A 144179-nucleotide genomic window follows, 5' to 3' on the forward strand; every position below is an offset into this window, starting at 1 on the left:
ACATTTAGAAAACACTCTTATGCCTGCATAAAGGGGAAGGAGAGGTGGGGTGATGCATAAAACCAGAGTTTGATATAAGCACAGGGACCGTTTCCAAAACCAACTTTGGAATAGACAAGACCTACACCTTCCTCAGTGAAAGAGACTCAAAACCCCATATTTCCCACAGAGGAATATATCTGACTAGTAAGAATCTTAAAACCTATGTATTGATATGACTCCATAAGGGAATCAAGTGTGTCTAGAGTGGCATAAACATGGCAGCGAGAATCAGCTCAAACCCACTATAAAAAGGAATTTCAAAAGCCAAACCAAAAAAACAGGGAAATTCTTTACAATTCTTTCAGGGTGTGTGAGGAAACCTGGAAAGACCCTATCTACAATGACAGCTGTATGTGGCATAAGGCTTGACACTTGGGACTGAGAGGATTGGTGAGATTGGGTGAGCAAATGCAGACCCTTTCAAGCAATAATGCATGGCCCCCATTCCATGGGTCCCAAGTCTCCAGGTTGAAGGGAATATTACTACAGCTATAACATGTACAGGAAACCTAGAGAATGTACACACTGTGAATACGAAAGGTTTCTAAAAGTCAACGAATAGTCCCTCTCCTGGTGCTCCAGTTTGACTTTCCAACTGCCTTACTATCAATCTCCCAACTTGGAGAGACAGGCCCTTTAACCTCCTGGTTTGCACAGGTTCCCAATTTGGCAGAGGATGGAAGGGACGAGGGAGAACCCATGAGAGAGTAGCTGTTAGGCATTTGGAAGGGCACATGTCACTCTAATTTCCTGGCAGGAAGAAGAATTAACCAAATTCTCAGCCACAAACCGGGAACCAGTATAGGACATGATCCAAAATTTTGGACTTGCGTTCAGCTCACAAAAAACGAGTTGAGAAATGGAGCTCAACGGCACAGCAATTCACAAACTGGCAGAGTGATAAAGGACAACTATCGTCCAAAAATCTGTTGAGGGAAGTCAACGAGGCGGACTTGAAAGCGAGGCAAAATAGCAGGAAACAGATTTCAAGAGGTACCTTGGAATCGCCTGTAAAGCACAGGAAGAGGGGCACAACTTGGACAATGATGCACTTGGCCAAAAAGGGCGTATGCGTTTTCTCCTGAATATATTCAGGAGAAAACGCATACGCCCTTTTTGGCCAAGCAAGCAAGCGGGCAATGCAAATCTGCACTACAAAGAAGTATCACTTCCCACCGGTCAAAAGGGACATCCACAAAATGTGTAAAAACCAGAAAGGCAAGAGAGGCCCTGGAGAACAGGGAGCCTTGCTATGCTGATGGGCGGGATGTAAATTGCCAACTGCCTCACTGGAGGAGTGCATTGTGTTCCCTAAAACAAGTAAACAACAGAGCTACAGAGCCAAGGCCACTTCCAGTCTAGGGAATATACCTTGGGAAAACTGAAAATCAATAAGAAAGAGCCACCTCCAAATTTAGGGCTGCACTGACTACAAGAACCTCAACTTGGGTACACCTTAAATATCCCAGGAAATATAAAAATGGTTCAAAACATTGTGGTACTTACGTACGATGGAATATCCCTCAGCCATGAAATCAATGTCATAAGACCAGTAGCAGCAAAGTGAGTGGATTCAGGTACGATGATTCTAAGTGAAATAAGTCACACAGAAAAAGAAACTTATCATAAGATATCACTTATGAAGATCCTGTAAACATGGCTACACGTGAACTGAGTTAGGAAAGAGAACAGAGTCTCACATTTACAAAACACTCTTATGCCTGCATAAAGGGGAAGGAGAGGTGGGGTGATGCATAAAACCAGAGTTTGATATAAGCACAGGGACCGTTTCCAAAACCAACTTTGGAATAGACAAGACCTACACCTTCCTCAGTGAAAGAGACTCAAAACCCCATATTTCCCACAGAGGAATATATCTGACTAGTAAGAATATTAAAACCTATGTATTGATATGTCTCCATAAGGGAATCAAGTGTGTCTAGAGTGGCATGAACATGGCAGCGAGAATCAGCTCAAACCCACTCTAAAAAGGAATTTCAAAAGCAAAACCAAAAAACAGGGAAATTCTTTACAATTCCTTCAGGGTGTCTGAGGAAACCTGGAAAGACCCTATCTACAATGACAGCTGGATGTGGCATAAGGCTGGACACTTGGGACTGAGAGGATTGGTGAGATTGGGTGAGCAAATGCAGACCCTTTCAAGCAATAATGCATGGCCCCCATTCCATGGGTCCCAACTCTCCAGGTTGAAGGGAATATTACTACAGCTATAACATGTACAGGAAACCTAGAGAATGGACACACTGTGAATACGAAAGGTTTCTAAAACTCAATGAATAGTCCCTCTACTGGTGCTCCAGTTTGACTTTCCAACTGCCTTACTATCAATCTCCCAACTTGGAGAGACAGGCCCTTTAACCTCCTGGTTTGTACAGGTTCCCAATTTGGCAGAGGATGGATGGGACGAGGGAGAGCCCCTGAGAGAGTAGCTGTTAGGCATTTGGAAGAGCACATGTCACTCAAATTTCCCGGCAGGAAGAAGAATTAACCAAAGTCTCAGCCACCCACCGGGAACCAGTATAGGACATGATCCAAAATTTTGGACTTGCGTTCAGCTCACAAAAAACGAGTTGAGAAATGGAGCTCAGGGGCACAGCAATTCACAAACTGGCAGAGTGATAAAGGACAACTATCGTCCAAAAATCTGTTGAGGGAAGTCAACGAGGCGGATTTGAAAGCGAGGCAAAATAGCAGGAAACAGATTTCAAGAGGTACCTTGGAATCGCCTGTAAAGCACATGAAGAGGGGCACAACTTGGACAATGATGCACTTGGCCAAAAAGGGCGGATGCGTTTTCTCCTGAATATATTCAGGAGAAAACGCATCCGCCCTTTTTGGCCAAGCAAGCAAGCAGGCAATGCAAATCTGCACTACAAAGAAGTATCACTTCCCACCGGTCAAAAGGGACATCCACACAATGTGTAAAAACCAGAAAGGCAAGACAGGCCCTGGAGAACAGGGAGCCTTGTTATGCTGATGGGCGGGATGTAAATTGCCAACTGCCTCACTGGAGGAGTGCATTGTGTTCCCTAAAACAAGTAAACAACAGAGCTACAGAGCCAACCACTTCCAGTCTAGGGAATATACCTTGGGAAAACTGAAAATCAATAAGAAAGAGCCACCTCCAAATTTAGGGCTGCACTGACTACAAGAACCTCAACTTGGGTACACCTTAAATATCCCAGGAAATATAAAAATGGTTCAAAACATTGTGGTACTTACGTACGATGGAATATTCCTCAGCCATGACATCAATGTCATAAGACCAGTAGCAGCAAAGTGAGTGGATTCAGGTACGATGATTCTAAGTGAAATAAGTCACACAGAAAAAGAAACTTATCATAAGATATCACTTATGAAGATCCTGTAAACATGGCTACACGTGAACTGAGTTAGGAAAGAGAACAGAGTCTCACATTTAGAAAACACACTTATGCCTGCATTAAGGGGATGGAGAGGTGAGGTGATGCATAAAACCAGAGTTTGTTATAAGCACAGGGACCGTTCCAAAAACCAACTTTGGAATAGACAAGACCTACACCTGCCTCAGTGAAAGAGACTCAAAACCCCATATTTCCCACAGAGGAATATATCTGACTAGTAAGAATCTTAAAACCTATGTATTGATATGACTCCATAAGGCAAACAAGTGTGTCTAGAGTGGCATAAACATGGCAGCGAGAATCAGCTCAAACTCACTATAAAAAGGAATTTCAAAAGCAAAACCAAAAAACAGGGAAATTCTTTACAATTCCTTCAGGGTGTCTGAGGAAACCTGGAAAGACCCTATCTACAATGACAGCTGGATGTGGCATAAGGCTGGACACTTGGGACTGAGAGGATTGGTGAGATTGGGTGAGCAAATGCAGACCCTTTCAAGCAATAATGCATGGCCCCCATTCCATGGGTCCCAAGTCTCCAGGTTGAAGGGAATATTACTACAGCTATAACATGTACAGGAAACCTAGAGAATGGACACACTGTGAATACGAAAGGTTTCTAAAACTCAACGAATAGTCCCTCTCCTGGTGCTCCAGTTTGACTTTCCAACTGCCTTACTATCAATCTCCCAACTTGGAGAGACAGGCCCTTTAACCTCCTGGTTTGCACAGGTTCCCAATTTGGCAGAGGATGGAAGGGACGAGGGAGAACCCATGAGAGAGTAGCTGTTAGGCATTTGGACGGGCACATGTCACTCTAATTTCCCGGCAGGAAGAAGAATTAACCAAAGTCTCAGCCACCCACCTGGAACCAGTATAGGACATGATCCAAAATTTTGGACTTGCGTTCAGCTCCCAAAAAACGAGTTGAGAAATGGAGCTCAGGGGCACAGCAATTCACAAACTGGCAGAGTGATAAAGGACAACTATCGTCCAAAAATCTGTTGAGGGAAGTCAACGAGGCGGACTTGAAAGCGAGGCAAAATAGCAGGAAACAGATTTCAAGAGGTACCTTGGAATCGCCTGTAAAGCACAGGAAGAGGGGCACAACTTGGACAATGATGCACTTGGCCAAAAAGGGCGTATGCGTTTTCTCCTGAATATATTCAGGAGAAAACGCATACGCCCTTTTTGGCCAAGCAAGCAAGCAGGCAATGCAAATCTGCACTACAAAGAAGTATCACTTCCCACCGGTCAAAAGGGACATCCACAAAATGTGTAAAAACCAGAAAGGCAAGACAGGCCCTGGAGAACAGGGAGCCTTGTTATGCTGATGGGCGGGATATAAATTGCCAACTGCCTCACTGGAGGAGTGCATTGTGTTCCCTAAAACAAGTAAACAACAGAGCTACAGAGCCAAGGCCACTTCCAGTCTAGGGAATATACCTTGGGAAAACTGAAAATCAATAAGAAAGAGCCACCTCCAAATTTAGGGCTGCACTGACTACAAGAACCTCAACTTGGGTACACCTTAAATATCCCAGGAAATATAAAAATGGTTCAAAACTTTGTGGTACTTACGTACGATGGAATATCCCTCAGCCATGAAATCAATGTCATAAGACCAGTAGCAGCAAAGTGAGTGGATTCAGGTACGATGATTCTAAGTGAAATAAGTCACACAGAAAAAGAAACTTATCATAAGATATCACTTATGAAGATCCTGTAAACATGGCTACACGTGAACTGAGTTAGGAAAGAGAACAGAGTCTCACATTTAGAAAACACTCTTATGCCTGCATAAAGGGGAAGGAGAGGTGGGGTGATGCATAAAACCAGAGTTTGATATAAGCACAGGGACCGTTTCCAAAACCAACTTTGGAATAGACAAGACCTACACCTTCCTCAGTGAAAGAGACTCAAAACCCCATATTTCCCACAGAGGAATATATCTGACTAGTAAGAATCTTAAAACCTATGTATTGATATGACTCCATAAGGGAATCAAGTGTGTCTAGAGTGGCATAAACATGGCAGCGAGAATCAGCTCAAACCCACTATAAAAAGGAATTTCAAAAGCCAAACCAAAAAAACAGGGAAATTCTTTACAATTCTTTCAGGGTGTGTGAGGAAACCTGGAAAGACCCTATCTACAATGACAGCTGTATGTGGCATAAGGCTTGACACTTGGGACTGAGAGGATTGGTGAGATTGGGTGAGCAAATGCAGACCCTTTCAAGCAATAATGCATGGCCCCCATTCCATGGGTCCCAACTCTCCAGGTTGAAGGGAATATTACTACAGCTATAACATGTACAGGAAACCTAGAGAATGTACACACTGTGAATACGAAAGGTTTCTATAACTCAACGAATAGTCCCTCTCCTGGTGCTCCAGTTTGACTTTCCAACTGCCTTACTATCAATCTCCCAACTTGGAGAGACAGGCCCTTTAACCTCCTGGTTTGCACAGGTTCCCAATTTGGCAGAGGATGGAAGGGACGAGGGAGAACCCATGAGAGAGTAGCTGTTAGGCATTTGGAAGGGCACATGTCACTCTAATTTCCTGGCAGGAAGAAGAATTAACCAAATTCTCAGCCACAAACCGGGAACCAGTATAGGACATGATCCAAAATTTTGGACTTGCGTTCAGCTCACAAAGAACGAGTTGAGAAATGGAGCTCAGGGGCAAAGCAATTCACAAACTGGCAGAGTGATAAAGGACAACTATCGTCCAAAAATCTGTTGAGGGAAGTCAACGAGGCGGACTTGAATGCGAGGCAAAATAGCAGGAAACAGATTTCAAGAGGTACCTTGGAATCGCCTGTAAAGCACAGGAAGAGGGGCACAACTTGGACAATGATGCACTTGGCCAAAAAGGGCGTATGCGTTTTCTCCTGAATATATTCAGGAGAAAACGCATACGCCCTTTTTGGCCAAGCAAGCAAGGAGGCAATGCAAATCTGCATTACAAAGAAGTATCACTTCCCACCGGTCAAAAGGGACATCCACAAAATTTGTAAAAACCAGAAAGGCAAGACAGGCCCTGGAGAACAGGGAGCCTTGTTATGCTGATGGGCGGGATGTAAATTGCCAACTGCCTCACTGGAGGAGTGCATTGTGTTCCCTAAAACAAGTAAACAACAGAGCTACAGAGCCAAGGCCACTTCCAGTCTAGGGAATATACCTTGGGAAAACTGAAAATCAATAAGAAAGAGCCACCTCCAAATTTAGGGCTGCACTGACTACAAGAACCTCAACTTGGGTACACCTTAAATATCCCAGGAAATATAAAAATGGTTCAAAACATTGTGGTACTTACGTACGATGGAATATCCCTCAGCCATGAAATCAATGTCATAAGACCAGTAGCAGCAAAGTGAGTGGATTCAGGTACGATGATTCTAAGTGAAATAAGTCACACAGAAAAAGAAACTTATCATAAGATATCACTTATGAAGATCCTGTAAACATGGCTACACGTGAACTGAGTTAGGAAAGAGAACAGAGTCTCACTTTTAGAAAACACTCTTATGCCTGCATAAAGGGGAAGGAGAGGTGGGGTGATGCATAAAACCAGAGTTTGATATAAGCACAGGGACCGTTTCCAAAACCAACTTTGGAATAGACAAGACCTACACCTTCCTCAGTGAAAGAGACTCAAAACCCCATATTTCCCACAGAGGAATATATCTGACTAGTAAGAATCTTAAAACCTATGTATTGATATGACTCCATAAGGGAATCAAGTGTGTCTAGAGTGGCATAAACATGGCAGCGAGAATCAGCTCAAACCCACTATAAAAAGGAATTTCAAAAGCAAAACCAAGAAAACAGGGAAATTCTTTACAATTCCTTCAGGGTGTCTGAGGAAACCTGGAAAGACCCTATCTACAATGACAGCTGGATGTGGCATAAGGCTGGACACTTGGGACTGAGAGGATTGGTGAGATTGGGTGAGCAAATGCAGACCCTTTCAAGCAATAATGCATGGCCCCCATTCCATGGGTCCCAACTCTCCAGGTTGAAGGGAATATTACTACAGCTATAACATGTACAGGAAACCTAGAGAATGTACACACTGTGAATACGAAAGGTTTCTAAAACTCAACGAATAGTCCCTCTCCTGGTGCTCCAGTTTGACTTTCCAACTGCCTTACTATCAATCTCCCAACATGGAGAGACAGGCCCTTTAACCTCCTGGTTTGCACAGGTTCCCAATTTGGCAGAGGATGGAAGGGACGAGGGAGAACCCATGAGAGAGTAGCTGTTAGGCATTTGGACGGGCACATGTCACTCTAATTTCCCGGCAGGAAGAAGAATTAACCAAAGTCTCAGCCACCCACCGGGAACCAGTATAGGACATGATCCAAAATTTTGGACTTGCGTTCAGCTCACAAAGAACGAGTTGAGAAATGGAGCTCAGGGGCACAGCAATTCACAAACTGGCAGAGTGATAAAGGACAACTATTGTCCAAAAATCTGTTGAGGGAAGTCAACGAGGCGGACTTGAATGCGAGGCAAAATAGCAGGAAACAGATTTCAAGAGGTACCTTGGAATCGCCTGTAAAGCACAGGAAGAGGGGCACAACTTGGACAATGATGCACTTGGCCAAAAAGGGCGTATGCGTTTTCTCCTGAATATATTCAGGAGAAAATGCATACGCCCTTTTTGGCCAAGCAAGCAAGCAGGCAATGCAAATCTGCACTACAAAGAAGTATCACTTCCCACCGGTCAAAAGGGACATCCACAAAATGTGTAAAAACCAGAAAGGCAAGACAGGCCCTGGAGAACAGGGAGCCTTGTTATGCTGATGGGCGGGATGTAAATTGCCAACTGCCTCACTGGAGGAGTGCATTGTGTTCCCTAAAACAAGTAAACAACAGAGCTACAGAGCCAAGGCCACTTCCAGTCTAGGGAATATACCTTGCGAAAACTGAAAATCAATAAGAAAGAGCCACCTCCAAATTTAGGGCTGCACTGACTACAAGAACCTCAACTTGGGTACACCTTAAATATCCCAGGAAATATAAAAATGGTTCAAAACATTGTGGTACTTACGTACGATGGAATATCCCTCAGCCATGAAATCAATGTCATAAGACCAGTAGCAGCAAAGTGAGTGGATTCAGGTACGATGATTCTAAGTGAAATAAGTCACACAGAAAAAGAAACTTATCATAAGATATCACTTATGAAGATCCTGTAAACATGGCTACACGTGAACTGAGTTAGGAAAGAGAACAGAGTCTCACATTTAGAAAACACACTTATGCCTGCATTAAGGGGATGGAGAGGTGAGGTGATGCATAAAACCAGAGTTTGTTATAAGCACAGGGACCGTTCCAAAAACCAACTTTGGAATAGACAAGACCTACACCTGCCTCAGTGAAAGAGACTCAAAACCCCATATTTCCCACAGAGGAATATATCTGACTAGTAAGAATCTTAAAACCTATGTATTGATATGACTCCATAAGGCAAACAAGTGTGTCTAGAGTGGCATAAACATGGCAGCGAGAATCAGCTCAAACTCACTATAAAAAGGAATTTCAAAAGCAAAACCAAAAAACAGGGATATTCTTTACAATTCCTTCAGGGTGTCTGAGGAAACCTGGAAAGACCCTATCTACAATGACAGCTGGATGTGGCATAAGGCTGGACACTTGGGACTGAGAGGATTGGTGAGATTGGGTGAGCAAATGCAGACCCTTTCAAGCAATAATGCATGGCCCCCATTCCATGGGTCCCAAGTCTCCAGGTTGAAGGGAATATTACTACAGCTATAACATGTACAGGAAACCTAGAGAATGGACACACTGTGAATACGAAAGGTTTCTAAAACTCAACGAATAGTCCCTCTCCTGGTGCTCCAGTTTGACTTTCCAACTGCCTTACTATCAATCTCCCAACTTGGAGAGACAGGCCCTTTAACCTCCTGGTTTGCACAGGTTCCCAATTTGGCAGAGGATGGAAGGGACGAGGGAGAACCCATGAGAGAGTAGCTGTTAGGCATTTGGACGGGCACATGTCACTCTAATTTCCCGGCAGGAAGAAGAATTAACCAAAGTCTCAGCCACCCACCTGGAACCAGTATAGGACATGATCCAAAATTTTGGACTTGCGTTCAGCTCCCAAAAAACGAGTTGAGAAATGGAGCTCAGGGGCACAGCAAATCACAAACTGGCAGAGTGATAAAGGACAACTATCGTCCAAAAATCTGTTGAGGGAAGTCAACGAGGCGGACTTGAAAGCGAGGCAAAATAGCAGGAAACAGATTTCAAGAGGTACCTTGGAATCGCCTGTAAAGCACAGGAAGAGGGGCACAACTTGGACAATGATGCACTTGGCCAAAAAGGGCGTATGCATTTTCTCCTGAATATATTCAGGAGAAAACGCATACGCCCTTTTTGGCCAAGCAAGCAAGCAGGCAATGCAAATCTGCACTACAAAGAAGTATCACTTCCCACCGGTCAAAAGGGACATCCACAAAATGTGTAAAAACCAGAAAGGCAAGACAGGCCCTGGAGAACAGGGAGCCTTGTTATGCTGATGGGCGGGATGTAAATTGCCAACTGCCTCACTGGAGGAGTGCATTGTGTTCCCTAAAACAAGTAAACAACAGAGCTACAGAGCCAAGGCCACTTCCAGTCTAGGCAATATACCTTGGGAAAACTGAAAATCAATAAGAAAGAGCCACCTCCAAATTTAGGGCTGCACTGACTACAAGAACCTCAACTTGGGTACACCTTAAATATCCCAGGAAATATAAAAATGGTTCAAAACATTGTGGTACTTACGTACGATGGAATATCCCTCAGCCATGAAATCAATGTCATAAGACCAGTAGCAGCAAAGTGAGTGGATTAAGGTACGATGATTCTAAGTGAAATAAGTCACACAGAAAAAGAAACTTATCATAAGATATCACTTATGAAGATCCTGTAAACATGGCTACACGTGAACTGAGTTAGGAAAGAGAACAGAGTCTCACATTTAGAAAACACTCTTATGCCTGCATTAAGGGGATGGAGAGGTGGGGTGATGCATAAAACCAGAGTTTGATATAAGCACAGGGACCGTTCCAAAAACCAACTTTGGAATAGACAAGACCTACACCTTCCTCAGTGAAAGAGACTCAAAACCCCATATTTCCCGCAGAGGAATATATCTGACTAGTAAGAATCTTAAAACCTATGTATTGATATGACTCCATAAGGCAAACAAGTGTGTCTAGAGTGGCATAAACATGGCAGCGAGAATCAGCTCAAACTCACTATAAAAAGGAATTTCAAAAGGAAAACCAAAAAACAGGGAAATTCTTTACAATTCCTTCAGGGTGTCTGAGGAAACCTGGAAAGACCCTATCTACAATGACAGCTGGATGTGGCATAAGGCTGGACACTTGGGACTGAGAGGATTGGTGAGATTGGGTGAGCAAATGCAGACCCTTTCAAGCAATAATGCATGGCCCCCATTCCATGGGTCCCAACTCTCCAGGTTGAAGGGAATATTACTACAGCTATAACATGTACAGGAAACCTAGAGAATGTACACACTGTGAATACGAAAGGTTTCTAAAACTCAACGAATAGTCCCTCTTCTGCTGCTCCAGTTTGACTTTCCAACTGCCTTACTATCAATCTCCCAACTTGGAGAGACAGGCCCTTTAACCTCCTGGTTTGCACAGGTTCCCAATTTGGCAGAGGATGGAAGGGATGAGGGAGAACCCATGAGAGAGTAGCTGTTAGGCATTTGGACGGGCACATGTCACTCTAATTTCCTGGCAGGAAGAAGAATTAACCAAAGTCTCAGCCACCCACCGGGAACCAGTATAGGACATGATCCAAAATTTTGGACTGGCGTTCAGCTCACAAAAAACGAGTTGAGAAATGGAGCTCAGGGGCACAGCAATTCACAAACTGGCAGAGTGATAAAGGACAACTATCGTCCAAAAATCTGTTGAGGGAAGTCAACGAGGCAGACTTGAAAGTGAGGCAAAATAGCAGGAAACAGATTTCAAGAGGTACCTTGGAATCGCCTGTAAAGCACAGGAAGAGGGGCACAACTTGGACAATGATGCACTTGGCCAAAAAGGGCGTATGTGTTTTCTCCTGAATATATTCAGGAGAAAACGCATACGCCCTTTTTGGCCAAGCAAGCAAGCGGGCAATGCAAATCTGCACTACAAAGAAGTATCACTTCCCACCGGTCAAAAGGGACATCCACAAAATGTGTAAAAACCAGAAAGGCAAGACAGGCCCTGGAGAACAGGGAGCCTTGTTATGCTGATGGGCGGGATGTAAATTGCCAACTGCCTCACTGGAGGAGTGCATTGTGTTCCCTAAAACAAGTAAACAACAGAGCTACAGAGTCAAGGCCACTTCCTGTCTAGGGAATATACCTTGGGAAAACTGAAAATCAATAAGAAAGAGCCACCTCCAAATTTAGGGCTGCACTGACTACAAGAACCTCAACTTGGGTACACCTTAAATATCCCAGGAAATATAAAAATGGTTCAAAACATTGTGGTACTTACGTACGATGGAATATCCCTCAGCCATGAAATCAATGTCATAAGACCAGTAGCAGCAAAGTGAGTGGATTCAGGTACGATGATTCTAAGTGAAATAAGTCACACAGAAAAAGAAACTTATCATAAGATATCACTTATGAAGATCCTGTAAACATGGCTACACGTGAACTGAGTTAGGAAAGAGAACAGAGTCTCACATTTAGAAAACACTCTTATGCCTGCCTAAAGGGGATGGAGAGGTGGGGTGATGCATAAAACCAGAGTATGATATAAGCACAGGGACCGTTCCAAAAACCAACTTTGGAATAGAAAAGACCTACACCTTCCTCAGTGAAAGAGACTCAAAACCCCATATTTCCCGCAGAGGAATATATCTGACTAGTAAGAATCTTAAAATCTATGTATTGATATGTCTCCATAAGGAGAACAAGTGTGTCTAGAGTGGCATAAACATGGCAGCGAGAATCAGCTCAAACCCACTATAAAAAGGAATTTCAAAAGCAAAACCAAAAAACAGGGAAATTCTTTACAATTCCTTCAGGGTGTCTGAGGAAACCTGGAAAGACCCTATCTACAATGACAGCTGGATGTGGCATAAGGCTGGACACTTGGGACTGAGAGGATTGGTGAGATTGGGTGAGCAAATGCAGACCCTTTCAAGCAATAATGCATGGCCCCCATTCCATGGGTCCCAACTCTCCAGGTTGAAGGGAATATTACTACAGCTATAACATGTACAGGAAACCTAGAGAATGGACACACTGTGAATACGAAAGGTTTCTAAAACTCAATGAATAGTCCCTCTACTGGTGCTCCAGTTTGACTTTCCAACTGCCTTACTATCAATCTCCCAACTTGGAGAGACAGGCCCTTTAACCTCCTGGTTTGTACAGGTTCCCAATTTGGCAGAGGATGGATGGGACGAGGGAGAGCCCCTGAGAGAGTAGCTGTTAGGCATTTGGAAGAGCACATGTCACTCAAATTTCCCGGCAGGAAGAAGAATTAACCAAAGTCTCAGCCACCCACCGGGAACCAGTATAGGACATGATCCAAAATTTTGGACTTGCGTTCAGCTCACAAAAAACGAGTTGAGAAATGGAGCTCAGGGGCACAGCAATTCACAAACTGGCAGAGTGATAAAGGACAACTATCGTCCAAAAATCTGTTGAGGGAAGTCAACGAGGCGGATTTGAAAGCGAGGCAAAATAGCAGGAAACAGATTTCAAGAGGTACCTTGGAATCGCCTGTAAAGCACATGAAGAGGGGCACAACTTGGACAATGATGCACTTGGCCAAAAAGGGCGGATGCGTTTTCTCCTGAATATATTCAGGAGAAAACGCATCCGCCCTTTTTGGCCAAGCAAGCAAGCAGGCAATGCAAATCTGCACTACAAAGAAGTATCACTTCCCACCGGTCAAAAGGGACATCCACACAATGTGTAAAAACCAGAAAGGCAAGACAGGCCCTGGAGAACAGGGAGCCTTGTTATGCTGATGGGCGGGATGTAAATTGCCAACTGCCTCACTGGAGGAGTGCATTGTGTTCCCTAAAACAAGTAAACAACAGAGCTACAGAGCCAAAGCCACTTCCAGTCTAGGGAATATACCTTGGGAAAACTGAAAATCAATAAGAAAGAGCCACCTCCAAATTTAGGGCTGCACTGACTACAAGAACCTCAACTTGGGTACACCTTAAATATCCCAGGAAATATAAAAATGGTTCAAAACATTGTGGTACTTACGTACGATGGAATATTCCTCAGCCATGACATCAATGTCATAAGACCAGTAGCAGCAAAGTGAGTGGATTCAGGTACGATGATTCTAAGTGAAATAAGTCACACAGAAAAAGAAACTTATCATAAGATATCACTTATGAAGATCCTGTAAACATGGCTACACGTGAACTGAGTTAGGAAAGAGAACAGAGTCTCACATTTAGAAAACACACTTATGCCTGCATTAAGGGGATGGAGAGGTGAGGTGATGCATAAAACCAGAGTTTGTTATAAGCACAGGGACCGTTCCAAAAACCAACTTTGGAATAGACAAGACCTACACCTGCCTCAGTGAAAGAGACTCAAAACCCCATATTTCCCACAGAGGAATATATCTGACTAGTAAGAATCTTAAAACCTATGTATTGATATGACTCCATAAGGCAAACAAGTGTGTCTAGAGTGGCATAAACATGGCAGCGAGAATCAGCTCAAACTCACTATAAAAAGGAATTTCAAAAGCAAAACCAAAAAACAGGGAAATTCTTTACAATTCCTTCAGGGTGTCTGAGGAAACCTGGAAAGACCCTATCTACAATGACAGCTGGATGTGGCATAAGGCTGGACACTTGGGACTGAGAGGATTGGTGAGATTGGGTGAGCAAATGCAGACCCTTTCAAGCAATAATGCATGGCCCCCATTCCATGGGTCCCAAGTCTCCAGGTTGAAGGGAATATTACTACAGCTATAACATGTACAGGAAACCTAGAGAATGGACACACTGTGAATACGAAAGGTTTCTAAAACTCAACGAATAGTCCCTCTCCTGGTGCTCCAGTTTGACTTTCCAACTGCCTTACTATCAATCTCCCAACTTGGAGAGACAGGCCCTTTAACCTCCTGGTTTGCACAGGTTCCCAATTTGGCAGAGGATGGAAGGGACGAGGGAGAACCCATGAGAGAGTAGCTGTTAGGCATTTGGAAGGGCACATGTCACTCTAATTTCCTGGCAGGAAGAAGAATTAACCAAATTCTCAGCCACAAACCGGGAACCAGTATAGGACATGATCCAAAATTTTGGACTTGCGTTCAGCTCACAAAAAACGAGTTGAGAAATGGAGCTCAACGGCACAGCAATTCACAAACTGGCAGAGTGATAAAGGACAACTATCGTCCAAAAATCTGTTGAGGGAAGTCAACGAGGCGGACTTGAAAGCGAGGCAAAATAGCAGGAAACAGATTTCAAGAGGTACCTTGGAATCGCCTGTAAAGCACAGGAAGAGGGGCACAACTTGGACAATGATGCACTTGGCCAAAAAGGGCGTATGCGTTTTCTCCTGAATATATTCAGGAGAAAACGCATACGCCCTTTTTGGCCAAGCAAGCAAGCGGGCAATGCAAATCTGCACTACAAAGAAGTATCACTTCCCACCGGTCAAAAGGGACATCCACAAAATGTGTAAAAACCAGAAAGGCAAGAGAGGCCCTGGAGAACAGGGAGCCTTGCTATGCTGATGGGCGGGATGTAAATTGCCAACTGCCTCACTGGAGGAGTGCATTGTGTTCCCTAAAACAAGTAAACAACAGAGCTACAGAGCCAAGGCCACTTCCAGTCTAGGGAATATACCTTGGGAAAACTGAAAATCAATAAGAAAGAGCCACCTCCAAATTTAGGGCTGCACTGACTACAAGAACCTCAACTTGGGTACACCTTAAATATCCCAGGAAATATAAAAATGGTTCAAAACTTTGTGGTACTTACGTACGATGGAATATCCCTCAGCCATGAAATCAATGTCATAAGACCAGTAGCAGCAAAGTGAGTGGATTCAGGTACGATGATTCTAAGTGAAATAAGTCACACAGAAAAAGAAACTTATCATAAGATATCACTTATGAAGATCCTGTAAACATGGCTACACGTGAACTGAGTTAGGGAAGAGAACAGAGTCTCACATTTACAAAACACTCTTATGCCTGCATAAAGGGGAAGGAGAGGTGGGGTGATGCATAAAACCAGAGTTTGATATAAGCACAGGGACCGTTTCCAAAACCAACTTTGGAATAGACAAGACCTACACCTTCCTCAGTGAAAGAGACTCAAAACCCCATATTTCCCACAGAGGAATATATCTGACTAGTAAGAATATTAAAACCTATGTATTGATATGTCTCCATAAGGGAATCAAGTGTGTCTAGAGTGGCATGAACATGGCAGCGAGAATCAGCTCAAACCCACTCTAAAAAGGAATTTCAAAAGCAAAACCAAAAAACAGGGAAATTCTTTACAATTCCTTCAGGGTGTCTGAGGAAACCTGGAAAGACCCTATCTACAAAGACAGCTGGATGTGGCATAAGGCTGGACACTTGGGACTGAGAGGATTGGTGAGATTGGGTGAGCAAATGCAGACCCTTTCAAGCAATAATGCATGGCCCCCATTCCATGGGTCCCAACTCTCCAGGTTGAAGGGAATATTACTACAGCTATAACATGTACAGGAAACCTAGAGAATGTACACACTGTGAATACGAAAGGTTTCTAAAACTCAACGAATAGTCCCTCTCCTGGTGCTCCAGTTTGACTTTCCAACTGCCTTACTATCAATCTCCCAACTTGGAGAGACAGGCCCTTTAACCTCCTGGTTTGCACAGGTTCCCAATTTGGCAGAGGATGGAAGGGACGAGGGAGAACCCATGAGAGAGTAGCTGTTAGGCATTTGGACGGGCACATGTCACTCTAATTTCCCGGCAGGAAGAAGAATTAAGCAAAGTCTCAGCCACCCACCGGGAACCAGTATAGGACATGATCCAAAATTTGGGACTTGCGTTCAGCTCACAAAGAACGAGTTGAGAAATGGAGCTCAGGGGCACAGCAATTCACAAACTGGCAGAGTGATAAAGGACAACTATCGTCCAAAAATCTGTTGAGGGAAGTCAACGAGGCGGACTTGAATGCGAGGCAAAATAGCAGGAAACAGATTTCAAGAGGTACCTTGGAATCGCCTGTAAAGCACAGGAAGAGGGGCACAACTTGGACAATGATGCACTTGGCCAAAAAGGGCGTATGCGTTTTCTCCTGAATATATTCAGGAGAAAACGCATACGCCCTTTTTGGCCAAGCAAGCAAGCAGGCAATGCAAATCTGCATTACAAAGAAGTATCACTTCCCACCGGTCAAAAGGGACATCCACAAAATTTGTAAAAACCAGAAAGGCAAGACAGGCCCTGGAGAACAGGGAGCCTTGTTATGCTGATGGGCGGGATGTAAATTGCCAACTGCCTCATTGGAGGAGTGCATTGTGTTCCCTAAAACAAGTAAACAACAGAGCTACAGAGCCAAGGCCACTTCCAGTCTAGGGAATATACCTTGGGAAAACTGAAAATCAATAAGAAAGAGCCACCTCCAAATTTAGGGCTGCACTGACTACCAGAACCTCAACTTGGGTACACCTTAAATATCCCAGGAAATATAAAAATGGTTCAAAACATTGTGGTACTTACGTACGATGGAATATCCCTCAGCCATGAAATCAATGTCATAAGACCAGTAGCAGCAAAGTGAGTGGATTCAGGTACGATGATTCTAAGTGAAATAAGTCACACAGAAAAAGAAACTTATCATAAGATATCACTTATGAAGATCCTGTAAACATGGCTACACGTGAACTGAGTTAGGAAAGAGAACAGAGTCTCACTTTTAGAAAACACTCTTATGCCTGCATAAAGGGGAAGGAGAGGTGGGGTGATGCATAAAACCAGAGTTTGATATAAGCACAGGGACCGTTTCCAAAACCAACTTTGGAATAGACAAGACCTACACCTTCCTCAGTGAAAGAGACTCAAAACCCCATATTTCCCACAGAGGAATATATCTGACTAGTAAGAATCTTAAAACCTATGTATTGATATGACTCCATAAGGGAATCAAGTGTGTCTAGAGTGGCATAAACATGGCAGCGAGAATCAGCTCAAACCCACTATAAAAAGGAATTTCAAAAGCAAAACCAAAAAAACAGGGAAATTCTTTACAATTCCTTCAGGGTGTCTGAGGAAAACTGGAAAGACCCTATCTACAATGACAGCTGGATGTGGCATAAGGCTGGACACTTGGGACTGAGAGGATTGGTGAGATTGGGTGAGCAAATGCAGACCCTTTCAAGCAATAATGCATGGCCCCCATTCCATGGGTCCCAACTCTCCAGGTTGAAGGGAATATTACTACAGCTATAACATGTACAGGAAACCTAGAGAATGTACACACTGTGAATACGAAAGGTTTCTAAAACTCAACGAATAGTCCCTCTCCTGGTGCTCCAGTTTGACTTTCCAACTGCCTTACTATCAATCTCCCAACATGGAGAGACAGGCCCATTAACCTCCTGGTTTGCACAGGTTCCCAATTTGGCAGAGGATGGAAGGGACGAGGGAGAACCCATGAGAGAGTAGCTGTTAGGCATTTGGACGGGCACATGTCACTCTAATTTCCCGGCAGGAAGAAGAATTAACCAAAGTCTCAGCCACCCACCGGGAACCAGTATAGGACATGATCCAAAATTTTGGACTTGCGTTCAGCTCACAAAGAACGAGTTGAGAAATGGAGCTCAGGGGCACAGCAATTCACAAACTGGCAGAGTGATAAAGGACAACTATCGTCCAAAAATCTGTTGAGGGAAGTCAACGAGGCGGACTTGAAAGCGAGGCAAAATAGCAGGAAACAGATTTCAAGAGGTACCTTGGAATCACCTGTAAAGCACAAGAAGAGGGGCACAACTTGGACAATGATGCACTTGGCGAAAAAGGGCGTATGCGTTTTCTCCTGAATATATTCAGGAGAAAACGCATACGCCCTTTTTGGCCAAGCAAGCAAGCGGGCAATGCAAATCTGCACTACAAAGAAGTATCACTTCCCACCAGTCAAAAGGGACATCCACAAAATGTGTAAAAACCAGAAAGGCAAGACAGGCCCTGGAGAACAGGGAGCCTTGTTATGCTGATGGGCGGGATGTAAATTGCCAACTGCCTCACTGGAGGAGTGCATTGTGTTCCCTAAAACAAGTAAACAACAGAGCTACAGAGCCAAGGCCACTTCCAGTCTAGGGAATATACCTTGGGAAAACTGAAAATCAATAAGAAAGACCAACCTCCGAATTCAGGGCTGCACTGACTACAAGAACCTCAACTTGGGTACACCTTAAATATCCCAGGAAATATAAAAATGGTTCAAAACATTGTGGTACTTACGTACGATGGAATATCCCTCAGCCATGAAATCAATGTCATAAGACCAGTAGCAGCAAAGTGAGTGGATTCAGGTACGATGATTCTAAGTGAAATAAGTCACACAGAAAAAGAAACTTATCATAAGATATCACTTATGAAGATCCTGTAAACATGGCTACACGTGAACTGAGTTAGGAAAGAGAACAGAGTCTCACATTTAGAAAACACTCTTATGCCTGCATAAAGGGGAAGGAGAGGTGGGGTGATTCATAAAACCAGAGTTTGATATAAGCACAGGGACCGTTTCCAAAACCAACTTTGGAATAGACAAGACCTACACCTTCCTCAGTGAAAGAGACTCAAAACCCCATATTTCCCACAGAGGTATATATCTGACTAGTAAGAATCTTTAAACCTATGTATTGATATGTCTCCATAAGGGAATCAAGTGTGTCTAGAGTGGCATAAACATGGCAGCGAGAATCAGCTCAAACCCACTCTAAAAAGGAATTTCAAAAGCAAAACCAAAAAACAGGGAAATTCTTTACACTTCTTTCAGGGTGTCTGAGGATACCTGGAAAGACCCTATCTACAATGACAGCTGGATTTGGCATAAGGCTGGACACTTGGGACTGAGAGGATTGGTGAGATTGGGTGAGCAAATGCAGACCCTTTCAAGCAATAATGCATGGCCCCCATTCCATGGGTCCCAACTCTCCAGGTTGAAGGGAATATTACTACAGCTATAACATGTACAGGAAACCTAGAGAATGTACACACTGTGAATACGAAAGGTTTCTAAAACTCAACGAATAGTCCCTCTCCTGGTGCTCCAGTTTGACTTTCCAACTGCCTTACTATCAATCTCCCAACTTGGAGAGACAGGCCCTTTAACCTCCTGGTTTTTACAGGTTCCCAATTTGGCAGAGGATGGAAGGGACGAGGGAGAACCCATGAGAGTGTAGCTGTTAGGAATTTGGACGGGCACATATCACTCTAATTTCTCGGCAGGAAGAAGAATTAACCAAAGTCTCTGCCACCCACCGGGATCCAGTATAGGACATGATCCAAATATTTGGACATGCGTTCAGCTCACAAAAAACGAGTAGAGAAATGGAGCTCAGGGGCACAGCAATTCACAAACTGGCAGAGTGATAAAGGACAACTATCGTCCAAAAATCTGTTGAGGGAAGTCAACGAGGCGGACTTGAAAGCGAGGCAAAATAGCAGGAAACAGATTTCAAGAGGTACCTTGGAATCGCCTGTAAAGCACAGGAAGAGGGGCACAACTTGGACAATGATGCACTTGGCCAAAAAGGGCGTATGTGTTTTCTCCTGAATATATTCAGGAGAAAACGCATACGCCCTTTTTGGCCAAGCAAGCAAGCGGGCAATGCAAATCTGCACTACAAAGAAGTATCACTTCCCACCGGTCAAAAGGGACATCCACTAAATGTGTAAAAACCAGAAAGGCAAGATAGGCCCTGGAGAACAGAGAGCCTTGTTATGCTGATGGGCGGGATGTAAATTGCCAATTGCCTCACTGGAGGAGTGCATTGTGTTCCCTAAAACAAGTAAACAACAGAGCTACAGAGCCAAGGCCACTTCCTGTCTAGGGAATATACCTTGGGAAAACTGAAAATCAATAAGAAAGAGCCACCTCCAAATTTAGGGCTGCACTGACTACAAGAACCTCAACTTGGGTACACCTTAAATATCCCAGGAAATATAAAAATGGTTCAAAACATTGTGGTACTTACGTACGATGGAATATCCCTCAGCCATGAAATCAATGTCATAAGACCAGTAGCAGCAAAGTGAGTGGATTCAGGTACGATGATTCTAAGTGAAATAAGTCACACAGAAAAAGAAACTTATCATAAGATATCACTTATGAAGATCCTGTAAACATGGCTACACGTGAACTGAGTTAGGAAAGAGAACAGAGTCTCACATTTAGAAAACACTCTTATGCCTGCCTAAAGGGGATGGAGAAGTGGGGTGATGCATAAAACCAGAGTTTGATATAAGCACAGGGACCGTTCCAAAAACCAACTTTGGAATAGACAAGACCTACACCTTCCTCAGTGAAAGAGACTCAAAACCCCATATTTCCCGCAGAGGAATATATCTGACTAGTAAGAATCTTAAAATCTATGTATTGATATGACTCCATAAGGAGAACAAGTGTGTCTAGAGTGGCATAAACATGGCAGCGAGAATCAGCTCAAACTCAGTATAAAAAGGAATTTCAAAAGCAAAACCAAAAAACAGGGAAATTCTTTACAATTCCTTCAGGGTGTCTGAGGAAACCTGGAAAGACCCTATCTACAATGACAGCTGGATGTGGCATAAGGCTGGACACTTGGGACTGAGAGGATTGGTGAGATTGGGTGAGCAAATGCAGACCCTTTCAAGCAATAATGCATGGCCCCCATTCCATGGGTCCCAACTCTCCAGGTTGAAGGGAATATTACTACAGCTATAACATGTACAGGAAACCTAGAGAATGGACACACTGTGAATACGAAAGGTTTCTAAAACTCAACGAATAGTCCCTCTCCTGGTGCTCCAGTTTGACTTTCCAACTGCCTTACTATCAATCTCCCAACTTGGAGAGACAGGCCCTTTAACCTCCTGGTTTGCACAGGTTCCCAATTTGGCAGAGGATGGATGGGACGAGGGAGAACCCCTGAGAGAGTAGCTGTTAGGCATTTGGAAGGGCACATGTCACTCTAATTTCCCGGCAGGAAGAAGAATTAACCAAAGTCTCAGCCACCCACCGGGAACCAGTATAGGACATGATCCAAAATTTTGGACTTGCGTTCAGCTCCCAAAAAACGAGTTGAGAAATGGAGCTCAGGGGCACAGCAATTCACAAACTGGCAGAGTGATAAAGGACAACTATCGTCCAAAAATCTGTTGAGGGAAGTCAACGAGGCAGACTTGAAAGCGAGGCAAAATAGCAGGAAACAGATTTCAAGAGGTACCTTGGAATCGCCTGTAAAGCACAGGAAGAGGGGCACAACTTGGTCAATGATGCACTTGGCCAAAAAGGGCGTATGCGTTTTCTCCTGAATATATTCAGGAGAAAACGCATACGCCCTTTTTGGCCAAGCAAGCAAGCGGGCAATGCAAATCTGCACTACAAAGAAGTATCACTTCCCACCGGTCAAAAGGGACATCCACAAAATGTGTAAAAACCAGAAAGGCAAGACAGGCCCTGGAGAACTGGGAGCCTTGTTATGCTGATGGGCGGGATGTAAATTGCCAACTGCCTCACTGGAGGAGTGCATTGTGTTCCCTAAAACAAGTAAACAACAGAGCTACAGAGCCAAAGCCACTTCCAGTCTAGGGAATATACCTTGGGAAAACTGAAAATCAATAAGAAAGAGCCACCTCCAAATTTAGGGCTGCACTGACTACAAGAACCTCAACTTGGGTACACCTTAAATATCCCAGGAAATATAAAAATGGTTCAAAACATTGTGGTACTTACGTACGATGGAATATTAATCAGCCATGAAATCAATGTCATAAGACCAGTAGCAGCAAAGTGAGTGGATTCAGGTACGATGATTCTAAGTGAAATAAGTCACACAGAAAAAGAAACTTATCATAAGATATCACTTATGAAGATCCTGTAAACATGGCTACACGTGAACTGAGTTAGGAAAGAGAACAGAGTCTCACATTTAGAAAACACTCTTATGCCTGCATTAAGGGGATGGAGAGGTGGGGTGATGCATAAAACCAGAGTTTGATATAAGCACAGGGACCATTCCAAAAACCAACTTTGGAATAGACAAGACCTACACCTTCCTCAGTGAAAGAGACTCAAAACCCCATATTTCCCGCAGAGGAATATATCTGACTAGTAAGAATCTTAAAATCTATGTATTGATATGACTCCATAAGGAGAACAAGTGTGTCTAGAGTGGCATAAACATGGCAGCGAGAATCAGCTCAAACCCACTATAAAAAGGAATTTCAAAAGCAAAACCAAAAAACAGGGAAATTCTTTACAATTCCTTCAGGGTGTCTGAGGAAACCTGGAAAGACCCTATCTACAATGACAGCTGGATGTGGCATAAGGCTGGACACTTGGGACTGAGAGGATTGGTGAGATTGGGTGAGCAAATGCAGACCCTTTCAAGCAATAATGCATGGCCCCCATTCCATGGGTCCCAACTCTCCAGGTTGAAGGGAATATTACTACAGCTATAACATGTACAGGAAACCTAGAGAATGGACACACTGTGAATACGAAAGGTTTCTAAAACTCAACGAATAGTCCCTCTCCTGGTGCTCCAGTTTGACTTTCCAACTGCCTTACTATCAATCTCCCAACTTGGAGAGACAGGCCCTTTAACCTCCTGGTTTGCACAGGTTCCCAATTTGGCAGAGGATGGATGGGACGAGGGAGAACCCCTGAGAGAGTAGCTGTTAGGCATTTGGAAGGGCACATGTCACTCTAATTTCCCGGCAGGAAGAAGAATTAACCAAAGTCTCAGCCACCCACCGGGAACCAGTATAGGACATGATCCAAAATTTTGGACTTGCGTTCAGCTCACAAAAAACGAGTTGAGAAATGGAGCTCAGGGGCACAGCAATTCACAAACTGGCAGAGTGATAAAGGACAACTATCGTCCAAAAGTCTGTTGAGGGAAGTCAACGAGGCGGACTTGAAAGCGAGGCAAAATAGCAGGAAACAGATTTCAAGAGGTACCTTGGAATCGCCTGTAAAGCACAGGAAGAGGGGCACAACTTGGACAATGATGCACTTGGCCAAAAAGGGCGTATGCGTTTTCTCCTGAATATATTCAGGAGAAAAAGCATACGCCCTTTTTGGCCAAGCAAGCAAGCAGGCAATGCAAATCTGCACTACAAAGAAGTATCACTTCCCACCGGTCAAAAGGGACATCCACAAAATGTGTAAAAACCAGAAAGGCAAGACAGGCCCTGGAGAACAGGGAGCCTTGTTATGCTGATGGGCGGGATGTAAATTGCCAACTGCCTCACTGAAGGAGTGCATTGTGTTCCCTAAAACAAGTAAACAACAGAGCTACAGAGCCAAAGCCACATCCAGTCTAGGGAATATACCTTGGGAAAACTGAAAATCAATAAGAAAGAGCCACCTCCAAATTTAGGGCTGCACTGACTACAAGAACCTCAACTTGGGTACACCTTAAATATCCCAGGAAATATAAAAATGGTTCAAAACATTGTGGTACTTACGTACGATGGAATATTCCTCAGCCATGACATCAATGTCATAAGACCAGTAGCAGCAAAGTGAGTGGATTCAGGTACGATGATTCTAAGTGAAATAAGTCACACAGAAAAAGAAACTTATCATAAGATATCACTTATGAAGATCCTGTAAACATGGCTACACGTGAACTGAGTTAGGAAAGAGAACAGAGTCTCACATTTAGAAAACACTCTTATGCCTGCATTAAGGGGATGGAGAGGTGGGGTGATGCATAAAACCAGAGTTTGATATAAGCACAGGGACCGTTCCAAAAACCAACTTTGGAATAGACAAGACCTACACCTTCCTCAGTGAAAGAGACTCAAAACCCCATATTTCCCGCAGAGGAATATATCTGACTAGTAAGAATCTTAAAACCCATGTATTGATATGACTCCATAAGGCAAACAAGTGTGTCTAGAGTGGCATAAACATGGCAGCGAGAATCAGCTCAAACTCACTATAAAAAGGAATTTCAAAAGCAAAACCAAAAAACAGGGAAATTCTTTACAATTCCTTCAGGGTGTCTGAGGAAACCTGGAAAGACCCTATCTACAATGAGAGGTGGATTTGGCATAAGGCTGGACACTTGGGACTGAGAGGATTGGTGAGATTGGGTGAGCAAATGCATACCCTTTCAAGCAATAATGCATGGCCCCCATTCCATGGGTCCCAACTCTCCAGGTTGAAGGGAATATTACTACAGCTATAACATGTACAGGAAACCTAGAGAATGTACACACTGTGAATACGAAAGGTTCCTAAAACTCAACGAATAGTCCCTCTCCTGGTGCTCCAGTTTGACTTTCCAACTTCCTTACTATCAATCTCCCAACATGGAGAGACAGGCCCTTTAACCTCCTGGTTTGCACAGGATCCCAATTTGGCAGAGGATGGAAGGGACGAGGGAGAACCCATGAGAGAGTAGCTGTTAGGCATTTGGACGGGCACATGTCACTCTAATTTCCCGGCAGGAAGAAGAATTAACCAAAGTCTCAGCCACCCACCGGGAACCAGTATAGGACATGATCCAAAATTTTGGACTTGCGTTCAGCTCACAAAAAACGAGTTGAGAAATGGAGCACAGGGGCACAGCAATTCACAAACTGGCAGAGTGATAAAGGACAACTATCGTCCAAAAATCTGTTGAGGGAAGTCAACGAGGCGGACTTGAATGCGAGGCAAAATAGCAGGAAACAGATTTCAAGAGGTACCTTGGAATCGCCTGTAAAACACAGGAAGAGGGGCACAACTTGGACAATGATGCACTTGGCCAAAAAGGGTGTATGTGTTTTCTCCTGAATATATTCAGGAGAAAACGCATACACCCTTTTTGGCCAAGCAAGCAAGCGGGCAATGCAAATCTGCACTACAAAGAAGTATCACTTCCCACCGGTCAAAAGGGACATCCACAAAATGTGTAAAAACCAGAAAGGCAAGACAGGCCCTGGAGAACAGGGAGCCTTGTTATGCTGATGGGCGGGATGTAAATTGCCAACTGCCTCACTGGAGGAGTGCATTGTGTTCCCTAAAACAAGTAAACAACAGAGCTACAGAGCCAAGGCCACTTCCTGTCTAGGGAATATACCTTGGGAAAACTGAAAATCAATAAGAAAGAGCCACCTCCAAATTTAGGGCTGCACTGACTACAAGAACCTCAACTTGGGTACACCTTAAATATCCCAGGAAATATAAAAATGGTTCAAAACATTGTGGTACTTACGTACGATGGAATATCCCTCAGCCATGAAATCAATGTCATACGACCAGTAGCAGCAAAGTGAGTGGATTCAGGTACGATGATTCTAAGTGAAATAAGTCACACAGAAAAAGAAACTTATCATAAGATATCACTTATGAAGATCATGTAAACATGGCTACACGTGAACTGAGTTAGGAAAGAGAACAGAGTCTCACATTTAGAAAACACTCTTATGCCTGCATAAAGGGGATGGAGAGGTGGGGTGATGCATAAAACCAGAGTTTGATATAAGCACAGGGACCGTTCCAAAAACCAACTTTGGAATAGACAAGCCCTACACCTTCCTCAGTGAAAGAGACTCAAAACCCCATATTTCCCGCAGAGGAATATATCTGACTAGTAAGAATCTTAAAATCTATGTATTGATATGACTCCATAAGGAGAACAAGTGTGTCTAGAGTGGCATAAACATGGCAGCGAGAATCAGCTCAAACGCACTATAAAAAGGAATTTCAAAAGCAAAACCAAAAAACAGGGAAATTCTTTACAATTCCTTCAGGGTGTCTGAGGAAACCTGGAAAGACCCTATCTACAATGACAGCAGAATGTGGCATAAGGCTGGACACTTGGGACTAAGAGGATTGGTGAGATTGGGTGAGCAAATGCAGACCCTTTCAAGCAATAATGCATGGCCCCCATTCCATGGGTCCCAACTCTCCAAGTTGAAGGGAATATTACTACAGCTATAACATGTACAGGAAACCTAGAGAATGGACACACTGTGAATACGAAAGGTTTCTAAAACTCAACGAATAGTCCCTCTCCTGGTGCTCCAGTTTGACTTTCCAACTGCCTTACTATCAATCTCCCAACTTGGAGAGACAGGCCCTTTAACCTCCTGGTTTGCACACGTTCCCAATTTGGCAGAGGATGGATGGGACGAGGGAGAACCCCTGAGAGAGTAGCTGTTAGGCATTTGGAAGGGCACGTGTCACTCTAATTTCCCGGCAGGAAGAAGAATTAACCAAAGTCTCAGCCACCCACCGGGAACCAGTATAGGACATGATCCAAAATTTTGGACTTGCGTTCAGCTCACAAAAAACGAGTTGAGAAATGGAGCTCAGGGGCACAGCAATTCACAAACTGGCAGAGTGATAAAGGACAACTATCGTCCAAAAATCTGTTGAGGGAAGTCAACGAGGCGGACTTGAAAGTGAGGCAAAATAGCAGGAAACAGATTTAAAGAGGTACCTTGGAATCGCCTGTAAAGCACAGGAAGAGGGGCACAACTTGGACAATGATGCACTTGGCCAAAAAGGGCGTATGTGTTTTCTCCTGAATATATTCAGGAGAAAACGCATATGCCCTTTTTGGCCAAGCAAGCAAGCGGGCAATGCAAATCTGCACTACAAAGGAGTATCACTTCCCACCGGTCAAAAGGGACATCCACAAAATGTGTAAAAACCAGAAAGGCAAGACAGGCCCTGGAGAACAGGGAGCCTTGTTATGCTGATGGGCGGGATGTAAATTGCCAACTGCCTCACTGGAGGAGTGCATTGTGTTCCCTAAAACAAGTAAACAACAGAGCTACAGAGCCAAGGCCACATCCTGTCTAGGGAATATACCTTGGGAAAACTGAAAATCAATAAGAAAGAGCCACCTCCAAATTTAGGGCTGCACTGACTATAAGAACCTCAACTTGGGTACACCTTAAATATCCCAGGAAATATAAAAATGGTTCAAAACATTGTGGTACTTACGTACGATGGAATATCCCTCAGCCATGAAATCAATGTCATAAGACCAGTAGCAGCAAAGTGAGTGGATTCAGGTACGATGATTCTAAGTGAAATAAGTCACACAGAAAAAGAAACTTATCATAAGATATCACTTATGAAGATCCTGTAAACATGGCTACACGTGAACAGAGTTAGGAAAGAGAACAGAGTCTCACATTTAGAAAACACTCTTATGCCTGCCTAAAGGGGATGGAGAGGTGGGGTGATGCATAAAACCAGAGTTTGATATAAGCACAGGGACCGTTCCAAAAACCAACTTTGGAATAGACAAGACCTACACCTTCCTCAGTGAAAGAGACTCAAAACCCCATATTTCCCGCAGAGGAATATATCTGACTAGTAAGAATCTTAAAATCTATGTATTGATATGACTCCATAAGGAGAACAAGTGTGTCTAGAGTGGCATAAACATGGCAGCGAGAATCAGCTCAAACCCACTATAAAAAGGAATTTCAAAAGCAAAACCAAAAAACAGGGAAATTCTTTACAATTCCTTCAGGGTGTCTGAGGAAACCTGGAAAGACCCTATCTACAATGACAGCTGGATGTGGCATAAGGCTGGACACTTGGGACTGAGAGGATTGGTGAGATTGGGTGAGCAAATGCAGACCCTTTCAAGCAATAATGCATGGCCCCCATTCCATGGGTCCCAACTCTCCAGGTTCAAGGGAATATTACTACAGCTATAACATGTACAGGAAACCTAGAGAATGAACACACTGTGAATAAGAAAGGTTTCTAAAACTCAACGAATAGTCCCTCTCCTGGTGCTCCAGTTTGACTTTCCAACTGCCTTACTATCAATCTCCCAACTTGGAGAGACAGGCCCTTTAACCTCCTGGTTTGCACAGGTTCCCAATTTGGCAGAGGATGGAAGGGACGAGGGAGAACCCATGAGAGAGTAGCTGTTAGGCATTTGGACGGGCACATGTCACTCTAATTTCCCGGCAGGAAGAAGAATTAACCAAAGTCTCAGCCACCCACCTGGAACCAGTATAGGACATGATCCAAAATTTTGGACTTGCGTTCAGCTCCCAAAAAACGAGTTGAGAAATGGAGCTCAGGGGCACAGCAATTCACAAACTGGCAGAGTGATAAAGGACAACTATCGTCCAAAAATCTGTTGAGGGAAGTCAACGAGGCGGACTTGAAAGTGAGGCAAAATAGCAGGAAACAGATTTCAAGAGGTATCTTGGAATCGCCTGTAAAGCACAGGAAGAGGGGCACAACTTGGACAATGATGCACTTGGCCAAAAAGGGCGTATGTGTTTTCTCCTGAATATATTCAGGAGAAAACGCATACGCCCTTTTTGGCCAAGCAAGCAAGCGGGCAATGCAAATCTGCACTACAAAGAAGTATCACTTCCCACCGGTCAAAAGGGACATCCACAAAATGTGTAAAAACCAGAAAGGCAAGACAGGCCCTGGAGAACAGGGAGCCTTGTTATGCTGATGGGCGGGATGTAAATTGCCAACTGCCTCACTGGAGGAGTGCATTGTGTTCCCTAAAACAAGTAAACAACAGAGCTACAGAGCCAAGGCCACTTCCTGTCTAGGGAATATACCTTGGGAAAACTGAAAATCAATAAGAAAGAGCCACCTCCAAATTTAGGGCTGCACTGACTATAAGAACCTCAACTTGGGTACACCTTAAATATCCCAGGAAATATAAAAATGGTTCAAAACATTGTGGTACTTACATACGATGGAATATCCCTCAGCCATGACATCAATGTCATAAGACCAGTAGCAGCAAAGTGAGTGGATTCAGGTACGATGATTCTAAGTGAAATAAGTCACACAGAAAAAGAAACTTATCATAAGATATCACTTATGAAGACCCTGTAAACATGGCTACATGTGAACAGAGTTAGGAAAGAGAACAGAGTCTCACATTTAGAAAACACTCTTATGCCTGCATTAAGGGGATGGAGAGGTGGGGTGATGCATAAAACCAGAGTTTGATATAAGCACAGGGACCGTTCCAAAAACCAACTTTGGAATAGACAAGACCTACACCTTCCTCAGTGAAAGAGACTCAAAACCCCATATTTCCCGCAGAGGAATATATCTGACTAGTAAGAATCTTAAAATCTATGTATTGATATGACTCCATAAGGAGAACAAGTGTGTCTAGATTGGCATAAACATGGCAGCGAGAATCAGCTCAAACCCACTATAAAAAGGAATTTCAAAAGCAAAACCAAAAAACAGGGAAATTCTTTACAATTCCTTCAGGGTGTCTGAGGAAACCTGGAAAGACCCTATCTACAATGAGAGGTGGATGTGGCATAAGGCTGGACACTTGGGACTGAGAGGATTGGTGAGATTGGGTGAGCAAATGCAGACCCTTTCAAGCAATAATGCATGGCCCCAATTCCATGGGTCCCAACTCTCCAGGTTGAAGGGAATATTACTACAGCTATAACATGTACAGGAAACCTAGAGAATGTACACACTGTGAATACGAAAGGTTCCGAAAACTCAACGAATAGTCCCTCTCCTGGTGCTCCAGTTTGACTTTCCAACTTCCTTACTATCAATCTCCCAACATGGAGAGACAGGCCCTTTAACCTCCTGGTTTGCACAGGATCCCAATTTGGCAGAGGATGGAAGGGACGAGGGAGAACCCATGAGAGAGTAGCTGTTAGGCATTTGGACGGGCACATGTCACTCTAATTTCCCGGCAGGAAGAAGAATTAACCAAAGTCTCAGCCACCCACCGGGAACCAGTATAGGACATGATCCAAAATTTTGGACTTGCGTTCAGCTCACAAAAAACGAGTTGAGAAATGGAGCACAGGGGCACAGCAATTCACAAACTGGCAGAGTGATAAAGGACAACTATCGTCCAAAAATCTGTTGAGGGAAGTCAACGAGGCGGACTTGAAAGCGAGGCAAAATAGCAGGAAACAGATTTCAAGAGGTACCTTGGAATCGCCTGTAAAGCACAGGAAGAGGGGCACAACTTGGACAATGATGCACTTGGCCAAAAAGGGCGTATGCGTTTTCTCCTGAATATATTCAGGAGAAAACGCATACGCCCTTTTTGGCCAAGCAAGCAAGCGGGTAATGCAAATCTGCACTACAAAGAAGTATCACTTCCCACCGGACAAAAGGGACATCCACAAAATGTGTATAAACCAGAAAGGCAAGACAGGCCCTGGAGAACAGGGAGCCTTGTTATGCTGATGGGCGGGATGTAAATTGCCAACTGCCTCACTGGAGGAGTGCATTGTGTTCCCTAAAACAAGTAAACAACAGAGCTACAGAGCCAAGGCCACTTCCAGTCTAGGGAATATACCTTGGGAAAACTGAAAATCAATAAGAAAGAGCCACCTCCAAATTTAGGGCTGCACTGACTACAAGAACCTCAACTTGGGTACACCTTAAATATCCCAGGAAATATAAAAATGGTTCAAAACATTGTGGTACTTACGTACGATGGAATATTCCTCTGCCATGAAATCAATGTCATAAGACCAGTAGCAGCAAAGTGAGTGGATTCAGGTACGATGATTCTAAGTGAAATAAGTCACACAGAAAAAGAAACTTATCATAAGATATCACTTATGAAGATCCTGTAAACATGGCTACACGTGAACTGAATTAGGAAAGAGAACAGAGTCTCACATTTAGAAAACACTCTTATGCCTGCCTAAAGGGGATGGAGAGGTGGGGTGATGCATAAAACCAGAGTTTGATATAAGCACAGGGACCGTTCGAAAAACCAACTTTGGAATAGACAAGACCTACACCTTCCTCAGTGAAAGAGACTCAAAACCCCATATTTCCCGCAGAGGAATATATCTGACTAGTAAGAATCTTAAAACCTATGTATTGATATGTCTCCATAAGGGAATCAAGTGTGTCTAGAGTGGCATAAACATGGCAGCGAGAATCAGCTCAAACTCAGTATAAAAAGGAATTTCAAAAGCAAAACCAAAAAACAGGGAAATTCTTTACAATTCCTTCAGGGTGTCTGAGGAAACCTGGAAAGACCCTATCTACAATGACAGCTGGATGTGGCATAAGTCTGGACACTTGGGACTGAGAGGATTGGTGAGATTGGGTGAGCAAATGCAGACCCTTTCAAGCAATAAGGCATGGCCCCCATTCCATGGGTCCCAACTCTCCAGGTTCAAGGGAATATTACTACAGCTATAACATGTACAGGAAACCTAGAGAATGTACACACTGTGAATACGAAAGGTTTCTAAAACTCAACGAATAGTCCCTCTCCTGGTGCTCCAGTTTGACTTTCCAACTGCCTTACTATCAATCTCCCAACTTGGAGAGACAGGCCCTTTAACCTCCTGGTTTGCACAGGTTCCCAATTTGGCAGAGGATGGAAGGGACGAGGGAGAACCCATGAGAGAGTAGCTGTTAGGCATTTGGACGGGCACATGTCACTCTAATTTCCCGGCAGGAAGAAGAATTAACCAAAGTCTCAGCCACCCACCGGGAACCAGTATAGGACATGATCCAAAATTTTGGACTGGCGTTCAGCTCACAAAAAACGAGTTGAGAAATGGAGCTCTGGGGCACAGCAATTCACAAACTGGCAGAGTGATAAAGGACAACTATCGTCCAAAAATCTGTTGAGGGAAGTCAACGAGGCGGACTCGAAAGTGAGGCAAAATAGCAGGAAACAGATTTCAAGAGGTACCTTGGAATCGCCTGTAAAGCACAGGAAGAGGGGCACAACTTGGACAATGATGCACTTGGCCAAAAAGGGCGTATGTGTTTTCTCCTGAATATATTCAGGAGAAAACGCATACGCCCTTTTTGGCCAAGCAAGCAAGCGGGCAATGCAAATCTGCACTACAAAGAAGTATCACTTCCCACCGGTCAAAAGGGACATCCACAAAATGTGTAAAAACCAGAAAGGCAAGACAGGCCCTGGAGAACAGGGAGCCTTGTTATGCTGATGGGCGGGATGTAAATTGCCAACTGCCTCACTGGAGGAGTGCATTGTGTTCCCTAAAAGAAGTAAACAACAGAGCTACAGAGCCAAGGCCACTTCCTGTCTAGGGAATATACCTTGGGAAAACTGAAAATCAATAAGAAAGAGCCACCTCCAAATTTAGGGCTGCACTGACTACAAGAACCTCAACTTGGGTACACCTTAAATATCCCAGGAAATATAAAAATGGTTCAAAACATTGTGGTACTTACGTACGATGGAATATCCCTCAGCCATGAAATCAATGTCATAAGACCAGTAGCAGCAAAGTGAGTGGATTCAGGTACGATGATTCTAAGTGAAATAAGTCACACAGAAAAAGAAACTTATCATAAGATATCACTTATGAAGATCCTGTAAACATGGCTACACGTGAACAGAGTTAGGAAAGAGAACAGAGTCTCACATTTAGAAAACACTCTTATGCCTGCCTAAAGGGGATGGAGAGGTGGGGTGATGCATAAAACCAGAGTTTGATATAAGCACAGGGACCGTTCCAAAAACCAACTTTGGAATAGAAAAGACCTACACCTTCCTCAGTGAAAGAGACTCAAAACCCCATATTTCCCGCAGAGGAATATATCTGACTAGTAAGAATCTTAAAATCTATGTATTGATATGACTCCATAAGGAGAACAAGTGTGTCTAGAGTGGCATAAACATGGCAGCGAGAATCAGCTCAAACCCACTATAAAAAGGAATTTCAAAAGCAAAACCAAAAAACAGGGAAATTCTTTACAATTCCTTCAGGGTGTCTGAGGAAACCTGGAAAGACCCTATCTACAATGAGAGGTGGATGTGGCATAAGCCTGGACACTTGGGACTGAGAGGATTGGTGAGATTGGGTGAGCAAATGCAGACCCTTTCAAGCAATAATGCATGGCCCCCATTCCATGGGTCCCAACTCTCCAGGTTGAAGGGAATATTACTACAGCTATAACATGTACAGGAAACCTAGAGAATGTACACACTGTGAATACGAAAGGTTCCTAAAACTCAACGAATAGTCCCTCTCCTGGTGCTCCAGTTTGACTTTCCAACTTCCTTACTATCAATCTCCCAACATGGAGAGACAGGCCCTTTAACCTCCTGGTTTGCACAGGATCCCAATTTGGCAGAGGATGGAAGGGACGAGGGAGAACCCATGAGAGAGTAGCTGTTAGGCATTTGGACGGGCACATGTCACTCTAATTTCCCGGCAGGAAGAAGAATTAACCAAAGTCTCAGCCACCCACCGGGAACCAGTATAGGACATGATCCAAAATTTTGGACTTGCGTTCATCTCACAAAAAACGAGTTGAGAAATGGAGCACAGGGGCACAGCAATTCACAAACTGGCAGAGTGATAAAGGACAACTATCGTCCAAAAATCTGTTGAGGGAAGTCAACGAGGCGGACTTGAAAGCGAGGCAAAATAGCAGGAAACAGATTTCAAGAGGTACCTTGGAATCGCCTGTAAAACACAGGAAGAGGGGCACAACTTGGACAATGATGCACTTGGCCAAAAAGGGCGTATGCGTTTTCTCCTGAATATATTCAGGAGAAAATGCATACGCCCTTTTTGGCCAAGCAAGCAAGCGGGCAATGCAAATCTGCACTACAAAGAAGTATCACTTCCCACCGGTCAAAAGGGACATCCACAAAATGTGTAAAAACCAGAAAGGCAAGACAGGCCCTGGAGAACAGGGAGCCTTGTTATGCTGATGGGCGGGATGTAAATTGCCAACTGCCTCACTGGAGGAGTGCATTGTGTTCCCTAAAACAAGTAAACAACAGAGCTACAGAGCCAAGGCCACTTCCTGTCTAGGGAATATACCTTGGGAAAACTGAAAATCAATAAGAAAGAGCCACCTCCAAATTTAGGGCTGCACTGACTACAAGAACCTCAACTTGGGTACACCTTAAATATCCCAGGAAATATAAAAATGGTTCAAAACATTGTGGTACTTACGTACGATGGAATATCCCTCAGCCATGAAATCAATGTCATAAGACCAGTAGCAGCAAAGTGAGTGGATTCAGGTACGATGATTCTAAGTGAAATAAGTCACACAGAAAAAGAAACTTATCATAAGATATCACTTATGATGATCATGTAAACATGGCTACACGTGAACTGAGTTAGGAAAGAGAACAGAGTCTCACATTTAGAAAACACTCTTATGCCTGCCTAAAGGGGATGGAGAGGTGGGGTGATGCATAAAACCAGAGTTTGATATAAGCACAGGGACCGTTCCAAAAACCAACTTTGGAATAGACAAGACCTACACCTTCCTCAGTGAAAGAGACTCAAAACCCCATATTTCCCGCAGAGGAATATATCTGACTAGTAAGAATCTTAAAATCTATGTATTGATATGACTCCATAAGGAGAACAAGTGTGTCTAGAGTGGCATAAACATGGCAGCGAGAATCAGCTCAAACCCACTATAAAAAGGAATTTCAAAAGCAAAACCAAAAAACAGGGAAATTCTTTACAATTCCTTCAGGGTGTCTGAGGAAACCTGGAAACACCCTATCTACAATGACAGCTGGATGTGGCATAAGGCTGGACACTTGGGACTGAGAGGATTGGTGAGATTGGGTGAGCAAATGCAGACCCTTTCAAGCAATAATGCATGGCCCCCATTCCATGGGTCCCAACTCTCCAGGTTGAAGGGAATATTACTACAGCTATAACATGTACAGGAAACCTAGAGAATGGAAACACTGTGAATAAGAAAGGTTTCTAAAACTCAACGAATAGTCCCTCTCCTGGTGCTCCAGTTTGACTTTCCAACTGCCTTACTATCAATCTCCCAACTTGGAGAGACAGGCCCTTTAATCTCCTGGTTTGCACAGGTTCCCAATTTGGCAGAGGATGGAAGGGACGAGGGAGAACCCTTGAGAGAGTAGCTGTTAGGCATTTGGACGGGCACATGTCACTCTAATTTCCCGGCAGGAAGAAGAATTAACCAAAGTCTCAGCCACCCACCGGGAACCAGTATAGGACATGATCCAAAATTTTGGACTGGCGTTCAGCTCCCAAAAAACGAGTTGAGAAATGGAGCTCAGGGGCACAGCAATTCACAAACTGGCAGAGTGATAAAGGACAACTATCGTCCAAAAATCTGTTGAGGGAAGTCAACGAGGCGGACTTGAAAGTGAGGCAAAATAGCAGGAAACAGATTTCAAGAGGTATCTTGGAATCGCCTGTAAAGCACAGGAAGAGGGGCACAACTTGGACAATGATGCACTTGGCCAAAAAGGGCGTATGTGTTTTCTCCTGAATATATTCAGGAGAAAACGCATACGCCCTTTTTGGCCAAGCAAGCAAGCGGGCAATGCAAATCTGCACTACAAAGAAGTATCACTTCCCACCGGTCAAAAGGGACATCCACAAAATGTGTAAAAACCAGAAAGGCAAGACAGGCCCTGGAGAACAGGGAGCCTTGTTATGCTGATGGGCGGGATGTAAATTGCCAACTGCCTCACTGGAGGAGTGCATTGTGTTCCCTAAAACAAGTAAACAACAGAGCAACAGAGCCAAGGCCACTTCCTGTCTAGGGAATATACCTTGGGAAAACTGAAAATCAATAAGAAAGAGCCACCTCCAAATTTAGGGCTGCACTGACTATAAGAACCTCAACTTGGGTACACCTTAAATATCCCAGGAAATATAAAAATGGTTCAAAACATTGTGGTACTTACATACGATGGAATATCCCTCAGCCATGACATCAATGTCATAAGACCAGTAGCAGCAAAGTGAGTGGATTCAGGTACGATGATTCTAAGTGAAATAAGTCACACAGAAAAAGAAACTTATCATAAGATATCACTTATGAAGATCCTGTAAACATGGCTACATGTGAACAGAGTTAGGAAAGAGAACAGAGTCTCACATTTAGAAAACACTCTTATGCCTGCATTAAGGGGATGGAGAGGTGGGGTGATGCATAAAACCAGAGTTTGATATAAGGACAGGGACCGTTCCAAAAACCAACTTTGGAATAGACAAGACCTACACCTTCCTCAGTGAAAGAGACTCAAAACCCCATATTTCCCGCAGAGGAATATATCTGACTAGTAAGAATCTTAAAATCTATGTATTGATATGACTCCATAAGGAGAACAAGTGTGTCTAGAGTGGCATAAACATGGCAGCGAGAATCAGCTCAAACCCACTATAAAAAGGAATTTCAAAAGCAAAACCAAAAAACAGGGAAATTCTTTACAATTCCTTCAGGGTGTCTGAGGAAACCTGGAAAGACCCTATCTACAATGAGAGGTGGATGTGGCATAAGCCTGGACACTTGGGACTGAGAGGATTGGTGAGATTGGGTGAGCAAATGCAGACCCTTTCAAGCAATAATGCATGGCCCCCATTCCATGGGTCCCAACTCTCCAGGTTGAAGGGAATATTACTACAGCTATAACATGTACAGGAAACCTAGAGAATGTACACACTGTGAATACGAAAGGTTCCTAAAACTCAACGAATAGTCCCTCTCCTGGTGCTCCAGTTTGACTTTCCAACTTCCTTACTATCAATCTCCCAACATGGAGAGACAGGCCCTTTAACCTCCTGGTTTGCACAGGATCCCAATTTGGCAGAGGATGGAAGGGACGAGGGAGAACCCATGAGAGAGTAGCTGTTAGGCATTTGGACGGGCACATGTCACTCTAATTTCCCGGCAGGAAGAAGAATTAACCAAAGTCTCAGCCACCCACCGGGAACCAGTATAGGACATGATCCAAAATTTTGGACTTGCGTTCAGCTCACAAAAAACGAGTTGAGAAATGGAGCACAGGGGCACAGCAATTCACAAACTGGCAGAGTGATAAAGGACAACTATCGTCCAAAAATCTGTTGAGGGAAGTCAACGAGGCGGACTTGAAAGCGAGGCAAAATAGCAGGAAACAGATTTCAAGAGGTACCTTGGAATCGCCTGTAAAACACAGGAAGAGGGGCACAACTTGGACAATGATGCACTTGGCCAAAAAGGGCGTATGTGTTTTCTCCTGAATATATTCAGGAGAAAACGCATACGCCCTTTTTGGCCAAGCAAGCAAGCGGGCAATGCAAATCTGCACTACAAAGAAGTATCACTTCCCACCGGTCAAAAGGGACATCCACAAAATGTGTAAAAACCAGAAAGGCAAGACAGGCCCTGGAGAACAGGGAGCCTTGTTATGCTGATGGGCGGGATGTAAATTGCCAACTGCCTCACTGGAGGAGTGCATTGTGTTCCCTAAAACAAGTAAACAACAGAGCTACAGAGCCAAGGCAACTTCCTGTCTAGGGAATATACCTTGGGAAAACTGAAAATCAATAAGAAAGAGCCACCTCCAAATTTAGGGCTGCACTGAGTACAAGAACCTCAACTTGGGTACACCTTAAATATCCCAGGAAATATAAAAATGGTTCAAAACATTGTGGTACTTACGTACGATGGAATATCCCTCAGCCATGAAATCAATGTCATAAGACCAGTAGCAGCAAAGTGAGTGGATTCAGGTACGATGATTCTAAGTGAAATAAGTCACACAGAAAAAGAAACTTATCATAAGATATCACTTATGATGATCATGTAAACATGGCTACACGTGAACTGAGTTAGGAAAGAGAACAGAGTCTCACATTTAGAAAACACTCTTTTGCCTGCCTAAAGGGGATGGAGAGGTGGGGTGATGCATAAAACCAGAGTTTGATATAAGCACAGGGACCGTTCCAAAAACCAACTTTGGAATAGACAAGACCTACACCTTCCTCAGTGAAAGAGACTCAAAACCCCATATTTCCCGCAGAGGAATATATCTGACTAGTAAGAATCTTAAAATCTATGTATTGATATGACTCCATAAGGAGAACAAGTGTGTCTAGAGTGGCATAAACATGGCAGCGAGAATCAGCTCAAACCCACTATAAAAAGGAATTTCAAAAGCAAAACCAAAAAACAGGGAAATTCTTTACAATTCCTTCAGGGTGTCTGAGGAAACCTGGAAAGACCCTATCTACAATGACAGCTGGATGTGGCATAAGGCTGGACACTTGGGACTGAGAGGATTGGTGAGATTGGGTGAGCAAATGCAGACCCTTTCAAGCAATAATGCATGGCCCCCATTCCATGGGTCCCAACTCTCCAGGTTGAAGGGAATATTACTACAGCTATAACATGTACAGGAAACCTAGAGAATGGACACACTGTGAATAAGAAAGGTTTCTAAAACTCAACGAATAGTCCCTCTCCTGGTGCTCCAGTTTGACTTTCCAACTGCCTTACTATCAATCTCCCAACTTGGAGAGACAGGCCCTTTAACCTCCTGGTTTGCACAGGTTCCCAATTTGGCAGAGGATGGAAGGGACGAGGGAGAACCCTTGAGAGAGTAGCTGTTAGGCATTTGGACGGGCACATGTCACTCTAATTTCCCGGCAGGAAGAAGAATTAACCAAAGTCTCAGCCACCCACCGGGAACCAGTATAGGACATGATCCAAAATTTTGGACTGGCGTTCAGCTCCCAAAAAACGAGTTGAGAAATGGAGCTCAGGGGCACAGCAATTCACAAACTGGCAGAGTGATAAAGGACAACTATCGTCCAAAAATCTGTTGAGGGAAGTCAACGAGGCGGACTTGAAAGCGAGGCAAAATAGCAGGAAACAGATTTCAAGAGGTACCTTGGAATCGCCTGTAAAACACAGGAAGAGGGGCACAACTTGGACAATGATGCACTTGGCCAAAAAGGGCGTATGTGTTTTCTCCTGAATATATTCAGGAGAAAACGCATACGCCCTTTTTGGCCAAGCAAGCAAGCGGGCAATGCAAATCTGCACTACAAAGAAGTATCACTTCCCACCGGTCAAAAGGGACATCCACAAAATGTGTAAAAACCAGAAAGGCAAGACAGGCCCTGGAGAACAGGGAGCCTTGTTATGCTGATGGGCGGGATGTAAATTGCCAACTGCCTCACTGGAGGAGTGCATTGTGTTCCCTAAAACAAGTAAACAACAGAGCTACAGAGCCAAGGCCACTTCCTGTCTAGGGAATATACCTTGGGAAAACTGAAAATCAATAAGAAAGAGCCACCTCCAAATTTAGGGCTGCACTGAGTACAAGAACCTCAACTTGGGTACACCTTAAATATCCCAGGAAATATAAAAATGGTTCAAAACATTGTGGTACTTACGTACGATGGAATATCCCTCAGCCATGAAATCAATGTCATAAGACCAGTAGCAGCAAAGTGAGTGGATTCAGGTACGATGATTCTAAGTGAAATAAGTCACACAGAAAAAGAAACTTATCATAAGATATCACTTATGATGATCATGTAAACATGGCTACACGTGAACTGAGTTAGGAAAGAGAACAGAGTCTCACATTTAGAAAACACTCTTTTGCCTGCCTAAAGGGGATGGAGAGGTGGGGTGATGCATAAAACCAGAGTTTGATATAAGCACAGGGACCGTTCCAAAAACCAACTTTGGAATAGACAAGACCTACACCTTCCTCAGTGAAAGAGACTCAAAACCCCATATTTCCCGCAGAGGAATATATCTGACTAGTAAGAATCTTAAAATCTATGTATTGATATGACTCCATAAGGAGAACAAGTGTGTCTAGAGTGGCATAAACATGGCAGCGAGAATCAGCTCAAACCCACTATAAAAAGGAATTTCAAAAGCAAAACCAAAAAACAGGGAAATTCTTTACAATTCCTTCAGGGTGTCTGAGGAAACCTGGAAAGACCCTATCTACAATGACAGCTGGATGTGGCATAAGGCTGGACACTTGGGACTGAGAGGATTGGTGAGATTGGGTGAGCAAATGCAGACCCTTTCAAGCAATAATGCATGGCCCCCATTCCATGGGTCCCAACTCTCCAGGTTGAAGGGAATATTACTACAGCTATAACATGTACAGGAAACCTAGAGAATGGACACACTGTGAATAAGAAAGGTTTCTAAAACTCAACGAATAGTCCCTCTCCTGGTGCTCCAGTTTGACTTTCCAACTGCCTTACTATCAATCTCCCAACTTGGAGAGACAGGCCCTTTAACCTCCTGGTTTGCACAGGTTCCCAATTTGGCAGAGGATGGAAGGGACGAGGGAGAACCCTTGAGAGAGTAGCTGTTAGGCATTTGGACGGGCACATGTCACTCTAATTTCCCGGCAGGAAGAAGAATTAACCAAAGTCTCAGCCACCCACCGGGAACCAGTATAGGACATGATCCAAAATTTTGGACTGGCGTTCAGCTCCCAAAAAACGAGTTGAGAAATGGAGCTCAGGGGCACAGCAATTCACAAACTGGCAGAGTGATAAAGGACAACTATCGTCCAAAAATCTGTTGAGGGAAGTCAACGAGGCGGACTTGAAAGCGAGGCAAAATAGCAGGAAACAGATTTCAAGAGATACCTTGGAATCGCCTGTAAAACACAGGAAGAGGGGCACAACTTGGACAATGATGCACTTGGCCAAAAAGGGCGTATGTGTTTTCTCCTGAATATATTCAGGAGAAAACGCATACGCCCTTTTTGGCCAAGCAAGCAAGCGGGCAATGCAAATCTGCACTACAAAGAAGTATCACTTCCCACCGGTCAAAAGGGACATCCACAAAATGTGTAAAAACCAGAAAGGCAAGACAGGCCCTGGAGAACAGGGAGCCTTGTTATGCTGATGGGCGGGATGTAAATTGCCAACTGCCTCACTGGAGGAGTGCATTGTGTTCCCTAAAACAAGTAAACAACAGAGCTACAGAGCCAAGGCCACTTCCTGTCTAGGGAATATACCTTGGGAAAACTGAAAATCAATAAGAAAGAGCCACCTCCAAATTTAGGGCTGCACTGAGTACAAGAACCTCAACTTGGGTACACCTTAAATATCCCAGGAAATATAAAAATGGTTCAAAACATTGTGGTACTTACGTACGATGGAATATCCCTCAGCCATGAAATCAATGTCATAAGACCAGTAGCAGCAAAGTGAGTGGATTCAGGTACGATGATTCTAAGTGAAATAAGTCACACAGAAAAAGAAACTTATCATAAGATATCACTTATGATGATCATGTAAACATGGCTACACGTGAACTGAGTTAGGAAAGAGAACAGAGTCTCACATTTAGAAAACACTCTTTTGCCTGCCTAAAGGGGATGGAGAGGTGGGGTGATGCATAAAACCAGAGTTTGATATAAGCACAGGGACCGTTCCAAAAACCAACTTTGGAATAGACAAGACCTACCCCTTCCTCAGTGAAAGAGACTCAAAACCCCATATTTCCCGCAGAGGAATATATCTGACTAGTAAGAATCTTAAAATCTATGTATTGATATGACTCCATAAGGAGAACAAGTGTGTCTAGAGTGGCATAAACATGGCAGCGAGAATCAGCTCAAACCCACTATAAAAAGGAATTTCAAAAGCAAAACCAAAAAACAGGGAAATTCTTTACAATTCCTTCAGGGTGTCTGAGGAAACCTGGAAAGACCCTATCTACAATGACAGCTGGATGTGGCATAAGGCTGGACACTTGGGACTGAGAGGATTGGTGAGATTGGGTGAGCAAATGCAGACCCTTTCAAGCAATAATGCATGGCCCCCATTCCATGGGTCCCAACTCTCCAGGTTGAAGGGAATATTACTACAGCTATAACATGTACAGGAAACCTAGAGAATGGACACACTGTGAATAAGAAAGGTTTCTAAAACTCAACGAATAGTCCCTCTCCTGGTGCTCCAGTTTGACTTTCCAACTGCCTTACTATCAATCTCCCAACTTGGAGAGACAGGCCCTTTAACCTCCTGGTTTGCACAGGTTCCCAATTTGGCAGAGGATGGAAGGGACGAGGGAGAACCCTTGAGAGAGTAGCTGTTAGGCATTTGGACGGGCACATGTCACTCTAATTTCCCGGCAGGAAGAAGAATTAACCAAAGTCTCAGCCACCCACCGGGAACCAGTATAGGACATGATCCAAAATTTTGGACTGGCGTTCAGCTCCCAAAAAACGAGTTGAGAAATGGAGCTCAGGGGCACAGCAATTCACAAACTGGCAGAGTGATAAAGGACAACTATCGTCCAAAAATCTGTTGAGGGAAGTCAACGAGGCGGACTTGAAAGTGAGGCAAAATAGCAGGAAACAGATTTCAAGAGGTATCTTGGAATCGCCTGTAAAGCACAGGAAGAGGGGCACAACTTGGACAATGATGCACTTGGCCAAAAAGGGCGTATGTGTTTTCTCCTGAATATATTCAGGAGAAAACGCATACGCCCTTTTTGGCCAAGCAAGCAAGCGGGCAATGCAAATCTGCACTACAAAGAAGTATCACTTCCCACCGGTCAAAAGGGACATCCACAAAATGTGTAAAAACCAGAAAGACAAGACAGGCCCTGGAGAACAGGGAGCCTTGTTATGCTGATGGGCGGGATGTAAATTGCCAACTGCCTCACTGGAGGAGTGCATTGTGTTCCCTAAAACAAGTAAACAACAGAGCTACAGAGCCAAGGCCACTTCCTGTCTAGGGAATATACCTTGGGAAAACTGAAAATCAATAAGAAAGGGCCACCTCCAAATTTAGGGCTGCACTGACTATAAGAACCTCAACTTGGGTACACCTTAAATATCCCAGGAAATATAAAAATGGTTCAAAACATTGTGGTACTTACATACGATGGAATATCCCTCAGCCATGACATCAATGTCATAAGACCAGTAGCAGCAAAGTGAGTGGATTCAGGTACGATGATTCTAAGTGAAATAAGTCACACAGAAAAAGAAACTTATCATAAGATATCACTTATGAAGATCCTGTAAACATGGCTACATGTGAACAGAGTTAGGAAAGAGAACAGAGTCTCACATTTAGAAAACACTCTTATGCCTGCATTAAGGGGATGGAGAGGTGGGGTGATGCATAAAACCAGAGTTTGATATAAGCACAGGGACCGTTCCAAAAACCAACTTTGGAATAGACAAGACCTACACCTTCCTCAGTGAAAGAGACTCAAAACCCCATATTTCCCGCAGAGGAATATATCTGACTAGTAAGAATCTTAAAATCTATGTATTGATATGACTCCATAAGGAGAACAAGTGTGTCTAGAGTGGCATAAACATGGCAGCGAGAATCAGCTCAAACCCACTATAAAAAGGAATTTCAAAAGCAAAACCAAAAAACAGGGAAATTCTTTACAATTCCTTCAGGGTGTCTGAGGAAACCTGGAAAGACCCTATCTACAATGAGAGGTGGATGTGGCATAAGCCTGGACACTTGGGACTGAGAGGATTGGTGAGATTGGGTGAGCAAATGCAGACCCTTTCAAGCAATAATGCATGGCCCCCATTCCATGGGTCCCAACTCTCCAGGTTGAAGGGAATATTACTACAGCTATAACATGTACAGGAAACCTAGAGAATGTACACACTGTGAATACGAAAGGTTCCTAAAACTCAACGAATAGTCCCTCTCCTGGTGCTCCAGTTTGACTTTCCAACTTCCTTACTATCAATCTCCCAACATGGAGAGACAGGCCCTTTAACCTCCTGGTTTGCACAGGATCCCAATTTGGCAGAGGATGGAAGGGACGAGGGAGAACCCATGAGAGAGTAGCTGTTAGGCATTTGGACGGGCACATGTCACTCTAATTTCCCGGCAGGAAGAAGAATTAACCAAAGTCTCAGCCACCCACCGGGAACCAGTATAGGACATGATCCAAAATTTTGGACTTGCGTTCAGCTCACAAAAAACGAGTTGAGAAATGGAGCACAGGGGCACAGCAATTCACAAACTGGCAGAGTGATAAAGGACAACTATCGTCCAAAAATCTGTTGAGGGAAGTCAACGAGGCGGACTTGAAAGCGAGGCAAAATAGCAGGAAACAGATTTCAAGAGGTACCTTGGAATCGCCTGTAAAACACAGGAAGAGGGGCACAACTTGGACAATGATGCACTTGGCCAAAAAGGGCGTATGTGTTTTCTCCTGAATATATTCAGGAGAAAACGCATACGCCCTTTTTGGCCAAGCAAGCAAGCGGGCAATGCAAATCTGCACTACAAAGAAGTATCACTTCCCACCGGTCAAAAGGGACATCCACAAAATGTGTAAAAACCAGAAAGGCAAGACAGGCCCTGGAGAACAGGGAGCCTTGTTATGCTGATGGGCGGGATGTAAATTGCCAACTGCCTCACTGGAGGAGTGCATTGTGTTCCCTAAAACAAGTAAACAACAGAGCTACAGAGCCAAGGCCACTTCCTGTCTAGGGAATATACCTTGGGAAAACTGAAAATCAATAAGAAAGAGCCACCTCCAAATTTAGGGCTGCACTGAGTACAAGAACCTCAACTTGGGTACACCTTAAATATCCCAGGAAATATAAAAATGGTTCAAAACATTGTGGTACTTACGTACGATGGAATATCCCTCAGCCATGAAATCAATGTCATAAGACCAGTAGCAGCAAAGTGAGTGGATTCAGGTACGATGATTCTAAGTGAAATAAGTCACACAGAAAAAGAAACTTATCATAAGATATCACTTATGATGATAATGTAAACATGGCTACACGTGAACTGAGTTAGGAAAGAGAACAGAGTCTCACATTTAGAAAACACTCTTTTGCCTGCCTAAAGGGGATGGAGAGGTGGGGTGATGCATAAAACCAGAGTTTGATATAAGCACAGGGACCGTTCCAAAAACCAACTTTGGAATAGACAAGACCTACACCTTCCTGAGTGAAAGAGACTCAAAACCCCATATTTCCCGCAGAGGAATATATCTGACTAGTAAGAATCTTAAAATCTATGTATTGATATGACTCCATAAGGAGAACAAGTGTGTCTAGAGTGGCATAAACATGGCAGCGAGAATCAGCTCAAACCCACTATAAAAAGGAATTTCAAAAGCAAAACCAAAAAACAGGGAAATTCTTTACAATTCCTTCAGGGTGTCTGAGGAAACCTGGAAAGACCCTATCTACAATGACAGCTGGATGTGGCATAAGGCTGGACACTTGGGACTGAGAGGATTGGTGAGATTGGGTGAGCAAATGCAGACCCTTTCAAGCAATAATGCATGGCCCCCATTCCATGGGTCCCAACTCTCCAGGTTGAAGGGAATATTACTACAGCTATAACATGTACAGGAAACCTAGAGAATGGACACACTGTGAATAAGAAAGGTTTCTAAAACTCAACGAATAGTCCCTCTCCTGGTGCTCCAGTTTGACTTTCCAACTGCCTTACTATCAATCTCCCAACTTGGAGAGACAGGCCCTTTAACCTCCTGGTTTGCACAGGTTCCCAATTTGGCAGAGGATGGAAGGGACGAGGGAGAACCCTTGAGAGAGTAGCTGTTAGGCATTTGGACGGGCACATGTCACTCTAATTTCCCGGCAGGAAGAAGAATTAACCAAAGTCTCAGCCACCCACCGGGAACCAGTATAGGACATGATCCAAAATTTTGGACTGGCGTTCAGCTCCCAAAAAACGAGTTGAGAAATGGAGCTCAGGGGCACAGCAATTCACAAACTGGCAGAGTGATAAAGGACAACTATCGTCCAAAAATCTGTTGAGGGAAGTCAACGAGGCGGACTTGAAAGTGAGGCAAAATAGCAGGAAACAGATTTCAAGAGGTATCTTGGAATCGCCTGTAAAGCACAGGAAGAGGGGCACAACTTGGACAATGATGCACTTGGCCAAAAAGGGCGCATGTGTTTTCTCCTGAATATATTCAGGAGAAAACGCATACGCCCTTTTTGGCCAAGCAAGCAAGCGGGCAATGCAAATCTGCACTACAAAGAAGTATCACTTCCCACCGGTCAAAAGGGACATCCACAAAATGTGTAAAAACCAGAAAGGCAAGACAGGCCCTGGAGAACAGGGAGCCTTGTTATGCTGATGGGCGGGATGTAAATTGCCAACTGCCTCACTGGAGGAGTGCATTGTGTTCCCTAAAACAAGTAAACAACAGAGCAACAGAGCCAAGGCCACTTCCTGTCTAGGGAATATACCTTGGGAAAACTGAAAATCAATAAGAAAGAGCCACCTCCAAATTTAGGGCTGCACTGACTATAAGAACCTCAACTTGGGTACACCTTAAATATCCCAGGAAATATAAAAATGGTTCAAAACATTGTGGTACTTACATACGATGGAATATCCCTCAGCCATGACATCAATGTCATAAGACCAGTAGCAGCAAAGTGAGTGGATTCAGGTACGATGATTCTAAGTGAAATAAGTCACACAGAAAAAGAAACTTATCATAAGATATCACTTATGAAGATCCTGTAAACATGGCTACATGTGAACAGAGTTAGGAAAGAGAACAGAGTCTCACATTTAGAAACCACTCTTATGCCTGCATTAAGGGGATGGAGAGGTGGGGTGATGCATAAAACCAGACTTTGATATAGGCACAGGGACCGTTCCAAAAACCAACTTTGGAATAGACAAGTCCTACACCTTCCTCAGTGAAAGAGACTCAAAACCCCATATTTCCCGCAGAGGAATATATCTGACTAGTAAGACTCTTAAAATCTATGTATTGATATGACTCCATAAGGAGAACAAGTGTGTCTAGAGTGGCATAAACATGGCAGCGAGAATCAGCTCAAACCCACTATAAAAAGGAATTTCAAAAGCAAAACCAAAAAACAGGGAAATTCTTTACAATTCCTTCAGGGTGTCTGAGGAAACCTGGAAAGACCCTATCTACAATGAGAGGTGGATGTGGCATAAGCCTGGACACTTGGGACTGAGAGGATTGGTGAGATTGGGTGAGCAAATGCAGACCCTTTCAAGCAATAATGCATGGCCCCCATTCCATGGGTCCCAACTCTCCAGGTTGAAGGGAATATTACTACAGCTATAACATGTACAGGAAACCTAGAGAATGTACACACTGTGAATACGAAAGGTTCCTAAAACTCAACGAATAGTCCCTCTCCTGGTGCTCCAGTTTGACTTTCCAACTTCCTTACTATCAATCTCCCAACATGGAGAGACAGGCCCTTTAACCTCCTGGTTTGCACAGGATCCCAATTTGGCAGAGGATGGAAGGGACGAGGGAGAACCCATGAGAGAGTAGCTGTTAGGCATTTGGACGGGCACATGTCACTCTAATTTCCCGGCAGGAAGAAGAATTAACCAAAGTCTCAGCCACCCACCGGGAACCAGTATAGGACATGATCCAAAATTTTGGACTTGCGTTCAGCTCACAAAAAACGAGTTGAGAAATGGAGCACAGGGGCACAGCAATTCACAAACTGGCAGAGTGATAAAGGACAACTATCGTCCAAAAATCTGTTGAGGGAAGTCAACGAGGCGGACTTGAAAGCGAGGCAAAATAGCAGGAAACAGATTTCAAGAGGTACCTTGGAATCGCCTGTAAAACACAGGAAGAGGGGCACAACTTGGACAATGATGCACTTGGCCAAAAAGGGCGTATGTGTTTTCTCCTGAATATATTCAGGAGAAAACGCATACGCCCTTTTTGGCCAAGCAAGCAAGCGGGCAATGCAAATCTGCACTACAAAGAAGTATCACTTCCCACCGGTCAAAAGGGACATCCACAAAATGTGTAAAAACCAGAAAGGCAAGACAGGCCCTGGAGAACAGGGAGCCTTGTTATGCTGATGGGCGGGATGTAAATTGCCAACTGCCTCACTGGAGGAGTGCATTGTGTTCCCTAAAACAAGTAAACAACAGAGCTACAGAGCCAAGGCCACTTCCTGTCTAGGGAATATACCTTGGGAAAACTGAAAATCAATAAGAAAGAGCCACCTCCAAATTTAGGGCTGCACTGACTATAAGAACCTCAACTTGGGTACACCTTAAATATCCCAGGAAATATAAAAATGGTTCAAAACATTGTGGTACTTACATACGATGGAATATCCCTCAGCCATGACATCAATGTCATAAGACCAGTAGCAGCAAAGTGAGTGGATTCAGGTACGATGATTCTAAGTGAAATAAGTCACACAGAAAAAGAAACTTATCATAAGATATCACTTATGAAGATCCTGTAAACATGGCTACATGTGAACAGAGTTAGGAAAGAGAACAGAGTCTCACATTTAGAAAACACTCTTATGCCTGCCTAAAGGGGATGGAGAGGTGGGGTGATGCATAAAACCAGAGTTTGATATAAGCACAGGGACCGTTCCAAAAACCAACTTTGGAATAGACAAGACCTACACCTTCCTCAGTGAAAGAGACTCAAAACCCCATATTTCCCGCAGAGGAATATATCTGACTAGTAAGAATCTTAAAATCTATGTATTGATATGACTCCATAAGGAGAACAAGTGTGTCTAGAGTGGCATAAACATGGCAGCGAGAATCAGCTCAAACCCACTATAAAAAGGAATTTCAAAAGCAAAACCAAAAAACAGGGAAATTCTTTACAATTCCTTCAGGGTGTCTGAGGAAACCTGGAAAGACCCTATCTACAATGACAGCTGGATGTGGCATAAGGCTGGACACTTGGGACTGAGAGGATTGGTGAGATTGGGTGAGCAAATGCAGACCCTTTCAAGCAATAATGCATGGCCCCCATTCCATGGGTCCCAACTCTCCAGGTTGAAGGGAATATTACTACAGCTATAACATGTACAGGAAACCTAGAGAATGGACACACTGTGAATAAGAAAGGTTTCTAAAACTCAACGAATAGTCCCTCTCCTGGTGCTCCAGTTTGACTTTCCAACTGCCTTACTATCAATCTCCCAACTTGGAGAGACAGGCCCTTTAACCTCCTGGTTTGCACAGGTTCCCAATTTGGCAGAGGATGGAAGGGACGAGGGAGAACCCATGAGAGAGTAGCTGTTAGGCATTTGGACGGGCACATGTCACTCTAATTTCCCGGCAGGAAGAAGAATTAACCAAAGTCTCAGCCACCCACCGGGAACCAGTATAGGACATGATCCAAAATTTTGGACTGGCGTTCAGCTCCCAAAAAACGAGTTGAGAAATGGAGCTCAAGGGCACAGCAATTCAAAAACTGGCAGAGTGATAAAGGACAACTATCGTCCAAAAATCTGTTGAGGGAAGTCAACGAGGCGGACTTGAAAGTGAGGCAAAATAGCAGGAAACAGATTTCAAGAGGTATCTTGGAATCGCCTGTAAAGCACAGGAAGAGGGGCACAACTTGGACAATGATGCACTTGGCCAAAAAGGGCGTATGTGTTTTCTCCTGAATATATTCAGGAGAAAACGCATACGCCCTTTTTGGCCAAGCAAGCAAGCGGGCAATGCAAATCTGCACTACAAAGAAGTATCACTTCCCACCGGTCAAAAGGGACATCCACAAAATGTGTAAAAACCAGAAAGGCAAGACAGGCCCTGGAGAACAGGGAGCCTTGTTATGCTGATGGGCGGGATGTAAATTGCCAACTGCCTCACTGGAGGAGTGCATTGTGTTCCCTAAAACAAGTAAACAACAGAGCTACAGAGCCAAGGCCACTTCCTGTCTAGGGAATATACCTTGGGAAAACTGAAAATCAATAAGAAAGAGCCACCTCCAAATTTAGGGCTGCACTGACTATAAGAACCTCAACTTGGGTACACCTTAAATATCCCAGGAAATATAAAAATGGTTCAAAACATTGTGGTACTTACATACGATGGAATATCCCTCAGCCATGACACCAATGTCATAAGACCAGTAGCAGCAAAGTGAGTGGATTCAGGTACGATGATTCTAAGTGAAATAAGTCACACAGGAAAAGAAACTTATCATAAGATATCACTTATGAAGATCCTGTAAACATGGCTACATGTGAACAGAGTTAGGAAAGAGAACAGAGTCTCACATTTAGAAAACACTCTTATGCCTGCATTAAGGGGATGGAGAGGTGGGGTGATGCATAAAACCAGAGTTTGATATAAGCACAGGGACCGTTCCAAAAACCAACTTTGGAATAGACAAGACCTACACCTTCCTCAGTGAAAGAGACTCAAAACCCCATATTTCCCGCAGAGGAATATATCTGACTAGTAAGAATCTTAAAATCTATGTATTGATATGACTCCATAAGGAGAACAAGTGTGTCTAGAGTGGCATAAACATGGCAGCGAGAATCAGCTCAAACCCACTATAAAAAGGAATTTCAAAAGCAAAACCAAAAAACAGGGAAATTCTTTACAATTCCTTCAGGGTGTCTGAGGAAACCTGGAAAGACCCTATCTACAATGAGAGGTGGATGTGGCATAAGGCTGGACACTTGGGACTGAGAGGATTGGTGAGATTGGGTGAGCAAATGCAGACCCTTTCAAGGAATAATGCATGGCCCCCATTCCATGGGTCCCAACTCTCCAGGTTGAAGGGAATATTACTACAGCTATAACATGTACAGGAAACCTAGAGAATGTACACACTGTGAATACGAAAGGTTCCTAAAACTCAACGAATAGTCCCTCTCCTGGTGCTCCAGTTTGACTTTCCAACTTCCTTACTATCAATATCCCAACATGGAGTGACAGGCCCTTTAACCTCCTGGTTTGCACAGGATCCCAATTTGGCAGAGGATGGAAGGGACGAGGGAGAACCCATGAGAGAGTAGCTGTTAGGCATTTGGACGGGCACATGTCACTCTAATTTCCCGGCAGGAAGAAGAATTAACCAAAGTCTCAGCCACCCACCGGGAACCAGTATAGGACATGATCCAAAATTTTGGACTTGCGTTCAGCTCACAAAAAAACGAGTTGAGAAATGGAGCACAGGGGCACAGCAATTCACAAACTGGCAGAGTGATAAAGGACAACTATCGTCCAAAAATCTGTTGAGGGAAGTCAACGAGGCGGACTTGAAAGCGAGGCAAAATAGCAGGAAACAGATTTCAAGAGGTACCTTGGAATCGCCTGTAAAACACAGGAAGAGGGGCACAACTTGGACAATGATGCACTTGGCCAAAAAGGGCGTATGTGTTTTCTCCTGAATATATTCAGGAGAAAACGCATACGCCCTTTTTGGCCAAGCAAGCAAGCGGGCAATGCAAATCTGCACTACAAAGAAGTATCACTTCCCACCGGTCAAAAGGGACATCCACAAAATGTGTAAAAACCAGAAAGGCAAGACAGGCCCTGGAGAACAGGGAGCCTTGTTATGCTGATGGGCGGGATGTAAATTGCCAACTGCCTCACTGGAGGAGTGCATTGTGTTCCCTAAAACAAGTAAACAACAGAGCTACAGAGCCAAGGCCACTTCCTGTCTAGGGAATATACCTTGGGAAAACTGAAAATCAATAAGAAAGAGCCACCTCCAAATTTAGGGCTGCACTGACTACAAGAACCTCAACTTGGGTACACCTTAAATATCCCAGGAAATATAAAAATGGTTCAAAACATTGTGGTACTTACGTACGATGGAATATCCCTCAGCCATGAAATCAATGTCATAAGACCAGTAGCAGCAAAGTGAGTGGATTCAGGTACGATGATTCTAAGTGAAATAAGTCACACAGAAAAAGAAACTTCTCATAAGATATCACTTATGAAGATCATGTAAACATGGCTACACGTGAACTGAGTTAGGAAAGAGAACAGAGTCTCACATTTAGAAAACACTCTTTTGCCTGCCTAAAGGGGATGGAGAGGTGGGGTGATGCATAAAACCAGAGTTTGATATAAGCACAGGGACCGTTCCAAAAACCAACTTTGGAATAGACAAGACCTACACCTTCCTCAGTGAAAGAGACTCAAAACCCCATATTTCCTGCAGAGGAATATATCTGACTAGTAAGAATCTTAAAATCTATGTATTGATATGACTCCATAAGGAGAACAAGTGTGTCTAGAGTGGCATAAACATGGCAGCGAGAATCAGCTCAAACCCACTATAAAAAGGAATTTCAAAAGCAAAACCAAAAAACAGGGAAATTCTTTACAATTCCTTCAGGGTGTCTGAGGAAACCTGGAAAGACCCTATCTACAATGACAGCTGAATGTGGCATAAGGCTGGACACTTGTGACTAAGAGGATTGGTGAGATTGGGTGAGCAAATGCAGACCCTTTCAAGCAATAATGCATGCCCCCCATTCCATGGGTCCCAACTCTCCAGGTTGAAGGGAATATTACTACAGCTATAACATGTACAGGAAACCTAGAGAATGTACACACTGTGAATACGAAAGGTTTCTAAAACTCAACGAATAGTCCCTCTCCTGGTGCTCCAGTTTGACTTTCCAACTGCCTTACTATCAATCTCCCAACTTGGAGAGACAGGCCCTTTAACCTCCTGGTTTGCACAGGTTCCCAATTTGGCAGAGGATGGAAGGGACGAGGGAGAACCCATGAGAGAGTAGCTGTTAGGCATTTGGACGGGCACATGTCACTCTAATTTCCCGGCAGGAAGAAGAATTAACCAAAGTCTCAGCCACCCACCGGGAACCAGTATAGGACATGATCCAAAATTTTGGACTGGCGTTCAGCTCCCAAAAAACGAGTTGAGAAATGGAGCTCAGGGGCACAGCAATTCACAAACTGGCAGAGTGATAAAGGACAACTATCGTCCAAAAATCTGTTGAGGGAAGTCAACGAGGCGGACTTGAAAGTGAGGCAAAATAGCAGGAAACAGATTTCAAGAGGTACCTTGGAATCGCCTGTAAAGCACAGGAAGAGGGGCACAACTTGGACAATGATGCACTTGGCCAAAAAGGGCGTATGTGTTTTCTCCTGAATATATTCAGGAGAAAACGCATACGCCCTTTTTGGCCAAGCAAGCAAGCGGGCAATGCAAATCTGCACTACAAAGAAGTATCACTTCCCACCGGTCAAAAGGGACATCCACAAAATGTGTAAAAACCAGAAAGGCAAGACAGGCCCTGGAGAACAGGGAGCCTTGTTATGCTGATGGGCGGGATGTAAATTGCCAACTGCCTCACTGGAGGAGTGCATTGTGTTCCCTAAAACAAGTAAACAACAGAGCTACAGAGCCAAAGCCACTTCCTGTCTAGGGAATATACCTTGGGAAAACTGAAAATCAATAAGAAAGAGCCACCTCCAAATTTAGGGCTGCACTGACTACAAGAACCTCAACTTGGGTACACCTTAAATATCCCAGGAAATATAAAAATGGTTCAAAACATTGTGGTACTTACGTACGATGGAATATCCCTCAGCCATGAAATCAATGTCATAAGACCAGTAGCAGCAAAGTGAGTGGATTCAGGTACGATGATTCTAAGTGAAATAAGTCACACAGAAAAAGAAACTTATCATAAGATATCACTTATGAAGATCCTGTAAACATGGCTACACGTGAACAGAGTTAGGAAAGAGAACAGAGTCTCACATTTAGAAAACACTCTTATGCCTGCATTAAGGGGATGGAGAGGTGGGGTGATGCATAAAACCAGAGTTTGATATAAGCACAGGGACCGTTCCAAAAACCAACTTTGGAATAGACAAGACCTACACCTTCCTCAGTGAAAGAGACTCAAAACCCCATATTTCCCGCAGAGGAATATATCTGACTAGTAAGAATCTTAAAATCTATGTATTGATATGACTCCATAAGGAGAACAAGTGTGTCTAGAGTGGCATAAACATGGCAGCGAGAATCAGCTCAAACCCACTATAAAAAGGAATTTCAAAAGCAAAACCAAAAAACAGGGAAATTCTTTACAATTCCTTCAGGGTGTCTGAGGAAACCTGGAAAGACCCTATCTACAATGAGAGGTGGATGTGGCATAAGGCTGGACACTAGGGACTGAGAGGATTGGTGAGATTGGGTGAGCAAATGCATACCCTTTCAAGCAATAATGCATGGCCCCCATTCCATGGGTCCCAACTCTCCAGGTTGAAGGGAATATTACTACAGCTATAACATGTACAGGAAACCTAGAGAATGTACACACTGTGAATACGAAAGGTTCCTAAAACTCAACGAATAGTCCCTCTCCTGGTGCTCCAGTTTGACTTTCCAACTTCCTTACTATCAATCTCCCAACATGGAGAGACAGGCCCTTTAACCTCCTGGTTTGCACAGGATCCCAATTTGGCAGAGGATGGAAGGGACGAGGGAGAACCCATGAGAGAGTAGCTGTTAGGCATTTGGACGGGCACATGTCACTCTAATTTCCCGGCAGGAAGAAGAATTAACCAAACTCTCAGCCACCCACCGGGAACCAGTATAGGACATGATCCAAAATTTTGGACTTGCGTTCAGCTCACAAAAAACGAGTTGAGAAATGGAGCACAGGGGCACAGCAATTCACAAACTGGCAGAGTGATAAAGGACAACTATCGTCCAAAAATCTGTTGAGGGAAGTCAACGAGGCGGACTTGAAAGCGAGGCAAAATAGCAGGAAACAGATTTCAAGAGGTACCTTGGAATCGCCTGTAAAACACAGGAAGAGGGGCACAACTTGGACAATGATGCACTTGGCCAAAAAGGGCGTATGTGTTTTCTCCTGAATATATTCAGGAGAAAACGCATACGCCCTTTTTGGCCAAGCAAGCAAGCGGGCAATGCAAATCTGCACTACAAAGAAGTATCACTTCCCACCGGTCAAAAGGGACATCCACAAAATGTGTAAAAACCAGAAAGGCAAGACAGGCCCTGGAGAACAGGGAGCCTTGTTATGCTGATGGGCGGGATGTAAATTGCCAACTGCCTCACTGGAGGAGTGCATTGTGTTCCCTAAAACAAGTAAACAACAGAGCTACAGAGCCAAGGCCACTTCCTGTCTAGGGAATATACCTTGGGAAAACTGAAAATCAATAAGAAAGAGCCACCTCCAAATTTAGGGCTGCACTGACTACAAGAACCTCAACTTGGGTACACCTTAAATATCCCAGGAAATATAAAAATGGTTCAAAACATTGTGGTACTTACGTACGATGGAATATCCCTCAGCCATGAAATCAATGTCATAAGACCAGTAGCAGCAAAGTGAGTGGATTCAGGTACGATGATTCTAAGTGAAATAAGTCACACAGAAAAAGAAACTTATCATAAGATATCACTTATGAAGATCCTGTAAACATGGCTACACGTGAACAGAGTTAGGAAAGAGAACAGAGTCTCACATTTAGAAAACACTCTTATGCCTGCCTAAAGGGGATGGAGAGGTGGGGTGATGCATAAAACCAGAGTTTGATATAAGCACAGGGACCGTTCCAAAAACCAACTTTGGAATAGACAAGACCTACACCTTCCTCAGTGAAAGAGACTCAAAACCCCATATTTCCCGCAGAGGAATATATCTGACTAGTAAGAATCTTAAAATCTATGTATTGATATGACTCCATAAGGAGAACAAGTGTGTCTAGAGTGGCATAAACATGGCAGCGAGAATCAGCTCAAACCCACTATAAAAAGGAATTTCAAAAGCAAAACCAAAAAACAGGGAAATTCTTTACAATTCCTTCAGGGTGTCTGAGGAAACCTGGAAAGACCCTATCTACAATGAAGGCTGGATGTGGCATAAGGCTGGACACTTGGGACTGAGAGGATTGGTGAGATTGGGTGAGCAAATGCAGACTCTTTCAAGCAATAATGCATGGCCCCCATTCCATGGGTCCCAACTCTCCAGGTTGAAGGGAATATTACTACAACTATAACATGTACAGGAAACCTAGAGAATGGACACACTGTGAATAAGAAAGGTTTCTAAAACTCAACGAATAGTCCCTCTCCTGGTGCTCCAGTTTGACTTTCCAACTGCCTTACTATCAATCTCCCAACTTGGAGAGACAGGCCCTTTAACCTCCTGGTTTGCACAGGTTCCCAATTTGGCAGAGGATTGAAGGGACGAGGGAGAACCCATGAGAGAGTAGCTGTTAGGCATTTGGACGGGCACATGTCACTCTAATTTCCCGGCAGGAAGAAGAATTAACCAAAGTCTCAGCCACCCACCGGGAACCAGTATAGGACATGATCCAAAATTTTGGACTGGCGTTCAGCTCCCAAAAAACGAGTTGAGAAATGGAGCTCAGGGGCACAGCAATTCACAAACTGGCAGAGTGATAAAGGACAACTATCGTCCAAAAATCTGTTGAGGGAAGTCAACGAGGCGGACTTGAAAGTGAGGCAAAATAGCAGGAAACAGATTTCAAGAGGTATCTTGGAATCGCCTGTAAAGCACAGGAAGAGGGGCACAACTTGGACAATGATGCACTTGGCCAAAAAGGGCGTATGTGTTTTCTCCTGAATATATTCAGGAGAAAACGCATACGCCCTTTTTGGCCAAGCAAGCAAGCGGGCAATGCAAATCTGCACTACAAAGAAGTATCACTTCCCACCGGTCAAAAGGGACATCCACAAAATGTGTAAAAACCAGAAAGGCAAGACAGGCCCTGGAGAACAGGGAGCCTTGTTATGCTGATGGGCGGGATGTAAATTGCCAACTGCCTCACTGGAGGAGTGCATTGTGTTCCCTAAAACAAGTAAACAACAGAGCAACAGAGCCAAGGCCACTTCCTGTCTAGGGAATATACCTTGGGAAAACTGAAAATCAATAAGAAAGAGCCACCTCCAAATTTAGGGCTGCACTGACTATAAGAACCTCAACTTGGGTACACCTTAAATATCCCAGGAAATATAAAAATGGTTCAAAACATTGTGGTACTTACATACGATGGAATATCCCTCAGCCATGACATCAATGTCATAAGACCAGTAGCAGCAAAGTGAGTGGATTCAGGTACGATGATTCTAAGTGAAATAAGTCACACAGAAAAAGAAACTTATCATAAGATATCACTTATGAAGATCCTGTAAACATGGCTACATGTGAACAGAGTTAGGAAAGAGAACAGAGTCTCACATTTAGAAAACACTCTTATGCCTGCATTAAGGGGATGGAGAGGTGGGGTGTTGCATAAAACCAGAGTTTGATATAAGCACAGGGACCGTTCCAAAAACCAACTTTGGAATAGACAAGACCTACACCTTCCTCAGTGAAAGAGACTCAAAACCCCATATTTCCCGCAGAGGAATATATCTGACTAGTAAGAATCTTAAAATCTATGTATTGATATGACTCCATAAGGAGAACAAGTGTGTCTAGAGTGGCATAAACATGGCAGCGAGAATCAGCTCAAACCCACTATAAAAAGGAATTTCAAAAGCAAAACCAAAAAACAGGGAAATTCTTTACAATTCCTTCAGGGTGTCTGAGGAAACCTGGAAAGACCCTATCTACAATGAGAGGTGGATGTGGCATAAGGCTGGACACTAGGGACTGAGAGGATTGGTGAGATTGGGTGAGCAAATGCATACCCTTTCAAGCAATAATGCATGGCCCCCATTCCATGGGTCCCAACTCTCCAGGTTGAAGGGAATATTACTACAGCTATAACATGTACAGGAAACCTAGAGAATGTACACACTGTGAATACGAAAGGTTCCTAAAACTCAACGAATAGTCCCTCTCCTGGTGCTCCAGTTTGACTTTCCAACTTCCTTACTATCAATCTCCCAACATGGAGAGACAGGCCCTTTAACCTCCTGGTTTGCACAGGATCCCAATTTGGCAGAGGATGGAAGGGACGAGGGAGAACCCATGAGAGAGTAGCTGTTAGGCATTTGGACGGGCACATGTCACTCTAATTTCCCGGCAGGAAGAAGAATTAACCAAAGTCTCAGCCACCCACCGGGAACCAGTATAGGACATGATCCAAAATTTTGGACTTGCGTTCAGCTCACAAAAAACGAGTTGAGAAATGGAGCACAGGGGCACAGCAATTCACAAACTGGCAGAGTGATAAAGGACAACTATCGTCCAAAAATCTGTTGAGGGAAGTCAACGAGGCGGACTTGAAAGCGAGGCAAAATAGCAGGAAACAGATTTCAAGAGGTACCTTGGAATCGCCTGTAAAACACAGGAAGAGGGGCACAACTTGGACAATGATGCACTTGGCCAAAAAGGGCGTATGTGTTTTCTCCTGAATATATTCAGGAGAAAACGCATACGCCCTTTTTGGCCAAGCAAGCAAGCGGGCAATGCAAATCTGCACTACAAAGAAGTATCACTTCCCACCGGTCAAAAGGGACATCCACAAAATGTGTAAAAACCAGAAAGGCAAGACAGGCCCTGGAGAACAGGGAGCCTTGTTATGCTGATGGGCGGGATGTAAATTGCCAACTGCCTCACTGGAGGAGTGCATTGTGTTCCCTAAAACAAGTAAACAACAGAGCTACAGAGCCAAGGCCACTTCCTGTCTAGGGAATATACCTTGGGAAAACTGAAAATCAATAAGAAAGAGCCACCTCCAAATTTAGGGCTGCACTGACTACAAGAACCTCAACTTGGGTACACCTTAAATATCCCAGGAAATATAAAAATGGTTCAAAACATTGTGGTACTTACGTACGATGGAATATCCCTCAGCCATGAAATCAATGTCATAAGACCAGTAGCAGCAAAGTGAGTGGATTCAGGTACGATGATTCTAAGTGAAATAAGTCACACAGAAAAAGAAACTTATCATAAGATATCACTTATGAAGATCCTGTAAACATGGCTACACGTGAACAGAGTTAGGAAAGAGAACAGAGTCTCACATTTAGAAAACACTCTTATGCCTGCCTAAAGGGGATGGAGAGGTGGGGTGATGCATAAAACCAGAGTTTGATATAAGCACAGGGACCGTTCCAAAAACCAACTTTGGAATAGACAAGACCTACACCTTCCTCAGTGAAAGAGACTCAAAACCCCATATTTCCCGCAGAGGAATATATCTGACTAGTAAGAATCTTAAAATCTATGTATTGATATGACTCCATAAGGAGAACAAGTGTGTCTAGAGTGGCATAAACATGGCAGCGAGAATCAGCTCAAACCCACTATAAAAAGGAATTTCAAAAGCAAAACCAAAAAACAGGGAAATTCTTTACAATTCCTTCAGGGTGTCTGAGGAAACCTGGAAAGACCCTATCTACAATGAAGGCTGGATGTGGCATAAGGCTGGACACTTGGGACTGAGAGGATTGGTGAGATTGGGTGAGCAAATGCAGACTCTTTCAAGCAATAATGCATGGCCCCCATTCCATGGGTCCCAACTCTCCAGGTTGAAGGGAATATTACTACAACTATAACATGTACAGGAAACCTAGAGAATGGACACACTGTGAATAAGAAAGGTTTCTAAAACTCAACGAATAGTCCCTCTCCTGGTGCTCCAGTTTGACTTTCCAACTGCCTTACTATCAATCTCCCAACTTGGAGAGACAGGCCCTTTAACCTCCTGGTTTGCACAGGTTCCCAATTTGGCAGAGGATTGAAGGGACGAGGGAGAACCCATGAGAGAGTAGCTGTTAGGCATTTGGACGGGCACATGTCACTCTAATTTCCCGGCAGGAAGAAGAATTAACCAAAGTCTCAGCCACCCACCGGGAACCAGTATAGGACATGATCCAAAATTTTGGACTGGCGTTCAGCTCCCAAAAAACGAGTTGAGAAATGGAGCTCAGGGGCACAGCAATTCACAAACTGGCAGAGTGATAAAGGACAACTATCGTCCAAAAATCTGTTGAGGGAAGTCAACGAGGCGGACTTGAAAGTGAGGCAAAATAGCAGGAAACAGATTTCAAGAGGTATCTTGGAATCGCCTGTAAAGCACAGGAAGAGGGGCACAACTTGGACAATGATGCACTTGGCCAAAAAGGGCGTATGTGTTTTCTCCTGAATATATTCAGGAGAAAACGCATACGCCCTTTTTGGCCAAGCAAGCAAGCGGGCAATGCAAATCTGCACTACAAAGAAGTATCACTTCCCACCGGTCAAAAGGGACATCCACAAAATGTGTAAAAACCAGAAAGGCAAGACAGGCCCTGGAGAACAGGGAGCCTTGTTATGCTGATGGGCGGGATGTAAATTGCCAACTGCCTCACTGGAGGAGTGCATTGTGTTCCCTAAAACAAGTAAACAACAGAGCAACAGAGCCAAGGCCACTTCCTGTCTAGGGAATATACCTTGGGAAAACTGAAAATCAATAAGAAAGAGCCACCTCCAAATTTAGGGCTGCACTGACTATAAGAACCTCAACTTGGGTACACCTTAAATATCCCAGGAAATATAAAAATGGTTCAAAACATTGTGGTACTTACATACGATGGAATATCCCTCAGCCATGACATCAATGTCATAAGACCAGTAGCAGCAAAGTGAGTGGATTCAGGTACGATGATTCTAAGTGAAATAAGTCACACAGAAAAAGAAACTTATCATAAGATATCACTTATGAAGATCCTGTAAACATGGCTACATGTGAACAGAGTTAGGAAAGAGAACAGAGTCTCACATTTAGAAAACACTCTTATGCCTGCATTAAGGGGATGGAGAGGTGGGGTGATGCATAAAACCAGAGTTTGATATAAGCACAGGGACCGTTCCAAAAACCAACTTTGGAATAGACAAGACCTACACCTTCCTCAGTGAAAGAGACTCAAAACCCCATATTTCCCGCAGAGGAATATATCTGACTAGTAAGAATCTTAAAATCTATGTATTGATATGACTCCATAAGGAGAACAAGTGTGTCTAGAGTGGCATAAACATGGCAGCGAGAATCAGCTCAAACCCACTATAAAAAGGAATTTCAAAAGCAAAACCAAAAAACAGGGAAATTCTTTACAATTCCTTCAGGGTGTCTGAGGAAACCTGGAAAGACCCTATCTACAATGAGAGGTGGATGTGGCATAAGGCTGGACACTTGGGACTGAGAGGATTGGTGAGATTGGGTGAGCAAATGCATACCCTTTCAAGCAATAATGCATGGCCCCCATTCCATGGGTCCCAACTCTCCAGGTTGAAGGGAATATTACTACAGCTATAACATGTACAGGAAACCTAGAGAATGTACACACTGTGAATACGAAAGGTTCCTAAAACTCAACGAATAGTCCCTCTCCTGGTGCTCCAGTTTGACTTTCCAACTTCCTTACTATCAATCTCCCAACATGGAGAGACAGGCCCTTTAACCTCCTGGTTTGCACAGGATCCCAATTTGGCAGAGGATGGAAGGGACGAGGGAGAACCCATGAGAGAGTAGCTGTTAGGCATTTGGACGGGCACATGTCACTCTAATTTCCCGGCAGGAAGAAGAATTAACCAAAGTCTCAGCCACCCACCGGGAACCAGTATAGGACATGATCCAAAATTTTGGACTTGCGTTCAGCTCACAAAAAACGAGTTGAGAAATGGAGCACAGGGGCACAGCAATTCACAAACTGGCAGAGTGATAAAGGACAACTATCGTCCAAAAATCTGTTGAGGGAAGTCAACGAGGCGGACTTGAAAGCGAGGCAAAATAGCAGGAAACAGATTTCAAGAGGTACCTTGGAATCGCCTGTAAAACACAGGAAGAGGGGCACAACTTGGACAATGATGCACTTGGCCAAAAAGGGCGTATGTGTTTTCTCCTGAATATATTCAGGAGAAAACGCATACGCCCTTTTTGGCCAAGCAAGCAAGCGGGCAATGCAAATCTGCACTACAAAGAAGTATCACTTCCCACCGGTCAAAAGGGACATCCACAAAATGTGTAAAAACCAGAAAGGCAAGACAGGCCCTGGAGAACAGGGAGCCTTGTTATGCTGATGGGCGGGATGTAAATTGCCAACTGCCTCACTGGAGGAGTGCATTGTGTTCCCTAAAACAAGTAAACAACAGAGCTACAGAGCCAAGGCCACTTCCTGTCTAGGGAATATACCTTGGGAAAACTGAAAATCAATAAGAAAGAGCCACCTCCAAATTTAGGGCTGCACTGACTACAAGAACCTCAACTTGGGTACACCTTAAATATCCCAGGAAATATAAAAATGGTTCAAAACATTGTGGTACTTACGTACGATGGAATATCCCTCAGCCATGAAATCAATGTCATAAGACCAGTAGCAGCAAAGTGAGTGGATTCAGGTACGATGATTCTAAGTGAAATAAGTCACACAGAAAAAGAAACTTATCATAAGATATCACTTATGAAGATCATGTAAACATGGCTACACGTGAACTGAGTTAGGAAAGAGAACAGAGTCTCACATTTAGAAAACACTCTTATGCCTGCCTAAAGGGGATGGAGAGGTGAGGTGATGCATAAAACCAGAGTTTGATATAAGCACAGGGACCGTTCCAAAAACCAACTTTGGAATAGACAAGACCTACACCTTCCTCAGTGAAAGAGACTCAAAACCCCATATTTCCCGCAGAGGAATATATCTGACTAGTAAGAATCTTAAAATCTATGTATTGATATGACTCCATAAGGAGAACAAGTGTGTCTAGAGTGGCATAAACATGGCAGCGAGAATCAGCTCAAACCCACTATAAAAAGGAATTTCAAAAGCAAAACCAAAAAACAGGGAAATTCTTTACAATTCCTTCAGGGTGTCTGAGGAAACCTGGAAAGACCCTATCTACAATGACAGCTGAATGTGGCATAAGGCTGGACACTTGGGACTAAGAGCATTGGTGAGATTGGGTGAGCAAATGCAGACCCTTTCAAGCAATAATGCATGGCCCCCATTCCATGGGTCCCAACTCTCCAAGTTGAAGGGAATATTACTACAGCTATAACATGTACAGGAAACCTAGAGAATGGACACACTGTGAATACGAAAGGTTTCTAAAACTCAACGAATAGTCCCTCTCCTGGTGCTCCAGTTTGACTTTCCAACTGCCTTACTATCAATCTCCCAACTTGGAGAGACAGGCCCTTTAACCTCCTGGTTTGCACAGGTTCCCAATTTGGCAGAGGATGGATGGGACGAGGGAGAACCCCTGAGAGAGTAGCTGTTAGGCATTTGGAAGGGCACGTGTCACTCTAATTTCCCGGCAGGAAGAAGAATTAACCAAAGTCTCAGCCACCCACCGGGAACCAGTATAGGACATGATCCAAAATTTTGGACTTGCGTTCAGCTCACAAAAAACGAGTTGAGAAATGAAGCTCAGGGGCACAGCAATTCACAAACTGGCAGAGTGATAAAGGACAACTATCGTCCAAAAATCTGTTGAGGGAAGTCAACGAGGCGGACTTGAAAGCGAGGCAAAATAGCAGGAAACAGATTTCAAGAGGTACCTTGGAATCGCCTGTAAAGCACAGGAAGAGGGGCACAACTTGGACAATGATGCACTTGGCCAAAAAGGGCGTATGTGTTTTCTCCTGAATATATTCAGGAGAAAACGCATACGCCCTTTTTGGCCAAGCAAGCAAGCGGGCAATGCAAATCTGCACTACAAAGAAGTATCACTTCCCACCGGTCAAAAGGGACATCCACAAAATGTGTAAAAACCAGAAAGGCAAGACAGGCCCTGGAGAACAGGGAGCCTTGTTATGCTGATGGGCGGGATGTAAATTGCCAACTGCCTCACTGGAGGAGTGCATTGTGTTCCTTAAAATAAGTAAACAACAGAGCTACAGAGCCAAGGCCACTTCCTGTCTAGGGAATATACCTTGGGAAAACTGAAAATCAATAAGAAAGAGCCACCTCCAAATTTAGGGCTGCACTGACTACAAGAACCTCAACTTGGGTACACCTTAAATATCCCAGGAAATATAAAAATGGTTCAAAACATTGTGGTACTTATGTACGATGGAATATTCATCAGCCATGAAATCAATGTCATAACACCAGTAGCAGCAAAGTGAGTGGATTCAGGTACGATGATTCTAAGTGAAATAAGTCACACAGAAAAAGAAACTTATCATAAGATATCACATATGAATATCCTGTAAACATGGCTACACGTGAACTGAGTTAGGAAAGAGAACAGAGTCTCACATTTAGAAAACACTCTTATGCCTGCATTAAGGGGATGGAGAGGTGGGGTGATGCATAAAACCAGAGTTTGATATAAGCACAGGGACCGTTCCAAAAACCAACTTTGGAATAGACAAGACCTACACCTTCCTCAGTGAAAGAGACTCAAAACCCCATATTTCCCACAGAGGAATATATCTGACTAGTAAGAATCTTAAAACCTATGTATTGATATGACTCCATAAGGGAATCAAGTGTGTCTAGAGTGGCATAAACATGGCAGCGAGAATCAGCTCAAACTCAGTATAAAAAGGAATTTCAAAAGCAAAACCAAAGAACAGGGAAATTCTTTACAATTCCTTCAGGGTGTCTGAGGAAACCTGGAAAGACCCTATCTACAATGACAGCTGGATGTGGCATAAGGCTGGACACTTGGGACTGAGAGGATTGGTGAGATTGGGTGAGCAAATGCAGACCCTTTCAGGCAATAAGGCATGGCCCCCATTCCATGGGTCCCAACTCTCCAGGTTCAAGGGAATATTACTACAGCTATAACATGTACAGGAAATATAGAGAATGGACACACTGTGAATACGAAAGGTTTCTAAAACTCAACGAATAGTCCCTCTCCTGGTGCTCCAGTTTGACTTTCCAACTGCCTTACTATCAATCTCCCAACTTGGAGAGACAGGCCCTTTAACCTCCTGGTTTGCACAGGTTCCCAATTTGGCAGAGGATGGAAGGGACGAGGGAGAACCCATGAGAGAGTAGCTGTTAGGCATTTGGACGGGCACATGTCACTCTAATTTCCCAGCAGGAAGAAGAATTAAGCAAAGTCTCAGCCACCCACCGGGAACCAGTATAGGACATGATCCAAAATTTTGGACTGGCGTTCAGCTCCCAAAAAACGAGTTGAGAAATGGAGCTCAGGGGCACAGCAATTCACAAACTGGCAGAGTGATAAAGGACAACTATCGTCCAAAAATCTGTTGAGGGAAGTCAACGAGGCGGACTTGAAAGTGAGGCAAAATAGCAGGAAACAGATTTAAAGAGGTACCTTGGAATCGCCTGTAAAGCACAGGAAGAGGGGCACAACTTGGACAATGATGCACTTGGCCAAAAAGGGCGTATGTGTTTTCTCCTGAATATATTCAGGAGAAAACGCATACGCCCTTTTTGGCCAAGCAAGCAAGCGGGCAATGCAAATCTGCACTACAAAGGAGTATCACTTCCCACCGGTCAAAAGGGACATCCACAAAATGTGTAAAAACCAGAAAGGCAAGACAGGCCCTGGAGAACAGGGAGCCTTGTTATGCTGATGGGCGGGATGTAAATTGCCAACTGCCTCACTGGAGGAGTGCATTGTGTTCCCTAAAACAAGTAAACAACCAAGCTACAGAGCCATAGCCACTTCCAGTCTAGGGAATATACCTTGGGAAAACTGAAAATCAATAAGAAAGAGCCACCTCCAAATTTAGGGCTGCACTGACTACAAGAACCTCAACTTGGGTACACCTTAAATATCCCAGGAAATATAAAAATGGTTCAAAACATTGTGGTACTTACGTACGATGAAATATCCCTCAGCCATGAAATCAAGGTCATAAGACCAGTAGCAGCAAAGTGAGTGGATTCAGGTACGATGATTCTAAGTGAAATAAGTCACACAGAAAAAGAAACTTATCATAAGATATCACTTATGAAGATCCTGTAAACATGGCTACACGTGAACTGAGTTAGGAAAGAGAACAGAGTCTCACATTTAGAAAACACTCTTATGCCTGCATTAAGGGGATGGAGAGGTGGGGTGATGCATAAAACCAGAGTTTGATATAAGCACAGGGACCGTTCCAAAAACCAACTTTGGAATAGACAAGACCTACACCTTCCTCAGTGAAAGAGACTCAAAACCCCATATTTCCCGCAGAGGAATATATCTGACTAGTAAGAATCTTAAAACATATGTATTGATATGACTCCATAAGGCAAACAAGTGTGTCTAGAGTGGCATAAACATGGCAGCGAGAATCAGCTCAAGCTCACTATAAAAAGGAATCTCAAAAGCAAAACCAAAAAACAGGGAAATTCTTTACAATTCCTTCAGGGTGTCTGAGGAAACCTGGAAAGACCCTATCTACAATGACAGCTGGATGTGGCATAAGGCTGGACACTTGGGACTGAGAGGATTGGTGAGATTGGTTGAGCAAATGCAGACCCTTTCAAGCAATAATGCATGGCCCCCATTCCATGGGTCCCAACTCTCCAGGTTGAAGGGAATATTACTACAGCTATAACATGTACAGGAAACCTAGAGAATGTACACACTGTGAATACGAAAGGTTTCTAAAACTCAACGAATAGTCCCTCTCCTGGTGCTCCAGTTTGACTTTCCAACTGCCTTACTATCAATCTCCCAACTTGGAGAGACAGGCCCTTTAACCTCCTGGTTTGCACAGGTTCCCAATTTGGCAGAGGATGGAAGGGACGAGGGAGAACCCATGAGAGAGTAGCTGTTAGGCATTTGGATGGGCACATGTCACTCTAATTTCCCGGCAGGAAGAAGAATTAACCAAAGTCTCAGCCACCCACCGGGAACCAGTATAGGACATGATCCAAAATTTTGGACTGGCGTTCAGCTCACAAAAAACGAGTTGAGAAATGGAGCTCTGGGGCACAGCAATTCACAAACTGGCAGAGTGATAAAGGACAACTATCATCCAAAAATCTGTTGAGGGAAGTCAACGAGGCGGACTTGAAAGTGAGGCAAAATAGCAGGAAACAGATTTCAAGAGGTACCTTGGAATCGCCTGTAAAGCACAGGAAGAGGGGCACAACTTGGACAATGATGCACTTGGCCAAAAAGGGCGTATGTGTTTTCTCCTGAATATATTCAGGAGAAAACGCATATGCCCTTTTTGGCCAAGCAAGCAAGCGGGCAATGCAAATCTGCACTACAAAGAAGTATCACTTCCCACCGGTCAAAAGGGACATCCACAAAATGTGTAAAAACCAGAAAGGCAAGACAGGCCCTGGAGAACAGGGAGCCTTGTTATGCTGATGGGCGGGATGTAAATTGCCAACTGCCTCACTGGAGGAGTGCATTGTGTTCCCTAAAACAAGTAAACAACAGAGCTACAGAGCCAAGGCCACTTCCTGTCTAGGGAATATACCTTGGGAAAACTGAAAATCAATAAGAAAGAGCCACCTCCAAATTTAGGGCTGCACTGACTATAAGAACCTCAACTTGGGTACACCTTAAATATCCCAGGAAATATAAAAATGGTTCAAAACATTGTGGTACTTACGTACGATGGAATATCCCTCAGCCATGAAATCAATGTCATAAGACCAGTAGCAGCAAAGTGAGTGGATTCAGGTACGATGATTCTAAGTGAAATAAGTCACACAGAAAAAGAAACTTATCATAAGATATCACTTATGAAGATCCTGTAAACATGGCTACACGTGAACAGAGTTAGGAAAGAGAACAGAGTCTCACATTTAGAAAACACTCTTATGCCTGCCTAAAGGGGATGGAGAGGTGGGGTGATGCATAAAACCAGAGTTTGATATAAGCACAGGGACCGTTCCAAAAACCAACTTTGGAATAGACAAGACCTACACCTTCCTCAGTGAAAGAGACTCAAAACCCCATATTTCCCGCAGAGGAATATATCTGACTAGTAAGAATCTTAAAATCTATGTATTGATATGACTCCATAAGGAGAACAAGTGTGTCTAGAGTGGCATAAACATGGCAGCGAGAATCATCTCAAACCCACTATAAAAAGGAATTTCAAAAGCAAAACCAAAAAACAGGGAAATTCTTTACAATTCCTTCAGGGTGTCTGAGGAAACCTGGAAAGACCCTATCTACAATGACAGCTGGATGTGGCATAAGGCTGGACACTTGGGACTGAGACGATTGGTGAGATTGGGTGAGCAAATGCAGACCCTTTCAAGCAATAATGCATGGCCCCCATTCCATGGGTCCCAACTCTCCAGGTTCAAGGGAATATTACTACAGCTATAACATGTACAGGAAACCTAGAGAATGGACACACTGTGAATAAGAAAGGTTTCTAAAACTCAACGAATAGTCCCTCTCCTGGTGCTCCAGTTTGACTTTCCAACTGCCTTACTATCAATCTCCCAACTTGGAGAGACAGGCCCTTTAACCTCCTGGTTTGCACAGGTTCCCAATTTGGCAGAGGATTGAAGGGACGAGGGAGAACCCATGAGAGAGTAGCTGTTAGGCATTTGGACGGGCACATGTCACTCTAATTTCCCGGCAGGAAGAAGAATTAACCAAAGTCTCAGCCACCCACCGGGAACCAGTATAGGACATGATCCAAAATTTTGGACTGGCGTTCAGCTCCCAAAAAACGAGTTGAGAAATGGAGCTCAGGGGCACAGCAATTCACAAACTGGCAGAGTGATAAAGGACAACTATCGTCCAAAAATCTGTTGAGGGAAGTCAACGAGGCGGACTTGAAAGTGAGGCAAAATAGCAGGAAACAGATTTCAAGAGGTATCTTGGAATCGCCTGTAAAGCACAGGAAGAGGGGCACAACTTGGACAATGATGCACTTGGCCAAAAAGGGCGTATGTGTTTTCTCCTGAATATATTCAGGAGAAAACGCATACGCCCTTTTTGGCCAAGCAAGCAAGCGGGCAATGCAAATCTGCACTACAAAGAAGTATCACTTCCCACCGGTCAAAAGGGACATCCACAAAATGTGTAAAAACCAGAAAGGCAAGACAGGCCCTGGAGAACAGGGAGCCTTGTTATGCTGATGGGCGGGATGTAAATTGCCAACTGCCTCACTGGAGGAGTGCATTGTGTTCCCTAAAACAAGTAAACAACAGAGCTACAGAGCCAAGGCCACTTCCTGTCTAGGGAATATACCTTGGGAAAACTGAAAATCAATAAGAAAGAGCCACCTCCAAATTTAGGGCTGCACTGACTATAAGAACCTCAACTTGGGTACACCTTAAATATCCCAGGAAATATAAAAATGGTTCAAAACATTGTGGTACTTACATACGATGGAATATCCCTCAGCCATGAAATCAATGTCATAAGACCAGTAGCAGCAAAGTGAGTGGATTCAGGTACGATGATTCTAAGTGAAATAAGTCACACAGAAAAAGAAACTTATCATAAGATATCACTTATGAAGATCCTGTAAACATGGCTACATGTGAACAGAGTTAGGAAAGAGAACAGAGTCTCACATTTAGAAAACACTCTTATGCCTGCATTAATGGGATGGAGAGGTGGGGTGATGCATAAAACCAGAGTTTGATATAAGCACAGGGACCGTTCCAAAAACCAACTTTGGAATAGACAAGACCTACACCTTCCTCAGTGAAAGAGACTCAAAACCCCATATTTCCCGCAGAGGAATATATCTGACTAGTAAGAATCTTAAAATCTATGTATTGATATGACTCCATAAGGAGAACAAGTGTGTCTAGAGTGGCATAAACATGGCAGCGAGAATCAGCTCAAACCCACTCTAAAAAGGAATTTCAAAAGCAAAACCAAAAAACAGGGAAATTCTTTACAATTCCTTCAGGGTGTCTGAGGAAACCTGGAAAGACCCTATCTACAATGACAGCTGGATATGGCATAAGGCTGGACACTTGGGACTGAGAGGATTGGTGAGATTGGGTGAGCAAATGCAGACCCTTTCAAGCAATAATGCATGGCCCCCATTCCATGGGTCCCAACTCTCCAGGTTCAAGGGAATATTACTACAGCTATAACATGTACAGGAAACCTAGAGAATGGACACACTGTGAATAAGAAAGGTTTCTAAAACTCAACGAATAGTCCCTCTCCTGGTGCTCCAGTTTGACTTTCCAACTGCCTTACTATCAATCTCCCAACTTGGAGAGACAGGCCCTTTAACCTCCTGGTTTGCACAGGTTCCCAATTTGGCAGAGGATGGATGGGACGAGGGAGAGCCCCTGAGAGAGTAGCTGTTAGGCATTTGGAAGGGCACATGTCACTCTAATTTCCCGGCAGGAAGAAGAATTAACCAAAGTCTCAGCCACCCACCGGGAACCAGTATAGGACATGATCCAAAATTTTGGACTTGCGTTCAGCTCACAAAAAAAGAGTTGAGAAATGGAGCTCAGGGGCACAGCAATTCACAAACTGGCAGAGTGATAAAGAACAACTATCGTCCAAAAATCTGTTGAGGGAAGTCAACGAGGCGGACTTGAAAGTGAGGCAAAATAGCAGGAAACAGATTTCAAGAGGTACCTTGGAATCGCCTGTAAAGCACAGGAAGAGGGGCACAACTTGGACAATGATGCACTTGGCCAAAAAGGGCGTATGCGTTTTCTCCTGAATATATTCAGGAGAAAACGCATACGCCCTTTTTGGCCAAGCAAGCAAGCGGGCAATGCAAATCTGCACTACAAAGAAGTATCACTTCCCACCGGTCAAAAGGGACATCCACAAAATGTGTAAAAACCAGAAAGGCAAGACAGGCCCTGGAGAACAGGGAGCCTTGTTATGCTGATGGGCGGGATGTAAATTGCCAACTGCCTCACTGGAGGAGTGCATTGTGTTCCCTAAAACAAGTAAACAACAGAGCTACAGAGCCAAAGCCACTTCCAGTCTAGGGAATATACCTTGGGAAAACTGAAAATCAATAAGAAAGAGCCACCTCCAAATTTAGGGCTGCACTGACTACAAGAACCTCAACTTGGGTACACCTTAAATATCCCAGGAAATATAAAAATGGTTCAAAACATTGTGGTACTTACGTACGATGGAATATTCATCAGCCATGAAATCAATGTCATAAGACCAGTAGCAGCAAAGTGAGTGGATTCAGGTACGATGATTCTAAGTGAAATAAGTCACACAGAAAAAGAAACTTATCATAAGATATCACTTATGAAGATCCTGTAAACATGGCTACACGTGAACTGAGTTAGGAAAGAGAACAGAGTCTCACATTTAGAAAACACTCTTATGCCTGCATTAAGGGGATGGAGAGGTGGGGTGATGCATAAAACCAGAGTTTGATATAAGCACAGGGACCGTTCCAAAAACCAACTTTGGAATAGACAAGACCTACACCTTCCTCAGTGAAAGAGACTCAAAACCCCATATTTCCCGCAGAGGAATATATCTGACTAGTAAGAATCTTAAAACCTATGTATTGATATGACTCCATAAGGCAAACAAGTGTGTCTAGAGTGGCATAAACATGGCAGCGAGAATCAGCTCAAACTCACTATAAAAAGGAATTTCAAAAGGAAAACCAAAAAACAGGGAAATTCTTTACAATTCCTTCAGGGTGTGTGAGGAAACCTGGAAAGACCCTATCTACAATGACAGCTGGATGTGGCATAAGGCTGGACACTTGGGACTGAGAGGATTGGTGAGATTGGGTGAGCAAATGCAGACCCTTTCAAGCAATAATGCATGGCCCCCATTCCATGGGTCCCAACTCTCCAGGTTGAAGGGAATATTACTACAGCTATAACATGTACAGGAAACCTAGAGAATGTACACACTGTGAATACGAAAGGTTTCTAAAACTCAACGAATAGTCCCTCTCCTGGTGCTCCAGTTTGACTTTCCAACTGCCTTACTATCAATCTCCCAACTTGGAGAGACAGGCCCTTTAACCTCCTGGTTTGCACAGGTTCCCAATTTGGCAGAGGATGGAAGGGACGAGGGAGAACCCATGAGAGAGTAGCTGTTAGGCATTTGGACGGGCACATGTCACTCTAATTTCCCGGCAGGAAGAAGAATTAACCAAAGTCTCAGCCACCCACCGGGAACCAGTATAGGACATGATCCAAAATTTTGGACTGGCGTTCAGCTCCCAAAAAACGAGTTGAGAAATGGAGCTCAGGGGCACAGCAATTCACAAACTGGCAGAGTGATAAAGGACAACTATCGTCCAAAAATCTGTTGAGGGAAGTCAACGAGGCGGACTTGAAAGTGAGGCAAAATAGCAGGAAACAGATTTCAAGAGGTATCTTGGAATCGCCTGTAAAGCACAGGAAGAGGGGCACAACTTGGACAATGATGCACTTGGCCAAAAAGGGCGTATGTGTTTTCTCCTGAATATATTCAGGAGAAAACGCATACGCCCTTTTTGGCCAAGCAAGCAAGCGGGCAATGCAAATCTGCACTACAAAGAAGTATCACTTCCCACCGGTCAAAAGGGACATCCACAAAATGTGTAAAAACCAGAAAGGCAAGACAGGCCCTGGAGAACAGGGAGCCTTGTTATGCTGATGGGCGGGATGTAAATTGCCAACTGCCTCACTGGAGGAGTGCATTGTGTTCCCTAAAACAAGTAAACAACAGAGCTACAGAGCCAAGGCCACTTCCTGTCTAGGGAATATACCTTGGGAAAACTGAAAATCAATAAGAAAGAGCCACCTCCAAATTTAGGGCTGCACTGACTATAAGAACCTCAACTTGGGTACACCTTAAATATCCCAGGAAATATAAAAATGGTTCAAAACATTGTGGTACTTACATACGATGGAATATCCCTCAGCCATGAAATCAATGTCATAAGACCAGTAGCAGCAAAGTGAGTGGATTCAGGTACGATGATTCTAAGTGAAATAAGTCACACAGAAAAAGAAACTTATCATAAGATATCACTTATGAAGATCCTGTAAACATGGCTACATGTGAACAGAGTTAGGAAAGAGAACAGAGTCTCACATTTAGAAAACACTCTTATGCCTGCATTAATGGGATGGAGAGGTGGGGTGATGCATAAAACCAGAGTTTGATATAAGCACAGGGACCGTTCCAAAAACCAACTTTGGAATAGACAAGACCTACACCTTCCTCAGTGAAAGAGACTCAAAACCCCATATTTCCCGCAGAGGAATATATCTGACTAGTAAGAATCTTAAAATCTATGTATTGATATGACTCCATAAGGAGAACAAGTGTGTCTAGAGTGGCATAAACATGGCAGCGAGAATCAGCTCAAACCCACTCTAAAAAGGAATTTCAAAAGCAAAACCAAAAAACAGGGAAATTCTTTACAATTCCTTCAGGGTGTCTGAGGAAACCTGGAAAGACCCTATCTACAATGACAGCTGGATATGGCATAAGGCTGGACACTTGGGACTGAGAGGATTGGTGAGATTGGGTGAGCAAATGCAGACCCTTTCAAGCAATAATGCATGGCCCCCATTCCATGGGTCCCAACTCTCCAGGTTCAAGGGAATATTACTACAGCTATAACATGTACAGGAAACCTAGAGAATGGACACACTGTGAATAAGAAAGGTTTCTAAAACTCAACGAATAGTCCCTCTCCTGGTGCTCCAGTTTGACTTTCCAACTGCCTTACTATCAATCTCCCAACTTGGAGAGACAGGCCCTTTAACCTCCTGGTTTGCACAGGTTCCCAATTTGGCAGAGGATGGATGGGACGAGGGAGAGCCCCTGAGAGAGTAGCTGTTAGGCATTTGGAAGGGCACATGTCACTCTAATTTCCCGGCAGGAAGAAGAATTAACCAAAGTCTCAGCCACCCACCGGGAACCAGTATAGGACATGATCCAAAATTTTGGACTTGCGTTCAGCTCACAAAAAAAGAGTTGAGAAATGGAGCTCAGGGGCACAGCAATTCACAAACTGGCAGAGTGATAAAGAACAACTATCGTCCAAAAATCTGTTGAGGGAAGTCAACGAGGCGGACTTGAAAGTGAGGCAAAATAGCAGGAAACAGATTTCAAGAGGTACCTTGGAATCGCCTGTAAAGCACAGGAAGAGGGGCACAACTTGGACAATGATGCACTTAGCCAAAAAGGGCGTATGCGTTTTCTCCTGAATATATTCAGGAGAAAACGCATACGCCCTTTTTGGCCAAGCAAGCAAGCGGGCAATGCAAATCTGCACTACAAAGAAGTATCACTTCCCACCGGTCAAAAGGGACATCCACAAAATGTGTAAAAACCAGAAAGGCAAGACAGGCCCTGGAGAACAGGGAGCCTTGTTATGCTGATGGGCGGGATGTAAATTGCCAACTGCCTCACTGGAGGAGTGCATTGTGTTCCCTAAAACAAGTAAACAACAGAGCTACAGAGCCAAAGCCACTTCCAGTCTAGGGAATATACCTTGGGAAAACTGAAAATCAATAAGAAAGAGCCACCTCCAAATTTAGGGCTGCACTGACTACAAGAACCTCAACTTGGGTACACCTTAAATATCCCAGGAAATATAAAAATGGTTCAAAACATTGTGGTACTTACGTACGATGGAATATTCATCAGCCATGAAATCAATGTCATAAGACCAGTAGCAGCAAAGTGAGTGGATTCAGGTACGATGATTCTAAGTGAAATAAGTCACACAGAAAAAGAAACTTATCATAAGATATCACTTATGAAGATCCTGTAAACATGGCTACACGTGAACTGAGTTAGGAAAGAGAACAGAGTCTCACATTTAGAAAACACTCTTATGCCTGCATTAAGGGGATGGAGAGGTGGGGTGATGCATAAAACCAGAGTTTGATATAAGCACAGGGACCGTTCCAAAAACCAACTTTGGAATAGACAAGACCTACACCTTCCTCAGTGAAAGAGACTCAAAACCCCATATTTCCCGCAGAGGAATATATCTGACTAGTAAGAATCTTAAAACCTATGTATTGATATGACTCCATAAGGCAAACAAGTGTGTCTAGAGTGGCATAAACATGGCAGCGAGAATCAGCTCAAACTCACTATAAAAAGGAATTTCAAAAGGAAAACCAAAAAACAGGGAAATTCTTTACAATTCCTTCAGGGTGTGTGAGGAAACCTGGAAAGACCCTATCTACAATGACAGCTGGATGTGGCATAAGGCTGGACACTTGGGACTGAGAGGATTGGTGAGATTGGGTGAGCAAATGCAGACCCTTTCAAGCAATAATGCATGGCCCCCATTCCATGGGTCCCAACTCTCCAGGTTGAAGGGAATATTACTACAGCTATAACATGTACAGGAAACCTAGAGAATGTACACACTGTGAATACGAAAGGTTTCTAAAACTCAACGAATAGTCCCTCTCCTGGTGCTCTAGTTTGACTTTCCAACTGCCTTACTATCAATCTCCCAACTTGGAGAGACAGGCCCTTTAACCTCCTGGTTTGCACAGGTTCCCAATTTGGCAGAGGATGGAAGGGACGAGGGAGAACCCATGAGAGAGTAGCTGTTAGGCATTTGGACGGGCACATGTCACTCTAATTTCCCGGCAGGAAGAAGAATTAACCAAAGTCTCAGCCACCCACCGGGAACCAGTATAGGACATGATCCAAAATTTTGGACTGGCGTTCAGCTCCCAAAAAACGAGTTGAGAAATGGAGCTCAGGGGCACAGCAATTCACAAACTGGCAGAGTGATAAAGGACAACTATCGTCCAAAAATCTGTTGAGGGAAGTCAACGAGGCGGACTTGAAAGTGAGGCAAAATAGCAGGAAACAGATTTCAAGAGGTACCTTGGAATCGCCTGTAAAGCACAGGAAGAGGGGCACAACTTGGACAATGATGCACTTGGCCAAAAAGGGCGTATGTGTTTTCTCCTGAATATATTCAGGAGAAAACGCATACGCCCTTTTTGGCCAAGCAAGCAAGCGGGCAATGCAAATCTGCACTACAAAGAAGTATCACTTCCCACCGGTCAAAAGGGACATCCACAAAATGTGTAAAAACCAGAAAGGCAAGACAGGCCCTGGAGAACAGGGAGCCTTGTTATGCTGATGGGCGGGATGTAAATTGCCAACTGCCTCACTGGAGGAGTGCATTGTGTTCCCTAAAACAAGTAAACAACAGAGCTACAGAGCCAAGGCCACTTCCTGTCTAGGGAATATACCTTGGGAAAACTGAAAATCAATAAGAAAGAGCCAACTCCAAATTTAGGGCTGCACTGACTATAAGAACCTCAACTTGGGTACACCTTAAATATCCCAGGAAATATAAAAATGGTTCAAAACATTGTGGTACTTACGTACGATGGAATATCCCTCAGCCATGAAATCAATGTCATAAGACCAGTAGCAGCAAAGTGAGTGGATTCAGGTACGATGATTCTAAGTGAAATAAGTCACACAGAAAAAGAAACTTATCATAAGATATCACTTATGAAGATCCTGTAAACATGGCTACACGTGAACTGAGTTAGGAAAGAGAACAGAGTCTCACATTTAGAAAACACTCTTATGCCTGCCTAAAGGGGATGGAGAGGTGGGGTGATGCATAAAACCAGAGTTTGATATAAGCACAGGGACCGTTCCAAAAACCAACTTTGGAATAGACAAGACCTACACCTTCCTCAGTGAAAGAGACTCAAAACCCCATATTTCCCACAGAGGAATATATCTGACTAGTAAGAATCTTAAAATCTATGTATTGATATGACTCCATAAGGAGAACAAGTGTGTCTAGAGTGGCATAAACATGGCAGCGAGAATCAGCTCAAACCCACTCTAAAAAGGAATTTCAAAAGCAAAACCAAAAAACAGGGAAATTCTTTACAATTCCTTCAGGGTGTCTGAGGAATCCTGGAAAGACCCTATCTACAATGACAGCTGGATGTGGCATAAGGCTGGACACTTGGGACTGAGAGGATTGGTGAGATTGGGTGAGCAAATGCAGACCCTTTCAAGCAATAATGCATGGCCCCCATTCCATGGGTCCCAACTCTCCAGGTTGAAGGGAATATTACTACAGCTATAACATGTACAGGAAACCTAGAGAATGGACACACTGTGAATACGAAAGCTTTCTAAAACTCAACGAATAGTCCCTCTCCTGGTGCTCCAGTTTGACTTTCCAACTGCCTTACTATCAATCTCCCAACTTGGAGAGACAGGCCCTTTAACCTCCTGGTTTGCACAGGTTCCCAATTTGGCAGAGGATTGATGGGACGAGGGAGAGCCCCTGAGAGAGTAGCTGTTAGGCATTTGGAAGAGCACATGTCACTCTAATTTCCCGGCAGGAAGAAGAATTAACCAAAGTCTCAGCCACCCACCGGGAACCAGTATAGGACATGATCCAAAATTTTGGACTTGCGTTCAGCTCACAAAAAACGAGTTGAGAAATGGAGCTCAGGGGCACAGCAATTCACAAACTGGCAGAGTGATAAAGGACAACTATCGTCCAAAAATCTGTTGAGGGAAGTCAACGAGGCGGACTTGAAAGCGAGGCAAAATAGCAGGAAACAGATTTCAAGAGGTACCTTGGAATCGCCTGTAAAGCACAGGAAGAGGGGCACAACTTGGACAATGATGCACTTGGCCAAAAAGGGCGTATGCGTTTTCTCCTGAATATATTCAGGAGAAAACGCATACGCCCTTTTTGGCCAAGCAAGCAAACAGGCAATGCAAATCTGCACTACAAAGAAGTATCACTTCCCACCGGTCAAAAGGGACATCCACAAAATGTGTAAAAACCAGAAAGGCAAGACAGGCCCTGGAGAACAGGGAGCCTTGTTATGCTGATGGGCGGGATGTAAATTGCCAACTGCCTCACTGGAGGAGTGCATTGTGTTCCCTAAAACAAGTAAACAACAGAGCTACAGAGCCAAAGCCACTTCCAGTCTAGGGAATATACCTTGGGAAAACTGAAAATCAATAAGAAAGAGCCACCTCCAAATTTAGGGCTGCACTGACTACAAGAACCTCAACTTGGGTACACCTTAAATATCCCAGGAAATATAAAAATGGTTCAAAACATTGTGGTACTTACGTACGATGGAATATTCCTCAGCCATGACATCAATGTCATAAGACCAGTAGCAGCAAAGTGAGTGGATTCAGGTACGATGATTCTAAGTGAAATAAGTCACACAGAAAAAGAAACTTATCATAAGATATCACTTATGAAGATCCTGTAAACATGGCTACACGTGAACTGAGTTAGGAAAGAGAACAGAGTCTCACATTTAGAAAACAAACTTATGCCTGCATTAAGGGGATGGAGAGGTGAGGTGATGCATAAAACCAGAGTTTGTTATAAGCACAGGGACCGTTCCAAAAACCAACTTTGGAATAGACAAGACCTACACCTGCCTCAGTGAAAGAGACTCAAAACCCCATATTTCCCACAGAGGAATATATCTGACTAGTAAGAATCTTAAAACATATGTATTGATATGACTCCATAAGGCAAACAAGTGTGTCTAGAGTGGCATAAACATGGCAGCGAGAATCAGCTCAAACTCACTATAAAAAGGAATTTCAAAAGCAAAACCAAAAAACAGGGAAATTCTTTACAATTCCTTCAGGGTGTCTGAGGAAACCTGGAAAGACCCTATCTACAATGACAGCTGGATGTGGCATAAGGCTGGACACTTGGGACTGAGAGGATTGGTGAGATTGGGTGAGCAAATGCAGACCCTTTCAAGCAATAATGCATGGCCCCCATTCCATGGGTCCCAAGTCTCCAGGTTGAAGGGAATATTACTACAGCTATAACATGTACAGGAAACCTAGAGAATGTACACACTGTGAATACGAAAGGTTTCTAAAACTCAACGAATAGTCCCTCTCCTGGTGCTCCAGTTTGACTTTCCAACTGCCTTACTATCAATCTCCCAACTTGGAGAGACAGGCCCTTTAACCTCCTGGTTTGCACAGGTTCCCAATTTGGCAGAGGATGGAAGGGACGAGGGAGAACCCATGAGAGAGTAGCTGTTAGGCATTTGGACGGGCACATGTCACTCTAATTTCCCGGCAGGAAGAAGAATTAACCAAAGTCTCAGCCACCCACCGGGAACCAGTATAGGACATGATCCAAAATTTTGGACTGGCGTTCAGCTCCCAAAAAACGAGTTGAGAAATGGAGCTCAGGGGCACAGCAATTCACAAACTGGCAGAGTGATAAAGGACAACTATCGTCCAAAAATCTGTTGAGGGAAGTCAACGAGGCGGACTTGAAAGTGAGGCAAAATAGCAGGAAACAGATTTCAAGAGGTACCTTGGAATCGCCTGTAAAGCACAGGAAGAGGGGCACAACTTGGACAATGATGCACTTGGCCAAAAAGGGCGTATGTGTTTTCTCCTGAATATATTCAGGAGAAAACGCATACGCCCTTTTTGGCCAAGCAAGCAAGCGGGCAATGCAAATCTGCACTACAAAGAAGTATCACTTCCCACCGGTCAAAAGGGACATCCACAAAATGTGTAAAAACCAGAAAGGCAAGACAGGCCCTGGAGAACAGGGAGCCTTGTTATGCTGATGGGCGGGATGTAAATTGCCAACTGCCTCACTGGAGGAGTGCATTGTGTTCCCTAAAACAAGTAAACAACAGAGCTACAGAGCCAAGGCCACTTCCTGTCTAGGGAATATACCTTGGGAAAACTGAAAATCAATAAGAAAGAGCCACCTCCAAATTTAGGGCTGCACTGACTATAAGAACCTCAACTTGGGTACACCTTAAATATCCCAGGAAATATAAAAATGGTTCAAAACATTGTGGTACTTACGTACGATGGAATATCCCTCAGCCATGAAATCAATGTCATAAAACCGGTAGCAGCAAAGTGAGTGGATTCAGGTACGATGATTCTAAGTGAAATAAGTCACATAGAAAAAGAAACTTATCATAAGATATCACTTATGAAGATCCTGTAAACATGGCTACACGTGAACTGAGTTAGGAAAGAGAACAGAGTCTCACATTTAGAAAACACTCTTATGCCTGACTAAAGGGGATGAAGAGGTGGGGTGATGCATAAAACCAGAGTTTGATATAAGCACAGGGACCGTTCCAAAAACCAACTTTGGAATAGACAAGACCTACACCTTCCTCAGTGAAAGAGACTCAAAACCCCATATTTCCCGCAGAGGAATATATCTGACTAGTAAGAATCTTAAAATCTATGTATTGATATGACTCCATAAGGAGAACAAGTGTGTCTAGAGTGGCATAAACATGGCAGCGAGAATCAGCTCAAACCCACTCTAAAAAGGAATTTCAAAAGCAAAACCAAAAAACAGGGAAATTCTTTACAATTCCTTCAGGGTGTCTGAGGAAACCTGGAAAGACCCTATCTACCATGACAGCTTGATGTGGCATAAGGCTGGACACTTGGGACTGAGAGGATTGGTGAGATTGGGTGAGCAAATGCAGACCCTTTCAAGCAATAATGCATGGCCCCCATTCCATGGGTCCCAACTCTCCAGGTTGAAGGGAATATTACTACAGCTATAACATGTACAGGAAACCTAGAGAATGGACACACTGTGAATACGAAAGGTTTCTAAAACTCAACGAATAGTCCCTCTCCTGGTGCTCCAGTTTGACTTTCCAACTGCCTTACTATCAATCTCCCAACTTGGAGAGACAGGCCCTTTAACCTCCTGGTTTGCACAGGTTCCCAATTTGGCAGAGGATGGTTGGGACGAGGGAGAAATCCTGAGAGAGTAGCTGTTAGGCATTTGGACGGGCACATGACACTCTAATTTCCCGGCAGGAAGAAGAATTAACCAAAGTCTCAGCCACCCACCGGGAACCAGTATAGGACATGATCCAAAATTTTGTACTGGCGTTCAGCTCCCAAAAAACGAGTTGAGAAATGGAGCTCAGGGGCACAGCAATTCACAAACTGGCAGAGTGATAAAGGACAACTATCGTCCAAAAATCTGTTGAGGGAAGTCAACGAGGCGGACTTGAATGTGAGGCAAAATAGCAAGAAACAGATTTCAAGAGGTACCTTGGAATCGCCTGTAAAGCACAGGAAGAGGGGCACAACTTGGACAATGATGCACTTGGCCAAAAAGGGCGTATGCGTTTTCTCCTGAATATATTCAGGAGAAAACGCATACGCCCTTTTTGGCCAAGCAAGCAAGCGGGCAATGCAAATCTGCACTACAAAGAAGTATCACTTCCCACCGGTCAAAAGGGACATCCACAAAATGTGTAAAAACCAGAAAGGCAAGACAGGCCCTGGAGAACAGGGAGCCTTGTTATGCTGATGGGCGAGATGTAAATTTCCAACTGCCTCACTGGAGGAGTGCATTGTGTTCCCTAAAACAAGTAAACAACAGAGCTACAGAGCCAAGGCCACTTCCTGTCTAGGGAATATACCTTGGGAAAACTGAAAATCAATAAGAAAGAGCCACCTCCAAATTTAGGGCTGCACTGACTATAAGAACCTCAACTTGGGTACACCTTAAATATCCCAGGAAATATAAAAATGGTTCAAAACATTGTGGTACTTACGTACGATGGAATATCCCTCAGCCATGAAATCAATGTCATAAGACCGGTAGCAGCAAAGTGAGTGGATTCAGGTACGATGATTCTAAGTGAAATAAGTCACACAGAAAAAGAAACTTATCATAAGATATCACTTATGAAGATCCTGTAAACATGGCTACACGTGAACTGAGTTAGGAAAGAGAACAGAGTCTCACATTTAGAAAACACTCTTATGCCTGCCTAAAGGGGATGGAGAGGTGGGGTGATGCATAAAACCAGAGTTTGATATAAGCACAGGGACCGTTCCAAAAACCAACTTTGGAATAGACAAGACCTACACCTTCCTCAGTGAAAGAGACTCAAAACCCCATATTTCCCGCAGAGGAATATATCTGACTAGTAAGAATCTTAAAATCTATGTATTGATATGACTCCATAAGGAGAACAAGTGTGTCTAGAGTGGCATAAACATGGCAGCGAGAATCAGCTCAAACCCACTATAAAAAGGAATTTCAAAAGCAAAACCAAAAAACAGGGAAATTCTTTACAATTCCTTCAGGGTGTCTGAGGAAACCTGGAAAGACCCTATCTACAATGACAGCTGGATGTGGCATAAGGCTGGACACTTGGGACTGAGAGGATTGGTGAGATTGGGTGAGCAAATGCAGACCCTTTCAAGCAATAATGCATGGCCCCCATTCCATGGGTCCCAACTCTCCAGGTTGAAGGGAATATTACTACAGCTATAACATGTACAGGAAACCTAGAGAATGGACACAATGTGAATACGAAAGGTTTCTAAAACTCAACGAATAGTCCCTCTCCTGGTGCTCCAGTTTGACTTTCCAACTGCCTTACTATCAATCTCCCAACTTGGAGAGACAGGCAATTTAACCTCCTGGTTTGCACAGGTTCCCAATTTGGCAGAGGATGGATGGGACGAGGGAGAGCCCCTGAGAGAGTAGCTGTTAGGCATTTGGAAGAGCACATGTCACTCTAATTTCCCGGCAGGAAGAAGAATTAACCAAAGTCTCAGCCACACACCGGGAAACAGTATAGGACATGATCCAAAATTTTGGACTTGCGTTCAGCTCCCAAAAAACGAGTTGAGAAATGGAGCTCAGGGGCACAGCAATTCACAAACTGGCAGAGTGATAAAGGACAACTATCGTCCAAAAATCTGTTGAGGGAAGTCAACGAGGCGGACTTGAAAGCGAGGCAAAATAGCAGGAAACAGATTTCAAGAGGTACCTTGGAATCGCCTGTAAAGCACAGGAAGAGGGGCACAACTTGGACAATGATGCACTTGGCCAAAAAGGGCGTATGCGTTTTCTCCTGAATATATTCAGGAGAAAACGCATACGCCCTTTTTGGCCAAGCAAGCAAGCAGGCAATGCAAATCTGCACTACAAAGAAGTATCACTTCCCACCGGTCAAAAGGGACATCCACAAAATGTGTAAAAACCAGAAAGGCAAGACAGGCCCTGGAGAACAGGGAGCCTTGTTATGCTGATGGGCGGGATGTAAATTGCCAACTGCCTCACTGGAGGAGTGCATTGTGTTCCCTAAAACAAGTAAACAACAGAGCTACAGAGCCAAAGCCACTTCCAGTCTAGGGAATATACCTTGGGAAAACTGAAAATCAATAAGAAAGAGCCACCTCCAAATTTAGGGCTGCACTGACTACAAGAACCTCAACTTGGGTACACCTTAAATATCCCAGGAAATATAAAAATGGTTCAAAACATTGTGGTTCTTACGTACGATGGAATATTCCTCAGCCATGACATCAATGTCATAAGACCAGTAGCAGCAAAGTGAGTGGATTCAGGTACGATGATTCTAAGTGAAATAAGTCACACAGAAAAAGAAACTTATCATAAGATATCACTTATGAAGATCCTGTAAACATGGCTACACGTGAACTGAGTTAGGAAAGAGAACAGAGTCTCACATTTAGAAAACACACTTATGCCTGCATTAAGGGGATGGAGAGGTGAGGTGATGCATAAAACCAGAGTTTGTTATAAGCACAGGGACCGTTCCAAAAACCAACTTTGGAATAGACAAGACCTACACCTGCCTCAGTGAAAGAGACTCAAAACCCCATATTTCCCACAGAGGAATATATCTGACTAGTAAGAATCTTAAAACCTATGTATTGATATGACACCATAAGGCAAACAAGTGTGTCTAGAGTGGCATAAACATGGCAGCGAGAATCAGCTCAAACTCACTATAAAAAGGAATTTCAAAAGCAAAACCAAAAAACAGGGAAATTCTTTACAATTCCTTCAGGGTGTCTGAGGAAACCTGGAAAGACCCTATCTACAATGACAGCTGGATGTGGCATAAGGCTGGACACTTGGGACTGAGAGGATTGGTGAGATTGGGTGAGCAAATGCAGACCCTTTCAAGCAATAATGTATGGCCCCCATTCCATGGGTCCCAAGTCTCCAGGTTGAAGGGAATATTACTACAGCTATAACATGTACAGGAAACCTAGAGAATGGACACACTGTGAATACGAAAGGTTTCTAAAACTCAACGAATAGTCCCTCTCCTGGTGCTCCAGTTTGACTTTCCAACTGCCTTACTATCAATCTCCCAACTTGGAGAGACAGGCCCTTTAACCTCCTGGTTTGCACAGGTTCCCAATTTGGCAGAGGATGGAAGGGACGAGGGAGAACCCATGAGAGAGTAGCTGTTAGGCATTTGGACGGGCACATGTCACTCTAATTTCCCGGCAGGAAGAAGAATTAACCAAAGTCTCAGCCACCCACCGGGAACCAGTATAGGACATGATCCAAAATTTTGGACTTGCGTTCAGCTCCCAAAAAACGAGTTGAGAAATGGAGCTCAGGGGCACAGCAATTCACAAACTGGCAGAGTGATAAAGGACAACTATCGTCCAAAAATCTGTTGAGGGAAGTCATCGAGGCGGACTTGAATGTGAGGCAAAATAGCAGGAAACAGATTTCAAGAGGTACCTTGGAATCGCCTGTAAAGCACAGGAAGAGGGGCACAACTTGGACAATGATGCACTTGGCCAAAAAGGGTGTATGTGTTTTCTCCTGAATATATTCAGGAGAAAACGCATACGCCCTTTTTGGCCAAGCAAGCAAGCGGGCAATGCAATTCTGCACTACAAAGAAGTATCACTTCCCACCGGTCAAAAGGGACATCCACAAAATGTGTAAAAACCAGAAAGGCAAGACAGGCCCTGGAGAACAGGGAGCCTTGTTATGCTGATAGGCGGGATGTAAGTTGCCAACTGCCTCACTGGAGGAGTGCATTGTGTTCCCTAAAACAAGTAAACAACAGAGCTACAGAGCCAAGGCCACTTCCTGTCTAGGGAATATACCTTGGGAAAACTGAAAATCAATAAGAAAGAGCCACCTCCAAATTTAGGGCTGCACAGACTACAAGAACCTCAACTTGGGTACACCCTAAATATCCCAGGAAATATAAAAATGGTTCAAAACATTGTGGTACTTACGTACGATGGAATATCCCTCAGCCATGAAATCAATGTCATAAGACCGGTAGCAGCAAAGTGAGTGGATTCAGGTACGATGATTCTAAGTGAAATAAGTCACACAGAAAAAGAAACTTAATATAAGATATCACTTATGAAGATCCTGCAAACATGGCTACACGTGAACTGAGTTAGGAAAGAGAACAGAGTCTCACATTTAGAAAACACTCTTATGCCTGCCTAAAGGGGATGAAGAGGTGGGGTGATGCATAAAACCAGAGTTTGATATAAGCACAGGGACCGTTCCAAAAACCAACTTTGGAATAGACAAGACCTACACCTTCCTCAGTGAAAGAGACTCAAAACCCCATATTTCCCGCAGAGGAATATATCTGACTAGTAAGAATCTTAAAATCTATGTATTGATATGACTCCATAAGGAGAACAAGTGTGTCTAGAGTGGCATAAACATGGCAGCGAGAATCAGCTCAAACCCACTCTAAAAAGGAATTTCAAAAGCAAAACCAAAAAACAGGGAAATTCTTTACAATTCCTTCAGGGTGTCTGAGGAAACCTGGAAAGACCCTATCTACCATGACAGCTGGATGTGGCATAAGGCTGGACACTTGGGACTGAGAGGATTGGTGAGATTGGGTGAGCAAATGCAGACCCTTTCAAGCAATAATGCATGGCCCCCATTCCATGGGTCCCAACTCTCCAGGTTGAAGGGAATATTACTACAGCTATAACATGTACAGGAAACCTAGAGAATGGACACACTGTGAATACGAAAGGTTTCTAAAACTCAACGAATAGTCCCTCTCCTGGTGCTCCAGTTTGACTTTCCAACTGCCTTACTATCAATCTCCCAACTTGGAGAGACAGGCCCTTTAACCTCCTGGTTTGCACAGGTTCCCAATTTGGCAGAGGATGGTTGGGACGAGGGAGAAATCCTGAGAGAGTAGCTGTTAGGCATTTGGACGGGCACATGACACTCTAATTTCCCGGCAGGAAGAAGAATTAACCAAAGTCTCAGCCACCCACCGGGAACCAGTATAGGACATGATCCAAAATTTTGTACTGGCGTTCAGCTCCCAAAAAACGAGTTGAGAAATGGAGCTCAGGGGCACAGCAATTCACAAACTGGCAGAGTGATAAAGGACAACTATCGTCCAAAAATCTGTTGAGGGAAGTCAACGAGGCGGACTTGAATGTGAGGCAAAATAGCAAGAAACAGATTTCAAGAGGTACCTTGGAATCGCCTGTAAAGCACAGGAAGAGGGGCACAACTTGGACAATGATGCACTTGGCCAAAAAGGGCGTATGCGTTTTCTCCTGAATATATTCAGGAGAAAACGCATACGCCCTTTTTGGCCAAGCAAGCAAGCGGGCAATGCAAATCTGCACTACAAAGAAGTATCACTTCCCACCGGTCAAAAGGGACATCCACAAAATGTGTAAAAACCAGAAAGGCAAGACAGGCCCTGGAGAACAGGGAGCCTTGTTATGCTGATGGGCGAGATGTAAATTTCCAACTGCCTCACTGGAGGAGTGCATTGTGTTCCCTAAAACAAGTAAACAACAGAGCTACAGAGCCAAGGCCACTTCCTGTCTAGGGAATATACCTTGGGAAAACTGAAAATCAATAAGAAAGAGCCACCTCCAAATTTAGGGCTGCACTGACTATAAGAACCTCAACTTGGGTACACCTTAAATATCCCAGGAAATATAAAAATGGTTCAAAACATTGTGGTACTTACGTACGATGGAATATCCCTCAGCCATGAAATCAATGTCATAAGACCGGTAGCAGCAAAGTGAGTGGATTCAGGTACGATGATTCTAAGTGAAATAAGTCACACAGAAAAAGAAACTTATCATAAGATATCACTTATGAAGATCCTGTAAACATGGCTACACGTGAACTGAGTTAGGAAAGAGAACAGAGTCTCACATTTAGAAAACACTCTTATGCCTGCCTAAAGGGGATGGAGAGGTGGGGTGATGCATAAAACCAGAGTTTGATATAAGCACAGGGACCGTTCCAAAAACCAACTTTGGAATAGACAAGACCTACACCTTCCTCAGTGAAAGAGACTCAAAACCCCATATTTCCCGCAGAGGAATATATCTGACTAGTAAGAATCTTAAAATCTATGTATTGATATGACTCCATAAGGAGAACAAGTGTGTCTAGAGTGGCATAAACATGGCAGCGAGAATCAGCTCAAACTCACTATAAAAAGGAATTTCAAAAGCAAAACCAAAAAACAGGGAAATTCTTTACAATTCCTTCAGGGTGTCTGAGGAAACCTGGAAAGACCCTATCTACAATGACAGCTGGATGTGGCATAAGGCTGGACACTTGGGACTGAGAGGATTGGTGAGATTGGGTGAGCAAATGCAGACCCTTTCAAGCAATAATGCATGGCCCCCATTCCATGGGTCCCAACTCTCCAGGTTGAAGGGAATATTACTACAGCTATAACATGTACAGGAAACCTAGAGAATGGACACAATGTGAATACGAAAGGTTTCTAAAACTCAACGAATAGTCCCTCTCCTGGTGCTCCAGTTTGACTTTCCAACTGCCTTACTATCAATCTCCCAACTTGGAGAGACAGGCAATTTAACCTCCTGGTTTGCACAGGTTCCCAATTTGGCAGAGGATGGATGGGACGAGGGAGAGCCCCTGAGAGAGTAGCTGTTAGGCCTTTGGAAGAGCACATGTCACTCTAATTTCCCGGCAGGAAGAAGAATTAACCAAAGTCTCAGCCACCCACCGGGAACCAGTATAGGACATGATCCAAAATTTTGGACTTGCGTTCAGCTCCCAAAAAACGAGTTGAGAAATGGAGCTCAGGGGCACAGCAATTCACAAACTGGCAGAGTGATAAAGGACAACTATCGTCCAAAAATCTGTTGAGGGAAGTCAACGAGGCGGACTTGAAAGCGAGGCAAAATAGCAGGAAACAGATTTCAAGAGGTACCTTGGAATCGCCTGTAAAGCACAGGAAGAGGGGCACAACTTGGACAATGATGCACTTGGCCAAAAAGGGCGTATGCGTTTTCTCCTGAATATATTCAGGAGAAAACGCATACGCCCTTTTTGGCCAAGCAAGCAAGCAGGCAATGCAAATCTGCACTACAAAGAAGTATCACTTCCCACCGGTCAAAAGGGACATCCACAAAATGTGTAAAAACCAGAAAGGCAAGACAGGCCCTGGAGAACAGGGAGCCTTGTTATGCTGATGGGCGGGATGTAAATTGCCAACTGCCTCACTGGAGGAGTGCATTGTGTTCCCTAAAACAAGTAAACAACAGAGCTACAGAGCCAAAGCCACTTCCAGTCTAGGGAATATACCTTGGGAAAACTGAAAATCAATAAGAAAGAGCCACCTCCAAATTTAGGGCTGCACTGACTACAAGAACCTCAACTTGGGTACACCTTAAATATCCCAGGAAATATAAAAATGGTTCAAAACATTGTGGTTCTTACGTACGATGGAATATTCCTCAGCCATGACATCAATGTCATAAGACCAGTAGCAGCAAAGTGAGTGGATTCAGGTACGATGATTCTAAGTGAAATAAGTCACACAGAAAAAGAAACTTATCATAAGATATCACTTATGAAGATCCTGTAAACATGGCTACACGTGAACTGAGTTAGGAAAGAGAACAGAGTCTCACATTTAGAAAACACACTTATGCCTGCATTAAGGGGATGGAGAGGTGAGGTGATGCATAAAACCAGAGTTTGTTATAAGCACAGGGACCGTTCCAAAAACCAACTTTGGAATAGACAAGACCTACACCTGCCTCAGTGAAAGAGACTCAAAACCCCATATTTCCCACAGAGGAATATATCTGACTAGTAAGAATCTTAAAACCTATGTATTGATATGACACCATAAGGCAAACAAGTGTGTCTAGAGTGGCATAAACATGGCAGCGAGAATCAGCTCAAACTCACTATAAAAAGGAATTTCAAAAGCAAAACCAAAAAACAGGGAAATTCTTTACAATTCCTTCAGGGTGTCTGAGGAAACCTGGAAAGACCCTATCTACAATGACAGCTGGATGTGGCATAAGGCTGGACACTTGGGACTGAGAGGATTGGTGAGATTGGGTGAGCAAATGCAGACCCTTTCAAGCAATAATGCATGGCCCCCATTCCATGGGTCCCAAGTCTCCAGGTTGAAGGGAATATTACTACAGCTATAACATGTACAGGAAACCTAGAGAATGGACACACTGTGAATACGAAAGGTTTCTAAAACTCAACGAATAGTCCCTCTCCTGGTGCTCCAGTTTGACTTTCCAACTGCCTTACTATCAATCTCCCAACTTGGAGAGACAGGCCCTTTAACCTCCTGGTTTGCACAGGTTCCCAATTTGGCAGAGGATGGAAGGGACGAGGGAGAACCCATGAGAGAGTAGCTGTTAGGCATTTGGACGGGCACATGTCACTCTAATTTCCCGGCAGGAAGAAGAATTAACCAAAGTCTCAGCCACCCACCGGGAACCAGTATAGGACATGATCCAAAATTTTGGACTTGCGTTCAGCTCCCAAAAAACGAGTTGAGAAATGGAGCTCAGGGGCACAGCAATTCACAAACTGGCAGAGTGATAAAGGACAACTATCGTCCAAAAATCTGTTGAGGGAAGTCATCGAGGCGGACTTGAATGTGAGGCAAAATAGCAGGAAACAGATTTCAAGAGGTACCTTGGAATCGCCTGTAAAGCACAGGAAGAGGGGCACAACTTGGACAATGATGCACTTGGCCAAAAAGGGTGTATGTGTTTTCTCCTGAATATATTCAGGAGAAAACGCATACGCCCTTTTTGGCCAAGCAAGCAAGCGGGCAATGCAATTCTGCACTACAAAGAAGTATCACTTCCCACCGGTCAAAAGGGACATCCACAAAATGTGTAAAAACCAGAAAGGCAAGACAGGCCCTGGAGAACAGGGAGCCTTGTTATGCTGATAGGCGGGATGTAAATTGCCAACTGCCTCACTGGAGGAGTGCATTGTGTTCCCTAAAACAAGTAAACAACAGAGCTACAGAGCCAAGGCCACTTCCTGTCTAGGGAATATACCTTGGGAAAACTGAAAATCAATAAGAAAGAGCCACCTCCAAATTTAGGGCTGCACAGACTACAAGAACCTCAACTTGGGCACACCCTAAATATCCCAGGAAATATAAAAATGGTTCAAAACATTGTGGTACTTACGTACGATGGAATATCCCTCAGCCATGAAATCAATGTCATAAGACCGGTAGCAGCAAAGTGAGTGGATTCAGGTACGATGATTCTAAGTGAAATAAGTCACACAGAAAAAGAAACTTAATATAAGATATCACTTATGAAGATCCTGCAAACATGGCTACACGTGAACTGAGTTAGGAAAGAGAACAGAGTCTCACATTTAGAAAACACTCTTATGCCTGCCTAAAGGGGATGAAGAGGTGGGGTGATGCATAAAACCAGAGTTTGATATAAGCAAAGGGACCGTTCCAAAAACCAACTTTGGAATAGACAAGACCTACACCTTCCTCAGTGAAAGAGACTCAAAACCCCATATTTCCCGCAGAGGAATATATCTGACTAGTAAGAATCTTAAAATCTATGTATTGATATGACTCCATAAGGAGAACAAGTGTGTCTAGAGTGGCATAAACATGGCAGCGAGAATCAGCTCAAACCCACTCTAAAAAGCAATTTCAAAAGCAAAACCAAAAAACAGGGAAATTCTTTACAATTCCTTCAGGGTGTCTGAGGAAACCTGGAAAGACCCTATCTACAATGACAGCTGGATGTGGCATAAGGCTGGACACTTGGGACTGAGAGGATTGGTGAGATTGGGTGAGCAAATGCAGACCCTTTCAAGCAATAATGCATGGCCCCCATTCCATGGGTCCCAACTCTCCAGGTTGAAGGGAATATTACTACAGCTATAACATGTACAGGAAACCTAGAGAATGGACACACTGTGAATACGAAAGGTTTCTAAAACTCAACGAATAGTCCCTCTCCTGGTGCTCCAGTTTGACTTTCCAACTGCCTTACTATCAATCTCCCAACTTGGAGAGACAGGCCCTTTAACCTCCTGGTTTGCACAGGTTCCCAATTTGGCAGAGGATGGAAGGGACGAGGGAGAACCCATGAGAGAGTAGCTGTTAGGCATTTGGACGGGCACATGTCACTCTAATTTCCCGGCAGGAAGAAGAATTAACCAAAGTCTCAGCCAACCACCGGGAACCAGTATAGGACATGATCCAAAATTTTGGACTTGCGTTCAGCTCACAAAAAACGAGTTGAGAAATGGAGCTCAGGGGCACAGCAATTCACAAACTGGCAGAGTGATAAAGGACAACTATCGTCCAAAAATCTGTTGAGGGAAGTCAACGAGGCGGACTTGAAAGCGAGGCAAAATAGCAGGAAACAGATTTCAAGAGGTACCTTGGAATCGCCTGTAAAGCACAGGAAGAGGGGCACAACTTGGACAATGATGCACTTGGCCAAAAAGGGCGTATGTGTTTTCTCCTGAATATATTCAGGAGAAAACGCATACGCCCTTTTTGGCCAAGCAAGCAAGCAGGCAATGCAAATCTGCACTACAAAGAAGTATCACTTCCCACCGGTCAAAAGGGACATCCACAAAATGTGTAAAAACCATAAAGGCAAGACAGGCCCTGGAGAACAGGGAGCCTTGTTATGCTGATGGGCGGGATGTAATTTGCCAACTGCGTCACTCGAGGAGTGCATTGTGTTCCCTAAAACAAGTAAACAACAGAGCTACAGAGCCAAGGCCACTTCCAGTCTAGGGAATATACCTTGGGAAAACTGAAAATCAATAAGAAAGAGCCACCTCCAAATTTAGGGCTGCACTGACTACAAGAACCTCAACTTGGGTACACCTTAAATATCCCAGGAAATATAAAAATGGTTCAAAACATTGTGGTACTTACGTACGATGGAATATCCCTCAGCCATGAAATCAATGTCATAAGACCAGTAGCAGCAAAGTGAGTGGATTCAGGTACGATGATTCTAAGTGAAATAAGTCACACAGAAAAAGAAACTTATCATAAGATATCACTTATGAAGATCCTGTAAACATGGCTACACGTGAACTGAGTTAGGAAAGAGAACAGAGTCTCACATTTAGAAAACACTCTTATGCATGCATTAAGGGGATGGAGAGGTGGGGTGATGCATAAAACCAGAGTTTGATATAATCACAGGGAGCGTTCGAAAAACCAACTTTGGAATAGACAAGACCTACACCTTCCTCAGTGAAAGAGACTCAAAACCCCATATTTCCCGCAGAGGAATATATCTGACTAGTAAAAATCTTAAAACCTATGTATTGATATGACTCCATAAGGCAAACAAGTGTGTCTAGAGTGGCATAAACATGGCAGCGAGAATCAGCTCAAACTCACTATAAAAAGGAATTTCAAAAGCAAAACCAAAAAACAGGGAAATTCTTTACAATTCCTTCAGGGTGTCTGAGGAAACCTGGAAAGACCCTATGTACAATGACAGCTGGATGTGGCATAAGGCTGGACACTTGGGACTGAGAGGATTGGTAAGATTGCGTGAGCAAATGCAGACCCTTTCAAGCAATAATGCATGGCCCCCATTCCATGGGTCCCAACTCTCCAGGTTCAAGGGAATATTACTACAGCTATAACATGTACAGGAAACCTAGAGAATGGACACACTGTGAATACGAAAGGTTTCTAAAACTCAACGAATAGTCCCTCTCCTGGTGTTCCAGTTTGACTTTCCAACTGCCTTACTATCAATCTCCCAACTTGGAGAGACAGGCCCTTTAACCTCCTGGTTTGCACAGGTTCCCAATTTCGCAGAGGATGGAAGGGACGAGGGAGAACCCATGAGAGAGTTGCTGTTAGGCATTTGGACGGGCACATGTCACTCTAATTTCCCGGCAGGAAGAAGAATTAACCAAAGTCTCAGCCACCCACCGGGAACCAGTATAGGACATGATCCAAAATTTTGGACTGGCGTTCAGCTCACAAAAAACGAGTTGAGAAATGGAGCTCAGGGGCACAGCAATTCACAAACTGGCAGAGTGATAAAGGATAACTATCGTCCAAAAATCTGTTGAGGGAAGTCAACGAGGCGGACTTGAAAGCGAGGCAAAATAGCAGGAAACAGATTTCAAGAGGTACCTTGGAATCGCCTGTAAAGCACAGGAAGAGGGGCACAACTTGGACAATGATGCACTTGGCCAAAAAGGGCGTATGCGTTTTCTCCTGAATATATTCAGGAGAAAACGCATACGCCCTTTTTGGCCAAGCAAGCAAGCGGGCAATGCAAATCTGCACTACAAAGAAGTATCACTTCCCACCGGTCAAAAGGGACATCCACAAAATGTGTAAAAACCAGAAAGGCAAGACAGGCCCTGGAGAACAGGGAGCCTTGTTATGCTGATGGGCGGGATGTAAATTGCCAACTGCCTCACTGGAGGAGTGCATTGTGTTCCCTAAAACAAGTAAACAACAGAGCTACAGAGCCAAGGCCACTTCCAGTCTAGGGAATATACCTTGGGAAAACTGAAAATCAATAAGAAAGAGCCACCTCCAAATTTAGGGCTGCACTGACTACAAGAACCTCAACTTGGGTACACCTTAAATATCCCAGGAAATATAAAAATGGTTCAAAACATTGTGGTACTTACGTACGATGGAATATTCCTCTGCCATGAAATCAATGTCATAAGACCAGTAGCAACAAAGTGAGTGGATTCAGGTACGATGATTCTAAGTGAAATAAGTCACACAGAAAAAGAAACTTATCATAAGATATCACTTATGAAGATCCTGTAAACATGGCTACACGTGAACTGAGTTAGGAAAGAGAACAGAGTCTCACATTTAGAAAACACTCTTATGCCTGCCTAAAGGGGATGGAGAGGTGGGGTGATGCATAAAACCAGAGTTTGATATAAGCACAGGGACCGTTCCAAAAACCAACTTTGGAATAGACAAGACCTACACCTTCCTCAGTGAAAGAGACTCAAAACCCCATATTTCCCACAGAGGAATATATCTGACTAGTAAGAATCTTAAAACCTATGTATTGATATGACTCCATAAGGGAATCAAGTGTGTCTAGAGTGGCATAAACATGGCAGCGAGAATCAGCTCAAACTCAGTATAAAAAGGAATTTCAAAAGCAAAACCAAAAAACAGGGAAATTCTTTACAATTCCTTCAGGGTGTCTGAGGAAACCTGGAAAGACCCTATCTACAATGACAGCTGGATGTGGCATAAGGCTGGACACTTGGGACTGAGAGGATTGGTGAGATTGGGTGAGCAAATGCAGACCCTTTCAAGCAATAATGCATGGCCCCCATTCCATGGGTCCCAACTCTCCAGGTTCAAGGGATTATTACTACAGCTATAACATGTACAGGAAACCTAGAGAATGGACACACTGTGAATATGAAAGGTTTCTAAAACTCAACGAATAGTCCCTCTCCTGGTGCTCCAGTTTGACTTTCCAACTGCCTTACTATCAATCTCCCAACTTGGAGAGACAGGCCCTTTAACCTCCTGGTTTGCACAGGTTCCCAATTTGGCAGAGGATGGAAGGGACGAGGGAGAACCCATGAGAGAGTAGCTGTTAGGCATTTGGACGGGCACATGTCACTCTAATTTCCCGGCAGGAAGAAGAATTAACCAAAGTCTCAGCCAACCACCGGGAACCAGTATAAGACATGATCCAAAATTTTGGACTTGCGTTCAGCTCACAAAAAACGAGTTGAGAAATGGAGCTCAGGGGCACAGCAATTCACAAACTGGCAGAGTGATAAAGGACAACTATCGTCCAAAAATCTGTTGAGGGAAGTCAACGAGGCGGACTTGAAAGCGAGGCAAAATAGCAGGAAACAGATTTCAAGAGGTACCTTGGAATCGCCTGTAAAGCACAGGAAGAGGGGCACAACTTGGACAATGATGCACTTGGCCAAAAAGGGCGTATGCGTTTTCTCCTGAATATATTCAGGAGAAAACGCATACGCCCTTTTTGGCCAAGCAAGCAAGCAGGCAATGCAAATCTGCACTACAAAGAAGTATCACTTCCCACCGGTCAAAAGGGACATCCACAAAATGTGTAAAAACCATAAAGGCAAGACAGGCCCTGGAGAACAGGGAGCCTTGTTATGCTGATGGGCGGGATGTAATTTGCCAACTGCGTCACTCGAGGAGTGCATTGTGTTCCCTAAAACAAGTAAACAACAGAGCTACAGAGCCAAGGCCACTTCCAGTCTAGGGAATATACCTTGGGAAAACTGAAAATCAATAAGAAAGAGCCACCTCCAAATTTAGGGCTGCACTGACTACAAGAACCTCAACTTGGGTACACCTTAAATATCCCAGGAAATATAAAAATGGTTCAAAACATTGTGGTACTTACGTACGATGGAATATCCCTCAGCCATGAAATCAATGTCATAAGACCATTAGCAGCAAAGTGAGTGGATTCAGGTACGATGATTCTAAGTGAAATAAGTCACACAGAAAAAGAAACTTATCATAAGATATCACTTATGAAGATCCTGTAAACATGGCTACACGTGAACTGAGTTAGGAAAGAGAACAGAGTCTCACATTTAGAAAACACTCTTATGCCTGCATAAAGGGGAAGGAGAGGTGGGGTGATGCATAAAACCAGAGTTTGATATAAGCACAGGGAGCGTTCGAAAAACCAACTTTGGAATAGACAAGACCTACACCTTCCTCAGTGAAAGAGACTCAAAACCCCATATTTCCCGCAGAAGAATATATCTGACTAGTAAGAATCTTAAAACCTATGTATTGATATGACTCCATAAGGGAACCAAGTGTGTCTAGAGTGGCATAAACATGGCAGCGAGAATCAGCTCAAACTCACTATAAAAAGGAATTTCAAAAGCAAAACCAAAAAACAGGGAAATTCTTTACAATTCCTTCAGGGTGTCTGAGGAAACCTGGAAAGACCCTATCTACAATGACAGCTGGATGTGGCATAAGGCTGGACACTTGGGACTGAGAGGATTGGTGAGATTGGGTGAGCAAATGCAGACCCTTTCAAGCAATAATGCATGGCCCCCATTCCATGAGTCCCAACTCTCCAGGTTCAAGGGAATATTACTACAGCTATAACATGTACAGGAAACCTAGAGAATGTACACACTGTGAATACGAAAGGTTTCTAAAACTCAACGAATAGTCCCTCTCCTGGTGCTCCAGTTTGACTTTCCAACTGCCTTACTATCAATCTCCCAACTTGGAGAGACAGGCCCTTTAACCTCCTGGTTTGCACAGGTTCCCAATTTGGCAGAGGATGGAAGGGACGAGGGAGAACCCATGAGAGAGTAGCTGTTAGGCATTTGGACGGGCACATGTCACTCTAATTTCCCGGCAGGAAGAAGAATTAACCAAAGTCTCAGCCACCCACCAGGAACCAGTATAGGACATGATCCAAAATTTTGGACTTGAGTTCAGCTCACAAAAAACGAGTTGAGAAATGGAGCTCAGGGGCACAGCAATTCACAAACTGGCAGAGTGATAAAGGACAACTATCGTCCAAAAATCTGTTGAGGGAAGTCAACGAGGCGGACTTGAAAGCGAGGCAAAATAGCAGGAAACAGATTTCAAGAGGTACCTTGGAATCGCCTGTAAAGCACAGGAAGAGGGGCACAACTTGGACAATGATGCACTTGGCCAAAAAGTGCGTATGCGTTTTCTCCTGAATATATTCAGGAGAAAACGCATACGCCCTTTTTGGCCAAGCAAGCAAGCGGGCAATGCAAATCTGCACTACAAAGAAGTATCACTTCCCACCGGTCAAAAGGGACATCCACAAAATGTGTAAAAACCATAAAGGCAAGACAGGCCCTGGAGAACAGGGAGCCTTGTTATGCTGATGGGCGGGATGTAATTTGCCAACTGCGTCACTCGAGGAGTGCATTGTGTTCCCTAAAACAAGTAAACAACAGAGCTACAGAGCCAAGGCCACTTCCAGTCTAGGGAATATACCTTGGGAAAACTGAAAATCAATAAGAAAGAGCCACCTCCAAATTTAGGGCTGCACTGACTACAAGAACCTCAACTTGGGTACACCTTAAATATCCCAGGAAATATAAAAATGGTTCAAAACATTGTGGTACTTACGTACGATGGAATATCCCTCAGCCATGAAATCAATGTCATAAGACCAGTAGCAGCAAAGTGAGTGGATTCAGGTACGATGATTCTAAGTGAAATAAGTCACACAGAAAAAGAAACTTATCATAAGATATCACTTATGAAGATCCTGTAAACATGGCTACACATGAACTGAGTTAGGAAAGAGAACAGAGTCTCACATTTAGAAAACACTCTTGTGCCTGCCTAAAGGGGATGGAGAGGTGGGGTGATGCATAAAACCAGAGTTTGATATAAGCACAGGGACCGTTCCAAAAACCAACTTTGGAATAGACAAGACCTACACCTTCCTCAGTGAAAGAGACTCAAAACCCCATATTTCCCGCAGAGGAATATATCTGACTAGTAAGAATCTTAAAACCTATGTATAGATATGACTCCATAAGGCAAACAAGTGTGTCTAGAGTGGCATAAACATGGCAGCGATAATCAGCTCAAACTCACTATAAAAAGGAATTTCAAAAGCAAAACCAAAAAACAGGGAAATTCTTTACAATTCCTTCAGGGTGTCTGAGGAAACCTGGAAAGACCCTATCTACAATGACAGCTGGATGTGGCATAAGGCTGGACACTTGGGACTGAGAGGATTGGTGAGATTGCGTGAGCAAATGCAGACCCTTTCAAGCAATAATGCATGGCCCCCATTCCATGGGTCCCAACTCTCCAGGTTCAAGGGAATATTACTACAGCTATAACATGTACAGGAAACCTAGAGAATGGACACACTGTGAATACGAAAGGTTTCTAAAACTCAACGAATAGTCCCTCTCCTGGTGCTCCAGTTTGACTTTCCAACTGCCTTACTATCAATCTCCCAACTTGGAGAGACAGGCCCTTTAACCTCCTGGTTTGCACAGGTTCCCAATTTCGCAGAGGATGGAAGGGACGAGGGAGAACCCATGAGAGAGTTGCTGTTAGGCATTTGGACGGGCACATGTCACTCTAATTTCCCGGCAGGAAGAAGAATTAACCAAAGTCTCAGCCACCCACCGGGAACCAGTATAGGACATGATCCAAAATTTTGGACTGGCGTTCAGCTCACAAAAAACGAGTTGAGAAATGGAGCTCAGGGGCACAGCAATTCACAAACTGGCAGAGTGATAAAGGACAACTATCGTCCAAAAATCTGTTGAGGGAAGTCAACGAGGCGGACTTGAAAGTGAGGCAAAATAGCAGGAAACAGATTTCAAGAGGTACCTTGGAATCGCCTGTAAAGCACAGGAAGAGGGGCACAACTTGGACAATGATGCACTTGGCCAAAAAGGGCGTATGCGTTTTCTCCTGAATATATTCAGGAGAAAACGCATACGCCCTTTTTGGCCAAGCAAGCAAGCGGGCAATGCAAATCTGCACTACAAAGAAGTATCACTTCCCACCGGTCAAAAGGGACATCCACAAAATGTGTAAAAACCAGAAAGGCAAGACCGGCCCTGGAGAACAGGGAGCCTTGTTATGCTGATGGGCAGGATGTAAATTGACAACTGCCTCACTGGAGGAGTGCATTGTGTTCCCTAAAACAAGTAAACAACAGAGCTACAGAGCCAAGGCCACTTCCTGTCTAGGGAATATACCTTGGGAAAACTGAAAATCAATAAGAAAGAGCCACCTCCAAATTTAGGGCTGCACTGACTACAAGAACCTCAACTTGGGTACACCTTAAATATCCCATGAAATATAAAAATGGTTCAAAACATTGTGGTACTTACGTACGATGGAAATTCCCTCAGCCATGAAATCAATGTCATAAGACCAGTAGCAGCAAAGTGAGTGGATTCAGGTACGATGATTCTAAGTGAAATAAGTCACACAGAAAAAGAAACTTATCATAAGATATCACTTATGAAGATCCTGTAAACATGGCTACACGTGAACTGAGTTAGGAAAGAGAACAGAGTCTCACATTTAGAAAACACTCTTATGCCTGCCTAAAGGGGATGGAGAGGTGGGGTGATGCATAAAACCAGAGTTTGATATAAGCACAGGGACCGTTCCAAAAACCAACTTTGGAATAGACAAGACCTACACCTTCCTCAGTGAAAGAGACTCAAAACCCCATATTTCCCACAGAGGAATATATCTGACTAGTAAGAATCTTAAAATCTATGTATTGATATGCCTCCATAAGGAGAACAAGTGTGTCTAGAGTGGCATAAACATGGCAGCGAGAATCAGCTCAAACCCACTATAAAAAGGAATTTCAAAAGCAAAACCAAAAAACAGGGAAATTCTTTACAATTCCTTCAGGGTGTCTGAGGAAACCTGGAAAGACCCTATCTACAATGACAGCTGGATGTGGCATAAGGCTGGACACTTGGGACTGAGAGGATTGGTGAGATTGCGTGAGCAAATGCAGACCCTTTCAAGCAATAATGCATGGCCCCCATTCCATGGGTCCCAACTCTCCAGGTTGAAGGGAATATTACTACAGCTATAACATGTACAGGAAACCTAGAGAATGGACACACTGTGAATACGAAAGGTTTCTAAAACTCAACGAATAGTCCCTCTCCTGGTGCTCCAGTTTGACTTTCCAACTGCCTTACTATCAATCTCCCAACTTGGAGAGACAGGCCCTTTAACCTCCTGGTTTGCACAGGTTCCGAATTTGGCAGAGGATGGAAGGGACGAGGGAGAACCCATGAGAGAGTAGCTGTTAGGCATTTGGACGGGCACATGTCACTCTAATTTCCCGGCAGGAAGAAGAATTAACCAAAGTCTCAGCCACCCACCGGGAACCAGTATAGGACATGATCCAAAATTTTGGACTTGCGTTAAGCTCACAAAAAACGAGTTGAGAAATGGAGCTCAGGGGCACAGCAATTCACAAACTGGCAGAGTGATAAAGGACAACTATCGTCCAAAAATCTGTTGAGGGAAGTCAACGAGGCGGACTTGAAAGCGAGGCAAAATAGCAGGAAACAGATTTCAAGAGGTACCTTGGAATCGCCTGTAAAGCACAGGAAGAGGGGCACAACTTGGACAATGATGCACTTGGCCAAAAAGGGCGTATGCGTTTTCTCCTGAATATATTCAGGAGAAAACGCATACGCCCTTTTTGGCCAAGCAAGCAAGCGGGCAATGCAAATCTGCACTACAAAGAAGTATCACTTCCCACCGGTCAAAAGGGACATCCACAAAATGTGTAAAAACCATAAAGGCAAGACAGGCCCTGGAGAACAGGGAGCCTTGTTATGCTGATGGGCGGGATGTAAATTGCCAACTGCGTCACTCGAGGAGTGCATTGTGTTCCCTAAAACAAGTAAACAACAGAGCTACAGAGCCAAGGCCACTTCCAGTCTAGGGAATATACCTTGGGAAAACTGAAAATCAATAAGAAAGAGCCACCTCCAAATTTAGGGCTGCACTGACTACAAGAACCTCAACTTGGGTACACCTTAAATATCCCAGGAAATATAAAAATGGTTCAAAACATTGTGGTACTTACGTACGATGGAATATCCCTCAGCCATGAAATCAATGTCATAAGACCAGTAGCAGCAAAGTGAGTGGATTCAGGTACGATGATTCTAAGTGAAATAAGTCACACAGAAAAAGAAACTTATCATAAGATATCACTTATGAAGATCCTGTAAACATGGCTACACGTGAACTGAGTTAGGAAAGAGAACAGAGTCTCACATTTAGAAAACACTCTTATGCATGCATTAAGGGGATGGAGAGGTGGGGTGATGCATAAAACCAGAGTTTGATATAAGCACAGGGACCGTTCCAAAAACCAACTTTGGAATAGACAAGACCTACACCTTCCTCAGTGAAAGAGACTCAAAACCCCATATTTCCCGCAGAGGAATATATCTGACTAGTAAGAATCTTAAAACCTATGTATTGATATGACTCCATAAGGCAAACAAGTGTGTCTAGAGTGGCATAAACATGGCAGCGAGAATCAGCTCAAACTCATTATAAAAAGGAATTTCAAAAGCAAAACCAAAAAACAGGGAAATTCTTTACAATTCCTTCAGGGTGTCTGAGGAAACCTGGAAAGACCCTATCTACAATGAGAGCTGGATGTGGCATAAGGCTGGACACTTGGGACTGAGAGGATTGGTGAGATTGGGTGAGCAAATGCAGACCCTTTCAAGCAATAATGCATGGCCCCCATTCCATGAGTCCCAACTCTCCAGGTTCAAGGGAATATTACTACAGCTATAACATGTACAGGAAACCTAGAGAATGTACACACTGTGAATACGAAAGGTTTCTAAAACTCAACGAATAGTCCCTCTCCTGGTGCTCCAGTTTGACTTTCCAACTGCCTTACTATCAATCTCCCAACTTGGAGAGACAGGCCCTTTAACCTCCTGGTTTGCACAGGTTCCCAATTTGGCAGAGGATGGAAGGGACGAGGGAGAACCCATGAGAGAGTAGCTGTTAGGCATTTGGACGGGCACATGTCACTCTAATTTCCCGGCAGGAAGAAGAATTAACCAAAGTCTCAGCCACCCATCAGGAACCAGTATAGGACATGATCCAAAATTTTGGACTTGCGTTCAGCTCACAAAAAACGAGTTGAGAAATGGAGCTCAGGGGCACAGCAATTCACAGACTGGCAGAGTGATAAAGGACAACTATCGTCCAAAAATCTGTTGAGGGAAGTCAACGAGGCGGACTTGAAAGCGAGGCAAAATAGCAGGAAACAGATTTCAAGAGGTACCTTGGAATCGCCTGTAAAGCACAGGAAGAGGGGCACAACTTGGACAATGATGCACTTGGCCAAAAAGGGCGTATGCGTTTTCTCCTGAATATATTCAGGAGAAAACGCATACGCCCTTTTTGGCCAAGCAAGCAAGCAGGCAATGCAAATCTGCACTACAAAGAAGTATCACTTCCCACCGGTCAAAAGGGACATCCACAAAATGTGTAAAAACCATAAAGGCAAGACAGGCCCTGGAGAACAGGGAGCCTTGTTATGCTGATGGGCGGGATGTAATTTGCCAACTGCGTCACTCGAGGAGTGCATTGTGTTCCCTAAAACAAGTAAACAACAGAGCTACAGAGCCAAGGCCACTTCCAGTCTAGGGAATATACCTTGGGAAAACTGAAAATCAATAAGAAAGAGCCACCTCCAAATTTAGGGCTGCACTGACTACAAGAACCTCAACTTGGGTACACCTTAAATATCCCAGGAAATATAAAAATGGTTCAAAACATTGTGGTACTTACGTACGATGGAATATCCCTCAGCCATGAAATCAATGTCATAAGACCAGTAGCAGCAAAGTGAGTGGATTCAGGTACGATGATTCTAAGTGAAATAAGTCACACAGAAAAAGAAACTTATCATAACATATCACTTATGAAGATCCTGTAAACATGGCTACACGTGAACTGAGTTAGGAAAGAGAACAGAGTCTCACATTTAGAAAACACTCTTGTGCCTGCCTAAAGGGGATGGAGAGGTGGGGTGATGCATAAAACCAGAGTTTGATATAAGCACAGGGACCGTTCCAAAAACCAACTTTGGAATAGACAAGACCTACACCTTCCTCAGTGAAAGAGACTCAAAACCCCATATTTCCCGCAGAGGAATATATCTGACTAGTAAGAATCTTAAAATCTATGTATTGATATGACTCCATAAGGAGAACAAGTGTGTCTAGAGTGGCATAAACATGGCAGCGAGAATCAGCTCAAACCCACTATAAAAAGGAATTTCAAAAGCAAAACCAAAAAACAGGGAAATTCTTTACAATTCCTTCAGGGTGTCTGAGGAAACCTGGAAAGACCCTATCTACAATGACAGCTGGATGTGGCATAAGGCTGGACACTTGGGACTGAGAGGATTGGTGAGATTGGGTGAGCAAATGCAGACCCTTTCAAGCAATAATGCATGGCCCCCATTCCATGGGTCCCAACTCTCCAGGTTGAAGGGAATATTACTACAGCTATAACATGTACAGGAAACCTAGAGAATGGACACACTGTGAATACGAAAGGTTTCTAAAACTCAACGAATAGTCCCTCTCCTGGTGCTCCAGTTTGACTTTCCAACTGCCTTACTATCAATCTCCCAACTTGGAGAGACAGGCCCTTTAACCTCCTGGTTTGCACAGGTTCCCAATTTGGCAGAGGATGGAAGGGACGAGGGAGAACCCATGAGAGAGTAGCTGTTAGGCATTTGGACGGGCACATGTCACTCTAATTTCCCGGCAGGAAGAAGAATTAACCAAAGTCTCAGCCACCCACCGGGAACCAGTATAGGACATGATCCAAAATTTTGGACTTGCGTTCAGCTCACAAAAAACGAGTTGAGAAATGGAGCTCAGGGGCACAGCAATTCACAAACTGGCAGAGTGATAAAGGACAACTATCGTCCAAAAATCTGTTGAGGGAAGTCAACGAGGCAGACTTGAAAGCGAGGCAAAATAGCAGGAAACAGATTTCAAGAGGTACCTTGGAATCGCCTGTAAAGCACAGGAAGAGGGGCACAACTTGGACAATGATGCACTTGGCCAAAAAGGGCGTATGCGTTTTCTCCTGAATATATTCAGGAGAAAACGCATACGCCCTTTTTGGCCAAGCAAGCAAGCAGGCAATGCAAATCTGCACTACAAAGAAGTATCACTTCCCACCGGTCAAAAGGGACATCCACAAAATGTGTAAAAACCATAAAGGCAAGACAGGCCCTGGAGAACAGGGAGCCTTGTTATGCTGATGGGCGGGATGTAAATTGCCAACTGCGTCACTCGAGGAGTGCATTGTGTTCCCTAAAACAAGTAAACAACAGAGCTACAGAGCCAAGGCCACTTCCAGTCTAGGGAATATACCTTGGGAAAACTGAAAATCAATAAGAAAGAGCCACCTCCAAATTTAGGGCTGCACTGACTACAAGAACCTCAACTTGGGTACACCTTAAATATCCCAGGAAATATAAAAATGGTTCAAAACATTGTGGTACTTACGTACGATGGAATATCCCTCAGCCATGAAATCAATGTCATAAGACCAGTAGCAGCAAAGTGAGTGGATTCAGGTACGATGATTCTAAGTGAAATAAGTCACACAGAAAAAGAAACTTATCATAAGATATCACTTATGAAGATCCTGTAAACATGGCTACACATGAACTGAGTTAGGAAAGAGAACAGAGTCTCACATTTAGAAAACACTCTTGTGCCTGCCTAAAGGGGATGGAGAGGTGGGGTGATGCATAAAACCAGAGTTTGATATAAGCACAGGGACCGTTCCAAAAACCAACTTTGGAATAGACAAGACCTACACCTTCCTCAGTGAAAGAGACTCAAAACCCCATATTTCCCGCAGAGGAATATATCTGACTAGTAAGAATCTTAAAACCTATGTATTGATATGACTCCATAAGGCAAACAAGTGTGTCTAGAGTGGCATAAACATGGCAGCGAGAATCAGCTCAAACTCACTATAAAAAGGAATTTCAAAAGCAAAACCAAAAAACAGGGAAATTCTTTACAATTCCTTCAGGGTGTCTGAGGAAACCTGGAAAGACCCTATCTACAATGACAGCTGGATGTGGCATAAGGCTGGACACTTGGGACTGAGAGGATTGGTGAGATTGCGTGAGCAAATGCAGACCCTTTCAAGCAATAATGCATGGCCCCCATTCCATGGGTCCCAACTCTCCAGGTTCAAGGGAATATTACTACAGCTATAACATGTACAGGAAACCTAGAGAATGGACACACTGTGAATACGAAAGGTTTCTAAAACTCAACGAATAGTCCCTCTCCTGGTGCTCCAGTTTGACTTTCCAACTGCCTTACTATCAATCTCCCAACTTGGAGAGACAGGCCCTTTAACCTCCTGGTTTGCACAGGTTCCCAATTTCGCAGAGGATGGAAGGGACGAGGGAGAACCCATGAGAGAGTTGCTGTTAGGCATTTGGACCGGCACATGTCACTCTAATTTCCCGGCAGGAAGAAGAATTAACCAAAGTCTCAGCCACCCACCGGGAACCAGTATAGGACATGATCCAAAATTTTGGACTGGCGTTCAGCTCACAAAAAACGAGTTGAGAAATGGAGCTCAGGGGCACAGCAATTCACAAACTGGCAGAGTGATAAAGGACAACTATCGTCCAAAAATCTGTTGAGGGAAGTCAACGAGGCGGACTTGAAAGTGAGGCAAAATAGCAGGAAACAGATTTCAAGAGGTACCTTGGAATCGCCTGTAAAGCACAGGAAGAGGGGCACAACTTGGACAATGATGCACTTGGCCAAAAAGGGTGTATGCGTTTTCTCCTGAATATATTCAGGAGAAAACGCATACGCCCTTTTTGGCCAAGCAAGCAAGCGGGCAATGCAAATCTGCACTACAAAGAAGTATCACTTCCCACCGGTCAAAAGGGACATCCACAAAATGTGTAAAAACCAGAAAGGCAAGACCGGCCCTGGAGAACAGGGAGCCTTGTTATGCTGATGGGCAGGATGTAAATTGACAACTGCCTCACTGGAGGAGTGCATTGTGTTCCCTAAAACAAGTAAACAACAGAGCTACAGAGCCAAGGCCACTTCCTGTCTAGGGAATATACCTTGGGAAAACTGAAAATCAATAAGAAAGAGCCACCTCCAAATTTAGGGCTGCACTGACTACAAGAACCTCAACTTGGGTACACCTTAAATATCCCATGAAATATAAAAATGGTTCAAAACATTGTGGTACTTACGTACGATGGAAATTCCCTCAGCCATGAAATCAATGTCATAAGACCAGTAGCAGCAAAGTGAGTGGATTCAGGTACGATGATTCTAAGTGAAATAAGTCACACAGAAAAAGAAACTTATCATAAGATATCACTTATGAAGATCCTGTAAACATGGCTACACGTGAACTGAGTTAGGAAAGAGAACAGAGTCTCACATTTAGAAAACACTCTTATGCCTGCCTAAAGGGGATGGAGAGGTGGGGTGATGCATAAAACCAGAGTTTGATATAAGCACAGGGACCGTTCCAAAAACCAACTTTGGAATAGACAAGACCTACACCTTCCTCAGTGAAAGAGACTCAAAACCCCATATTTCCCACAGAGGAATATATCTGACTAGTAAGAATCTTAAAATCTATGTATTGATATGCCTCCATAAGGAGAACAAGTGTGTCTAGAGTGGCATAAACATGGCAGCGAGAATCAGCTCAAACCCACTATAAAAAGGAATTTCAAAAGCAAAACCAAAAAACAGGGAAATTCTTTACAATTCCTTCAGGGTGTCTGAGGAAACCTGGAAAGACCCTATCTACAATGACAGCTGGATGTGGCATAAGGCTGGACACTTGGGACTGAGAGGATTGGTGAGATTGGGTGAGCAAATGCAGACCCTTTCAAGCAATAATGCATGGCCCCCATTCCATGGGTCCCAACTCTCCAGGTTGAAGGGAATATTACTACAGCTATAACATGTACAGGAAACCTAGAAAATGGACACACTGTGAATACGAAAGGTTTCTAAAACTCAACGAATAGTCCCTCTCCTGGTGGTCCAGTTTGACTTTCCAACTGCCTTACTATCAATCTCCCAACTTGGAGAGACAGGCCCTTTAACCTCCTGGTTTGCACAGGTTCCCAATTTGGCAGAGGATGGAAGGGACGAGGGAGAACCCATGAGAGAGTAGCTGTTAGGCATTTGGACGGGCACATGTCACTCTAATTTCCCGGCAGGAAGAAGAATTAACCAAAGTCTCAGCCACCCACCGGGAACCAGTATAGGACATGATCCAAAATTTTGGACTTGCGTTCAGCTCACAAAAAACGAGTTGAGAAATGGAGCTCAGGGGCACAGCAATTCACAAACTGGCAGAGTGATAAAGGACAACTATCGTCCAAAAATCTGTTGAGGGAAGTCAACGAGGCGGACTTGAAAGCGAGGCAAAATAGCAGGAAACAGATTTCAAGAGGTACCTTGGAATCGCCTGTAAAGCACAGGAAGAGGGGCACAACTTGGACAATGATGCACTTGGCCAAAAAGGGCGTATGCGTTTTCTCCTGAATATATTCAGGAGAAAACGCATACGCCCTTTTTGGCCAAGCAAGCAAGCAGGCAATGCAAATCTGCACTACAAAGAAGTATCACTTCCCACCGGTCAAAAGGGACATCCACAAAATGTGTAAAAACCATAAAGGCAAGACAGGCCCTGGAGAACAGGGAGCCTTGTTATGCTGATGGGCGGGATGTAAATTGCCAACTGCGTCACTGGAGGAGTGCATTGTGTTCCCTAAAACAAGTAAACAACAGAGCTACAGAGCCAAGGCCACTTCCAGTCTAGGGAATATACCTTGGGAAAACTGAAAATCAATAAGAAAGAGCCACCTCCAAATTTAGGGCTGCACTGACTACAAGAACCTCAACTTGGGTACACCTTAAATATGCCAGGAAATATAAAAATGGTTCAAAACATTGTGGTACTTACGTACGATGGAATATCCCTCAGCCATGAAATCAATGTCATAAGACCAGTAGCAGCAAAGTGAGTGGATTCAGGTACGATGATTCTAAGTGAAATAAGTCACACAGAAAAAGAAACTTATCATAAGATATCACTTATGAAGATCCTGTAAACATGGCTACACGTGAACTGAGTTAGGAAAGAGAACAGAGTCTCACATTTAGAAAACACTCTTATGCATGCATTAAGGGGATGGAGAGGTGGGGTGATGCATAAAACCAGAGTTTGATATAAGCACAGGGACCGTTCCAAAAACCAACTTTGGAATAGACAAGACCTACACCTTCCTCAGTGAAAGAGACTCAAAACCCCATATTTCCCGCAGAGGAATATATCTGACTAGTAAGAATCTTAAAACCTATGTATTGATATGACTCCATAAGGCAAACAAGTGTGTCTAGAGTGGCATAAACATGGCAGCGAGAATCAGCTCAAACTCATTATAAAAAGGAATTTCAAAAGCAAAACCAAAAAACAGGGAAATTCTTTACAATTCCTTCAGGGTGTCTGAGGAAACCTGGAAAGACCCTATCTACAATGAGAGCTGGATGTGGCATAAGGCTGGACACTTGGGACTGAGAGGATTGGTGAGATTGGGTGAGCAAATGCAGACCCTTTCAAGCAATAATGCATGGCCCCCATTCCATGAGTCCCAACTCTCCAGGTTCAAGGGAATATTACTACAGCTATAACATGTACAGGAAACCTAGAGAATGTACACACTGTGAATACGAAAGGTTTCTAAAACTCAACGAATAGTCCCTCTCCTGGTGCTCCAGTTTGACTTTCCAACTGCCTTACTATCAATCTCCCAACTTGGAGAGACAGGCCCTTTAACCTCCTGGTTTGCACAGGTTCCCAATTTGGCAGAGGATGGAAGGGACGAGGGAGAACCCATGAGAGAGTAGCTGTTAGGCATTTGGACGGGCACATGTCACTCTAATTTCCCGGCAGGAAGAAGAATTAACCAAAGTCTCAGCCACCCATCAGGAACCAGTATAGGACATGATCCAAAATTTTGGACTTGCGTTCAGCTCACAAAAAACGAGTTGAGAAATGGAGCTCAGGGGCACAGCAATTCACAGACTGGCAGAGTGATAAAGGACAACTATCGTCCAAAAATCTGTTGAGGGAAGTCAACGAGGCGGACTTGAAAGCGAGGCAAAATAGCAGGAAACAGATTTCAAGAGGTACCTTGGAATCGCCTGTAAAGCACAGGAAGAGGGGCACAACTTGGACAATGATGCACTTGGCCAAAAAGGGCGTATGCGTTTTCTCCTGAATATATTCAGGAGAAAACGCATACGCACTTTTTGGCCAAGCAAGCAAGCAGGCAATGCAAATCTGCACTACAAAGAAGTATCACTTCCCACCGGTCAAAAGGGACATCCACAAAATGTGTAAAAACCATAAAGGCAAGACAGGCCCTGGAGAACAGGGAGCCTTGTTATGCTGATGGGCGGGATGTAATTTGCCAACTGCGTCACTCGAGGAGTGCATTGTGTTCCCTAAAACAAGTAAACAACAGAGCTACAGAGCCAAGGCCACTTCCAGTCTAGGGAATATACCTTGGGAAAACTGAAAATCAATAAGAAAGAGCCACCTCCAAATTTAGGGCTGCACTGACTACAAGAACCTCAACTTGGGTACACCTTAAATATCCCAGGAAATATAAAAATGGTTCAAAACATTGTGGTACTTACGTACGATGGAATATCCCTCAGCCATGAAATCAATGTCATAAGACCAGTAGCAGCAAAGTGAGTGGATTCAGGTACGATGATTCTAAGTGAAATAAGTCACACAGAAAAAGAAACTTATCATAAGATATCACTTATGAAGATCCTGTAAACATGGCTACACGTGAACTGAGTTAGGAAAGAGAACAGAGTCTCACATTTAGAAAACACTCTTGTGCCTGCCTAAAGGGGATGGAGAGGTGGGGTGATGCATAAAACCAGAGTTTGATATAAGCACAGGGACCGTTCCAAAAACCAACTTTGGAATAGACAAGACCTACACCTTCCTCAGTGAAAGAGACTCAAAACCCCATATTTCCCGCAGAGGAATATATCTGACTAGTAAGAATCTTAAAATCTATGTATTGATATGACTCCATAAGGAGAACAAGTGTGTCTAGAGTGGCATAAACATGGCAGCGAGAATCAGCTCAAACCCACTATAAAAAGGAATTTCAAAAGCAAAACCAAAAAACAGGGAAATTCTTTACAATTCCTTCAGGGTGTCTGAGGAAACCTGGAAAGACCCTATCTACAATGACAGCTGGATGTGGCATAAGGCTGGACACTTGGGACTGAGAGGATTGGTGAGATTGGGTGAGCAAATGCAGACCCTTTCAAGCAATAATGCATGGCCCCCATTCCATGGGTCCCAACTCTCCAGGTTGGAGGGAATATTACTACAGCTATAACATGTACAGAAAACCTAGAGAATGGACACACTGTGAATACGAAAGGTTTCTAAAACTCAACGAATAGTCCCTCTCCTGGTGCTCCAGTTTGACTTTCCAACTGCCTTACTATCAATCTCCCAACTTGGAGAGACAGGCCCTTTAACCTCCTGGTTTGCACAGGTTCCCAATTTGGCAGAGGATGGAAGGGACGAGGGAGAACCCATGAGAGAGTAGCTGTTAGGCATTTGGACGGGCACATGTCACTCTAATTTCCCGGAAGGAAGAAGAATTAACCAAAGTCTCAGCCACCCACCGGGAACCAGTATAGGACATGATCCAAAATTTTGGACTTGCGTTCAGCTCACAAAAAACGAGTTGAGAAATGGAGCTCAGGGGCACAGCAATTCACAAACTGGCAGAGTGATAAAGGACAACTATCGTCCAAAAATCTGTTGAGGGAAGTCAACGAGGCAGACTTGAAAGCGAGGCAAAATAGCAGGAAACAGATTTCAAGAGGTACCTTGGAATCGCCTGTAAAGCACAGGAAGAGGGGCACAACTTGGACAATGATGCACTTGGCCAAAAAGGGCGTATGCGTTTTCTCCTGAATATATTCAGGAGAAAACACATACGCCCTTTTTGGCCAAGCAAGCAAGCAGGCAATGCAAATCTGCACTACAAAGAAGTATCACTTCCCACCGGTCAAAAGGGACATCCACAAAATGTGTAAAAACCATAAAGGCAAGACAGGCCCTGGAGAACAGGGAGCCTTGTTATGCTGATGGGCGGGATGTAAATTGCCAACTGCGTCACTCGAGGAGTGCATTGTGTTCCCTAAAACAAGTAAACAACAGAGCTACAGAGCCAAGGCCACTTCCAGTCTAGGGAATATACCTTGGGAAAACTGAAAATCAATAAGAAAGAGCCACCTCCAAATTTAGGGCTGCACTGACTACAAGAACCTCAACTTGGGTACACCTTAAATATGCCAGGAAATATAAAAATGGTTCAAAACATTGTGGTACTTACGTACGATGGAATATCCCTCAGCCATGAAATCAATGTCATAAGACCAGTAGCAGCAAAGTGAGTGGATTCAGGTACGATGATTCTAAGTGAAATAAGTCACACAGAAAAAGAAACTTATCATAAGATATCACTTATGAAGATCCTGTAAACATGGATACACGTGAACTGAGTTAGGAAAGAGAACAGAGTCTCACATTTAGAAAACACTCTTATGCATGCATTAAGGGGATGGAGAGGTGGGGTGATGCATAAAACCAGAGTTTGATATAAGCACAGGGACCGTTCCAAAAACCAACTTTGGAATAGACAAGACCTACACCTTCCTCAGTGAAAGAGACTCAAAACCCCATATTTCCCGCAGAGGAATATATCTGACTAGTAAGAATCTTAAAACCTATGTATTGATATGACTCCATAAGGCAAACAAGTGTGTCTAGAGTGGCATAAACATGGCAGCGAGAATCAGCTCAAACTCACTATAAAAAGGAATTTCAAAAGCAAAACCAAAAAACAGGGAAATTCTTTACAATTCCTTCAGGGTGTCTGAGGAAACCTGGAAAGACCCTATCTACAATGACAGCTGGATGTGGCATAAGGCTGGACACTTGGGACTGAGAGGATTGGTGAGATTGCGTGAGCAAATGCAGACCCTTTCAAGCAATAATGCATGGCCCCCATTCCATGGGTCCCAACTCTCCAGGTTCAAGGGAATATTACTACAGCTATAACATGTACAGGAAACCTAGAGAATGGACACACTGTGAATACGAAAGGTTTCTAAAACTCAACGAATAGTCCCTCTCCTGGTGGTCCAGTTTGACTTTCCAACTGCCTTACTATCAATCTCCCAACTTGGAGAGACAGGCCCTTTAACCTCCTGGTTTGCACAGGTTCCCAATTTCGCAGAGGATGGAAGGGACGAGGGAGAACCCATGAGAGAGTAGCTGTTAGGCATTTGGACGGGCACATGTCACTCTAATTTCCCGGCAGGAAGAAGAATTAACCAAAGTCTCAGCCACCCACCGGGAACCAGTATAGGACATGATCCAAAATTTTGGACTGGCGTTCAGCTCACAAAAAACGAGTTGAGAAATGGAGCTCAGGGGCACAGCAATTCACAAACTGGCAGAGTGATAAAGGACAACTATCGTCCAAAAATCTGTTGAGGGAAGTCAACGAGGCGGACTTGAAAGTGAGGCAAAATAGCACGAAACAGATTTCAAGAGGTACCTTGGAATCGCCTGTAAAGCACAGGAAGAGGGGCACAACTTGGACAATGATGCACTTGGCCAAAAAGGGAGTATGCGTTTTCTCCTGAATATATTCAGGAGAAAACGCATACTCCCTTTTTGGCCAAGCAAGCAAGCGGGCAATGCAAATCTGCACTACAAAGAAGTATCACTTCCCACCGGTCAAAAGGGACATCCACAAAATGTGTAAAAACCAGAAAGGCAAGACAGGCCCTGGAGAACAGGGAGCCTTGTTATGCTGATGGGCGGGATGTAAATTGACAACTGCCTCACTGGAGAAGTGCATTGTGTTCCCTAAAACAAGTAAACAACAGAGCTACAGAGCCAAGGCCACTTCCTGTCTAGGGAATATACCTTGGGAAAACTGAAAATCAATAAGAAAGAGCCACCTCCAAATTTAGGGCTGCACTGACTACAAGAACCTCAACTTGGGTACACCTTAAATATCCCAGGAAATATAAAAATGGTTCAAAACATTGTGGTACTTACGTACGATGGAATATCCCTCAGCCATGAAATCAATGTCATAAGACCAGTAGCAGCAAAGTGAGTGCATTCAGGTACGATGATTCTAAGTGAAATAAGTCACACAGAAAAAGAAACTTATCTTAAGATATCACTTATGAAGATCCTGTAAACATGGCTACACGTGAACTGAGTTAGGAAAGAGAACAGAGTCTCACATTTAGAAAACACTCTTATGCCTGCCTAAAGGGGATGGAGAGGTGGGGTGATGCATAAAACCAGAGTTTGATATAAGAACAGGGACCGTTCCAAAAACCAACTTTGGAATAGACAAGACCTACATCTTCCTCAGTGAAAGAGACTCAAAACCCCATATTTCCCGCAGAGGAATATATCTGACTAGTAAGAATCTTAAAATCTATGTATTGATATGACTCCATAAGGAGAACAAGTGTGTCTAGAGTGGCATAAACATGGCAGCGAGAATCAGCTCAAACCCACTATAAAAAGGAATTTCAAAAGCAAAACCAAAAAACAGGGAAATTCTTTACAATTCCTTCAGGGTGTCTGAGGAAACCTGGAAAGACCCTATCTACAATGACAGCTGGATGTGGCATAAGGCTGGACACTTGGGACTGAGAGGATTGGTGAGATCGGGTGAGCAAATGCAGACCCTTTCAAGCAATAATGCATGGCCCCCATTCCATGGGTCCCAACTCTCCAGGTTGAAGGGAATATTACTACAGCTATAACATGTACAGGAAACCTAGAGAATGGACACACTGTGAATACGAAAGGTTTCTAAAACTCAACGAATAGTCCCTCTCCTGGTGCTCCAGTTTGACTTTCCAACTGCCTTACTATCAATCTCCCAACTTGGAGAGACAGGCCCTTTAACCTCCTGGTTTGCACAGGTTCCCAATTTGGCAGAGGATGGAAGGGACGAGGGAGAACCCATGAGAGAGTAGCTGTTAGGCATTTGGACGGGCACATGTCACTCTAATTTCCCGGAAGGAAGAAGAATTAACCAAAGTCTCAGCCACCCACCGGGAACCAGTATACGACATGATCCAAAATTTTGGACTTGCGTTCAGCTCCCAAAAAACGAGTTGAGAAATGGAGCTCAGGGGCACAGCAATTCACAAACTGGCAGAGTGATAAAGGACAACTATCATCCAAAAATCTGTTGAGGGAAGTCAACGAGGCGGACTTGAAAGCGAGGCAAAATAGCAGGAAACAGATTTCAAGAGGTATGTTGGAATCGCCTGTAAAGCACAGGAAGAGGGGCACAACTTGGACAATGATGCACTTGGCCAAAAAGGGCGTATGCGTTTTCTCCTGAATATATTCAGGAGAAAACGCATACGCCCTTTTTGGCCAAGCAAGCAAGCAGGCAATGCAAATCTGCACTACAAAGAAGTATCACTTCCCACCGGTCAAAAGGGACATCCACAAAATGTGTAAAAACCAGAAAGGCAAGACAGGCCCTGGAGAACAGGGAGCCTTGTTATGCTGATGGGCGGGATGTAAATTGCCAACTGCCTCACTGGAGGTGTGCATTGTGTTCCCTAAAACAAGTAAACAACAGAGCTACAGAGCCAAGGCCACTTCCAGTCTAGGGAATATACCTTGGGAAAACTGAAAATCAATAAGAAAGAGCCACCTCCAAATTTAGGGCTGCACTGACTACAAGAACCTCAACTTGGGTACACCTTAAATATCCCAGGAAATATAAAAATGGTTCAAAACATTGTGGTACTTACGTATGATGGAATATCCCTCAGCCATGAAATCAATGTCATAAGACCAGTAGCAGCAAAGTGAGTGCATTCAGGTACCATGATTCTAAGTGAAATAAGTCACAGAGAAAAAGAAACATCATAAGATATCACTTATGAAGATCCTGTAAACATGGCTACACGTGAACTGAGTTAGGAAAGAGAACAGAGTCTCACATTTAGAAAACACTCTTATGCCTGCATAAAGGGGAAGGAGAGGTTGGGTGATGCATAAAACCAGAGTTTGATATAAGCACAGGGACCGTTTCCAAAACCAACTTTGGAATAGACAAGACCTACACCTTCCTCAGTGAAAGAGACTCAAAACCCCATATTTCCCACAGAGGAATATATCTGACTAGTAAAAATCTAAAAACCTATGTATTGATATGTCTCCATAAGGGAATCAAGTGTGTCTAGAGTGGCATAAACATGGCAGCGAGAATCAGCTCAAACCCACAATAAAAAGGAATTTCAAAAGCAAAACCAAAAAACAGGGAAATTCTTTACACTTCTTTCAGGGTGTCTGAGGAAACCTGGAAAGACCCTATCTACAATGACAGCTGGATGTGGCATAAGGCTGGACACTTGGGACTGAGAGGATTGGTGAGATTGGGTGAGCAAATGCAGACCCTTTCAAGCAATAATGCATGGCCCCCATTCCATGGGTCCCAACTCTCCAGGTTGAAGGGAATATTACTACAGCTATAACATGTACAGGAAACCTAGAGAATGTACACACTGTGAATACGAAAGGTTTCTAAAACTCAACGAATAGTCCCTCTCCTGGTGCTCCAGTTTGACTTTCCAACTGCCTTACTATCAATCTCCCAACTTGGAGAGACAGGCCCTTTAACCTCCTGGTTTGCACAGGTTCCCAAATTGGCAGAGGATGGAAGGGACGAGGGAGAACCCATGAGAGAGTAGCTGTTAGGCATTTGGACGGGCACATGTCACTCTAATTTCCCGGCAGGAAGAAGAATTAACCAAAGTCTCAGCCACCCACCGGGAACCAGTATAGGACATGATCCAAAATTTTGGAGTGGCGTTCAGCTCCCAAAAAACGAGTTGAGAAATGGAGCTCAGGGGCACAGCAATTCACAAACTGGCAGAATGATAAAGGACAACTATCGTCCAAAAATCTGTTGAGGGAAGTCAACGAGGCGGACTTGAAAGCGAGGCAAAATAGCAGGAAACAGATTTCAAGAGGTACCTTGGAATCGCCTGTAAAGCACAGGAAGAGGGGCACAACTTGGACAATGATGCACTTGGCCAAAAAGGGCGTATGCGTTTTCTCCTGAATATATTCAGGAGAAAACGCATACGCCCTTTTTGGCCAAGCAAGCAAGCAGGCAATGCAAATCTGCACTACAAAGATGTATCACTTCCCACCTGTCAAAAGGGACATCCACAAAATGTGTAAAAACCAGAAAGGCAAGACAGGCCTTGGAGAACAGGGAGCCTTGTTATGCTGATGGGCGGGATGTAAATTGCCAACTGCCTCACTGGAGGAGTGCATTGTGTTCCCTAAAACAAGTAAACAACAGAGCTACAGAGCCAAGGCCACTTCCAGTCTAGGGAATATACCTTGGGAAAACTGAAAATCAATAAGAAAGAGCCACCTCCAAATTTAGGGCTGCACTGACTACAAAACCTCAACTTGGGTACACCTTAAATATCCCAGGAAATATAAAAATGGTTCAAAACATTGTGGTACTTACGTACGATGGAATATCCCTCAGCCATGACATCAATGTCATAAGACCAGTAGCAGCAAAGTGAGTGGATTCAGGTACGATGATTCTAAGTGAAATAAGTCACACAGAAAAAGAAACTTATCATAAGATATCACTTATGAAGATCCTGTAAACATGGCTACACGTGAACTGAGTTAGGAAAGAGAACAGAGTCTCACATTTAGAAAACACTCTTATGCCTGCATTAAGGGGATGGAGAGGTGGGGTGATGCATAAAACCAAAGTTTGATATAAGCACAGGGACCGTTCGAAAAACCAACTTTGGAATAGACAAGACCTACACCTTCCTCAGTGAAAGAGACTCAAAACCCCATATTTCCCGCAGAAGAATATATCTGACTAGTAAGAATCTTAAAACCTATGTATTGATATGACTCCATAAGGGAATCAAGTGTGTCTAGAGTGGCATAAACATGGCAGCGAAAATCAGCTCAAAGTCACTATAAAAAGGAATTTCAAAAGCAAAACCAAAAAACAGGGAAATTCTTTACAATTCCTTCAGGGTGTCTGAGGAAACCTGGAAAGACCCTATCTACAATGACAGCTGGATGTGGCATAAGGCTGGACACTTGGGACTGAGAGGATTGGTGAGATTGGGTGAGCAAATGCAGACCCTTTCAAGCAATAATGCATGGCCCCCATTCCATGGGTCCCAACTCTCCAGGTTGAAGGGAATATTACTACAGCTATAACATGTACAGGAAACCTAGAGAATGTACACACTGTGAATACGAAAGGTTTCTAAAACTCAACGAATAGTCCCTCTCCTGGTGCTCCAGTTTGACTTTCCAACTGCCTTACTATCAATCTCCCAACTTGGAGAGACAGGCCCTTTAACCTCCTGGTTTGCACAGGTTCCCAATTTGGCATAGGATGGAAGGGACGAGGGAGAACCCATGAGAGAGTAGCTGTTAGGCATTTGGACGGGCACATGTCACTCTAATTTCCCGGAAGGAAGAAGAATAAACCAAAGTCTCAGCCACCCACCGGGAACCAGTATAGGACATGATACAAAATTTTGGACTTGCGTTCAGCTCACAAAAAACGAGTTGAGAAATGGAGCTCAGGGGCACAGCAATTCACAAACCGGCAGAGTGATAAAGGACAACTATCGTCCAAAAATCTGTTGAGGGAAGTCAACGAGGCGGACTTGAAAGCGAGGCAAAATAGCAGGAAACAGATTTCAAGAGGTATGTTGGAATCGCCTGTAAAGCACAGGAAGAGGGGCACAACTTGGACAATGATGCACTTGGCCAAAAAGGGCGTATGCGTTTTCTCCTGAATATATTCAGGAGAAAACGCATACGCCCTTTTTGGCCAAGCAAGCAAGCAGGCAATGCAAATCTGCACTACAAAGAAGTATCACTTCCCACCGGTCAAAAGGGACATCCACAAAATGTGTAAAAACCAGAAAGGCAAGACAGGCCCTGGAGAACAGGGAGCCTTGTTATGCTGATGGGCGGGATGTAAATTGCCAACTGCGTCACTGGAGGAGTGCATTGTGTTCCCTAAAGCAAGTAAACAACAGAGCTACAGAGCCAAGGCCACTTCCAGTCTAGGGAATATACCTTGGGAAAACTGAAAATCAATAAGAAAGAGCCACCTCCAAATTTAGGGCTGCACTGACTACAAGAACCTCAACTTGGGTACACCTTAAATATCCCAGGAAATATAAAAATGGTTCAAAACTTTGTGGTACTTAAGTATGATGGAATATCCCTCAGCCATGAAATCAATGTCATAAGACCAGTAGCAGCAAAGTGAGTGCATTCAGGTACGATGATTCTAAGTGAAATAAGTCACACAGAAAAAGAAACATCATAAGATATCACTTATGAAGATCCTGTAAACATGGCTACACATGAACTGAGTTAGGAAAGAGAACAGAGACTCACATTTAGAAAACACTCTTATGCCTGCATAAAGGGAAAGGAGAGGTTGGGTGATGCATAAAACCAGAGTTTGATATAAGCACAGGGACCGTTTCCAAAACCAACTTTGGAATAGACAAGACCTACACCTTCCTCAGTGAAAGAGACTCAAAACCCCATATTTCCCACAGAGGAATATATCTGACTAGTAAGAATCTAAAAACCTATGTATTGATATGTCTCCATAAGGGAATCAAGTGTGTCTCGAGTGGCATAAACATGACAGCGAGAATCAGCTCAAACCCACTCTAAAAAGGAATTTCAAAAGCAAAACCAAAAAACAGGGAAATTCTTTACACTTCTTTCAGGGTGTCTGAGGAAACCTGGAAAGACCCTATCTACAATGACAGCTGGATGTGGCATAAGGCTGGACACTTGGGACTGAGAGGATTGGTGAGATTGGGTGAGCAAATGCAGACCCTTTCAAGCAATAATGCATGGCCCCCATTCCATGGGTCCCAACTCTCCAGGTTGAAGGGAATATTACTACAGCTATAACATGTACAGGAAACCTAGAGAATGTACACACTGTGAATACGAAAGTTTTCTAAAACTCAACGAATAGTCCCTCTCCTGGTGCTCCAGTTTGACTTTCCAACTGCCTTACTATCAATCTCCCAACTTGGAGAGACAGGCCGTTTAACCTCCTGGTTTGCACAGGTTCCCAAATTGGCAGACTATGGAAGGGACGAGGGAGAACCCATGAGAGAGTAGCTGTTAGGCATTTGGACGGGCACATGTCACTCTAATTTCCCGGCAGGAAGAAGAATTAACCAAAGTCTCAGCCACCCACCGGGAACCAGTATAGGACATGATCCAAAATTTTGGACTGGCGTTCAGCTCACAAAAAACGAGTTGAGAAATGGAGCTCAGGGGCACAGCAATTCACAAACTGGCAGAGTGATAAAGGACAACTATCGTCCAAAAATCTGTTGAGGGAAGTCAACGAGGCGGACTTGAAAGCGAGGCAAAATAGCAGGAAACAGATTTCAAGAGGTACCTTGGAATCGCCTGTAAAGCACAGGAAGAGGGGCACAACTTGGACCATGATGCACTTGGCCAAAAAGGGCGTATGCGTTTTCTCCTGAATATATTCAGGAGAAAACGCATACACCCTTTTTGGCCAAGCAAGCAAGCAGGCAATGCAAATCTGCACTACAAAGAAGTATCACTTCCCACCGGTCAAAAGGGACATCCACAAAATATGTAAAAACCAGAAAGGCAAGACAGGCCCTGGAGAACAGGGAGCCTTGTTATGCTGATGGGCGGGATGTAAATTGCCAACTGCGTCACTCGAGGAGTGCATTGTGTTCCCTAAAACAAGTAAACAACAGAGCTACAGAGCCAAGGCCACTTCCAGTCTAGGGAATATACCTTGGGAAAACTGAAAATCAATAAGAAAGAGCCACCTCGAAATTTAGGGCTGCACTGACTACAAGAACCTCAACTTGGGTACACCTTAAATATCCCAGGAAATATAAAAATGGTTCAAAACATTGTGGTACTTATGTATGATGGAATATCCCTCAGCCATGAAATCAATGTCATAAGACCAGTAGCAGCAAAGTGAGTGGATTCATGTACGATGATTCTAAGTGAAATAAGTCACACAGAAAAAGAAACTTATCATAAGATATCACTTATGAAGATCCTGTAAACATGGCTACACGTGAACTGAGTTAGGAAAGAGAACAGAGTCTCACATTTAGAAAACACTCTTATGCCTGCCTAAAGGGGATGGAGAGGTGGGGTGATGCATAAAACCAGAGTTTGATATAAGAACAGGGACCGTTCCAAAAACCAACTTTGGAATAGACAAGACCTACATCTTCCTCAGTGAAAGAGACTCAAAACCCCATATTTCCCGCAGAGGAATATATCTGACTAGTAAGAATCTTAAAATCTATGTATTGATATGACTCCATAAGGAGAACAAGTGTGTCTAGAGTGGCATAAACATGGCAGCGAGAATCAGCTCAAACCCACTATAAAAAGGAATTTCAAAAGCAAAACCAAAAAACAGGGAAATTCTTTACAATTCCTTCAGGGTGTCTGAGGAAACCTGGAAAGACCCTATCTACAATGACAGCTGGATGTGGCATAAGGCTGGACACTTGGGACTGAGAGGATTGGTGAGATTGGGTGAGCAAATGCAGACCCTTTCAAGCAATAATGCATGGCCCCCATTCCATGGGTCCCAACTCTCCAGGTTGAAGGGAATATTACTACAGCTATAACATGTACAGGAAACCTAGAGAATGTACACACTGTGAATACGAAAGGTTTCTAAAACTCAACGAATAGTCCCTCTCCTGGTGCTCCAGTTTGACTTTCCAACTGCCTTACTATCAATCTCCCAACTTGGAGAGACAGGCCCTTTAACCTCCTGGTTTGCACAGGTTCCCAATTTGGCAGAGGATGGAAGGGACGAGGGAGAACCCATGAGAGAGTAGCTGTTAGGCATTTGGACGGGCACATGTCACTCTAATTTCCCGGCAGGAAGAAGAATTAACCAAAGTCTCAGCCACCCATCAGGAACCAGTATAGGACATGATCCAAAATTTTGGACTTGCGTTCAGCTCACAAAAAACGAGTTGAGAAATGGAGCTCAGGGGCACAGCAATTCACAGACTGGCAGAGTGATAAAGGACAACTATCGTCCAAAAATCTGTTGAGGGAAGTCAACGAGGCGGACTTGAAAGCGAGGCAAAATAGCAGGAAACAGATTTCAAGAGGTACCTTGGAATCGCCTGTAAAGCACAGGAAGAGGGGCACAACTTGGACAATGATGCACTTGGCCAAAAAGGGCGTATGCGTTTTCTCCTGAATATATTCAGGAGAAAACGCATACGCACTTTTTGGCCAAGCAAGCAAGCAGGCAATGCAAATCTGCACTACAAAGAAGTATCACTTCCCACCGGTCAAAAGGGACATCCACAAAATGTGTAAAAACCATAAAGGCAAGACAGGCCCTGGAGAACAGGGAGCCTTGTTATGCTGATGGGCGGGATGTAATTTGCCAACTGCGTCACTCGAGGAGTGCATTGTGTTCCCTAAAACAAGTAAACAACAGAGCTACAGAGCCAAGGCCACTTCCAGTCTAGGGAATATACCTTGGGAAAACTGAAAATCAATAAGAAAGAGCCACCTCCAAATTTAGGGCTGCACTGACTACAAGAACCTCAACTTGGGTACACCTTAAATATCCCAGGAAATATAAAAATGGTTCAAAACATTGTGGTACTTACGTACGATGGAATATCCCTCAGCCATGAAATCAATGTCATAAGACCAGTAGCAGCAAAGTGAGTGGATTCAGGTACGATGATTCTAAGTGAAATAAGTCACACAGAAAAAGAAACTTATCATAAGATATCACTTATGAAGATCCTGTAAACATGGCTACACGTGAACTGAGTTAGGAAAGAGAACAGAGTCTCACATTTAGAAAACACTCTTGTGCCTGCCTAAAGGGGATGGAGAGGTGGGGTGATGCATAAAACCAGAGTTTGATATAAGCACAGGGACCGTTCCAAAAACCAACTTTGGAATAGACAAGACCTACACCTTCCTCAGTGAAAGAGACTCAAAACCCCATATTTCCCGCAGAGGAATATATCTGACTAGTAAGAATCTTAAAATCTATGTATTGATATGACTCCATAAGGAGAACAAGTGTGTCTAGAGTGGCATAAACATGGCAGCGAGAATCAGCTCAAACCCACTATAAAAAGGAATTTCAAAAGCAAAACCAAAAAACAGGGAAATTCTTTACAATTCCTTCAGGGTGTCTGAGGAAACCTGGAAAGACCCTATCTACAATGACAGCTGGATGTGGCATAAGGCTGGACACTTGGGACTGAGAGGATTGGTGAGATTGGGTGAGCAAATGCAGACCCTTTCAAGCAATAATGCATGGCCCCCATTCCATGGGTCCCAACTCTCCAGGTTGGAGGGAATATTACTACAGCTATAACATGTACAGAAAACCTAGAGAATGGACACACTGTGAATACGAAAGGTTTCTAAAACTCAACGAATAGTCCCTCTCCTGGTGCTCCAGTTTGACTTTCCAACTGCCTTACTATCAATCTCCCAACTTGGAGAGACAGGCCCTTTAACCTCCTGGTTTGCACAGGTTCCCAATTTGGCAGAGGATGGAAGGGACGAGGGAGAACCCATGAGAGAGTAGCTGTTAGGCATTTGGACGGGCACATGTCACTCTAATTTCCCGGAAGGAAGAAGAATTAACCAAAGTCTCAGCCACCCACCGGGAACCAGTATAGGACATGATCCAAAATTTTGGACTTGCGTTCAGCTCACAAAAAACGAGTTGAGAAATGGAGCTCAGGGGCACAGCAATTCACAAACTGGCAGAGTGATAAAGGACAACTATCGTCCAAAAATCTGTTGAGGGAAGTCAACGAGGCAGACTTGAAAGCGAGGCAAAATAGCAGGAAACAGATTTCAAGAGGTACGTTGGAATCGCCTGTAAAGCACAGGAAGAGGGGCACAACTTGGACAATGATGCACTTGGCCAAAAAGGGCGTATGCGTTTTCTCCTGAATATATTCAGGAGAAAACACATACGCCCTTTTTGGCCAAGCAAGCAAGCAGGCAATGCAAATCTGCACTACAAAGAAGTATCACTTCCCACCGGTCAAAAGGGACATCCACAAAATGTGTAAAAACCATAAAGGCAAGACAGGCCCTGGAGAACAGGGAGCCTTGTTATGCTGATGGGCGGGATGTAAATTGCCAACTGCGTCACTCGAGGAGTGCATTGTGTTCCCTAAAACAAGTAAACAACAGAGCTACAGAGCCAAGGCCACTTCCAGTCTAGGGAATATACCTTGGGAAAACTGAAAATCAATAAGAAAGAGCCACCTCCAAATTTAGGGCTGCACTGACTACAAGAACCTCAACTTGGGTACACCTTAAATATGCCAGGAAATATAAAAATGGTTCAAAACATTGTGGTACTTACGTACGATGGAATATCCCTCAGCCATGAAATCAATGTCATAAGACCAGTAGCAGCAAAGTGAGTGGATTCAGGTACGATGATTCTAAGTGAAATAAGTCACACAGAAAAAGAAACTTATCATAAGATATCACTTATGAAGATCCTGTAAACATGGATACACGTGAACTGAGTTAGGAAAGAGAACAGAGTCTCACATTTAGAAAACACTCTTATGCATGCATTAAGGGGATGGAGAGGTGGGGTGATGCATAAAACCAGAGTTTGATATAAGCACAGGGACCGTTCCAAAAACCAACTTTGGAATAGACAAGACCTACACCTTCCTCAGTGAAAGAGACTCAAAACCCCATATTTCCCGCAGAGGAATATATCTGACTAGTAAGAATCTTAAAACCTATGTATTGATATGACTCCATAAGGCAAACAAGTGTGTCTAGAGTGGCATAAACATGGCAGCGAGAATCAGCTCAAACTCACTATAAAAAGGAATTTCAAAAGCAAAACCAAAAAACAGGGAAATTCTTTACAATTCCTTCAGGGTGTCTGAGGAAACCTGGAAAGACCCTATCTACAATGACAGCTGGATGTGGCATAAGGCTGGACACTTGGGACTGAGAGGATTGGTGAGATTGCGTGAGCAAATGCAGACCCTTTCAAGCAATAATGCATGGCCCCCATTCCATGGGTCCCAACTCTCCAGGTTCAAGGGAATATTACTACAGCTATAACATGTACAGGAAACCTAGAGAATGGACACACTGTGAATACGAAAGGTTTCTAAAACTCAACGAATAGTCCCTCTCCTGGTGGTCCAGTTTGACTTTCCAACTGCCTTACTATCAATCTCCCAACTTGGAGAGACAGGCCCTTTAACCTCCTGGTTTGCACAGGTTCCCAATTTCGCAGAGGATGGAAGGGACGAGGGAGAACCCATGAGAGAGTAGCTGTTAGGCATTTGGACGGGCACATGTCACTCTAATTTCCCGGCAGGAAGAAGAATTAACCAAAGTCTCAGCCACCCACCGGGAACCAGTATAGGACATGATCCAAAATTTTGGACTGGCGTTCAGCTCACAAAAAACGAGTTGAGAAATGGAGCTCAGGGGCACAGCAATTCACAAACTGGCAGAGTGATAAAGGACAACTATCGTCCAAAAATCTGTTGAGGGAAGTCAACGAGGCGGACTTGAAAGTGAGGCAAAATAGCACGAAACAGATTTCAAGAGGTACCTTGGAATCGCCTGTAAAGCACAGGAAGAGGGGCACAACTTGGACAATGATGCACTTGGCCAAAAAGGGAGTATGCGTTTTCTCCTGAATATATTCAGGAGAAAACGCATACTCCCTTTTTGGCCAAGCAAGCAAGCGGGCAATGCAAATCTGCACTACAAAGAAGTATCACTTCCCACCGGTCAAAAGGGACATCCACAAAATGTGTAAAAACCAGAAAGGCAAGACAGGCCCTGGAGAACAGGGAGCCTTGTTATGCTGATGGGCGGGATGTAAATTGACAACTGCCTCACTGGAGAAGTGCATTGTGTTCCCTAAAACAAGTAAACAACAGAGCTACAGAGCCAAGGCCACTTCCTGTCTAGGGAATATACCTTGGGAAAACTGAAAATCAATAAGAAAGAGCCACCTCCAAATTTAGGGCTGCACTGACTACAAGAACCTCAACTTGGGTACACCTTAAATATCCCAGGAAATATAAAAATGGTTCAAAACATTGTGGTACTTACGTACGATGGAATATCCCTCAGCCATGAAATCAATGTCATAAGACCAGTAGCAGCAAAGTGAGTGCATTCAGGTACGATGATTCTAAGTGAAATAAGTCACACAGAAAAAGAAACTTATCTTAAGATATCACTTATGAAGATCCTGTAAACATGGCTACACGTGAACTGAGTTAGGAAAGAGAACAGAGTCTCACATTTAGAAAACACTCTTATGCCTGCCTAAAGGGGATGGAGAGGTGGGGTGATGCATAAAACCAGAGTTTGATATAAGAACAGGGACCGTTCCAAAAACCAACTTTGGAATAGACAAGACCTACATCTTCCTCAGTGAAAGAGACTCAAAACCCCATATTTCCCGCAGAGGAATATATCTGACTAGTAAGAATCTTAAAATCTATGTATTGATATGACTCCATAAGGAGAACAAGTGTGTCTAGAGTGGCATAAACATGGCAGCGAGAATCAGCTCAAACCCACTATAAAAAGGAATTTCAAAAGCAAAACCAAAAAACAGGGAAATTCTTTACAATTCCTTCAGGGTGTCTGAGGAAACCTGGAAAGACCCTATCTACAATGACAGCTGGATGTGGCATAAGGCTGGACACTTGGGACTGAGAGGATTGGTGAGATCGGGTGAGCAAATGCAGACCCTTTCAAGCAATAATGCATGGCCCCCATTCCATGGGTCCCAACTCTCCAGGTTGAAGGGAATATTACTACAGCTATAACATGTACAGGAAACCTAGAGAATGGACACACTGTGAATACGAAAGGTTTCTAAAACTCAACGAATAGTCCCTCTCCTGGTGCTCCAGTTTGACTTTCCAACTGCCTTACTATCAATCTCCCAACTTGGAGAGACAGGCCCTTTAACCTCCTGGTTTGCACAGGTTCCCAATTTGGCAGAGGATGGAAGGGACGAGGGAGAACCCATGAGAGAGTAGCTGTTAGGCATTTGGACGGGCACATGTCACTCTAATTTCCCGGAAGGAAGAAGAATTAACCAAAGTCTCAGCCACCCACCGGGAACCAGTATACGACATGATCCAAAATTTTGGACTTGCGTTCAGCTCCCAAAAAACGAGTTGAGAAATGGAGCTCAGGGGCACAGCAATTCACAAACTGGCAGAGTGATAAAGGACAACTATCATCCAAAAATCTGTTGAGGGAAGTCAACGAGGCGGACTTGAAAGCGAGGCAAAATAGCAGGAAACAGATTTCAAGAGGTATGTTGGAATCGCCTGTAAAGCACAGGAAGAGGGGCACAACTTGGACAATGATGCACTTGGCCAAAAAGGGCGTATGCGTTTTCTCCTGAATATATTCAGGAGAAAACGCATACGCCCTTTTTGGCCAAGCAAGCAAGCAGGCAATGCAAATCTGCACTACAAAGAAGTATCACTTCCCACCGGTCAAAAGGGACATCCACAAAATGTGTAAAAACCAGAAAGGCAAGACAGGCCCTGGAGAACAGGGAGCCTTGTTATGCTGATGGGCGGGATGTAAATTGCCAACTGCCTCACTGGAGGTGTGCATTGTGTTCCCTAAAACAAGTAAACAACAGAGCTACAGAGCCAAGGCCACTTCCAGTCTAGGGAATATACCTTGGGAAAACTGAAAATCAATAAGAAAGAGCCACCTCCAAATTTAGGGCTGCACTGACTACAAGAACCTCAACTTGGGTACACCTTAAATATCCCAGGAAATATAAAAATGGTTCAAAACATTGTGGTACTTACGTATGATGGAATATCCCTCAGCCATGAAATCAATGTCATAAGACCAGTAGCAGCAAAGTGAGTGCATTCAGGTACCATGATTCTAAGTGAAATAAGTCACAGAGAAAAAGAAACATCATAAGATATCACTTATGAAGATCCTGTAAACATGGCTACACGTGAACTGAGTTAGGAAAGAGAACAGAGTCTCACATTTAGAAAACACTCTTATGCCTGCATAAAGGGGAAGGAGAGGTTGGGTGATGCATAAAACCAGAGTTTGATATAAGCACAGGGACCGTTTCCAAAACCAACTTTGGAATAGACAAGACCTACACCTTCCTCAGTGAAAGAGACTCAAAACCCCATATTTCCCACAGAGGAATATATCTGACTAGTAAAAATCTAAAAACCTATGTATTGATATGTCTCCATAAGGGAATCAAGTGTGTCTAGAGTGGCATAAACATGGCAGCGAGAATCAGCTCAAACCCACAATAAAAAGGAATTTCAAAAGCAAAACCAAAAAACAGGGAAATTCTTTACACTTCTTTCAGGGTGTCTGAGGAAACCTGGAAAGACCCTATCTACAATGACAGCTGGATGTGGCATAAGGCTGGACACTTGGGACTGAGAGGATTGGTGAGATTGGGTGAGCAAATGCAGACCCTTTCAAGCAATAATGCATGGCCCCCATTCCATGGGTCCCAACTCTCCAGGTTGAAGGGAATATTACTACAGCTATAACATGTACAGGAAACCTAGAGAATGTACACACTGTGAATACGAAAGGTTTCTAAAACTCAACGAATAGTCCCTCTCCTGGTGCTCCAGTTTGACTTTCCAACTGCCTTACTATCAATCTCCCAACTTGGAGAGACAGGCCCTTTAACCTCCTGGTTTGCACAGGTTCCCAAATTGGCAGAGGATGGAAGGGACGAGGGAGAACCCATGAGAGAGTAGCTGTTAGGCATTTGGACGGGCACATGTCACTCTAATTTCCCGGCAGGAAGAAGAATTAACCAAAGTCTCAGCCACCCACCGGGAACCAGTATAGGACATGATCCAAAATTTTGGAGTGGCGTTCAGCTCCCAAAAAACGAGTTGAGAAATGGAGCTCAGGGGCACAGCAATTCACAAACTGGCAGAATGATAAAGGACAACTATCGTCCAAAAATCTGTTGAGGGAAGTCAACGAGGCGGACTTGAAAGCGAGGCAAAATAGCAGGAAACAGATTTCAAGAGGTACCTTGGAATCGCCTGTAAAGCACAGGAAGAGGGGCACAACTTGGACAATGATGCACTTGGCCAAAAAGGGCGTATGCGTTTTCTCCTGAATATATTCAGGAGAAAACGCATACGCCCTTTTTGGCCAAGCAAGCAAGCAGGCAATGCAAATCTGCACTACAAAGATGTATCACTTCCCACCTGTCAAAAGGGACATCCACAAAATGTGTAAAAACCAGAAAGGCAAGACAGGTCTTGGAGAACAGGGAGCCTTGTTATGCTGATGGGCGGGATGTAAATTGCCAACTGCCTCACTGGAGGAGTGCATTGTGTTCCCTAAAACAAGTAAACAACAGAGCTACAGAGCCAAGGCCACTTCCAGTCTAGGGAATATACCTTGGGAAAACTGAAAATCAATAAGAAAGAGCCACCTCCAAATTTAGGGCTGCACTGACTACAAAACCTCAACTTGGGTACACCTTAAATATCCCAGGAAATATAAAAATGGTTCAAAACATTGTGGTACTTACGTACGATGGAATATCCCTCAGCCATGACATCAATGTCATAAGACCAGTAGCAGCAAAGTGAGTGGATTCAGGTACGATGATTCTAAGTGAAATAAGTCACACAGAAAAAGAAACTTATCATAAGATATCACTTATGAAGATCCTGTAAACATGGCTACACGTGAACTGAGTTAGGAAAGAGAACAGAGTCTCACATTTAGAAAACACTCTTATGCCTGCATTAAGGGGATGGAGAGGTGGGGTGATGCATAAAACCAAAGTTTGATATAAGCACAGGGACCGTTCGAAAAACCAACTTTGGAATAGACAAGACCTACACCTTCCTCAGTGAAAGAGACTCAAAACCCCATATTTCCCGCAGAAGAATATATCTGACTAGTAAGAATCTTAAAACCTATGTATTGATATGACTCCATAAGGGAATCAAGTGTGTCTAGAGTGGCATAAACATGGCAGCGAAAATCAGCTCAAAGTCACTATAAAAAGGAATTTCAAAAGCAAAACCAAAAAACAGGGAAATTCTTTACAATTCCTTCAGGGTGTCTGAGGAAACCTGGAAAGACCCTATCTACAATGACAGCTGGATGTGGCATAAGGCTGGACACTTGGGACTGAGAGGATTGGTGAGATTGGGTGAGCAAATGCAGACCCTTTCAAGCAATAATGCATGGCCCCCATTCCATGGGTCCCAACTCTCCAGGTTGAAGGGAATATTACTACAGCTATAACATGTACAGGAAACCTAGAGAATGTACACACTGTGAATACGAAAGGTTTCTAAAACTCAACGAATAGTCCCTCTCCTGGTGCTCCAGTTTGACTTTCCAACTGCCTTACTATCAATCTCCCAACTTGGAGAGACAGGCCCTTTAACCTCCTGGTTTGCACAGGTTCCCAATTTGGCATAGGATGGAAGGGACGAGGGAGAACCCATGAGAGAGTAGCTGTTAGGCATTTGGACGGGCACATGTCACTCTAATTTCCCGGAAGGAAGAAGAATAAACCAAAGTCTCAGCCACCCACCGGGAACCAGTATAGGACATGATACAAAATTTTGGACTTGCGTTCAGCTCACAAAAAACGAGTTGAGAAATGGAGCTCAGGGGCACAGCAATTCACAAACCGGCAGAGTGATAAAGGACAACTATCGTCCAAAAATCTGTTGAGGGAAGTCAACGAGGCGGACTTGAAAGCGAGGCAAAATAGCAGGAAACAGATTTCAAGAGGTATGTTGGAATCGCCTGTAAAGCACAGGAAGAGGGGCACAACTTGGACAATGATGCACTTGGCCAAAAAGGGCGTATGCGTTTTCTCCTGAATATATTCAGGAGAAAACGCATACGCCCTTTTTGGCCAAGCAAGCAAGCAGGCAATGCAAATCTGCACTACAAAGAAGTATCACTTCCCACCGGTCAAAAGGGACATCCACAAAATGTGTAAAAACCAGAAAGGCAAGACAGGCCCTGGAGAACAGGGAGCCTTGTTATGCTGATGGGCGGGATGTAAATTGCCAACTGCGTCACTGGAGGAGTGCATTGTGTTCCCTAAAGCAAGTAAACAACAGAGCTACAGAGCCAAGGCCACTTCCAGTCTAGGGAATATACCTTGGGAAAACTGAAAATCAATAAGAAAGAGCCACCTCCAAATTTAGGGCTGCACTGACTACAAGAACCTCAACTTGGGTACACCTTAAATATCCCAGGAAATATAAAAATGGTTCAAAACTTTGTGGTACTTAAGTATGATGGAATATCCCTCAGCCATGAAATCAATGTCATAAGACCAGTAGCAGCAAAGTGAGTGCATTCAGGTACGATGATTCTAAGTGAAATAAGTCACACAGAAAAAGAAACATCATAAGATATCACTTATGAAGATCCTGTAAACATGGCTACACATGAACTGAGTTAGGAAAGAGAACAGAGACTCACATTTAGAAAACACTCTTATGCCTGCATAAAGGGAAAGGAGAGGTTGGGTGATGCATAAAACCAGAGTTTGATATAAGCACAGGGACCGTTTCCAAAACCAACTTTGGAATAGACAAGACCTACACCTTCCTCAGTGAAAGAGACTCAAAACCCCATATTTCCCACAGAGGAATATATCTGACTAGTAAGAATCTAAAAACCTATGTATTGATATGTCTCCATAAGGGAATCAAGTGTGTCTAGAGTGGCATAAACATGACAGCGAGAATCAGCTCAAACCCACTCTAAAAAGGAATTTCAAAAGCAAAACCAAAAAACAGGGAAATTCTTTACACTTCTTTCAGGGTGTCTGAGGAAACCTGGAAAGACCCTATCTACAATGACAGCTGGATGTGGCATAAGGCTGGACACTTGGGACTGAGAGGATTGGTGAGATTGGGTGAGCAAATGCAGACCCTTTCAAGCAATAATGCATGGCCCCCATTCCATGGGTCCCAACTCTCCAGGTTCAAGGGAATATTACTACAGCTATAACATGTACAGGAAACCTAGAGAATGTACACACTGTGAATACGAAAGTTTTCTAAAACTCAACGAATAGTCCCTCTCCTGGTGCTCCAGTTTGACTTTCCAACTGCCTTACTATCAATCTCCCAACTTGGAGAGACAGGCCGTTTAACCTCCTGGTTTGCACAGGTTCCCAAATTGGCAGACTATGGAAGGGACGAGGGAGAACCCATGAGAGAGTAGCTGTTAGGCATTTGGACGGGCACATGTCACTCTAATTTCCCGGCAGGAAGAAGAATTAACCAAAGTCTCAGCCACCCACCGGGAACCAGTATAGGACATGATCCAAAATTTTGGACTGGCGTTCAGCTCACAAAAAACGAGTTGAGAAATGGAGCTCAGGGGCACAGCAATTCACAAACTGGCAGAGTGATAAAGGACAACTATCGTCCAAAAATCTGTTGAGGGAAGTCAACGAGGCGGACTTGAAAGCGAGGCAAAATAGCAGGAAACAGATTTCAAGAGGTACCTTGGAATCGCCTGTAAAGCACAGGAAGAGGGGCACAACTTGGACCATGATGCACTTGGCCAAAAAGGGCGTATGCGTTTTCTCCTGAATATATTCAGGAGAAAACGCATACACCCTTTTTGGCCAAGCAAGCAAGCAGGCAATGCAAATCTGCACTACAAAGAAGTATCACTTCCCACCGGTCAAAAGGGACATCCACAAAATATGTAAAAACCAGAAAGGCAAGACAGGCCCTGGAGAACAGGGAGCCTTGTTATGCTGATGGGCGGGATGTAAATTGCCAACTGCGTCACTCGAGGAGTGCATTGTGTTCCCTAAAACAAGTAAACAACAGAGCTACAGAGCCAAGGCCACTTCCAGTCTAGGGAATATACCTTGGGAAAACTGAAAATCAATAAGAAAGAGCCACCTCGAAATTTAGGGCTGCACTGACTACAAGAACCTCAACTTGGGTACACCTTAAATATCCCAGGAAATATAAAAATGGTTCAAAACATTGTGGTACTTATGTATGATGGAATATCCCTCAGCCATGAAATCAATGTCATAAGACCAGTAGCAGCAAAGTGAGTGGATTCATGTACGATGATTCTAAGTGAAATAAGTCACACAGAAAAAGAAACTTATCATAAGATATCACTTATGAAGATCCTGTAAACATGGCTACACGTGAACTGAGTTAGGAAAGAGAACAGAGTCCCACATTTAGAAAACACTCTTATGCCTGCATAAAGGGGAAGGAGAGGTTGGGTGATGCATAAAACCAGAGTTTGATATAAGCACAGGGACCGTTTCCAAAACCAACTTTGGAATAGACAAGACCTACACCTTCCTCAGTGAAAGAGACTCAAAACCCCATATTTCCCACAGAGGAATATATCTGACTAGTAAGAATCTAAAAACCTATGTATTGATATGTCTCCATAAGGGAATCAAGTGTGTCTAGAGTGGCATAAACATGGCAGCGAGAATCAGCTCAAACCCACTATAAAAAGGAATTTCAAAAGCAAAACCAAAAAACAGGGAAATTCTTTACACTTCTTTCAGGGTGTGTGAGGAAACCTGGAAAGACCCTATCTACAATGACAGCTGGATGTGGCATAAGGCTGGACACTTGGGACTGAGAGGATTGGTGAGATTGGGTGAGCAAATGCAGACCCTTTCAAGCAATAATGCATGGCCCCCATTCCATAGGTCCCAACTCTCCAGGTTGAAGGGAATATTACAACAGCTATAACATGTACAGGAAACCTAGAGAATGTACACACTGTGAATACGAAAGGTTTCTAAAACTCAACGAATATTCCCTCTCCTGGTGCTCCAGTTTGACTTTCCAACTGCCTTACTATCAATCTCCCAACTTGGAGAGACAGGCCCTTTAACCTCCTGGTTTGCACAGGTTCCAAATTTGGCAGAGGATGGAAGGGACGAGGGAGAACCCATGAGAGAGTAGCTGTTAGGCATTTGGACGGGCACATGTCACTCTAATTTCCCGGCAGGAAGAAGAATTAACCAAAGTCTCAGCCACCCACCGGGAACCAGTATAGGACATGATCCAAAATTTTGGAGTGGCGTTCAGCTCACAAAAAACGAGTTGAGAAATGGAGCTCAGGGGCACAGCTATTCACAAACTGGCAGAATGATAAAGGACAACTATCGTCCAAAAATCTGTTGAGGGAAGTCAACGAGGCGGACTTGAAAGCGAGGCAAAATAGCAGGAAACAGATTTCAAGAGGTACCTTGGAATCGCCTGTAAAGCACAGGAAGAGGGGCACAATTTGGACAATGATGCACTTGGCCAAAAAGGGCGTATGCGTTTTCTCCTGAATATATTCAGGAGAAAACGCATACGCCCTTTTTGGCCAAGCAAGCAAGCAGGCAATGCAAATCTGCACTACAAAGAAGTATCACTTCCCACCGGTCAAAAGGGACATCCACAAAATGTGTAAAAATCAGAAAGGCAAGACAGGCCCTGGAGAACAGGGAGCCTTGTTATGCTGATGGGCGGGATGTAAATTGCCAACTGCCTCACTGGAGGAGTGCATTGTGTTCCCTAAAACAAGTAAACAACAGAGCTACAGAGCCAAGGCCACATCCAGTCTAGGGAATATACCTTGGGAAAACTGAAAATCAATAAGAAAGAGCCACCTCCAAATTTAGGGCTGCACTGACTACAAGAACCTCAACTTGGGTACACCTTAAATATCCCAGGAAATATAAAAATGGTTCAAAACATTGTGGTACTTACGTACGATGGAATATTCCTCAGCTATGACATCAATGTCATAAGACCAGTAGCAGCAAAGTGAGTGGATTCAGGTACGATGATTCTAAGTGAAATAAGTCACACAGAAAAAGAAACTTATCATAAGATATCACTTATGAAGATCCTGTAAACATGGCTACACGTGAACTGAGTTAGGAAAGAGAACAGAGTCTCACATTTAGAAAACACTCTTATGCCTGCATAAAGGGGAAGGAGAGGTGGGGTGATGCATAAAACCAGAGTTTGATATAAGCACAGGGAGCGTTCGAAAAACCAACTTTGGAATAGACAAGACCTACACCTTCCTCAGTGAAAGAGACTCAAAATCCCATATTTCCCGCAGAAGAATATATCTGACTAGTAAGAATCTTAAAACCTATGTATTGATATGACTCCATAAGGGAATCAAGTGTGTCTAGAGTGGCATAAACATGGCAGCGACAATCAGCTCAAACTCACTATAAAAAGGAATTTCAAAAGCAAAACCAAAAAACAGGGAAATTCTTTACAATTCCTTCAGGGTGTCTGAGGAAACCTGGAAAGACCCTATCTACAATGACAGCTGGATGTGGCATAAGGCTGGACACTTGGGACTGAGAGAATTGGTGAGATTGCGTGAGCAAATGCAGACCCTTTCAAGCAATAATGCATGGCCCCCATTCCATGGGTCCCAACTCTCCAGGTTCAAGGGAATATTACTACAGCTATAACATGTACAGGAAACCTAGAGAATGGACACACTGTGAATACGAAAGGTTTCTAAAACTCAACGAATAGTCCCTCTCCTGGTGCTCCAGTTTGACTTTCCAACTGCCTTACTATCAATCTCCCAACTTGGAGAGACAGGCCCTTTAACCTCCTGGTTTGCACAGGTTCCCAATTTGGCAGAGGATGGAAGGGACGAGGGAGAACCCATGAGAGAGTAGCTGTTAGGCATTTGGACGGGCACATGTCACTCTAATTTCCCGGCAGGAAGAAGAATTAACCACAGTCTCAGCCACCCACCGGGAACCAGTATAGGACATGATCCAAAATTTTGGACTTGCGTTCAGCTCACAAAAAACGAGTTGAGAAATGGAGCTCAGGGGCACAGCAATTCACAAACTGGCAGAGTGATAAAGGACAACTATCGTCCAAAAATCTGTTGAGGGAAGTCAACGAGGCGGACTTGAAAGCGAGGCAAAATAGCAGGAAACAGATTTCAAGAGGTACCTTGGAATCGCCTGTAAAGCACAGGAAGAGGGGCACAACTTGGACAATGATGCACTTGGCCAAAAAGGGCGTATGCGTTTTCTTCTGAATATATTCAGGAGAAAACGCATACGCCCTTTTTGGCCAAGCAAGCAAGCAGGCAATGCAAATCTGCACTACAAAGAAGTATCACTTCCCACCGGTCAAAAGGGACATCCACAAAATGTGTAAAAACCATAAAGGCAAGACAGGCCCTGGAGAACAGGGAGCCTTGTTATGCTGATGGGCGGGATGTAATTTGCCAACTGCGTCACTCGAGGAGTGCATTGTGTTCCCTAAAACAAGTAAACAACAGAGCTACAGAGCCAAGGCCACTTCCAGTCTAGGGAATATACCTTGGGAAAACTGAAAATCAATAAGAAAGAGCCACCTCCAAATTTAGGGCTGCACTGACTACAAGAACCTCAACTTGGGTACACCTTAAATATCCCAGGAAATATAAAAATGGTTCAAAACATTGTGGTACTTACGTACGATGGAATATCCCTCAGCCATGAAATCAATGTCATAAGACCAGTAGCAGCAAAGTGAGTGGATTCAGGTACGATGATTCTAAGTGAAATAAGTCACACAGAAAAAGAAACTTATCATAAGATATCACTTATGAAGATCCTGTAAACATGGCTACACGTGAACTGAGTTAGGAAAGAGAACAGAGTCTCACATTTAGAAAACACTCTTGTGCCTGCCTAAAGGGGATGGAGAGGTGGGGTGATGCATAAAACCAGAGTTTGATATAAGCACAGGGACCGTTCCAAAAACCAACTTTGGAATAGACAAGACCTACACCTTCCTCAGTGAAAGAGACTCAAAACCCCATATTTCCCGCAGAGGAATATATCTGACTAGTAAGAATGTTAAAACCTATGTATTGATATGACTCCATAAGGCAAACAAGTGTGTCTAGAGTGGCATAAACATGGCAGCGAGAATCAGCTCAAACTCACTATAAAACGGAATTTCAAAAGCAAAACCAAAAAACAGGGAAATTCTTTACAATTCCTTCAGGGTGTCTGAGGAAACCTGGAAAGACCCTATCTACAATGACAGCTGGATGTGGCATAAGGCTGGACACTTGGGACTGAGAGAATTGGTGAGATTGCGTGAGCAAATGCAGACCCTTTCAAGCAATAATGCATGGCCCCCATTCCATGGGTCCCAACTCTCCAGGTTCAAGGGAATATTACTACAGCTATAACATGTACAGGAAACCTAGAGAATGGACACACTGTGAATACGAAAGGTTTCTAAAACTCAACGAATAGTCCCTCTCCTGGTGCTCCAGTTTGACTTTCCAACTGCCTTACTATCAATCTCCCAACTTGGAGAGACAGGCCCTTTAACCTCCTGGTTTGCACAGGTTCCCAATTTGGCAGAGGATGGAAGGGACGAGGGAGAACCCATGAGAGAGTAGCTGTTAGGCATTTGGACGGGCACAGGTCACTCTAATTTCCCGGAAGGAAGAAGAATTAACCAAAGTCTCAGCCACCCACCGGGAACCAGTATAGGACATGATCCAAAATTTTGGACTTGCGTTCAGCTCACAAAAACGAGTTGAGAAATGGAGCTCAGGGGCACAGCAATTCACAAACTGGCAGAGTGATAAAGGACAACTATCGTCCAAAAATCTGTTGAGGGAAGTCAACGAGGCGGACTTGAAAGCGAGGCAAAATAGCAGGAAACAGATTTCAAGAGGTACCTTGGAATCGCCTGTAAAGCACAGGAAGAGGGGCACAACTTGGACAATGATGCACTTGGCCAAAAAGGGCGTATGCGTTTTCTCCTGAATATATTCAGGAGAAAACGCATACGCCCTTTTTGGCCAAGCAAGCAAGCGGGCAATGCAAATCTGCACTACAAAGAAGTATCACTTCCCACCGGTCAAAAGGGACATCCACAAAATGTGTAAAAACCATAAAGGCAAGACAGGCCCTGGAGAACAGGGAGCCTTGTTATGCTGATGGGCGGGATGTAAATTGCCAACTGCGTCACTCGAGGAGTGCATTGTGTTCCCTAAAACAAGTAAACAACAGAGCTACAGAGCCAAAGCCACTTCCAGTCTAGGGAATATACCTTGGGAAAACTGAAAATCAATAAGAAAGAGCCACCTCCAAATTTAGGGCTGCACTGACTACAAGAACCTCAACTTGGGTACACCTTAAATATCCCAGGAAATATAAAAATGGTTCAAAACATTGTGGTACTTACGTACGATGAAATATCCCTCAGCCATGAAATCAAGGTCATAAGACCAGTAGCAGCAAAGTGAGTGGATTCAGGTACGATGATTCTAAGTGAAATAAGTCACACAGAAAAAGAAACTTATCATAAGATATCACTTATGAAGATCCTGTAAACATGGCTACACGTGAACTGAGTTAGGAAAGAGAACAGAGTCTCACATTTAGAAAACACTCTTATGCCTGCCTAAAGGGGATGGAGAGGTGGGGTGATGCATAAAACCAGAGTTTGATATAAGCACAGGGACCGTTCCAAAAACCAACTTTGGAATAGACAAGACCTACACCTTCCTCAGTGAAAGAGACTCAAAACCCCATATTTCCCGCAGAGGAATATATCTGACTAGTAAGAATCTTAAAACCTATGTATTGATATGACTCCATAAGGCAAACAAGTGTGTCTAGAGTGGCATAAACATGGCAGCGAGAATCAGCTCAAACTCACTATAAAAAGGAGTTTCAAAAGCAAAACCAAAAAACAGGGAAATTCTTTACAATTCCTTCAGGGTGTCTGAGGAAACCTGGAAAGACCCTATCTACAATGACAGCTGCATGTGGCATAAGGCTGGACACTTGGGACTGAGAGGATTGGTGAGATTGCATGAGCAAATGCAGACCCTTTCAAGCAATAATGCATGGCCCCCATTCCATGGGTCCCAACTCTCCAGGTTCAAGGGAATATTACTACAGCTATAACATGTACAGGAAACCTAGAGAATGGACACACTGTGAATACGAAAGGTTTCTAAAACTCAACGAATAGTCCCTCTCCTGGTGCTCCAGTTTGACTTTCCAACTGCCTTACTATCAATCTCCCAACTTGGAGAGACAGGCCATTTAACCTCCTGGTTTGCACAGGTTCCCAATTTGGCAGAGGATGGAAGGGACGAGGGAGAACCCATGAGAGAGTTGCTGTTAGGCATTTGGACGGGCACATGTCACTCTAATTTCCCAGCAGGAAGAAGAATTAACCAAAGTCTCAGCCACCCACCGGGAACCAGTATAGGACATGATCCAAAATTTTGGACTGGCGTTCAGCTCACAAAAAACGAGTTGAGAAATGGAGCTCAGGGGCACAGCAATTCACAAACTGGCAGAGTGATAAAGGACAACTATCGTCCAAAAATCTGTTGAGGGAAGTCAACGAGGCGGACTTGAAAGTGAGGCAAAATAGCAGGAAACAGATTTCAAGAGGTACCTTGGAATCGCCTGTAAAGCACAGGAAGAGGGGCACAACTTGGACAATGATGCACTTGGTCAAAAGGGGTGTATGCGTTTTCTCCTGAATATATTCAGGAGAAAACGCATACGCCCCTTTTGGCCAAGCAAGCAAGCAGGCAATGCAAATCTGCACTACAAAGAATTATCACTTCCCACTGGTCAAAAGGGACATCCACAAAATGTGTACAAACCAGAAAGGCAAGACAGGCCCTGGAGAACAGGGAGCCTTGCTATGCTGATGGGCGGGATGTAAATTGCCAACTGCCTCACTGGAGGAGTGCATTGTGTTCCCTAAAACAAGTAAACAACAGAGCTACAGAGCCAAGGCCACTTCCAGTCTAGGGAATATACCTTGGGAAAACTGAAAATCAATAAGAAAGACCCACCTCCGAATTCAGGGCTGCACTGACTACAAGAACCTCAACTTGGGTACACCTTAAATATCCCAGGAAATATAAAAATGGTTCAAAACATTGTGGTACTTACGTACGATGGAATATCCCTCAGCCATGAAATCAATGTCATAAGACCAGTAGCAGCAAAGTGAGTGGATTCAGGTACGATGATTCTAAGTGAAATAAGTCACACAGAAAAAGAAACTTATCATAAGATATCACTTATGAAGATCCTGTAAACATGGCTACACGTGAACTGAGTTAGGAAAGAGAACAGAGTCTCACATTTAGAAAACACTCTTATGCCTGCATAAAGGGGAAGGAGAGGTGGGGTGATGCATAAAACCAGAGTTTGATATAAGCACAGGGACCGTTTCCAAAACCAACTTTGGAATAGACAAGACCTACACCTTCCTCAGTGAAAGAGACTCAAAACCCCATATTTCCCGCAGAGGAATATATCTGACTAGTAAGAATCTTAAAACCTATGTATTGATATGACTCCATAAGGGAATCAAGTGTGTCTAGAGTGGCATAAACATGGCAGCGAGAATCAGCTCAAACTCAGTATAAAAAGGAATTTCAAAAGCAAAACCAAAAAACAGGGAAATTCTTTACAATTCCTTCAGGGTGTCTGAGGAAACCTGGAAAGACCCTATCTACAATGACAGCTGGATGTGGCATAAGGCTGGACACTTGGGACTGAGAGGATTGGTGAGATTGGGTGAGCAAATGCAGACACTTTCAAGCAATAATGCATGACCCCCATTCCATGGGTCCCAACTCTCCAGGTTGAAGGGAATATTACTACAGCTATAACATGTACAGGAAACCTAGAGAATGGACACACTGTGAATACGAAAGGTTTCTAAAACTCAACGAATAGTCCCTCTCCTGGTGCTCCAGTTTGACTTTCCAACTGCCTTACTATCAATCTCCCAACTTGGAGAGACAGGCCCTTTAACCTCCTGGTTTGCACAGGTTCCCAATTTGGCAGAGGATGGAAGGGACGAGGGAGAACACATGAGAGAGTAGCTGTTAGGCATTTGGACGGGCACATGTCACTCTAATTTCCCGGAAGGAAGAAGAATTAACCAAAGTCTCAGCCACCCACCGGGAACCAGTATAGGACATGATCCAAAATTTTGGACTTGCGTTCAGCTCACAAAAAACGAGTTGAGAAATGGAGCTCAGGGGCACAGCAATTCACAAACTGGCAGAGTGATAAAGGTCAACTATCGTCCAAAAATCTGTTGAGGGAAGTCAACGAGGCGGACTTGAAAGCGAGGCAAAATAGCAGGAAACAGATTTCAAGAGGTACCTTGGAATCGCCTGTAAAGCACAGGAAGAGGGGCACAACTTGGACAATGATGCACTTGGCCAAAAAGGGCGTATGTGTTTTCTCCTGAATATATTCAGGAGAAAACGCATACGCCCTTTTTGGCCAAGCAAGCAAGCAGGCAATGCAAATCTGCACTACAAAGAAGTATCACTTCCCACCGGTCAAAAGGGACATCCACAAAATGTGTAAAAACCATAAAGGCAAGACAGGCCCTGGAGAACAGGGAGCCTTGTTATGCTGATGGGCGGGATGTAAATTGCCAACTGCGTCACTCGAGGAGTGCATTGTGTTCCCTAAAACAAGTAAACAACAGAGCTACAGAGCCAAGGCCACTTCCAGTCTAGGGAATATACCTTGAGAAAACTGAAAATCAATAAGAAAGAGCCACCTCCAAATTTAGGGCTGCACTGACTACAAGAACCTCAACTTGGGTACACCTTAAATATCCCAGGAAATATAAAAATGGTTCAAAACATTGTGGTACTTACATACGATGAAATATCCCTCAGCCATGAAATCAAGGTCATAAGACCAGTAGCAGCAAAGTGAGTGGATTTAGGTACGATGATTCTAAGTGAAATAAGTCACACAGAAAAAGAAACTTATCATAAGATATCACTTATGAAGATCCTGTAAACATGGCTACACGTGAACTGAGTTAGGAAAGAGAACAGAGTCTCACATTTAGAAAACACTCTTATGCCTGCCTAAAGGGGATGGAGAGGTGGGGTGATGCATAAAACCAGAGTTTGATATAAGCACAGGGACCGTTCCAAAAACCAACTTTGGAATAGATAAGACCTACACCTTCCTCAGTGAAAGAGACTCAAAACCCCATATTTCCCGCAGAGGAATATATCTGACTAGTAAGAATCTTAAAACCTATGTATTGATATGACTCCATAAGGCAAACAAGTGTGTCTAGAGTGGCATAAACATGGCAGCGAGAATCAGCTCAAACTCACTATAAAAAGGAATTTCAAAAGCAAAACCAAAAAACAGGGAAATTCTTTACAATTCCTTCAGGGTGTCTGAGGAAACCTGGAAAGACCCTATCTACAATGACAGCTGGATGTGGCATAAGGCTGGACACTTGGGACTGAGAGGATTGGTGAGATTGCGTGAGCAAATGCAGACCCTTTCAAGCAATAATGCATGGCCCCCATTCCATGGGTCCCAACTCTCCAGGTTCAAGGGAATATTACTACAGCTATAACATGTACAGGAAACCTAGAGAATGGACACACTGTGAATACGAAAGGTTTCTAAAACTCAACGAATAGTCCCTCTCCTGGTGCTCCAGTTTGACTTTCCAACTGCCTTACTATCAATCTCCCAACTTGGAGAGACAGGCCCTTTAACCTCCTGGTTTGCACAGGTTCCCAATTTCGCAGAGGATGGAAGGGACGAGGGAGAACCCATGAGAGAGTTGCTGTTAGGCATTTGGACGGGCACATGTCACTCTAATTTCCCGGCAGGAAGAAGAATTAACCAAAGTCTCAGCCACCCACCGGGAACCAGTATAGGACATGATCCAAAATTTTGGACTGGCGTTCAGCTCACAAAAAACGAGTTGAGAAATGGAGCTCAGGGGCACAGCAATTCACAAACTGGCAGAGTGATAAAGGACAACTATCGTCCAAAAATCTGTTGAGGGAAGTCAACGAGGCGGACTTGAAAGCGAGGCAAAATAGCAGGAAACAGATTTCAAGAGGTATGTTGGAATCGCCTGTAAAGCACAGGAAGAGGGGCACAACTTGTACAATGATGCACTTGGCTAAAAAGGGCGTATGCGTTTTCTCCTGAATATATTCAGGAGAAAACACATACGCCCTTTTTGGCCAAGCAAGCAAGCAGGCAATGCAAATCTGCACTACAAAGAAGTATCACTTCCCACCGGTCAAAAGGGACATCCACAAAATGTGTAAAAACCAGAAAGGCAAGACAGGCCCTGGAGAACAGGGAGCCTTGTTATGCTGATGGGCGGGATGTAAATTGCCAACTGCCTCACTGGAGGAGTGCATTGTGTTCCCTAAAACAAGTAAACAACAGAGCTACAGAGCCAAGGCCACTTCCAGTCTAGGGAATATACCTTGGGAAAACTGAAAATCAATAAGAAAGAGCCACCTCCAAATTTAGGGCTGCACTGACTACAAGAACCTCAACTTGGGTACTCCTTAAATATCCCAGGAAATATAAAAATGGTTCAAAACATTGTGGTACTTACGTATGATGGAATATCTCTCAGCCATGAAATCAATGTCATAAGACCAGTAGCAGCAAAGTGAGTGGATTCAGGTACGATGATTCTAAGTGAAATAAGTCACACAAAAAAAGAAACATCATAAGATATCACTTATGAAGATCCTGTAAACATGGCTACACGTGAACTGAGTTAGGAAAGAGAACAGAGTCTCACATTTAGAAAACACTCTTATGCCTGCATAAAGGGGAAGGAGAGGTTGGGTGATGCATAAAACCAGAGTTTGATATAAGCACAGGGACCGTTTCCAAAACCAAATTTGGAATAGACAAGACCTACACCTTCCTCAGTGAAAGAGACTCAAAACCCCATATTTCCCACAGAGGAATATATCTGACTAGTAAGAATCTAAAAACCTATGTATTGATATGTCTCCATAAGGGAATCAAGTGTGTCTAGAGTGGCATAAACATGGCAGCGAGAATCAGCTCAAACCCACAATAAAAAGGAATTTCAAAAGCAAAACCAAAAAACAGGGAAATTCTTTACACTTCTTTCAGGGTGTCTGAGGAAACCTGGAAAGACCCTATCTACAATGACAGCTGGATGTGGCATAAGGCTGGACACTTGGGACTGAGAGGATTGGTGAGATTTGGTGAGCAAATGCAGACCCTTTCAAGCAATAATGCATGGCCCCCATTCCATGGGTCCCAACTCTCCAGGTTGAAGGGAATATTACTACAGCTATAACATGTACAGGAAACCTAGAGAATGGACACACTGTGAATACGAAAGGTTTCTAAAACTCAACGAATAGTCCCTCTCCTGGTGCTCCAGTTTGACTTTCCAACTGCCTTACTATCAATCTCCCAACTTGGAGAGACAGGCCCTTTAACCTCCTGGTTTGCACAGGTTCCCAAATTGGCAGAGGATGGAAGGGACGAGGGAGAACCCATGAGAGAGTAGCTGTTAGGCATTTGGACGGGCACATGTCACTCTAATTTCCCGGCAGGAAGAAGAATTAACCAAAGTCTCAGCCACCCACCGGGAACCAGTATAGGACATGATCCAAAATTTTGGAGTGGCGTTCAGCTCACAAAAAACGAGTTGAGAAATGGAGCTCAGGGGCACAGCAATTCACAAACTGGCAGAATGATAAAGGACAACTATCGTGCAAAAATCTGTTGAGGGAAGTCAACGAGGCGGACTTGAAAGCGAGGCAAAATAGCAGGAAACAGATTTCAAGAGGTACCTTGGAATCGCCTGTAAAGCACAGGAAGAGGGGCACAACTTGGACAATGATGCACTTGGCCAAAAAGGGTGTATGCGTTTTCTCCTGAATATCTTCAGGAGAAAACGCATACGCCCTTTTTGGCCAAGCAAGCAAGCAGGCAATGCAAATCTGCACTACAAAGATGTATCACTTCCCACCTGTCAAAAGGGACATCCACAAAATGTGTAAAAACCAGAAAGGCAAGACAGGCCTTGGAGAACAGGGAGCCTTGTTATGCTGATGGGCGGGATGTAAATTGCCAACTGCCTCACTGGAGGAGTGCATTGTGTTCCCTAAAACAAGTAAACAACAGAGCTACAGAGCCAAGGCCACTTCCAGTCTAGGGAATATACCTTGGGAAAACTGAAAATCAATAAGAAAGAGCCACCTCCAAATTTAGGGCTGCACTGACTACAAAACCTCAACTTGGGTACACCTTAAATATCCCAGGAAATATAAAAATGGTTCAAAACATTGTGGTACTTACGTACGATGGAATATCCCTCAGCCATGACATCAATGTCATAAGACC

The sequence above is a fragment of the Mesoplodon densirostris genome, unplaced genomic scaffold (genome assembly GCF_025265405.1).
Source record: "Mesoplodon densirostris isolate mMesDen1 unplaced genomic scaffold, mMesDen1 primary haplotype scaffold_44, whole genome shotgun sequence".
Classification (NCBI taxonomy): Eukaryota; Metazoa; Chordata; class Mammalia; order Artiodactyla; family Ziphiidae; genus Mesoplodon; species Mesoplodon densirostris.